Here is a 115,016-nt window from a genome sequence, read left to right on the forward strand (position 1 = left end):
GCTTCACACAGACCCTGGTCTTCGGCGTGACAAGCGAACGCTTTAACCACTAGGCTACCCCAACGCCCCTCCAGCCAGTGCTCCGACCAATGAGTGTTTAGATGACATTGCACAAACAACAATACTTCTCGTGCAACATGCGCCATGCGGCCATCTGCTCTACGCTCTACACACTAGTTTCAATACCAGACAGTGAGAGTGAGTTGGGTTTAACGCCGCTTTTAACAGTATTCCAGTTATATCACGGTGTCAGCTTAATGTGGGAGGAAAGCCAGAAGTGATGCAGGTCTCAGACGTTTACCACTTCGATGAAACCTACGAGCACGGGTATGGTGCTGACAAACCTAGAAACATAATTGGGGAGAACAGGATTCGAACCCACAATCATAGGTTTCTGACGTGCCGAAGGGACGCAACTCTGCACAGAGAATCGTGGCCCCTTAGACTGCCCCCCCCCCCCCCCCCCCCCCCCCACCCCCCCCAAGACAATGAGAAGTCCATGCACATGCTTCATTTGACTTCCGTGAGTTATAAACAGACTCATTTCATTAACAGATTTAAAACAGACACACCTTACGTCTTCACCAGAGAGCAGACATTTGTATTAACATGAAGATGTGAATGAGTTAGGTTTAACACCGATTTGAACAGTATTCCAGTTACATCACGGCATGTCAGCTTAAAGTTGGAGGCAAGCCCAAAGTGATGCAGGTCTCAGATACTTACCGCTTTAGTGAAACCCATGAGTACGGATATGGTACTGACAAACCTAGAACTTAATCGGGACGAACCGGAATTCAATTCCAATATCACAGTTTGTGGTATGCTCAAGGGATGCAACTATCCACAGTGAATTGCAGTGCTTTAGATGGCTGGGCCCCCATGCACCCAATATGGTTGAAGGAAGAATGTAGTGTATACAAACACGGGAAGTATTGACAATGCAATGAGTATGAACACATGAGGAGTGTTTCCTGCCCCATAAGATCCTTTTCCTTTGACACGACTTGTGGAAAAAACTGACAAGATCCTCAACATGTACAGGTGTATCTCGAGTTGTGTTCTATGGTCAGGATGCATCGCTCAACACCCTTACAACCACCTGCAAAATAGTAGCTATGTGCTGCTTGTGTAGTAACGAGTATTGGTTACAGCAACAAGTATTGGTTACAGCAACACGTTTTGGTTACAGCAACAAGTATTGGTTACAGCAACACGCATTGGTTACAGCAACAAGTATTGGTTACAGCAACACGTATTGGTTACAGCAACAAGTATTGGTTACAGCAACACGTATTGGTTACAGCAACACGTATTGGTTACAGCAACACGTATTGGTTACAGCAACAAGTATTGTTTACAGGAACAAGTATTGGTTACAGCAACAAGTATTGGTTACAGTAACAGGTATCAGTTGCAGCAACATGTAATGGTTATAGCAACACGAATTGGTTATAGCAACACAAATTGGTTACAGCAACAAGTATTGGTTACAGCTACACATATTGGTTACACGAACAAGTATTGGTTACAGCAACATGTATTGGTTACAGTAACAGGTATCGGTTGCAGTAACACTTATTGCTTATAGCAATACATATTGGTTATAGCAACACGTATTGGTTATACCAACACGTATTACTTATAGCAACATGTTTTATGAAGGTCAATGCAAAATCAGCATGATGCACTGGTCTGCAGCACATAGCAACAATGATGCAGGCAGCTTCCAAACTTTAAAACACAAATGTTTAAAAAATCATTGATTGACACAATATTGCCATTTCATTTACAGCACATTTGAGCATCGGTATATATGCTATCACATATCAAAGCAAGTGTTAAATGTACAAACAGGAAAATAAAATAATATCACTGGCTGTAAGACACATTATATAAGGAAACAAAAAGAAAATATATAATGTTCAATAATTAAAATAATCAGGGTAAAAAAATGGAAAACTATCTTCCTTAAAATGACACACCTTTATGTTACAGCTTTCCGGTGGAGATAATCTGCTCTGCAGCCTAATTAATGCAAAGCCAATATTTGTGACCTCACTGGCTGAAATTCATTGAAAAACATTCAGGGAAGATTCAGACATTCGTTGGTCTTTGACTGTTTCTATTTGAGACCTAAAAACCATCTAGTTCAAAGGAGGTCATTTGATAAATCAGTCACAACAACAAAAATTAACCCATGAGAATGCATGTCATACACAAACAGATCTCAATCTTGGGCATAATTAAATCATTAGTAAAGTATCTCATCTCAAACCATGTTACAAAGTGGACATTCACATTTCAGAGAATCATATGTACAACAATACAAATACATGTCAAATAATTAGAAAATGATAGAACTTACGTGATCTTTGGCAATAGTAATACACAAGTCTTGGATCTCGGGCACATCTAGTCATACATAATGTGATAGAACTGATGTGACCTTTGGCAATAGTAATACACAAGTCTTGGATCTCAGGTACATCTAGTCATAACATGATAGAACTTACATGATCTTTGGCAATAGTAATACGCAAGTCTTGGATCTCAGGCACATCTAGTCATACATAATGTGATAGAACTGATGTGACCTTTGGCAATAGTAATACACAAGTCTTGGATCTCAGGTACATCTAGTCATAACATGTTAGAACTTACGTGATCTTTGGCAATAGTAATACACAAGTCTTGGATCTCAGGTACATCTAGTCATAACATGTTAGAACTTATGTGATCTTTGGCAATAGTAATACGCAAGTCTTGGATCTCAGGTACATCTAGTCATAGCATGATAGAACTTACGTGATCTTTGGCAATAGTAATACGCAAGTCTTGGATCTCAGGTACATCTAGTCATAGCATGATAGAACTTACGTGATCTTTGGCAATAGTAATACGCAAGTCTTGGATCTCAGGCACATCTAGTCATAGCATGATAGAACTTACGTGATCTTTGGCAATAGTAATACGCAAGTCTTGGATCTCAGGCACATCTAGTCATAACATGATAGAACTTACATGATCTTTGGCAATAGTAATACGCAAGTCTTGGATCTCAGGCACATCTAGTCATAGCATGATAGAACTTACATGATCTTTGGCAATAGTAATACGCAAGTCTTGGATCTCAGGCACATCTAGTCATATCATGATAGAACTGATGTGATCTTTGGCAATAGTAATACGCAAGTCTTGGATCTCAGGCACATCTAGTCATAGCATGATAGAACTTACGTGATCTTTGGCAATAGTAATACGCAAGTCTTGGATCTCAGGCACATCTAGTCATATCATGATAGAACTGACGTGATCTTTGGCAATAGTAATACGCAAGTCTTGGATCTCAGGTACATCTAGTCATAACATGTTAGAACTTACATGATCTTTGGCAATAGTAATACGCAAGTCTTGGATCTCGGGCACATCTAGTCATAGCATGATAGAACTTACGTGATCTTTGGCAATAGTAATACGCAAGTCTTGGATCTCAGGCACATCTAGTCATATCATGATAGAACTGACGTGATCTTTGGCAATAGTAATACGCAAGTCTTGGATCTCAGGTACATCTAGTCATAACATGTTAGAACTTACATGATCTTTGGCAATAGTAATACGCAAGTCTTGGATCTCAGGCACATCTAGTCATAGCATGATAAAACTGATGTGACCTTTGGCAATAGTAATACACAAGTCTTGGATCTCATCCTCTTTACAGTGACCTCATCTCTGATTTGCCCCCTGTAAGTGATTTTGAATTTCACTTGTTGCTACAGAGCTATGAGCTGACCCATAGTGTTTTCCTGTCATATTCCTGATCCGGAACAAACCACACCTACAACCCTGTCATAATGTACATGAATCATAATCCCACAAAAACTGCAACAAGGTTTGCTTCCCAAAACACTGGCCTTCAAATATGTGTACCTACATTTTCGATCATGCAACTTTCGATGCACTCACTGGGCTAGAATCATTGAGAGGGTACAGATCTTTTTACTCAATAAGTGAATATATTGCTGCACGATATACATTCTTGTATTTGAAGGCAAGTGTCTTAGGAAGTGAATCATGTTGCATTGTCATCAGAATACCATGCATGCACTTTGCTGAAGCAGATAAAATGTGACATAGATTTGAATCGGGAATCTATCAGGAAAACACGAGTGGAATGCCCATAGCCCTGTGTAGCAACAAGACAATATCAAAATCTATTATAGGGAACAGCATAGAGATATGGTTCCTGCAGCTATTTACACATGAGCAAACATCTCCATCTCATCAATCAGGATGAATTTAATGTCTGCCTTGTAACAAACAACAATTCTCACTTGACTAGCATTATTTTACACATTACAAAAATAGACCACCTGGACGTGCCAATTTCAATTTCATAAGACATTGCAGGAGTACAAATTGTTGATTTTTTAAAGATTTAAAAAAATATGTTGATCAACTGTATCACAAGATACATGCCCCATGGGTATACTTGAAACTTAGTGCAACGTATCGTACCTCAAAATAGGAACTCAGTCTGTGCTAGAAACGTTTGCATCAACTCGTCCTGAATTTTTGGAGTGGATGTTGCTGCATACAAGGGTAGTAATAAGCTAAGATAACAAGACTAAGATAAACTTTACTGGACTTGTGGCTCAAGTCACAGATTGTTAACTTATCTTACTACTGAGCAACACTTGTAAATTTGAATGCAGAATGTACAAAAACACAGCTGACTTAAAATAATATTTTTGTACAGACTGAATATTCCATTAATAATTGTATTGATATTCTTTATCACAGCTTTACACTGAAACACTAGATATTTTGTTGTTTATCGAAGTAAGGATTGTCAGGATGGCTCGTGGTTGCAGTCGAGTCACATGATGATTGATCATTTCAGGCGTGGTGCAGATCGATCGTTGGTTAGTGTTTTACGCAAAGCCACATTCGCAAACATAGGATTCCTGTTGCGTCTGGAACGAAAGCACAGACCCTCTTTAACACATGTTCCATAGAGAACAGACTCTTTAACACCTGTTCCATGGAGCGGAGACTCTCTTTAACACCTGTTCCATGGAGCGGAGACTCTCTTTAACACCTATTCTATGGAGCAAAGACCCTCTTTAATACCTGTTCCATGGAGCATAGACCCTCTTTAACACCTGTTCCATGGAGCATAGATCCTCTTTAATACCTGTTCCATGGAGCATAGACCCTCTTTAACACCTATTCTATGGAGGATAGACACTCTTTAATACCTGTTCCATGGAGCATAGACCCTCTTTAACACCTGTTCTATGAAGCACTGACTCTCTTTAACAGGTAGGTCCATAAAAATATATACTATTTTGACGTGACTATGGCTTGGCCAGACTCCTTAAAACCTTTTCCATGGATCACAGACCCTCTTTAACACCTGTTCCATGGATCACAGACCCTCTTTAATACCTGTTCCATGGAGCACAAACCCTCTTTAACACCTGTTCCAAGGAGCATAGACCCTCTTTTACACCTGTTCCATGGAGCACAGACCCTCTTTTACACCTGTTCCATGGAGCATAGACCCTACTTTAATACCTGTTCCATGGATCACAAACCTTCTTTAATACCTGTTCCATTGAGCACAAACCCTCTTTAATACTGGTTCCATGGAGCATAGACCCTCTTTAACACCTGTTCCATGAAGCACAGACCTCCTTTAACACCTGTTCTATGGAGTGTACACCCTCTTTAACACCTGCTCCATGGAGCATAGACCCTACTTCAATACCTGTTCCATGGATCACAAACCCTCTTTAATACCTGCTCCATGGAGCACAAACCCTCTTTAACACTGGTTCCATGGAGCATAGACCCTCTTTAACACCTGCTCCATGGAGCATAGACCCTACTTTAATACCTGTTCCATGGATCACAAACCCTCTTTAATACCTGTTCCACGGTGCACAAACCCTCTTTAACACTGGTTCCATGGAGCACAAACCCTCTTTAACACTGGTTCCATGGAGCACAAACCCTCTTGAACACCTGTTCCATGGAGCACAGACCCCCTTTAACGGCTGTTCTATGGAGTGTACACCCTCTTTAGCACCTGAACCATGGAACACAAATCCTCGTTAACACCTGTTCCATGTGAAAACCCCTCTACACTTGTGCCTACTTACGGGTCTTCCTCTTCAACGTTGTAGTCAGTCGGTGGTGGAGGTGGTGGGAACCCAGGGGAGGTGTTCCCGGACCAGTGTTGTTGCTGGCTTGTGACCGGTGGCGGAGGTGGGGGAGGAGCTTGTGGAGCTTGCGGAGCCTGTGCCATCTGCTGATGGAGCCCTGTCTGGTAGTGGTGGTCATGCTGACGGGGCAGTGTGTGGACTTCACCCTGACTGGTCAGAATCTGAGACAGAGTGGTGCCTTGAATTGAAACAGGGTGCACGGAAGAGGAAGAGGAAGAAGAAGAGAGAGGATTCATAGGAGGAAGAGGGGGAGGGGGAGGAGGAAGGGAGGAAGGATTTGTAGAATGAGAGTTAGAAAGATAAGATGCAGGCAAGGCTGGGCTTTGAGACCTGCCTTCCATCATGCCAGGGTTATGGGCTGGACTCTGAGATCGAACTTCTCTCATGCTAGGGTTTCGGGACAACGGTCTAAGGACATGCTTGGGTGTGCGGGGCGTGCCATGGCCATCATCATATGGTGGCTGTGGTGCTGGCTGTGTTGGGGCTGGGGGGTGAGGGAGAGAATTAGGGACAGAATCATGCAATGGTCTCCCCGTAGGAGGGTGGATCTCCAGGGAGGGAACTCCATGCTGCTTGAAGGAAATTGGAACAACTGGTTACAATCATGATAATATGGATCAGGGTTTGTGATAGCAATGAAGATATCTTGTGAATGAGTTAACAGTTGGAGGAGGTTGTTAATTTTATTAGCCAGTTAGTCCGTATATGAGATGAGATATTGCTGAAATATGTTCTTGCACTCATTATCAATATCTTTTAACTAGAAAAATAAAAGAGCTTTTTTTCACATCTGTAAAAGACATATTAAAATAAATACTTGTTCTCTTGAAAAATATGCAAATATTAGTCACAAGTATTAACAGAAGAAGGACACAGCGGCATAATCCACATGCAAAGATGCAGCTCTAACCTCCAGAAGCATACAGACCGGTAAACACATACATGAATACTGAACCAACTACAAACAACAGCACCTCATAACAACAAACAACAGCAGCACCACAAAACAACAAACAGCACCTCGTACAACAAACAGCACCTCACACAACAAACAGCACCCTGCAAAACAAACAGCACCTCACACAACAAACAGCACCTCATAACAACAAACAGCACCTCACACAACAAACAGCACCTCACAAAACAAACGGCACCTCACAAAACAAACGGCACTTCATACAACAAACAGCACCTCACACAACAAACTGCACCTCATAACAACAAACAACACCTCACACAACAAACAGCACCTCATACAACAAACAGCGGCTCATAACAACAAACTGCACCTCATAACAACAAACTGCACCTCACACAACAAACAGCACCTCGTACAACAAACAGCACCTCACACAACCAACAGCACCTCGCACAACAAACTGCACCTCATAACAACAAACAACACCTCACACAACAAACAGCACCTCATACAACAAACAGCACCTCATAACAACAAACAGCACCTCACACAACAAACAGCACCTCATACAACAAACAGCACCTCATAACAACAAACAGCACCTCATAACAACAAACAGCACCTCACACAACAAACTGCACCTCGAACAACAAACAGCACCTCATACAACAAATAGCACCTCACACAACCAACAGCGGCTCATAACAACAAACAGCACCTCATAACAACAAACAGCACCTCATAACAACAAACAGCACCTCACACAACAAACTGCACCTCGAACAACAAACAGCACCTCATACAACAAATAGCACCTCACACAACCAACAGCGGCTCATAACAACAAACAGCACCTCATAACAACAAACAGCACCTCATACAACAAACTGCACCTCATAACAACAAACAGCACCTCGCACAACAAATAGCACCTCGAACAACAAACTGCACCTCATAACAACAAACTGCACCTCATAACAACAAACAGCACCTCATAACAACAAACTGCACCTCATAACAAACTGCACCTCATAACAACAAACTGCACCTCATAACAACAAACAGCACCTCTTAACAACAAACAGCACCTCATACAACAAACTGCACCTCATAACAACAAACTGCACCTCATACAACAAACTGCACCTCGAACAACAAACAGCACCTCATACAACAAACAGCACCTCACACAACCCACAGCACCTCATACAACAAACTGCACCTCATACCAACAAAATGCACCTCATACAACAAACACCACCTCATAACAACAAACAGCACCTCATAACAACAAACACCACCTCATAACAACAAACAGCACCTCATACAACAAACTGCACCTCATAACAACAAACAGCACTTTGTACAACAAACAGCACCTCGCACAACAAACACCACCTCATAACAACAAACAGCACCTCATAATAACAAACAGCACCTCATAACAACAAACAGCACCTTATAACAACAAACAGCACCTCGCACAACAAACAGCACCTCATACAACAACAAAAAAGGTGTTAAGGGCAAGTATTTGGTATCTATCACACACACCAGCTCTGCCAATGGTTAGCCCAGACACTCAAACAAACTACATTCACAAAAAACACCCTGCTTTATGTAACCATAGAAACAAGAATTACAAATACAAAGATGAGACAACAATAATTTGTTGATCCCCTGGCACTTGTATCAAGATTGTATTTATTAGGTCTTGACTGCATGCATAAAAACTGTAAGAACTTTATTTACCTTTTCGGTTTTTTTTGGTTACAAAAAATATCACATAGAGTTAAAACATGATTCTATTTCATGCATCATGGTGTTCCCGAAGTTATTCAATCAAGAGTTATCACACAGTTGGAACCCCAAATGTCAAACACACTCTCCACACAAACATAGGCTGAAGCGAAACTTTGGAACGAACAGAAACCAGTAACAAAACAACTTGGATTAAAGCATTCCAAACAGCTGTGTGCGAGTCATATTTTATGCAACTGTGTGTAGTCAGGCATGTTGAATAAGCATTCCTGGCAGGTAAAGTAAGTGTCTATCTTCAATTGTTGAGGATATCTTCTGGTAGAGTCTTGTGAAGGGGTTCCCTTAAAATGCTTGTCAGTCTATCTCCAACATGAAACTAAACACTCAGCATTATACATGTAACATATTAAACTAGAGAAGAAGTCAATCCCATCATCTTACAAGAGGTTGATTAGCACTAAGTGTACGTGAGGAGTGACACAACTTTAACTACAACGTCACTGCATTCTCAGAACATCGCTTCATACCATTGGAGGTTAAAAGAGAGTACATACATTTCATCCATGTGCAAAAAATGGACACTCACAAAATGGTTGGTTTCGGAAGAATGTTGAAAATATCAACATATTCAAAAGAGTTAAAATTAATAATAGCACTTTCATGTTGAACTGTGAGCAACTGGCCTATCTATATCATGCCACATGTCCCTTCATGTGTGCATAAGGCCTGCTGATTAATAAGTGCACCTTGCGCAAAATAATGCAAAGTAAAACTATCTTCTTTTATTCGAAGAGCACGACAGAACCATTTTGATTTTGAAAATACGTATCTTAGTAAAACTGAAGTACCTTTCGACAAGCCAGCAGACATCCTTATGTACAGAGAGCCAGTGATTGACGGCTAGTGAACTGTAGGAGAATGAAGAGCCAATTTCCCAGCGAAAGAAACTAACTGTTTTAGCCCACTAGTTCTAATAATGATAACATGTAACAAAACCCTTAATAATGGCAAATTTCTACAAGTCCTTACGATACAACAACTATTGGGAAGTTTAGCAAGGACTACAGGACTAGTGTCTATTTTTAACGCTGCATTTGCAGATTTCAGTCATTTCATACACACAGCTACCTGAAGTAGCCACAGTAATACTACAGCTACGCCACGTCAGTCTGTATGGGATCAACCGTTTGATATTCTCAGGGAAGGCTGGGACTTAGGAAAACACATAACTTCAGCAAGAAAAAAATATGGTTAGGAAAAATATATTGTATGGTTTCTCCGTATAGAGACTAAATTTGTATGTTGTGAAGAAGTGGCCAAAAAATATCCTGCGACTGTCTCTAACAAAATGTCCCAGACTTCCCCCTCCTCTATACACACCCCTACCCCAGAATATCAAATGGTTGCTCCTTAAGTCTTAACTACTGTTCCACCCAAACTGCCCACAGGGAACTACAACAGAAAGGCAACACAAAGACAACGACCATGCAGGACTGAGCACCACCACAAACTGCATGCAGTACCTTGGGGTCATAGTAGGGGTCAGGCAGGGTCTGGTACAGCTCCTGGGAACCCATGTCAACCTGGGGTGAAGGTCGAGGAAGGGTATGAAAGCCAGAGCTAGCTCGAGCAGAGGACGTGTCGGACCCTATCCCCCCATAGGACAGCATGTGAGGGGCAAAGTCACCACTGGTTGTGTGGTACAGGTGACTCGACCATGGTGACATAGACGAGGTGGTGGGCATAGGGGGCTGGAATGCAAGGTCGGGAGGTCAAGGTCAAAGTGGCATAGCACAGGTTCATCAACAGTCCATGGGGAAATAGTATTCAAACGTTTCTTCCACATGTGTTCCATAATTTCAGTTACAAATACCAAAAACAGTGTTTCCTAAAAGAATCACAGTTTTGCCAGACTTTTTCAGTTCACATTTTTGGAGGAAATTTAACAAACATGATAGCAAACAGCCAAACATGGAAAACTTTCATCATGCACCAAAATTTACTTTACACTACCACAATACAGTTAACACACTAATGGCTATATAATGTTTCATTTCATACCAATATGGGATCCTATATGTTATGCATCGAATCATGATGTATCGATGAATCAGAGTATCATGGAACACCATCTTAAAACTAGATGGAGTATATATATTTTGTCTGAACCTAACAAGGGAGTGCTGCAACTTCCCCTGTCATACACCACAACAAACATCCTGTGCTTGCCCCTTGCTACATTCACAATCAGGGCACGAATGTTGTTCACATACAACCTAAATGTTAGGAGGCCAACAATGTCATTGAAGTCAAAGGGAACATGTCAGAAGACGAATGTCAAGAATGAAGGGGAGAGGAGGTATATAACTGCAACAATTTTGAACGCAACGTTAAACCCCCAGCCAGGTTTTTGTATGAACAAACAAAGGGGCATAACTCTTGTCGAGTGAGTGAATGAGTATGGTTTTACGCCGTTTCTGGCAATATTCAAGCAATATCACGGCGAGGGACACCCGAAATGGGCTTCACACATTGTACCCATGTCAGGAATCGAACCCAGGTCTTCGGCGTGATGAGCAAATGCTTTAACCACTAGGATACCAGACCGCCCAACTCTTGTCGAAGCTCAACAGTAAATGCTCTTTATAATGCATGTGTTTGTGGGTTCTTTTAAACTTCAATTAGCATTATACCAGCTACATCACAGAGGCCTGTAAACCACGAAAACCAGTTGTTGATAGCATGAGCAAGGTCAGATCCAGAATTTTTACAAGGGGGGGACCCCGTGGACCCCTCCTCTGGATCCGCCTGTGATGAGCAACAATTCCAGGCGTCGGGTTACAATAAGCCAGGTTCCAGAGTGTGAATATCCTATTACATCAGTCATGGGGCAATGGGGATGTATTCTGACCCAGATTCACACAGGGTATACTTAAAATCTTGTTCACAAGTAATTGCAATATAATATTCTATACAAAAACTAGTTTGGTTTGAGTTTCTTTTCTTTATTCTAAACCAGTAATATTGCAACTATATGAGGGTGTTCTGTCACTTATCAAGTCTGGACCAGACAATCCAGTGTTTGACATCCTGAGCATCGATCCCGTTACTTGCCTCTTTCAACAAGCATGAGTTGCAGAAGACCAATTCTAACCCGGACCCTCTGGTTTTTGTTTCTTTCAACCAACAAAAAAGAGAAATTGAAAGCTTATTCCTACATCACTGAAGATTGTAGAGCCAATTCACTGTACGTCTAGCCATCAATCAGACACTGACCTGGGATGTCGGTGTGATGTGACGGACCATGGAGCTCTCGTACAGAGACCGCGGGCGCCGGCTCCGACCAGGCATGTCCACTTCGTAGCTAATGCTGATGTCGGAGATTTGTGACCGGGAGTCCAGCAGGTCTCCGATACTCTTTGCTCGGTGTAGGCTAAAGGGAGACAATCAATGACTTTGTTTGTCAGGAACTGTCTTACAGATCAAAAGGGTCATGAACAATGAATAACCTGTTTTTCATCATCATCAACATGATCAGCGTTCCCGTTTACCAGTAACTAACAGTTTTTTAGGCTTGGATCAGTAATTCTTGTAACTGCCAGTGCCTGTGGACCGGCAAATAAGGTATCTTGTACATCTTCGTTGTTGAACAAAACATCATCGATTGTCAAAGAAGTATTTTTTTCGACCGAGGTCAGCTTGTCTGTTTTCATCAGGGTTTCCCGTTGTCTATTTTTCATGCAAGGAAATATTATTTCGCTTTGCCTCAAGGTTAAATATCTTAGTCTTGAATTAAAGTGAAATATTCAGAAAAAAGGGAAAATAGTGACTGAACTTTGTGCGATTTTTATAGTTGCCAGTCCAATGGGGCTGACAGTTCCGAAAGCCAGCGTGAATACTGATGATGTTTGTAATCTAAAACATCCATGTATATAAAGACAACAAATCAGCGCGATTCATTTAACAAAATCTGAGTCTTACATCAGTTCTAAAAATGCAAAGATTATCTGATTTATGCGAGGAGTCATATTTCTTTATAAAAACAACTATACTCTTAAATTGGAATCTGTTTTCTGCCATCTGAAAAAGACACACATGATGACCTGGTCATTTGGAAAGTAAGCTTCTGATGCAAAAGTTTTTAAATGACCTTATGGATTGAAAACTTATAATACAACTAAAGAATGTTTTCATAGGATGTGGATTGAGTAACTGAGTGAGTGGTTTTAGGCCGCTTTTAGCAATATTCCAGATATATCACGACGGGGGGAAACGGAAATGGGCTTCAGACATTGTTCCCATGTCAGATGTTGATAGAAAAAGTAGAATATCGGAATATATTCTCCAATTAATACTTAGCCTGCATTACATTATGCACATTGTGGCTTTCAGGTCGAAAGCATCCATGGAAAGAAGATTCAGAGGATTGTATTCCTGATATATATAAAGTTGTTGAACCAGCAGTATCCCAATGACCGCTCCCTGGAGTTACCTCCCTTTACCCCTCTCTGTTGTCATTCTTGTTTCTTTCAATATGCATAATGTAATTCAGGCTAAGTAACAAATACTATGAAAAAGCAGATGTATATATACTTGTGCGCTCTTAAAAAGCACCTATTAATACATAAAGAATATCTGGTATCAGTTACAATAAAAAAGATTAGAGTTTTGCCAGCTCAATTCAGAGATCTGAAGATTTCTAAAGGCATATTTAAAAAGTCTAACAATATCTGTACTCCTTGTAACTTAAATGATGTGAAAAACAAGTCTGTTATGCATATTTGTAAACTCAATCTTCAACTAAGAAACAAATATATTCCAAAGTACATGCTACCCAAATATCACTATGAAAAAGTCAGCATACAATGATTCAAATGTACCCAATGATTCTGCTTTCATACTTTGTTTTATCACTGGAATGTGACTGTGGTTTTTTTAGGATTTCTATCACAGTGTAAATGAAATGAAAAACGTATCCAAACCCTACTGCTTAATCCACTATTCACCAACATGACCCCTCAGTATATCCCAAACTTCCATGTCAAGCCTAGTACCAGCTTGCATCACAGATCACCCTCTAAAGGTGGAGAAAACTACGTCCAGATTGTGTGGACATGAGCGTGTGTGACCGTGTGACTCACAGTTGAGAGTGATCCGTGTGGCGACTGCTTCCGACAGCGTCAGTGAAGGACAGAGGGAACCAACCAAACCTGGGAATAGTAAGTGAAAAGGAATTACCCCTTTATACAGTCGTTCACTTAAATCATGGCATGTCAGCAGAGATGGTTGAACCCCTCTGGTTAAACCCACAATCAGAAGCAGGGTTAGAAATAAGCACTAGCCCGCTAGCCAGGGGCTAGTACAAATTCCTGTGGGCTAGTACAAATTTCTCAATTTTCACATTGTTTTAACATTTAATACAAGGGCATTTTATCTTTACCTGGGCTAGTAAAGTTTTTGTGCTTAGTTCTAACCCTGAGACTCAGGCTATAGCATATCCTGACAACTAGGGGAGACAACTCTACACAGTCATTAGGTGAGTGAGTTGAACATTGTATTGGCAATAACGTGAAGCTTCCTATGACAGATTGCCAGCACAGGTTTGATGCAGACAAAATAAATCATTATCAGGATGAAAATGAGATGAGAACAAATTATTAGATCCTGGTACAAGGAAGGGAAACAACTCTGCACAGTGAATTGCAGTGCCTTTAGCTATGTTTGGCAACTGGAAATGTGAATATAATCGTTACAGCTGATAACACCAATATCATAGATATACCATCATATAGCAAGCATACCAATAATATCCAAATCATCAACCGGAATCCCCAGGGGGTCAAAAGTATGATGACAGAAACAATTTGAGTGTGACAGTCTGAGCTATGAGCCACTGAAACGGACAGCTGACAACAGAACTATGACCTACTTTCCAGTGTGAGCATTAAGGCCGTACTGCCATCCGTCGGCCTTCTCCCCAATGAGGGTGAGGACGTCCCCGTCACTGAAGCTCAGCTGGTCCTCCCCCCGGCCGGTGTGGGCGTAGATCGCCTGCACGTTGGATGTGGAAGGGGAACTCTGGGTCATCGATGGGAGGCCACGGGGCAACGTCTTGCCTTGAAACAAAACTGAGAATGATAAAGCTCACATTTCTATGCCCTAATGCAGTCAAGTCCCGTTAATCCTACATAGTTGGTTGCATATGATTATGTCGGATTAACAAGTATGTCGGATAAACAAAATTAAGTAGTATCAACGATTGTGATCGAAAATTGGACAACTATACAAACATGACACAAACATGTTGTCTTACAAAAAATGAAAAATGACATTTTCGTGGAAAAGGTTTTCTAATCATGCAACCTCTGAAGCTTAACACAAAACAACTATTAGAGACTCTATGACTGATCCAAAATACTTAAAAACGCATAGTCTGGAATGGAAGTCACCAGTTTGAAACTGGTGATACAAAGTTCAAGAAAGCTGTTTTCTTAGTGGCTAATGTCGACTTCCTGTCAGTTATTTCATTGGTCGGTCATAGTTCGCATGTTCACAGCGGTAGCATGAACTTGTATCTGATTCTAATGTGATTAATCCTGTTTTGTTTGTTTAAAGCATTAATTGTTTGTTTTTAAGCAAGTTTATTTCTGCAGCCGTTGTAATATGCAGTTACCAGCCGACTAGTCTCACATCAAAACATGGGCTGTGTACTCGCGGGCAGATGACCATGGAGTAAGCTGATCAGTGTGTTGGATTAACGAGACTGATGAGTGATTTCGGTAATCCGTTGCAAATTAGGTGTGTCATAGTCGGGAGTGCAAGATTGTCGGATTAACAGGTCTAAATAGCACTGATTTAATCGGTTTAATATGTGCGAATTAGTGATTGGAGCTTTTCCACAATATCTGTTGCTCAAGGATTGGAAATTAACAACAAAATGGCTATGGTCATGAGGGCTGATCATAAACCAATTCAAAATACGATACATATGGTTTTGACTGAAATTTCACAAATATTGATAAAACAAACAAAGACTACAAATTCTCTTTCCACAGCCAAAATACTGACAGCTCTGAGACATAGATGGTGATACAGCGACACTGTGATATGTCTTACATGTACTTGATGTGTCCTGCTGCTGCTGCTGATAGTGTTTCAGCTATATCGCAGAGAGCTCGGTGTGGGAGGACTGAGTGAGTGAGTGAGTTGGGTTTAAGGCCGCTTTTAACATTATTCCAGTTATATCACGGCGTGTCAGCTTAATGTGGGAGGAAAGCCCGAAGTGATGCGGGTCTCAGACGTTTACCACTTGGAAGAAACCCATGAGCATGGGTATGGTGCTGACAAACCTAGAAACATAATTGGGGAGAACCAGGATTCGAACCCACAATCATAGGTTTCTGGTGTGCCCAAGGGACACAACTCTGCACAGCGAATCGCGGCGCCTTAAACGACTGGGCCACCCGTGCCCCCCGGTGTGGGAGGAAAGCTTAATGGGATGCAAGGAGTGGGCACTTTAACCTTTAGGCAAATATGTTATTTCAGAAAGGTCCACCTACTCTCTACAGGCATGGCAGCAGGCACAGCATACTCGGACGGCGCAGACTTCTGCCGCATGTACTCGGTGGTGGACGCAGGGCGGTGGTAGGGGCTGCCGTAGTGGCTGTCCCCAGGATACACCATGCCGTTCTGGTGCTTCTGGGCGTTCTCCATCACCTCACGTCTCTGCTCCTATACAAGAACAAACTCATGCATTGTTCCACGTGTCATAAGTTAACAAAGAAATAGAAAGGGGAGGTTTCCATTTGTTGTAGTCGGACAGCTGTGTACCATGTGGGGATTCCAGGTTACAATATGGCATTACCTTGTGCGTGGTGATTTTATGAGCAAATAAAGAGTGAGTGAGTGAGTGAGTGAGTTGGGTTTAAGGCCGCTTTTAACAGTATTCCAGTTATATCGCAGCATGACAGCTTAATGTGGGAGGAAAGCCCAAAGTGATGCAGGTCTTAGACGTTTACCACTTCCGTGAAACCCACAGCAAATTTCGGGGCCTTAGACGACTTGGCCACCTGTGCCCCCGAGCAAATAAAGATGTTTTTGTACAGGACATTACAAAATGGCTGCTGGTTGTGTCATTCTACCGAGATGATCTTTGAGTTAACCATTCCCATGACTTCATCCCCACTAAATATTTTCTCATAAAAATGACATGATTCATGATTCATGATTCAAAACGTGTTAATAACAACAATGACTCAATCTAAAATTTGGGTAATAGAAGGCCAATAACCTAAGTTAGGCCACGATACAAGGGATCATGGGGACTCCTCTTAGAATAAGCATGAGACACCACCCCTAAGTTGTCTAAAGAAGTACAACATTTCAGAATGTAGATGGGTGATTGTTTCCATGGTAGTGAAGAAGGTCGAGGTCTTACCCGTCTGTTGACGAGTGGATCAGCTGATCGCGGCAGAATATGAGGCTGTGAACACAGTTGTTTCCAGTGGGATATTTCTGACGCCAACATCTCATAACCCTATAAATACATGATAACATAACGTAACGTAACGTTACATAACATAACGTTACATAACATAACGTCACATAACATAACATAACATAATCACCGCCAAAAGAAACGCGGACCATAGAAACATTTAGAAAAGTATGTACGTTCTGAAGAGATGTTTCCAATGTGTACCAATTAAAGCCAAAAAAACTAACAACCAGTCAAATGTTACCACAGAGTGTCTCTTTTCTTATCACGATATGCTGCACATGATTTGTAAACTTATACGTTCATGAGCGTCAGTTCACACAACATGTATGTTCATAAGTACATCGAACTTATCTTATATCTCTTGAATATGAGTAATTCTTCATATATCAGTTCACACAACATGTATGTTCATTAGTGCATCGAACTAATCTTATATCTCTTGAATATGAGTAATTCTTCATATATCAACCAACATGTATGGTATTCGCATTTCTTTTGTCAGTGATAGATTGATGATTACACGATGTCTTGATGAGATGACACAAATAAGATAACAATTGCATTTATTTTTCCAGCAGTAAACACAAAATAAGTTGTAACAGAACTGCTATAGGTTATAGATTATAGCAGAATATCTATACTCATTACAATGAGAAACATGTCCGATTGTGCAGATACAAAGCAAAGTGCTGTGTTTGTCACCGCATCAACGTAACATTACACCAACAACTGCGTCTCAACACTGTTCAGAGTAAACATTAAACACTCTTGTTCTTTGTAATTAAGTTCCTGCATCTTGAGGTAAGTTGTCACCAAAACATCATTCCTTAATATTACCACTGACTGCTTTTGACATGCATAAACATCATGAAATCACCAGCATCATAATAAACATAATATGACAAGAACATCCATTTCATAACTCGCTCCAGCAGTAAATTATTCAGAAACTGGAGTCCTTACAATACCAATGCCTTAACAATATCAATAGCACAACCAATATCACAACCATGATGAGAAATATAGAAAAGCATATATAAAAGTCATGCTATTTCCGTTTTCTTCATGCATAAATCATAATCCTCTCAGCATATGAATAATATATAACTATGTACATCTATACTGTCTATGTTACATCATCAGTAATTCACAGCCTTGTGTACAGCATGTTCCTCTATCAGCCTTAAATACATACTGCTGTGTTGGTGAGGGACAATTTGTTGACAATGAATCAAGCCCCAGCCTGCCTTTCAAGGTGACGGATGCCAGCTAGTGCACAGATCAGTGCGTGCTCAGTTGACACTGCATTAACTAGCATTTCTTGCTTTACAATGTGTGCATCGTGGGCCATGCAGGGGTTTATCTAGAACTGCTTCAAGTCAAATGTCAGTTACAAATCCCAGTTTGGAATTAAACATTTCCCAAGTCATGTTATAGTCATAACGTATGGCTTTTATTTGTGGAGGCAACGTGTATCTCAATGATATATTGAATTGAATGCAATGTTAAATATTTCTGAATTTAGCAAAAGAAGAATTTTTTAAAATCCCAATTTTAAACAAAATAACAATTCTTCTCAATTTGACTGACAAGGGCACGTGGTTTCGAATCCTATATACATGTACATCCCGGCCATGGCTCTACCATCGGTTCTGAGTACTGTTTCAGTGTTACCCTGGTCAGGCAACAGTTGGGTTTGTTAAAGATTCATCCATGGGGTAGACCTTGATTGAATTCTTTACAGCCTCATTTCAATAGGTCAACATTTAAAAAGACATGTCTTAGGGCTCAGGTCGGGTGGGTATTGAGTAGGATCCGGGTACCCGTCATATATTGTTTAAAGACAGAAATTATCTAGAACTGTATGTTTAAACTACGAGTCACCAATGTTCGCAGTTTTTATAACTACTACACCCATTCCTTCTGACTTTTTTATGTTTGAATAAAAACAAAACTTCAGTGTTTACACCAGATCGTTTTATATGTGTATCTAAACACATTTTGCCAGGGTAACTGTCAAACTTGTTCTCAATCAGACAGTTTGTACCTACCTCTTGAGACCTACAGCGGGTATCAAGGTAGGGTCGGGTAAGAGGGGGTTGGGTACCCTGGTAGTAAATTTGGACTCGTCCAAGCCCCAACATATATCACCATGTCTGAACGCTACACAGCTGCCGTACGTATTCGCGGGTAATAGAGGAATGTAGTGTGTCAATACTGTGAAGAACTGATGACGGCTAAAGTGATGAAGGCTGTAAGAAAAGAAGCTATGCTACTACTACACATTAGAACCATCCATGGCTGATAAATAAAGGCAATGCAAACAAACCAAACTACAGTAACTCTAAGAATAGCTCAGTAATTCCCTCATGAGATGATTCCACTGCTTCCACAAGAGCCCTGGTGTAAATAAAGCAGATTAAACAGAAGGCAAGAGTCAGTGAGTGAGTGAGTCAGTGAGATTGGTTTAATGCTGCTTTGAACAGTATTTCTGTTATATCACAGCATGTCAGTTTGATGTGGGAGGAAAGCCCGAAGTGATGCAAGTGTCAGACGTTTACCACTTTCGTAAAACCCACGAGAATGGGTATGGTGCTGACAAACCTAGAAACATATTCAGGGTGAACCTGGATTCAAACCCATGATCATAGGTTTCTGGCACGCCCAAGGGACGCAACTCAGCACAGTGTTTTCCAGCACATTAGACACCTGGGTCACATGGCCCCTCATCACTGTTGTGACTATAGCAGGAGAGTGTACAGGCATGACAGGAAGACATGAGGACAGCTAGAGCCGTGTTAGTACATATGAAGGAAGGGAGACAATCCAGACACAGCGTTTACATCCTGCCAGTGTGACGAGGATTCAGGGACTCGTTCCATGAAGTAATCTTACCACTGAGACAAGCTTACTCCCATACTTAACATACGTTTGTTGGTATGTTGTTATATTATTTTATTACTAACATCCCATTGGGTACCATAAACGGTGACTTACTGGTCCAGCAGAAGAAGCTGGCCAAGGGATAATCCCCATCATGTTTGTTTAAGCAGGCTGGGGGGGAGGGGGAGTTGTGTCAGATCAAACATAGTAACACATAGGTAACGATTTTGCTTCACATCTCAAATTTACATAATTCACAGTCCAACTGTAAGTTTAACATGTTTAGCAGCATCGTCATAATGGGAGGCAGACAAAAGCCCCTGTACATGCCCAATAGGTCACCCGGACAAAATGGATTGAAGTTTGACATCCGGTCTTATTCATGAACTTATATCTGGCAAAAACCAAGTGCCGACCATTCTAAGAATTGGGAATAAACTGTAAATCAACCTGTCAATCAATGATTAATATGATTATTCACTCATTTTTTAAACGTTTTCACTCAGTGGATTGTTTAATGCCGCACTCAGCAATATTCCAGCTAAATGACGGAGGTCTGTAAATAATTGAGTCTTGACCAGACAATCCAGTGATTGACATCATGAGCATCGATCCACTAATAACTAATACCCTTGTCTCACATCAATGAGGAAGACTGATGAATGTGTTAACTAAGCTAGTTACCATGGTTACACTACAGTTTCAACAAAAAAAGAGCAGATCAGCTGATGAGTGAAATGATGAAGCTGTGTTATCATTGGGTTGATGAGATCACCAAGTTTATAAACAAAGCATAGAGAGAGAATCCAGTGACATCCAGAAATAAATGTGTTAAAATGCATCCACATCAATCATGGCAAGCCAGATTACCTCCATTGATAAGCTGAAAATAAAACATGGTTTCCATGACAACAAGGAAATACAATATCAGTAAAAGAGAATACACTCAAGCCTCATCATAATGTCATCCATTAATCACCTTTTGTCTTACTTTCCTACGGTGGAACCGTGTTGACTGTAAATCCATTAAATTGATACATCGTTAAAGAGGATGTAGCTTTATCATCCCGACAGAACCTTTATTGAACCTCTTGTAAAAAATAACAACTTCATTTTCTCAAACTACAGTGAGTGAGTGAGTGGGTGGGTTTAACACAGCTTTTAACAGTATTCCAGTTATATCACGGTGTGTCAGCTTAGTGTTGGAGGAAAGCCTGAAGTGATGAAGGTCTCAGACGTTTACCACTTCGGCGAAACCCACGAGCATGGGTATGGTGCTGACAAACCTAGAAACATAATCGTGGCGACCCGGGATTCGAAACCACAATCATAGGTTTCTGGTGTGTCCAAGGGACGCAACTCTGCACAGCGAATCACGGCGCCTGTCTAACTGTGCCGCCTCTCCAAATACAGCCAGCTCCTTACATATACATGTTTTGCATTTATGCTCCACTCTTGATGACGATATTATCTTGCCATTATACACAAAACTGTTTGTCATGATATTCCAAGTGAATATTTAAATATGTGTGACATAACTTATTGTCCCTATCAAAAGTTGAGAAGTATGTGTGGCGCTAGGTTTGCAGAACATGAAACGTATCACTCTGTTCCCGAAACTTTTGAGATTAATACTAACCCTAAATTGGCTCTTAGCATACGTTTCAGTACATTTGAGTGCCATTATATATGGAGAATCAATAGCTGAGCTTACTTGACCAAACAAAATTTACTGGAGTCAGAATTCGTTCAAGACGCTAAACATACAATGTCACACACTACTGCATGTGCTCACTGAACTTGATTATTTCCAATTAACTTTTTAAATTCCAGACTCACAATACTCCCTGTGTGCTTTAAAACCAAGGCCCAGTTCTACTTTGGGGTGAGGTGAGGTGAAATGGGCTTTGACGTTGCATTCAAGATTATAGCACTTATATATAGCAATGTGCATGCACGTGTGTGTGTATGGCTGCTTGTACTTGTCTTGACTTCTGCAAATTTTATATTGACTCTGAGTCCTTGTTTTATCCCCTTAATGCCAAGCACCAGGCAGGGTAACAACAGGTACCATCTTTTAAAGTCTTTTGGTATGATGTGGCCGGGGATCGAACCCCCAACCTTCTGCTCTCCAAGTGGACGCTCTACCACGAGACAACGGAGGCAGTCCATTTCACCAAGCAATCGTAGTGCAACAAGACATAAGTCAATGTTACAGTATAGGAGTTGTGATAGAGGTAGAGCTACAATCCGTTAGCGGAAGGGTCCCTAATCAGCAATTATGCCATATGATTTCAGATGATAAAAGATGTATTGTTATATAGTGAGTTTGATGTTTCCTGATTCAAACTATCAATATTGTTGATACATTTGCAGCCTAGTACAAAAATAGTTTTGAATCCCATCTAACATGGATTTGTGTTGTGTGGTGTTGATTCATTAGTCGTCTTGATGAATGACACCATCCTCACTTATCCATGGTATTTAGGACAAATACCCTGGAACCGGTTGTTACTGTAGCATCATTTCAGGATTGGTGTCAATATCAGCCTTTGAAATTCTTTTTCAGACTAGTCCAGAGGACTAGTGTGAACCTATTTCACTAATCCTCAGACTCTGTAGCTAATCCTGCTATCACCATGACCATTTATGTCAGTTTTATACAGTTCAAATTTTTTCCAAATTTTATTGAGAATTATAGCCCTGAAATGCTACTAATCAATGAGGACGACGATCATTGGATTTTTACTGGTCCTCAGCATAACTAAATAGTCTCGGGCAAGAGGCCTTATGCTTCCAATGTTTCCATGGATTCTGAGATGGAACCGTCAAAACGGGTCGTGTCTATGGGGTCAGCCGTTGCCATTACTCACCTTCTTGGTGTAGGAGGTCTGTACAGACGCCATGGCAGTCAGCCGCTCCAGCAGGTAGCAGTAACACTTGCGTTCCTCCAGGAGAGCCTGCAATGTGTTCAGTGTCAGAGCTGTACATGACATCACAGTGACGCTTGTATCACTACTGAGACTGGGTGTTGGCTAGTTAATAACTGTTTATAAAAGACTTTTTCTGCTACGTCTATTGGTTCAATGTAAACAATCAAAAAAAGTTAAGGACCACCAGATTCTTTCACATTACTATAGTTAATCATACCATGACTGACCATATATAGTAATAAGAAAGAATTGTGTGGTCCTGAACTACTTTTGATAGTATACATCCTAATGGAATAGTCTAATTTGGGGTTACTAACAAGATTAATCATGATACAGGAATCCTGCGGATTTGACTTGATTTTCACCTACATGTTTATCATGTTTTTGATGAGTCTTAGTAGAGCCAATATGTATTTGATTCAGTTCCTAGTTCCAACAAAAAGATCCAGTGCAATGTATCAGAAAATGTATATATTTTTTCATTTTAACATCTTTCAGTCAACAGAATATTTATCTGTTCATGATGTTTTGTGTCACTGTTTTGAAGACAAACGTTTGACTCATGCATGACTTTCTTAGTTGATCTCATGACTCTCAGAAGACTAGGCAGTGAGTCTTGGTGAGTCTCAGCAGGCAAAGTGTAAAACTCTGTCCAAGGGGCATAACTCCAGACCAATGTTTTAGGGCTGGGACGGGATACTCGGGTACCCGGGTTGGGTGGGTACTGAGTAGGACCCGGGTACCCACAGGACTACCCGGACCCATGGTTAGTCACATGATATAATGTTTAATGATATGTTACATTACAAGTCACTAGTGTTCACATTTCTTTCTGACTGTGCACCCATTCCTTCTGACTTTTCATATGGTGGAATAAAGATATAACTTATGTCAACTTCAGTGTATGCATGACCAGATCGTTTAATAAAGCAAGTGCTGTGGTAAAAAAATTCCCGATTGGACATTTTGTATCTCTTGAGACCTATAGTGGGTACCCGGGTAGGTTCGGGTAATGGGGGTGGGTACCCAGGTAGTAAATTTGGACGCGTCCCCGCCCTACAATATTTTATCATTCCGGTTATTTGTTGATACAGTGAGTGAGTTGGGTTTAAAACCGCTTCGAATAGTCACATCACAGCTATAGATAATTTTGCTGGAATCCCACTAACAACCACTGAGTATAACATTTAAATGATTGCCAGAACATAATATATATCTCAAAGGCACACATACTCATGAAATTATTTTTCATGTTTCATATAAATGTTTAAGGTATGTAACAACTGAATAGATGTTTGTTTGTTGTTTATCGCCACACTTAGTAATGTTCCAGCTGTACGACAGCGGCCTGTAAATAATTGAGTCTGGACCAGACAAAGCAGTGATTGATTTCATGTCCAACGTTCAACATCATAAATATTCAATGATATCAACTCAACTAAGACAACTATTTTTTGTGCTCTAATAACCAGCATAGGTTTCTGGGGACCAATTCCAACCCAGAACCCCAATGGGCTGAAAGATTTTTGTAAACATTGCATACTGCATTATATATCATATTCAACTGTATCCTATTTATGTGATGTTTGTGATGTGGAGATTAACTCTCCAGACATTGTGTGACACAATTCACTATGTGCAAGTTTCGTACTCACAAGCTTCAGGCCCTGTGTTCTGAACTCAGTCAGTTTTTCCTGGCATTTGGCAACAGCTCGCATATACTGAAAACAACATCGATTCACCATGTTCACACTTGTAAGAATTACAATCAATAATCAAACTTTAGTACAAAGCAGATTTCAACCAACTGTACATGATAGTTTTCTCATAATGCTAAGAAATATTTACTATGTTTACTACACAATCAGCATGACTAGAACATGTGGAATACATTTCTTTCCATAACACCAAGGAAGGCCAGACCAATCTATCTTCTTGTGTTGTGCAAACAAAAATAAAGTAAAAAATCTTAATTCAACATACTGTGTCCCATTTTAAATATGCTTAATTTTTTAATATTCTTGTTTGCATTACTGTTAAAACGTTCATTTTGAGAACTTATCTAAGGAAATAAAAAACAAAGTAACCTTGAAATATTTTCTTACTTTTTCTTTATTGTCTTTTGGCATACTGCCCAAGTAAATCCATTAAATGAAAAACACTGGTCTGGCCTTACAAAGTTTCATCAGGTACATTGTTTAGTTTTGTTTGTTTGTTGTTTTAAGCCGCACTCAGCAATATTCCAGCTATATGACGGCGGTCCGTAAATAATCGAGTCTGGACCAGACAATCCAGTGATTGATATCATGAGCATCGATCTACGCATTTGGGATACGATGACATGTATCAACCAAGTCAGTGAGCCTGACCACCCGATCCCATCTCTTACGACAAGCATAGTAGCTTTTTACAGCAAGCATGGGTTGCTGAAGACCTATTCTACCCCGGATCTTCACGGGTCCATCAGATACATAGAGACATGTAATCTGCCAACTCCTGCTTACATGTCAATGCCATATGTACATAAGTATTTTCTAAAATATTTCTTACTCTTTGATTACTGGATACTGTTCAACTTCTACAATCTACCCCTTCCTGAAGCTACTGAATAACATGACAACGAGCCCAGTGATTTTCCTACCTGTGCTTCCTTGGAGTCATCAAACGTAAATTTGGATTTGCTTTTCTTCCTGAACTTCTTGAGAGCTTCCTGTGCCTTGATGTAGGGGCCAATGTAGCCCTTGTGTCCGTGCTGGTACTTCTTGTGCTCGGCCTGCAGACAGAGAAAGTAGTTCCTGGATTCATACACTACACAAAAAAGGTCTGCATCGTGTCAGTTGACGAAGCAACACATACAGATGCTTGTTAAACCTAATGTCAACAAGTGACACAAGACAGTGAGCAGATAATGGACACTTACATAGGCATGCTTGAAGTCATTCTCCAGCCTGTGTTCCAGGGGCAGAATCACCTCAGAAAACAGAGCCTTTGTCTGAGAACAGAAAACTTATTGAGATCATCTTGTCATGGTTAATTATTAACATGACTGATTATCAAGGACACAGAGTATGCATGCAAGTTATAACATCATTTGACTGCAGATGATAGATAAAGTAAATATACACTGAAAATCAACATCCAGAAAGCAATATGTACTCAAACATTAAAGATATAGTGATCATGTTTTTATATATATATCATGATATGGCCTCTCATTTATTGAAGATTTAAAGTGATTTTTAGCATTTGACATGCCCAAAGATGACCCCTTTAGGCCTTTTAAAGATTTTATGATTATGAAATCAATATTTGAAAGTTTAAATTCTGCCAAGAAAATGTTTTGTCCATTAAACAAGTTACGTTGAATTGTCTGGTTATGGAGACGTGTAGAAGATTGAGAGGGAGAGACAAATTGGGGGGCTACTTTCTCTGTGATCTCAATATACATAAAAAAGGTGAAAGCTACCCTGGTCTATAGACTCTATCTCAACAAGAGATTCTTTGTCATGTTTGTGTACTACTATACACAGCCACATTGTCCACATCGTAGTGTTCCGTTCCATGAATTAATTAATGACCATCTTTACCTGTGTCATACAGCTGTTGACATCCTTGGCCAATCAGAGCATTCTCATGAGATATTTACTTTATTGAGAACACCAGGCCATCTCTTTGAGACAGAATGGCATGAGAAGTGTTTTGGCACACACGAGTGTTGTTCTATCAAGACTACAACACTCAAGGCCTCAGTAAAGCTATCAAAATGGTGGACATGTGGACATCTGAATTTGACACATCAACCACAAAAATGATATCCGATCAAATTCCCTATTTTGACTCGTACCATATCTTCCTGTGATTGCTCAGGTGAACAATTGACTTGCCTTTGCATGTGTTTGTGACAGGTGCCAACGGTGGGGCAGGATACGTTCACCTTTTTACGAATACCTGGTATTATCACAATTTGGTAGTGATTCATAAACACATGCTCATGATATAGTCAGAATCGTACAATCCATGAGCTTTTAACAAAAATTTGTTAAGAATATGGAAAGGGCTTTGTTGCTTTTGTTTTATAGACTGGAGAGGCTGTAAGGTACTCACACACTCCTCCACTTTGGCATACATCTCCTTCTGTATGTCTGCCAGCTTCAGGATAGCGCCACCTGAAAAGTCACAATATGATCAGGGGGTTGTTCCTTACAAAGTTGAGATGTTTCGAAGCACTTAGTGTACAAAGGAATAAAGTCCATATCTTGTTGTTCCTGTTAAAGTTCATCTTCCCGAGTCAAGGGCATTAACTGACTATAATAGTTCAGTTTCCACCCTTGCCGAACTGGGCTGGAATTCCGGAGTTACATTCTGGCTGGGCTAACGATTCTATGCATAGTCCAACCAAAAGCATGGAACGAACCAGACACACAGTTCATAAGAATATGGATTCAATCATGGATTTAATCATGGTGCTCAAGTGATTTGAGGCACTTCGCAAGGTAAGTTTTGTTACAATATAAATCTTGATTACTGATCAGACCGTCTTGACTGGGCGCCCCCATTTGTTTGAAGCAAATGCAAGTGATATGAGAGGTGGAATTTGATTGGTCAATAGGAGGGACATAGAAGGGACATAACTTGTAATAGCAACTGATGTAGTTACGACCAAGCCTGGAAATTCCAGTCTAGTTCGGCAAGTCAGTTAACACCCTTGCCTCGGGAAGATGTCAAAGTTGAGATGTATCGTAGTAGTGTACAAAGGTAAACAATAAGTATCTGGTTGGCATACAAAGCGCTATACAGTGTAGCTAATCATGCTAATAGAACGATCGATGATTGGCCATAGATAAGTTTGCAAAAGCATAGTCTTCAAAGGGCTCTGTGTTGAGTGAACTTAGTCAGTGGAGCAGAAATAATGTGCCTGACAAAAATCTGAGTATGTTTGACACTGATTACAGACCCTACAAACAATAACAAAAAGATTCTCTAAATGCTTCAAAATGTCAAATGGTATTGCCCCATGTCTGTCACATGTATACAGTAGAACATGGATATAACTACAAGGTACTGGAGAAATCAGTTTGTTATATACGTTGTTCGTTCCTTTTCCCTCGGAAACGTCCGCCATCTTGGATAAAACAAAACACAAAAGACATAATTGCAACATTGACTTGCATTAGCAGTGATCACTTCATTGCATTCAATTGATAACATTTCATAACATTCACTTAATAACATTAATTTCAAAACATTTTTAAAACCTTGTTTATAAAATATGTATTTAGCATTTCATAATTAACATATGGGGAGATTTTGTTTTGGCCTCGTTTTTCTGACTGCATTCGTGAAACTGCATAGGTTTAATGTTTGTTTTACAGACAAGAGTCCAATTACATGTACGGATAAGATTAACATAAAGCAAGTTTAACAAGGTTGAATCATCAACAGTGATTGTGTTGATTCGCTGCTGATTGCGTATAGCCAATTGACACTGAGTGAGATTTCTCAGTTCGCTATACACGACACTAATTAGTGCTATTTGGGCTTGTCTGGGATCAGATAATCAGTTCGCTATATACGTTAGTTCACTGGAAGAGATTTTGTAATTGTCAGTGACATTTGACAATGAGTGAGATTTCTCAGTTTGCTATACACGACACTAATTAGTGGTATTTGGGCTTGTCTGGGATCAGATAATCAGTTTGCTATATACGTTAGTTCGCTGGAAGGGATTTTGTAATTGTCAGTGACATCTGACAATGAGTGAGATTTCTCAGTTCGCTATACACGACACGAATTAGTTGTATTTGGGCTTGTCTGGGATCAGTTCGCCATATACATAAGTTCACGGTAGAGAGTTTGTTATGTATGTAAATTTTATATGATAATGTATAAGAGATAAAACGGGGATTTTGTAACAGTTCATCGTATCCGTTTGTTCGTGATATCTGTGTTCTACTGGACATACTCCAAGTGAGTGTGTGAGTTCGGTTTAACGCCACTTTTAGCAATATTCCACCAATATCACGGCTGGGGACACCAGAAATGGGCTTCATACATTGTACCCATGTCGGGAATCGAACCCGGGTCTTCAGCGTGATGAGCTAACGCTTTAACCACTAGGCTACCTGACCGCCCCCCATACTCCAAGCCTTACCTATTTCATCTGTGCCTCCTTGGCCATTCACCTGACAGGCATAGCCCACTTTGCCGATTGCCTCAATAAACGAGTGAGCTGATGACGTCATTCCTGTAATATACAACATTATTACAAACATAATGATATTTCAATATCATAATCAGTGTTGAAAGTCAAGGGGTCTTTTCGACCGCCTCCTTGGTCTAGTGGTAGGGCGTCCGCCCGGAGAGCGGAAGGTCTGCGGTTCGATCCCCGGCCGCGTCATAGCAAAAGACGTTAAAAGATGGTACTTGTTGTTACCCTGTCTGGCGCTCGGCATTAAGGGGCTAAAACAAGGACTGGTCAGCTTGAAGTCAGTATACTGTGTCTGAGTGGGGTATTCATGGTAAACTGTGGCATGGTATCTCAGTGAGCTAGCACTATAAATCGGCATCAGTCCGGACTAGTACCAGCAGCCACACAAACACACACACGTACATGCACGTCGCTATATAAGTGCAATAATCTTGGACGCGACGTTAAACCCCATTTCACCTCACCAAGGGGTCTTGTCTAAACCCTGATGTTAAAAGCTAAAGGACCGCTGCATTAAATTCCACGGGAGGAGATCTCAAGGACCCCCTTTCAAACACTGTTACTCTATCAGCAAATACAGTTTCAGCAGAAGAGATACCATGGTGACCACAAACATGTTCTGTTTAGCAGAATTTCTGCCTATAAAAGAACATACATATATATGGAGGTATGTTTCTTTGGTTATAAAATATACAGTGTTTTGCACAACACAGATACATGTGTCCAACTGCACTGAACACAGGAAATACAAAAACTGTGTCAAAAGGTAAAGAAAAAAAAAACATTGTCCATTATGTACATGAAATTTAAGAATTAATTTCATCAGCCGTATCAAAAGTCCCAGTCTAGTAATGAACAGTAAGTTAACCATGTCACAGGTAAGAAATCAAAGTTTGACATGTCATTGTGCAGTATGACTGAACCCTCACATTTCTAATCAGGACTTAAAAATTAAATTTAACAATTAAGTTCAACTATCAACAGTTAATACCTGCTTACATATCCTGATTCCACATATGATATACAACTAGTCGTGTCAAGGTACAGTTATGGCATTGACAGAAACTAACAGTTTCAATCCACTAGCCCTTATAATGATAACATGTTGCAAAACCCTTAAAAATGGTAATTTTCTACTAGTCCTTATGATACCTGGACTGTCCGGCAGTTTGGCAAGGATTATAGGACGGGTGCCAGTTTCTATAGCTGTATGGTAATTGTACTTTGTACTCAGTACAATCAGTCCTGTATAACATGGTTCAACACTAACTTGTAGTAACCCAACACCTTGTCATCTGTGTTTAGTTAGTGAGTGAGGTTTTACGCCGCTTTTTTTAGCAATATTCCAGCAATATCACGACGGGGGACTCCAGAAATTGTACCCATGTGAAGAATCGAACCCAGTTCTTCGGCGTGACAAGCGAATGCTTTAACCACGAGGCTATCCTACCACTCCCTGCGTATAGTTAAGAGTCAATACCATTGCTCAAACATCTCTAACATGTCTAACTTAAGGGTTAAAAGGTGACAAGTCAATGAAATATTTCATCATCTTCATGTACATTGATTGGTCATGTTGCTTAAAATACGGAAAACGAGAGTTTTGACCAGCACAATGCACATTCATACACATTCATACAAATATAGATACACATTCAAGCCAGATTAATTGGTTTGACACGGTTACTTGATCCGAATCAAAAGGAATGACCGCCGTGTTGTGACAGCAACATGTGAGTTGAAAGTGTCGCCTCAAATTGGATTGCCCACTAATTAAGAATATAAACTTCGCTTGTGGTTCTCTTTTATTGCATGCATTCGCTTCTAAGATCAAAGGATGTATAGTGTGAAAAGTTAACTAGTAGAACAATCGTATTTCCAGGACTTGCCGCGGATGTTTTCAAACAGATTATCAGAACTCCATTCAGCGATAAACAGTTGATTATGCAATGAGAAGCGTTATGTGCAAATGAACAACGAACAACAATACAATCATGTCTGTGTAAAACTCTCAGTATTAAAAGTGTACATAAATTTTGGGAGCCATGCGTTACCACGTGTAGTAACCGAGGTAGCGCTTTATCGAAGAGCACAATAACAGTTACCATGGAAACTGATACATTTATCATGTGTTCAAACATCTTGGTAAGATTCTTTCATGTGTCGATGCAACTGATTGATAAAACAACAAGTGTGCCAAATAATTCAACATTTGTCGCAGAATTATCAAATAATGTTACCAGCACCCACACATACCAACAAGTGCCTTGTGGTAGGCTTTTCCAGCTGTTAAAATCTGGCGCACTCCATTATTGAAATTGCTGGTGATATTCTGAAAAGAAAAAATATTAAACATAATAAGATGGTTTTTGGGCCTGAGAGAGATACAGAATACCATTTCCAAGAATGCTGGATGAGCAAACTTTCCTTGTGTTGACAGTATTATGAATGGTGTTAGAGATTACAAGTGGGAGAATTGAGAAACCCCAAAAACTTTTGCATATTTACATGAGGGCTAAGACAAGGGCGTTGAATGTCATTTGGGCTGGGACGATTTACATTCATGTATCAATCGATCAGATCATGCATACACTGAAGTTGACTGAAGCTTTATCTTTACTCAAACATATACAAGTCAAAAGGAATATGTGCATCGTCACAAAGAAATGCGATCATTAGCGACTTGTAGTGTAACCACTGAGCTACAGTGAGTTTTTGTCATCAAATAATATAGCAACCACCGGTCTGGGTAGTCCTGTTGGTATCCGGGTCCTACTCAGGACCCATACGATACGAGTACCTGAGTTATCCACCAAGCCAAATATGTCACTTATATTTCATGCTGAATTTTGAACGATGCTAACAGTTTAATAAATTTCAAGATTTTAGAGATGTTTCCTTATTCAACACAATGATCAGGAAAATGTAATGTGACGATGTCGGGGGGTCAAAAGGGGCACTGCCCACATGTCAGAATGGACATGGGGGAGCAGAAAGTCTAAAAAGCCATGAATAACAGACATGAATTCAATTTTGTACATTATGAATACAATACACATGAATAAACATGATAAAGAAAACAATAGATTATGTTTTAGGTTGATGTCGGTCTAGATAACAAAAATATATATATGTTTTCACTATTCAACAATATTTGTCTGTAGTAAAAACCACTGCCATTTTCACTTCCAACTATTTTTACCATTAACATACCCTGGGGGTGTGGATTATTGCTCATAATATCAACCACTTGTTTGGCTGATCAACATGATCAAGGATTTATTTTTTACCAATGTTTATAGTCGCTGTCATAACTGAAATATTGCTGAGTGTTATGTTAAACAAACAAAAAACTTTTTCTTTTTTCAGATTTTGCTTTCTACAGTGTTTTAGCTCTCTCCCTCATCGGACACTAGGGCTAGAGTTCTTACTCTGCTCTTTCTGAGTATAATATTACCATTCACCACGTTGATCCAGAAAATAACCTAGATATAATTCTTCAACATGTTTAATCTAGATATCATAACTTTTAAAAACAACTTTTTCATTATGTTTGAATCATTGCAAAATTGGTTCACATTGGGGAGGTGGACTTGGGCAAGAAGTCATTGCAGTTTCTTGTGTCAATCTGATTTTTTTTTAAAAAGCCACCATGGCAATCAATAATGAAAACATGCAGTGGAACAATATACCATATATGATTTATTCTAAACAGAATATATCGATAACAAGTTGATCGCAACTCGTGAAAGTGGGTCAAGCATGATTTTGTTTGTTTTTCTTCATTTTAAACATCTGTAAAATATGTTCATTTTGAGGTGTGAAAACACACCTGTTGCAAGGGATCTGGGTCAAATTCTGTTTCAAATATGATGAAAAGTAAATAAATTCACCTTATATATTGCTTCTGTGACTTTATGAGTGTCCTCAGGGTTCCACATTTTCGTTTTGATCGTTGTTGTCAATTTCCGCTGTGACAGGTGAGTTATTGGCCAGGGCTCAAGATTTTCGTCAGGTGGGAGACGTCGCACACATTCGTCAATCAAAAATCTTGGAGTTGCTTCGATTTTCTGTTACAGAATGCATCCGAGTAAGAAAAACAGTTAGTTGTAGCGTTGTTTTGACACAAATTGAGCACTATCTGTCATTATCTGCTTATTGATATCAACTCCACCAAACTGACTTCGGGCACCACCCAAACTAGGGACTGGTTATTGTGAAAAGATGGCAACATGTTTTAAAGTTGTTATTATCGTTTAACAGGTAATTACACAGCAAAACATTGACATATGAAATACAATAATGTTAAGTGTTTTTTCGTAAGTTATATCGCTACAGATTATTGGCGTATTAAAGAATCCACACGAACTGTAAAAACCAAATTAATGATATCCCCCGATCGATTGGCTTATCGCCTTTTGACTCGCTTGCGGAAGTCAAAGAAGCGCACGTATAATGCTTTTGAAATTGCACTGCAATATTTGTGGGTTGGCTTTCGTGTGAAGTGCGAGACAGTTTGAAGAGTGTGGTGGGAGCAGGGTTTTAGCAACAGTTCACGTCGGGAGACGGAAATGAACTTCACACATTGTACCCACGTTGAGAATCAAGCCCGGACCTACAGCGTGACGAGAGAACACTTTAACCACTAGTCTACCCCACCCCTTTTGAATAACTGTAATTCACCAATAGCTTTAATATTTCAGATGAAAATTGTCTGCTGTCTGATAATTTATTCAATTATCAAAATCGTTCCTATTTATTCACTTATTGAAGATATATTCACTTAGTTCCCTATAGTTAGATACACATGTACCAACATCATATAGAGTTCAAATCTGTTTTTGTCATTTGCAGTGTCATGTGCGGCTACCACGCATAATTAAACACTATCTAACTGCTGATGCCGTAGCACCATAGTGATATATTCATAACCTAAATCTTAATTTAACACAATACAACCAACATACATGCTCAAGATCTAAAAAGCAAACAAAGCCTTGAAAACACAAGTGTGTTATCTTTTTTGTGTGTTTAGCGGTCCCTTGTTAACTTGATGTCCGAAAAGGAAACTTTAAATTTGTTTAGTACGCAAGAAACACACATTTTAACTTCCCTTCGAGAGCGTTCATAAAACACAGCAGCTGATTTACAGGAGTGTACAGTAAATCTCCTAAATAATGATTGGGCCTAAAAGTGTCTGCAATACCCCACACTTTGCTTATGTCCCCGCGATCTTTGAATACTGCTTTGACACGATTATATTGCTATACTACTCAAAAGAAGGTAATGAACACCCGATTCTTTTATATTACAGTAAACTACGGTTATAACGAACTCAAAGGGACCACTAATTTTAGTTCGTTGTAGCCGTGGTTCGTTATATGCATATATACAGCATAACTACAGCAAATAGTCGGGACCAAAAAGTAAGTTCGTTATATCCGTCAGTTCGTTATAAGCGTGTTCGTTATAACCGTAGTTTATTGTACTATAATCATTTTGGAACTGAGTCATGACAACTAAGAAGATGTAAAAAGGGATATTTTTGTGTTTGTTGCTAAACACCACACTCCGCATTATTCCAGCTATATGACAGCGGTCTGTAAATAATCGAGTCTGGACCAGACAATCCAGTGATTGCTATTGCGAGCGATCCCCGCCGTCGGGTTTACTGTAGCATGCATCAACAAAGTCACCCAGGCAGAGTGATTAGTACGGTTTTACGCCGCTTTTAGCAATATTCCAGCAATATCACGACGGGGGACACCAGAAATGGGCTTCACACATTGTACCCATGTCGGGAATCGAACCCGGGTCTTCGGCGTGACGAGCGAACGCTTTAACCACTAGGCTACCTGACCGCCCTCACCCAGCCAGAACACCCGATCAATTTGGTCGCCGCTTATGACCAGCTTTGGTTCCTGGAGACCAGTTATAACCCGGAATCCCCACATGGATCCTATAACCACGAGACTTTCATCCGATTAACTACGGTAAACCCATCTTCCCGTTCCGTGAATACTTAGTCCCTTATGCATACGTCATGACCCAACAATCGTATAAAACAATGACTCTCCAGCCCCGGCGTGTCTACTAACTACAGTTGTATCAACGCTCCGTGCGTGACACTCGACCTAATCCAGGTGCCACATAGGATGTAATTTCGTGACTAAGAATATACCAAGTAGACTTTACACAATCAGGTTTGTCTGATGTGACTCATGCACGAGCTTTCCGCAATCCCTTTAGAATGAACACGCCGAAGTATGTTATTCACCCCGTGTTACTTATCATCATATGAGGGGCGGTCGGGTAGCCTAGTGGTTAAAGCGTTCGCTCGTCACGCCGAAGACCCGGGTTCGATTCCCGACATGGGTACAATGTGTGAAGCCCATTTCTGGTGTCCCCCGCCGTGATATTGCTGGAATATTGCTAAAAGCGGGGTCAAACCATACTCACTCACTATCCTCATATGAAACAAACTATTGGATTTACCCGTAAAATCGCCGCGTCATTGTATATTTGTTTCCAATTTCCGTCTTTATGTTATCAGTTATGATTGGAAAGATAAAACCTTTCATGAATAAAAGAATATTGATCAACACATACGTAATACATTTTTGTCAACTATGTAAAAAAACATTAATTGTAAACAAAACTAAAGTCTGTTTGATAGGGCAGCGAGAGAAATATGACAATACATACGTAACAGGCTATGTTATGTTGAGAACTTAATTAGTCCCTCGTATATAACAAATGTAACATCATAATTAATCTTATTCCCTCATATGTAACAAATGTAACACCATACTTAGTTCTATTCCCTCGTATGTAACAAATGTAACGCCATACATAGTTCTATTCCCTCTCATGTCAAAAAGTCAAAGGGCTGGTCAAAAAGTTCTGAGCCTAACAAACAAAACCAACAATTGTGAAAGTGTTGTTAATTTTATTTTTCAACATAATCTCCCTGCTTTTCAATACACTTCTCATATCGATAGTGAAGCTTTTCAATTCCAATCAGGAAGTTTTCAGAAGCCACCTTGAAATACCCATTCATGACAGCTTTGATGTCCTCGTTGTCGTCACGTCGCTTTCCACGAAGGTGTTCTTTCAGTTTAGGAAACAGGTTGAAATCCCTTGGTTTCAGGTCTGGCGAATATGGAGGGTGAGGAAGCTCGCCGAACCCACATTGTCGCACAACAGCCTTTGCAAGTCGAGAGGTGTATGAAGAGGCATTGTCATGAATTAGTAGAACTCCAGGAGTCAGCATTACCCGCCTTTTTTCTTTGATAGAATCTATCAGTCGATGAAGCAAACCATCATAGTGGGCACCGGTCTTTTGACTTTCAAAGTAATCAAGGATCACACCCTTTGCACCCCAGAATACAGTGGCCATAACTTCCTTCACTGATCTTGAAGACTAGAAATTCTTTGGTGACGGAGAAGTTGAATGGTGCCAGCCTTTAACATAGTCCCTTTCCCTCGTATATCATTTAAGCGTGAAGTCATAATTAGCCCCTTTCCCTCATATATCATTTAAGTGTAAAGTCATAATTAGCCCCTTTCCCCCGTATGGCGTTTAAGTGTAAAGTCACAATTAGCCCCTTTCCCTCGTATGTCATTTAAGTGTCACATTAAAATTGGTCCTATTCCATCGTATGCAACAACTGTAACACTATACTTAGTTCTATTCTCTCGTATGTCCTAAGTGTTACATTAGCAACAGGTGCTCACAAATCATATCAAAGTTACATTAATCTATTTCATTCTTATGAAAAACTAAACTAAAGCAATGCATCAAAATAACGTATATACATGTACTTACAACCCCGTATTGCCCGTGCTGTTTTACTGACTGGCATCAAATAACATAAGTATAAACATGCTGTCATCCGATGTTTATCAGACTATATTTACCCCACGATTCGACTAAAGCATCAGCTTACCTAATATAAGGGCTGACGGTGAGTCCCGACCTGGCAGATAGTGTACCCCAGTGCATGCACTCCAGGTGGTGATAATGTTATGTTATCTGTCGCCAAGCAGACATCCGAAATGCCGCCAGGAAATTCCAGTGTATCTTGACGTACACCGAGAACCGACTTACCGTAAATCATCGATTAAACCGCCAAGGATTCGCACGCAAACTGGAACTTTTGGGCAAATTTACCCATTTAATTTTTCTCCGCAAATTTCTTTGAATTGCCAAGACACTATTTACAGATCAGACAAGCATTTAATTTAATTACCACACTGGCATTTGTTGTAAGTTGAGGACCTTTGTACTTGATTATTTATTAGTGTTTCTTAATAAAACAAAGTGCTGATGCATGAGTTCCCAATAGGGAGTTCATATTTTGTCGTCATTTTAAATCACGATAACGCTTTATTTATCCGAGGTTTATTCACGACAGTGTTTATTTGTTTATCGACGGGGCGTGGTCGGGAAGCGCTTCGGCTGAACGTGTGTGTTATGGCTCGAGTTCATCTGAAACATTACGGGGAGACGGTGGTGCAAATAAATGATCAATCTCGAGGCAGCTGTCATCAAGGTCATCGCGACCATCATACGACATACTCACAATTGATGAGGCAATTATAAACACGTTAATTTAGTATGTCGCTGACGTGGCCTACAGCTGACTTGGCGGACGAAGCACTTAGTGGAGAAGGTTGGAGCGGAGGACAGGGTTAAAGTTAACGACAACGCACGCACAATACAAATTACATAATCTCACATGCTTCCGCTTAGCTAAAATATATTCCCTGCGAAATTCATAGATTCAAATCTGTTTCCATGCTCTGGTAAAAAGACAAAACCCTATTGAGCATCACAGAACTGGTCAAAGTGGCGTAGAGTGGGGCTGGGCGGGGTCAAAGTGGTGTAGAGTGGGGGAGAGTGGGGTCAAAGTGGCGTAGAGTGGAGTGGTAGCGAGGGGTCAAAATTGGGTGAAAGTTGTGTAGAGTGGGGTCAAAGTAGTGGAGAGTGGGGTCGAAGTTGAGTATAACGAGTGGTAGAGTGGGGTCAAAGTGGTGAAGAGTGGAGTGGGAGAGTGGGGTCAAAGTGGTGGAGAGTGGAGTGGGAGAGTGGGGTCAAAGTGGTGGAGAGTGGAGTGGAAGAGTGGGGTCAAAGTGGTGAAGGGTAGGGTAGAGTAGAGTGGGGTCAAAGTGGTGGAGAGTGAGTGAGTGAGTATGGTTTTACGCCGCTTTTAGCACTATTACAGCAATATCACGGCGGGGGATACCAGAAATGGGCTTCACACATTGTACCCCTGTCGGGAATCAAACCCGGGATTTCGGCATGACGAGCGAACGCTTTAACCACTAGGCTACCAGACCGCCCCTGGTGAAGAGTGGAGTGGTAGAGTGGGGTCAGAGTGGTGAAGGGTGGGGTCAAAGTGGTGAAGGGTGGGGTCAAAGTGGTGAAGGGTGGGGTCAAAGTGGTGGAGAGTGGAGTGGGGTCAAAGCGGGGTAGAGTGGGGTCAAAGTGGTGGAGAGTGGAGTGGGAGAGCGGGGTCAAAGTGGTGAAGGGTGGGGTCAAAGTGGTGGAGAGTGGAGTGGTAGAGTGGGGTCAAAGTGGTGAAAGGGGGGGTTAAAGTGGTGGAGAGTGGAGTGGTAGAGTGGGGTCAAAGTGGTGGAGAGAGGAGTGGTAGAGTGGGGTCAAAGTGGTGGAGTGGTAGAGTGGGGTCAAAGTGGTGGAGAGTGGAGTGGTAGAGTGGGGTAAAAGTGGTTAAGAGTGGAGTGGGAGAGTGGTGTAGAGTGGGGTAGAGTGAGGTCAAGGTGGAGTATAACAGTGGGAGAGTGGGGTCAAAGTGGTGAAGGGTGGAGTCAAAGTGGTGGAGAGTGGAGTGGGAGAGTGGGGTCAAAGTGGTGAATGGTGGGATCAAAGTGGTGGAGAGTGGAGTGGGAGAGTGGGGTCAAAGTGGAGAGAGGAGCAGGAAAGTGGGGTCAAAGTGGTGGAGAGTGGAGTGGGAGAGTGGGGTCAAAGTGGTGGAGAGTGGAGCGGGAGAGTAGGGTCAAAGTGGAGAGAGGAGCAGGAAAGTGGGGTCAAAGTGGTGGAGAGTGGAGTGGGAGAGTGGGGTCAAAGTGGTGGAGAGTGGAGCGGGAGAGTGAGGTCAAAGTGGTGGAGAGTGGAGTGGGAGAGTGGGGTCAAAGTGGTGGAGAGTGGAGTGGGAGAGTAAGGTCAAAGTGGTGGAGAGTGGAGTCAAAGTGGTGGAGAGTGGAGTCGGAGAGTGGGGTCAAAGTGGTGGAGAGTGGAGTGGGAGAGTGGGGTCAAAGTGGTGGAGAGTGGAGTGGGAGAGTTGGGTCAAAGTGGAGAGAGGAGCAGGAAAGTGGGGTCAAAGTGGAGGAGAGTGGAGTGGGAGAGTGGGGTCAAAGTGGTGGAGAGTGGAGCGGGAGAGTGGGGTCAAAGTGGAGAGAGGAGCAGGAAAGTGGGGTCAAAGTGGTGGAGAGTGGAGTGGGAGAGTGGGGTCAAAGTGATGGAGAGTGGAGTGGGAGAGTGGGGTCAAAGTGGAGAGAGGAGTGGGAGAGTGGGATCAAAGTTGAGTAGAGCGGGTTCAAAACGGTGAAGAATGGAGTGGGAGAGAGGGGTCAATGGAGTAGAGTGGAGAGGGAGAGTGGGGCCTAAGTGTTTGAGAACAGAGTGATCTCTGGTACTGATCAGTATCCATTTTGACAAAAACAAATCATGTCGAAAGATCAGCATCACTGAACTGGTACACCACATAGTCACTCTGTTTCCACATCACTGAGGGAGGTGAAGGTAGAATGTTGATATTTCAAGTGAGTTTAGGTTTCAAGCACTATGCAGATCAGCTTGATGTGAGAGGAAAGCCCAAAGTGATGCAGGTCTTAAAGGTTTACCACCCTGATGTAATCCACGAGCATGTGTATGAAGCTGACACATCTAAAAACATGATCAGGTCAAATCTGGGATTCAAAATCAGTATCATGCCACATAGGGATGCAACTCGGCCCAGAGAATGGCCGACCCTTTGACAACTGAGCATCCTCCTCCTCCTTACCCCTGCTCCCCAACCCCCAACCCTTTGTCACTGGAACAAAAGTTGATCACACCATCTGTATGCTATGACCGAAAGACAGACTCCTTGGTCCAGTGGAAGAACTTCCACCCACAGAGCGGAAGGTCCGGGGATTTCTTCCCCAGCCGCATCATACCAATAGTCGTTAAAAGATTGTACTTGTTGTTACCCTGTCTATTGCTCTGCATTAAGGGGCTAAAACAAGGACTGGTCAGCTCGGAGTCAGTATACTGTGTCTGGGGTATGTCCGCAGCATGGTATCTGTTTGCTTGCACTATAAATCAGCATCAATCCCCACTAGTACAAGCAGCCTCACACACACGTGCATGCACATCGCTATATAAGTGCAATAATCTTCGACGCAAATACGTTCACATCATTTCAGTTCCCCTTAGTGAGAGTAGTGACTGCTGGTGGACTATTGTTAAGTATGTTCATGGGGGAAGCATGCAGGAATAACTGCCCATTCGTTATTTACAAGCGTTAGTGCAATGACAATTATTCCTCAAGTTCCTGTTTTCAGTAAATTGTTGCAAATGTTGGTGAATTTTGTGCACAATGTGGTCCACATAGTTACAGGTCTAAGCTTGATGTCTTACGTAGGGGCAGCTGATAACTACAACCTGTGATCTAATTCACTTTGACTGGCTGTCACAACTGACATGGAACTTACATCAGCTGTCACATGTTCAACATTTGGGATAATTGTGTGTTGACAGGTGACATCAGCCAGCGGGTCAGCCAAGCGCAGCACGTTACATCACGAGAGAACATCCTCCCAGATCCGGCCACTTCCACACAGCCATCTCAGTGCAACAAGTAATTTCAGTCAGTGTTCAAGTGTGAGGGTTAAATGGCCTCAGTACTAAGATACTTTTGTGTATCTCCAGTGAAATCCTTTCCTCCGTAAAGTAATTATCTTACAGACAATATGTGTATACCCTGTGAGTAATTATGAAATAGAAAATCCTACTGTGTACATAATACACTTATCCTTTGTAACATGAAGTGAAGTAATGAATGGTAACAGCAGTCAAGAAGGCTAATGGGGGCTAACAGGGCAAGGGGGGCTAACAGAGGTAAGGGGGGCTAACAGAGGCAAGGTGGGCTAACAGAGACAAGGTGGGCTAACAGAGACAAAGGGGGGCTAACAGAGACAAGGTGAATGACATAGGCAAAGGGGGGCTAACAAGGCAAGGGGAGGGGCTAACAAGGCAAGGGGGGGGGGCTAACAGGGCAAGGGGGACTAACAGAGGTAAGGGGGGCTAACAGGGCAAGGGGGACTAACAGAGGTAAGGGGGGCTAACAGGGCAAGGGGGACTAACAGAGGTAAGGGGGGCTAACAGAGGTAAGGGGGGCTAACAAGGCAAGGGGGGCTAACAGGGCAAGGGGGACTAACAGAGGTAAAGGGGGGCTAACAGAGGTAAGGGGGACTAACAGAGGTAAAGGGGGGCTAACAGGGCAAGGGGGACTAACAGAGGTAAAGGGGGCTAACAGAGGTAAGGGGGGCTAACAGGGCAAGGGGGGCTAACAGAGGTAAGGGGGCTAACAGAGGCAAGGGGGGCTAACAGAGGTAAGGGGGGCTAACAGAGGTAAGGGGGGCTAACAGAGGTAAGGGGGGCTAACAGGGCAAGGGGGGCTAACAGAGGTAAGGGGGGCTAACAGGGCAAGGGGGGCTAACAGAGGCAAGGTGGGCTAACAGAGACAAAGGGGGGCTAACAGAGACAAGGTGAATGACATAGGCAAAGGGGGGCTAACAAGGCAAGGGGAGGGGCTAACAAGGCAAGGGGGGGGGGGGCTAACAGGGCAAGGGGGACTAACAGAGGTAAGGTGGGCTAACAGAGACAAGGTGGGCTAACAGAGACAAGGTGAATGACATAGGCAAAGGGGGGCTAACAAGGCAAGGGGAGGGGCTAACAAGGCAAGGGGGGGGGGGGGGCTAACAGGGCAAGGGGGACTAACAGAGGCAAGGGGGACTAACAGAGGCAAGGTGGGCTAACAGAGACAAAGGGGGGCTAACAGAGACAAGGTGAATGACATAGGCAAAGGGGGGCTAACAAGGCAAGGGGAGGGGCTAACAAGGCAAGGGGGGGGGGCTAACAGGGCAAGGGGGACTAACAGAGGTAAGGTGGGCTAACAGAGACAAGGTGGGCTAACAGAGACAAGGTGAATGACATAGGCAAAGGGGGGCTAACAAGGCAAGGGGAGGGGCTAACAAGGCAAGGGGGGGGGGGGGTGCTAACAGGGCAAGGGGGACTAACAGAGGTAAGGTGGGCTAACAGAGGCAAGGGGGGCTAACAGAGACAAGGTGGGCTAACAGAGGCAAGGGGGGCTAACAGAGACAAGGTGAATGACATAGGCAAAGGGGGGCTAACAAGGCAAGGGGAGGGGCTAACAAGGCGGGGGGGGGGGGGGTGCTAACAGGGCAAGGGGGACTAACAGAGGTAAGGTGGGCTAACAGAGGCAAGGGGGGCTAACAGAGACAAGGTGAATGACATAGGCAAAGGGGGGCTAACAAGGCAAGGGGAGGGGCTAACAAGGCGGGGGGGGGGGGGGGGGGGCTAACAGGGCAAGGGGGACTAACAGAGGTAAGGTGGGCTAACAGAGGCAAGGGGGGCTAACAGAGACAAGGTGAATGACATAGGCAAAGGGGGGCTAACAAGGCAAGGGGAGGGGAGGGGCTAACAAGGCAAGGGGGGGGGGGGGGGCTAACAGGGCAAGGGGGACTAACAGAGGTGAGGTTGATGAACTAACATGGCATGGTTGACTAGCAAGAGGCAAGGGAACTAACAACAGCAAAATGGCCTAACAAAAGCAAGGGGGGCTGACAGAGTCAAGAACGCTAATAAAGACAAATGGAAGACTAACAGAGAAAAGTTAAAAAGGCTAAGTGAGGCAATAAATTACATCCCCGGAGTATACTTAGGGAGACAAGGGGAAATAACAGAGACAAGGGGGGATAACGGAGACAAGGGGGATAACGGAGACGAGAGGCAATAATAGAGACAATGGGGGATTACGAAGACGAGGGGCAATAACGGAGACAAGGGGGGATAAACGGAGACATGGGGGGATAACGAGGAAACTAACCAGATAACTGAGCTGATGGAGGCTGTGGGAAATAAGGCAGACAAGTCATAAAATAAACAACAAAAGTCTTATTAAGGAATGTTTTTTTATTGAAAAGAATGGGAAAACATTTTGCTCATGACTTACAAAACTTTGATGTTCACATCTAAGTATAACTTATTTGGATCTACAATGACATTCAGGAGGTTTATGACAACTTGTTCATTGTAAATGACTGCAACTTCTCTTTCACAAGTAATAACAAGTCAAACTGAATGAACCGTCAGCCTTGCTTCCACCATCAGCTGTCACAATGTCACACTCTCTCCATGCTGATTCTGTACCAAGAATTACACTCAGCTGAAACAATGGCTCCTTCACAGTAAACAAGCTGTGATCCGTAAACCTAAAACTCTAAAAGTAATAAATAACTATCTTTTTTTGCACCAACATTTATGCACAGGTATAAACTTAATAATAAAATGTGGAGAATGTACTTGTGATACACATGAGATATTCCAACATAGGAAAATATTGCTTAATTTTATTAATTGCTCCTTATTACAATTATTTCATACTCTCTCCTAATGTGGACATGTACCTGCACTGTTCAGGTCTCCAAATGCAAACACAATACCTTAAATGGAAAATTATATAAATGTACCAAGAAAGACAAAACGTATATACGATACAATGACAACACACCAATGACCTCCTATATCAGGATAGTTTGTCCACATGGTCCCCGACCTGTAATCCAAGCATATCAGGTAGGCCTATCATGACAGACATGCACTTCTCATCTTTTCAAAATGTTACCAATCTAAGTGCATATTCAGTTAAAGAACAATACCACTCAAAAGAAGTTAGGAAACACTTGATTTCTTCACATGACTATCGTCAATCTGGCATGGCATGGCATGGGTGTTCTTGAACTTGTTTTGAGTAGTATATATTTTGATAAGGTCAGTAGAGTATGGGCAAACTATCCACTTTATTTCATTTTAAGATTATGTACAACAGATAAGAGTGTATACTCATACAGACTTAAACATGATATTTCTCTTGGAGGGTGGCAAATAAAATCTGTACAATAATGATCTCCATGTTCCCTGTCGATGTAAATGACTAACCTGCTGTCATTTCATCTCTGGAAAAAGAGACGAAGCAGGAATGGTTTTCTTCATATTCTTTTACTAAGTGCCCAAATTTTTCACTTCCTGCATTTGTTTTCTTAATGTGATTAATGCTTGTTTTTATGGTTGAGGTTCCCATGCCAGTAAAGGCACAACGTTTGTAGACCATTAAAGTAACACAAATTAACAACAATACTTGTGGATACAAAAATAGTGCAATTATAGCAGCAATATGTACAGTTTCAAATTGCGAACTTAGTATTGTGTACAACCTTCAACTTAAAAAAAAATGTTTTTGCATAATGTTCACATAACATCCTACTCCTTGAAGTTATTTCTAAGTTCAATAAATCTTATTACCGGGAAGTACATATCTAAAAATATTATATCAAATTAATGCACCAAAGAAGATATCATATGGATCCATGTATAGTTTCATATCAATTCAGTTTGTTAAATATTATATCACTGAATATGGAATAACACAACAATGTATCAACTATATACAAACCTAAACAGAAAACAGTTTTTTCCACTCTTGTCAACAACCCCATTTAACTTAAACCTCATAAAAATATAATCTTCATAACCCAATCGGCATGACAATTTTGCGCTACAAACCTGAAGTAAAATCAAGACAAAAACAGAAATTAAGATGTACCCAAACTCATGTCAAGATTCTATTTAGTGTAAACTGCTAAATATTTTTAAGCATAATTTAAATAAAGAATGGCTGAGATCACCTAAATGTGTGAAGACTAAACGACTTATCTCACCCAAACATTGATGAGACTGATGCAAGGAAGGTCTAGAACTTAATGTAAAGTAACATTACGTGTCTATCCAGTGTCAGCAGGTCCTCGAGAACAACTGTTAACAGCATCCTATGGCTAGCAATACTTAAGGACAAAATGAACCGAGTATTTAAGTGTGTTATTTCTTATGAGCTTGGGTTTGGATTTTCCTGGTCTTCCCGATCCTGGCTTGTGTCTAGTTCCACACGTGTTTCTGGCAGTGCTCCATGGCCTGGAAGACAAGGAAAGAAGAGTGAGTGAGTGAGTGAGTGAGTGAGTGAGTGAGATGGAGGGTGGGAGGATGGTGAGATGGAGGGTGGGAGGATGGTGGGTAAGTGAGTGAGTGAATATATCTAAGTACTCACGTTACACTTCCTTGCATATCCAAGTACTCTTGTTACACTTCCTTGCATATCCAAGTACTCAAGTTACACTTCCTTGCATATCCAAGTACTCAAGTTACACTTCCTTGCATATCCAAGTACTCAAGTTACACTTCCTTGCATATCCAAGTACTTACGTTACACTTCCTTGCATATCCAAGTACTCACGTTACACTTCCTTGCATATCCAAGTACTCACGTTGCACTTCCTTGCATATCCAAGTACTCACATTACACTTCCTTGCATATCCAAGTACTCATGTTACACTTCCTTGCATATCCAAGTACTTACGTTATACTTCCTTGCATATCCTAGTACTCACATTACACTTCCTTGCATATCCAAGTACTCACATTACACTTCCTTGCATATCCAAGTACTCACATTGCACTTCCTTGCATATCCAAGTACTCACATTGCACTTCCTTGCATATCCAAGTACTCAAGTTACACTTCCTTGCATATCCAAGTACTCAAGTTACACTTCCTTGCATATCCAAGTACTCACGTTGCACTTCATGGCATTGTCTTTGTTGGCACACCAGAAGCTTGGTCCAAAGGAACACTTCTCCTTCCCCAGCAGCTTGCTCTGGAAGTGGAGCTTGGTGTGGATGCCCCGACTGGCTGGACACAGGCTGATGGTCTGGCAGACAAAACACAAGGCTTAGGAACCATGTTATAAAATTAAAATAGTGCCACGGCACTGTAGCTCACTGGCATTTGTCGTCAACATCCTACAATGTCAACATAGACGGCCACATAAAACAGTTGTGGTCAGCATTGCTATTCAATTTTTTTCTGTATAAATACCAGGGACAAAAGCATTAACAAAAATGCTGAGTCCCATTACCAACTACACAGGTACCAACTTGAATTTAATAATGATTGTTTTTGTTTAACACCACACTCTGCAATATTACAGCTATAAAACGGCAGATTGTAAATAATCGAGTCTGGACCAGACAATCCAGTGATTGACATCATGAGCATCGATCTACGTAATTGGGATACGATGACATGTATAAACTAAGTCAGCGAGTCTGACAATCAGATCCCGTTAGTCGCTCTTACGACAAACAGTCGCCTTTTATGGCAAGCATGGGTTGCTGGAGACCTTTTCTACCCCCAATCTTCACAGGTCATTAAATAATGAACAAAAATGACATAAAAAGTAATGGACATAAATGGCTGCTGTGGTGCTTCATGGGTTCAGTGGTTTCTGAGGAGATGATGTTAACAGTGGGAGAAAAAGCACTTTCAGTGAATTTAATATTCAATATTGAAATTATTGTACCAAACATCCCCACAAAATTTCAGCCCTACAAATTGTATGTCCAGTCAATCAGGAAACAGTAGTCTGATAGTGCGTGTGTTCTGTTTATTTTGGATTATAGAAACATACAAGCTCAGAACATTGGTCAGCCAATCAAATAATATAAAATGGCTATTTAGTAATGAGAGAATGAAGTTCAATTAATTACGTTTTTACAAAATCATAACAAACTACCACATTAGCATGACAAAAAGACCAATAAACATGACACGACACTTCCTTGCTTCTTATCATCTGTCTCACCTGGCAGATTTGCTTGGGATCAAGGTCACTGGCAAGAAGGTCAAGGACAAGTGGTGCGTACTGGTCAACGAAAGCCAAACACTGAAACCAAAACAGAAACAGTGAAGAAGGACAATACTCATGAGTACATGTTCTGACTCCAAATCAAGACTATGTGAACTTCAAATAATCTATATAGAGCTGTCAGACTTCTCACGTCCTTCGAACAGGAAACAACAGTCTGAAACCTGAAAAGTACTTGCTGATAGTTTGTTTGTTGTTTAACTCCGCACTCAGCAATACTCCGGCTATATGATGGCAGACAGTGTCCAGTGCATTTCAGTGTGACCTCTGCAAGCAGGTGGTCACTAAGCTGAGATCCATGGACAGGGACCAGACAACACAGGTCAGTGAACATGCGGTCACTTGCTCAGTTTGGAGGGTAATTCAGTCGTATTACATTTTCAGAGTAGGTTTGGTTTGTTTGTTGTTTAACTCCGCACTTAGCAATATTCCAGCTATATGACGATGGTCTGTAAATGATTAAATCTGGATCAGACAATCCAGTGATTGACATCATGAGCATCGATCCACGCAATTGGGATATGATGACATGCATCAACCAAGTCAGCGAGCCTGACCACCCGATCCCGTTAGTCGCCTCTTACGACAACCATGGTCGCTTTTTACGGCAAGCATGGGTTGCTGAAGACCTATTTTTAACCTGGATCTTCACGGGGCTAAAAGTACTTGCAGGAGTTCTTGTTGAACCAAAGTCATCATGTTAATACTGATCCAAAAGTACACATCCAGTTTGGCATCTGAGTATGTCACAAGAACTCACCTGGTTTGTCATCTGAGCAGACAGAAAGTTGCAGACTTTGTCCAAGACCATCTCGACATCCTGCACTGTGGCATTCTCCTTCAGCAGTTCATCAGCGTAGTTCATCACAGTCACACACAGGTCACACAGCTCGCTGTTCACCTTCAGGGGCGCTAGAGGAGAGAGATGCCATTATTGTTGATATCACACTGAAGGCTGGATTTCAGGTACACATGTCACAGTGATGTAGCGAATGCTGTTGAATGCCAGTCAGCAATATTTCAGCAATATCATGACCCACATAAATAATCCAGTCAGCAACATTACAGCAATATTGCAACCCATATAATTTTTTTTTTTTTATGTTGTCTAAAGCCACACTCAGCAATATTCCATCTATATAAAGGCGATCTGTAAATAATCGAGTCTGGACCAGACAATCCTGTGATTGACATCATGAGCATCAATCCACGCAATTGGGATACCATGACATCCATCAACCAAGTCAGTATGCCTGACCACCCGATCCTGTCAGTCGCCTCTTACTACAAGCATAGTCGCTTAAGGGACTTCACGGGTCACCCATATAAATAATTCCGTCAGTAATATCACAACCCATATAAATATTCCAGTCAGCAATATCACAACCCATATAAATAATTCTGTCAGCAATATCACAACACATATAAATAATTCCGTCAGCAATATCACAACCCATATAAATATTCCAGTCAGCAATATCACAACCCATATAAATAGTTCTGTCAGCAATATCACAACCCATATAAATAATCCCGTCCATAATATCACAACCCATATAAATAATCCAGTCAGCAATATCACAGCCCATGTAAATAGTTCTGTCAGCAATATCACAACCCATATAGATAATCCCGTCCATAATATCACAACCCATATAAATAATCCAGTCAGCAATATCACAGCCCATATAAATAGTTCTGTCAGCAATATCACAACCCATATAAATAATCCCGTCCATAATATCACAACGCATATAAATAAATCAGACAGCAATATCACAGCCCATATTACATCAAATTACATCATCTGTGTTTCGCTATAATTGAAACCAAACTGAGGACTTCATTTTGTTTTTTCGCCCTTCAATAGAAAAAAAGAATCAGAAGGGAACACATACCCAGTAAACATTAATAATAACACAACCCACCTTTTTTGTTGCTGTTCCGTGCACAAAGACCAAGGGCTTGGCAGACTACATCTGCATCAAGTTCCTGGACAAGGAGCTCAATGATGGCTGGGCCGTATGTGTTGACAATGTCGGTGCACTCTTGTCGGATGGTACCTGGCAGAAGGTTACACACCTTATCCAGGGCAGCCTCAACAGCAGCCTAGAGGGGGACACAATACTCACATCAGATGGGACACAATACTCACATCAGAGGGGACACAATACTCACAACAGAGGGGACACAATACTCACATCAGAGGGGGACACAATACTCACATCAGAGGGGACACAATACTCACATCAGAGGGGACACCATACTCACATCAGAGGGGACACAATACTCACATCAGAGGGGACACAATACTCACATCAGAGGAGGACACAATACTCACATCACAGGGGCCACAATACTCACATCAGTGGGGACACAATACTCACATCAGAGGAGACATAATACTCACATCAGAGGGGACACAATACTCACATCAGAGGGGACACAATACTCACAACAGAGGGGACACAATACTCACATCAGAGGGGACACAATACTCACATCAGAGGGGGACACAATACTCACATCAGAGGGGACACAATACTCACATCAGAGGGGGGCACAATACTCACATCAGTGGGGACACAATATTCACATCAGAGGGGACACAATACTCACATCAGTGGGGACACAATACTCACATCAGTGGGGACACAATACTCACATCAGAGGGGGACACAATGCTCACATCAGTGGGGACACAATACTCACATCAGAGGGGGGCACAATACTCACATCAGTGGGGACACAATATTCACATCAGAGGGGACACAATACTCACATCAGTGGGGACACAATACTCACATCAGAGGGGGACACAATACTCACATCAGTGGGGACACAATGCTCACATCAGTGGGGACACAATACTCACATCAGAGGGGGGACACAGTAATCACATCAGAGGGGAGGGGGGAGGGGACACAGTATATAAAAAGGATTCTGTGGCAGTGAATTATTTATTATTAGTATTAATTTTGTTTGTACCGATACAGACACAAGTTTGTATTGATACAGTACCAACATTACAAAAGTACTGATACATTGATACTGTGATGAACGATAATATCCCTATATCTAAGATAACTGACACAATTCAGACCACTTACAAGGTGAGATAACATACTGTAAACAGTCAATATTGATGCGTAAGGGACTTACCTGAGTCCTGTTGTTCCCTAGGAGAGTGTCCAGTTCATGCATAACGAACTCACAAATGACACATTGAGGGTCTGCTGATGCCTTGATCTTTGGTTTCATCGATGGGCTCTTTGAGACTGCAATGATGCACATATTTCTGAGATGTGAGGGGATATTAGATTTGGGTAATCATCAATAGTGAGTGAGTGAGTATGGTTTTACGCCGCTTTTAGCAATATTCCAGCAATATCACGGCGGGGAACACCAGAAATGGGCTTCACACATTGTACCCATCGGGATTCGAACACGGGTCTTCGGTGTGACGCGCGAACACTTTAACCACTAGGCTACCAGACAGCCCCTCATCAATAGTGAATGAGGGATTGAAGTAGTTGGGCCTCAATGAAGCCTTGAACAGTATTTCTGCTATATCACAGCTTGTCTGTCTTACTTGATGCAGGCCTTAGACATTTACGACATTGGTGAAACCCACAAGCATGGGTATGATGCTGTCAAACCTAGAAACATAATCAGGGCGAACTGGGATTCAACCCCACACTCTGGCATGATGTCTCCGGCATCAGTTTCTGCAACTCTGCACAATGAATTGTGGCACCAGAGATGATGGGGATCCTCCCAATACAGTTCCAAGCTTAAGAAGACCTAAAACACCTACAGAGTCCCAGACACATGGCGCCATGTAGAGAACTGCGTCCTGAACAGCGCCAGGCTGGTATACTGACCTTCAGCGACCTTGCTGCTTGTACACAGACGCAGGGTCTTGCAGACACTTTTGGGGTCAAGTTTATTGACCAGTAAGTTGATGACAGCTGGACCATACTCCTGGACGAACTGGCTACACTCGGCGCTGATGGTTGCTGGGAGCAGGGTGCACACCTTCTCCAGTGCTGCTTCAACCTCGGCCTGTAACAGGAAGTCAATACTGAAGACTCTAGAGCAGAGTGAGTGAGTGAGTTGGGTTTAACGCCACTTTTAACAGTATTCCAGTTATATCGCGGTGTGTCAGCTTAATGTGGGAGGAAAGCCTGAAGTTATGAAGGTCTCAGACGTTTACCACTTCGGTGAAACCCACGAGCACGGGTATGGTGCTGAATAACCTAGAAACATAATCGGGGCAAACCGGGATTCGAACCCACAATCAGAGGTTTCTGGCGTGCCCAAGGGAGGCAACTCTGCACAGTGAATCGCGGCGCCTTAGACGACTGGGCCACCCGTGCCCCCCCTCTGGAGCAGAGCTGGGTACTACCATTGTTATTGAACTGCAATAGATTAAGGAAGAGAATATATGGATGTCAGCTTCTTTATTATGAGGAACACAACTTTCAGAGAATATCCTTACTCCATCAGGTGATGAAGGAGTAAGCATACACTACGAAACATTGTGTTCCTCATAATAAAGAAGTTGACATCAATAAATTCTTTACCTTTTGTGCATTACTTCTGAATGCCTTTAAAGGAATTATTCTTATAGGTTTTATGTGTTTTGGTACCACAAAATGTAGTTGTTTGGTTTGTTATTTAACGCTGCACTCAGCAATATTCCAGCTATATGACAGCAGTGTGTAAATAATAAAGTCTGGACCAGAGAATCCAGTGATTGATATCATGAGCATCGATCCACGCAATTGGGATTGATGACATGCATCAAACAAGTCAGCAAAGCTGACTACCCAATCCCATTAGTCACCTCTTAAGACAAGCATAGTCGTCTTTTACAGAAAGCATGAGCTGCTGAAGACCTATTCTATCCCAGATCTTCACGGGTCACAAAGTATAGTGATGGGCAGGGTAACACATGATAAGGACATAAGGTGCTCAGTAACAAAGACAGGACATTCATATATTCTCTTCCTTACGTATATCACTTCTATATGCCTTCCAAAGACCTGCATTAGATTGTTACACTACTGAGAATAATCCTGTCCACCATATTTCCTTGCCGTTAACAGAGACCGGGGTATCAACCTAACCAGTGTGTACTCCACTGTGCTTTTACCACAAATGTACCATAAATGGACATCTTGATTACCCTATCGCTTGTGTCACAGTCAGATCCGTGTCACCACTACACCTCCAGTGTACTTAAATAATCCTCTCCTGTCATCATAATGTTATCTAAATCCTATCCCCTCTTCTGTCAATATATTGATATCTTTGTACCTTAATCCTATGTCTATGTCATTGGTTTCGTCATTATATTGTTATCTTTGTACCTTAATCCTATGTCTATGTCATTGGTTTCGTCATTATATTGTTATCTTTGTACCTTAATCCTAAGTCTATGTCTTTGGTTTCGTCATTATATTGTTATCTTTGTACCTTAATCCTATGTCTATGTCATTGGTTTCGCCATTATATTGTTATCTTTGTACCTTAATCCTATGTCTATGTCATTGGTTTCGCCATTATGTTGTTATCTTCGTACCTTAATCCTATGTCTATGTCATTGGTTTCGTCATTATATTGTTATCTTTGTACCTTAATCCTAAGTCTATGTCTTTGGTTTCGTCATTATATTGTTATCTTTGTACCTTAATCCTAAGTCTATGTCTTTGGTTTCGTCATTATATTGTTATCTTTGTACCTTAATCCTATGTCTATGTCATTGGTTTCGTCATTATATTGTTATCTTTGTACCTTAATCCTATGTCTATGTCTTTGGTTTCGTCATTATATTGTTATCTTTGTACCTTAATCCTATGTCTATGTTTTTGGTTTCGTCATTATATTGTTACCTTTGTACCTTAATCCTATGTCTATGTCTTTGGTTTCGTCATTATATTGTTACCTTTGTACCTTAATCCTATGTCTATGTCATTGGTTTCGTCATTATATTGTTATCTTTGTACCTTAATCCTATGTCTATGTCATTGGTTTCGTCATTATATTGTTATCTTTGTACCTTAATCCTATGTCTATGTCATTGGTTTCGTCATTATATTGTTATCTTTGTACCTTAATCCTATGTCTATGTCATTGGTTTTGTCATTATATTGTTATCTTTGTACCTTAATCCTATGTCTATGTCATTGGTTTTGTCATTATATTGTTATCTTTGTACCTTAATCCTATGTCTATGTCATTGGTTTCGTCATTATATTGTTATCTTTGTACCTTAATCCTATGTCTATGTCATTGGTTTCGTCATTATATTGTTATCTTTGTACCTTAATCCTAAGTCTATGTCTTTGGTTTCGTCATTATATTGTTATCTTTGTACCTTAATCCTATGTCTATGTCATTGGTTTCGTCATTATATTGTTACCTTTGTACCTTAATCCTATGTCTATGTCATTGGTTTCGTCATTATATTGTTATCTTTGTACCTTAATCCTATGTCTATGTCATTGGCTTTGTCATTATGTTGTTATCTTCATACATTCATCCCACCTTGTGCTATGTAAACATCATGACATATATATATAGTACTCTATGCACTTACTAAGCATTCACTTGATGAAGGAGCAAGAAGTAGCTAACCATTAAAAAGTGTCAAATATTCATTTCTCTATTTTCTAAATAAAAAAAACTCACAAAACACAAATATTCCCTTGATAGCATACCATTTGGGATGTGGTGGACTGGCATTCAGAAACGAGTGAGCATGGTTTTACGCCGCTCGTAGCAATATTCCAGCAATATCACGGCAGCGTTTGGAAATTACATGATGTATAAAACATCCACAACTATACATCAGTACAGCATTATTAATTTGCCTTCATATTGCCCCAATATATTTGTTTATGAGATACAGATCATTCTCTGAAAGCTTGGCTCACTGATACAAGGAATTACGAAGCCTTGATGAGGATCTTCTGATTGGAAAGTTCACCTGATGCCACCTTCTACTTCACACAGATAAGTATCATATTGGTGTAAAAGATCTGATTTTAAGAGACTGATCTGGGGGTACAGACATACAACCTACTTGTGAACTGTTAGCTGTGATGAGAGAATCCACGGTGGTCATGACAAACTCACAGATGATACAGCCTACATCAGCACCAACTTTAGGCTTGACAGACCTCATTCCTGTGAAAGAAAGATCAGTCGCGTTCAGTTGAAAATATATCACCACATGATTATACACTAAATTCAACCATACCAGATCACTATCAAATTTCCAAATGGATGTGTTAAGCATGCTTAAATACATGGGAGCACACCCATGAATCCTCTGTTCTCTCTGGATCTGTGCATGAAGATATATACGCAAATGTTCAATATTAAGTTTCGGAGAGAGACTCAACGTCAACATTTTCATGAAAATGATAAAAATCAAATTGCAATATTATTAATGTAATGAAAACATGGCGAAGAAACTAGCGTCCTGAAACTACTTTATTAATTGAAATTAATTTTTGTCTGAATCATAGAGACAGAATCCATAAAGCCATACTTCACAATCCATGCTTGACATGTGTTGTAGCCATTGTGGCCACCAAATACCCAATTCATATCACTTCAAATGAGGTAACAAGAGTCATCAGAAAATGACAAATACACCAGCCCCAACAAGTTTGAAAGAGCGAATCACCTAAAGTCCAACTTGATGAGAGAATTTCTAATCTGTCTGTCCATATACAAGAGTAGTTTTTGAGCTATAAAGACAATACTATGAAATTGGGATTCAGAACTTTGTATTTCTATGTCAATCAAAATCAAACTTGTTGCCATTGAAAGAGAAATACATAAAATCTAAAAATTGCTAAATAGCAAAGGGCACCATTTGATAACCTGGTTTTTGTGTGTGCACAGTTTCAAGAAAAAACACCTATTAGGTTTAGATATATGGTCCAGACAAACACCACTTTAAACAGAGTCAAACTTGTTGCCATGGAAACAGGAAAAATTATATTTTGTTAAAATTCCTAAATAGCAAAAGGCATCACTTCAGGCCTTGGTTAATACATGTACCAAGTTTGGATGAAAATTCTCTCACAGTTGTAAAGTTGTGCTACAGAAATGACACCTACCCCCAACTTTTAGAGACCAAGTCCAAATTGTTTCCATGGAAATCAAGAAAAATAGACATGCTATAACTCCCCAAATAGCATCACTTCATTACATGTTTGATATATCTGCCAAGTTTTGTTGAAAGATATTCAACGTTTTTTTAGTTGGGTTCAATGCTAAAAATCTGTAAATAGTAAAAGGCACCACTTCAGGACCTGTTTGATATCATTTCCAATTTTTGTTGAAAAATATAAAACAGTTTGGGAGCTCCAAAAACGAAATGACTACGGACGGATAGAAGGACAGACAGACGAAGCGTCGACTATATCACCCCACCCACATTGTATGCCGGGGGATAACAATAGCTTATACTATGGTTATAGATCTAATTGAATCTGAAATCATCTATATGGAATATGATGTATTCCTACCCTGAGCACACAAGCCAATTGACTTGCAGATTTCATCCGGCTTCAAGTTCTGGATGAGCAGTTTGATGACGGTGGCACCATACGTGTTGACGAAGTTGACACATTCTTGACTGATGGTGGATGGCAACAAGTCACACACCTTGTCCAGGGCCGCCTCCACTGCCGCCTTGTTAAAACAGACAGACACAGTTTCTCCATATACACTTGTACTCATACAGTGTACAGTACTCATCAGCCAACACAATACACCTCCTGCACTCTCACAGGTTGTCACTCAACTGCAAGCCTTTAGCAAACCAAGATGGCTGCCATAAAGTCATTCCCAAATCAAAGAGGGTAAGTTTCGTATTCGAGGGGAAGTTTGTATCCACATATTAACCAGTCTGAGGTACCAATGTGCAACAATCGATAATGTTTACAGCCAGTGAGTATTCATTCACAGATTCTTAGTGGTTATTCAAAGTCTTCTTTGGTACATGTAATCAAATGAAAGCCATATGCTTTATGCAGCGGCCAGCCAGTACAATCTGAGATGACTTTTTACAATATGTTGCACATTTGGCTATGTCATACTTGGAACAACCATTCAGAGAGTGTGTGTTAGACCTGATCAAAATCAGAAATAAGAAGTACAGAAATAAAAATAGCAATGCCATCCGTTGGATAGGTCATATTGGCAGTACTTTACACTTTACAAAGCCATATTTAGTACTTGTTCTGAATATTTTTTGGAAATTGACCTTAAGGTCTGCAAAGTCAGCACAGACAACTGAAGCTGACTTTCTTTGTTGTCCAGCAATCTCAAGTACGAACCAGACAAATCTGCCATTGATTTTCCACACCCCTGCCAAATGTGTCGAATGTTGCATCAGCTCACAACAGATATACAGTCAAGTCTCGTTAATCCGACACCTGTTCATCCGACATTCGCCTTTATCAGACACTAATGATGGGAACCGATTTAATCAGTGCTATTTAGGCCTGTTAATCCGACAGTCTCGCACTCCGACAGATCTAATTTGCAATGAATCACTCATTAATCAGTCTCGTTATTCAAACACAGTGATCAGCATGCTCCGTGGTCATGTGCCCGCGAGTACACAGCCCCATGTTTTGAAGTGAGATGAGAAGTGAGACAATAAACTTGCTTAACAATAAACAATTAATGCTTTAAGAAATTAATCACATGCTTAGATTACTTCAATATTATTAAAATTAGATACATGTTCTCGCTAATGCTGAAGACATTCCATTACAGGTCACGTTAGACAACCTTTCGCAAACTTTGACCGAACAATGAAATGACTAACACGAAGTCGACATTAGCCACTTAGAAAGCAACTTTCTTGAGCTTTGCAGCACTAGTTTCAAAATGGCGACTTCCAATCCAGACTATGCGTTTTAAAATACAGCCCGTAATCGTAGTTTTGTGTTAAGCTTTAGAGTTTGCATGATTAGAAAACATATTCCGCAAACAATGTAACATAACAATATGAATATTTCATTTTTCATTTTTTTATTATGTGTTTGTATCATTATCTATCGTGAAGTTGACCGATTTTCAATCATGAAGGCTGATACAACTTAATTTCGTTTATCTGACATACTCGTTAATCCGACATAATCATATGCGACCTACCATGTCGGATTAACAGGACTTGACTGTGCAATGGCAAGTAAGAATACATTTACAGCACTTTTGTGCATGATTCACATAGAGTTATGCATGCGTGACATCAATATTCAATCATTCAACACAAGACATCTTTGAAAGAATAACAAGGTCCTTCAGCATGTTCAGGGAGGTAAATTTATAAGAACAAGCAATATTGGACTTAAAAAAATAAAAGAATTAGTTCTCAGGCAATGGCTTTTGAAAATATAGTGCAGTTGGGTGGTGTCTTTTTTTCTGTTTTTTTGTTGTTCAAACTAGTATGTAACCAAATAAAGAGTTATGCAACAAAAAAAACAGTTGTATACAATCAACCTGGGAAAGGCCTACATAAATGTATTCCTTGATGAGTAAAGTACTGAAATACAGTATTTGACTACCCTTGGACTTTGGATGATATTTAACGATTTTTCATATATTTTTAAAAATAGAAATAAAAACGAAACATGCGGCAAACTTAATGATGCGGGCGGTGCCTGAGAACCAAGGCTTATTTTTTTAGCCTAAGGAAGTATTTCTTTACCTGACTCCTATTGTTCCCAAGAATTTGATCCACTTCAGTCAAAGCAAATTCACAAATAGTGCATTCAACGCTGACCTTGATGTTTTTACGGGTTTCCATGACCTTGACCTTTGTTTGGTGGGAAGTCAATCCAATACGGGTCATGGGCACAATCTTGGCTTGTGTACACAGCTTCAGATACTCACACACAACTGTTGGGTCCTACCATAAATAAATAAGTGTGTCTTCAGTCTATGCACATCATAACATGGATACAACATACTTCTTTAATTTTGTACATTTTTTCGTTTTCATTATCAATTTTCTTTTCCGAAGCCCTGATACAAAAAAAGCAAAGACTGCCCTAAGGGAAGTGTTTATAAAGACATATACACACACACACACACACATTATAAGCAAATAATTAATGAACAAAACAAAAATACTTTATTGCTTTCAAAAATCTGATTTGAAGAGTTATGTCCCTTGGATCTACAAGAATCCACCTGCTTGAAAACAAGATTGGCTTTAGTGATGTCAGCACCACACCTGTGTCAACAGCTTGAGTCTAGATCTGCATTTGATCTTCCCATATTAGTGTATATTCCCTCATATTACTGTTGAACGTGAATCACTCATTTCATGTGTGTGACAACTCCATCCGTTTATCTTATAGACATCAAATGAAACTGTAACCTTAATTTGAGACTCTAACACAAGTACATGTAAAAGAGACCCGTGAAGATCCGGGGTAGAATAGGTCTTCAGCAACCCATGCTTGCCGTAAAAGGCGACTATGCTTGTTGTAAGAGGCGACTAACGGGATCGGGTGGTCAGGCTCTCTGACTTGGTTGATGCATGTCATCGTATCCCAATTGCAAGGATCGATGCTCATGATATCAATTACTGGATTGTCTGGTCCAGACTTGATTATTTACAGACCGCCATCATATAGCTGAAATATTGCTGAGTGCGGCGTTAAACAAACAAACATAACATATAACTAACAATCTTTCTGATGTATCTACAAAAGAAACTATTTCTTGGAAAAACGGTACAGCTCCAATGACCCTTAAGTAACTGAAACTTGGGAAAACAGTAATCTAAAAAGGATTTATTTTTATGACTATTTTATAATTATGGAAATTTATGTATTCACCCAAAACAATTTTGCAACTAGAAGACTGGGTTAACAAGCACACATGGAACCATATTAACATGGCTTTTTGAAGATCAAACAAACATTATGAAATGTTATTATTTTACCAATCAGTACATGAAGAACCATGTCTGACCCTAATTGTGATGCATACACAAGGTGACGTCCTTACCAGCTCATTTGCTAACAGCTGAAACAGGATGGCAGCATACGTCTCCACGTCCTGGACACACTGGAAGAAAAGGAAGAAAATGCTGCAATTATGATGAAAATGGGGAAACTGTTTTGTTTCATAACACTTTCGGCTGAAGTCACAGTGATCTTTGATCATCTAATGTCGCCTTGACCATGATAAAGGTTATATACCACTCAATATAAGTTAAGGTCCACCCAATTCTTTCACATTACAATTAATCTGACATGACAGGACCACCCAATTCTTTCACATTACAATTAATCTGACATGACAGGACCACCCAATTCTTTCACATTACAATTAATCTGGCATGACAGGACCACCCAATTCTTTCACATTACAATTAATCTGACATGACAGGACCACCCAATTCTCTCACATTACAATTAATCTGGCATGACAGGACCACCCAATTCTTTCACATTACAATTAATCTGGCATGACAGGACCACCCAATTCTCTCACATTACAATTAATCTGGCATAACAGGACCACCCAATTCTATCACATTACAATTAATCTGGCATAACAGGACCACCCAATTCTATCACATTACAATTAATCTGGCATGACAGGACCACCCGATTCTCTCACATTACAATTAATCTGGCATGACAGGACCACCCAATTCTTTCACATTACAATTAATCTGACATGACAGGACCACCTAATTCTTTCATATTACAATTAATCTGGCATGACAGGACCACCCAATTCTCTCACATTACAATTAATCTGGCATGACAGGACCACCCAATTCTTTCACATTACAATTAATTTGACATGACAGGACCACCCAATTCTCTCACATTAAAATTAATCTGGCATGACAGGACCACCCAATTCTCTCACATTACAATTAATCTGGCATGACAGGACCACCCAATTCTCTCACATTACAATTAATCTGGCATGACAGGACCACCCAATTCTCTCACATTACAATTAATCTGGCATGACAGGACCACCCGATTCTTTCACATTACAATTAATCTGACATGACAGGACCACCCAATTCTTTCACATTACAATTAATCTGGCATGACAGATCAACTGTAGTAATATGAAAGAATTGGGTTGTCCTGAACATTTCTGAGTAGTATAGTAAAGAAATGGTATTTATCATTTGATCAACTTTCTTGCTGTTTCCCTGTGATAGTGTTTAACACCAGCCAGAAATTGCAACTTGGACAAGAAGGGGGTATCTGCACATACATGCACAGTAAAGACATATGGTTGTTACAACATGCTACTGTGCAGGTCAGCTGACACTTGCATCGCTTGCGAACACGTCAAACCAGTGATTCTTTAAATGACAAACTGATATTCCAGATCACCCATACTTATTATCTTCCTGAAAGATGATGTCACAAGTTCCAGGTGAAGTATCACCCCAGACTCTTCCGCTCCTACAACTGTCAGATCTAGGTTTTCTCTTCCATGTCTACCTGTTGCAGATTGCTTGTTATCACACTGGTGAGTTACCTTACTACTGATAAAACGGAGATATAAATACACTGACATACTTAAGTTGAATGTTCTCAGACAAAAGGGCCGTCCCACATGCTAGACAGGCTACATTGCGTCAATTGCTGGCCTCCCAAGCTGAATATTACCAACCTGTTTTTGAGCAGTACCGAGGTATGGGCAGATATTATCTTCGACAAACTGTTTCAGCTCAGTCTGGAACACACATCATCATCATCAATATCAATATCAATATCATCATCATCATCATCATCAAAATCAACTCTAGACCAGATAATCCAGTGAGTGAAAGCATGAGCATCATTCAATACCAAGAGTACACTGTCAGGCAATCAGCCAAGTCACCGAGCCTAGCCAGCTGTCGGCTGTTACAAGTACAGTATATTTAGGACCTACTCTGAAGACCTGTTAAGATTTGGGGTAGAATAGGTCTTCAGCAACCCATGTTTGCCGCAAAAGGCGACCATGCTTGTCGTAAGAGGCGACTAACAGAATCAGGTGGTCAGACTCGCTGACTTGGCTGATGATGCATGTCACCATCCCAATTGCGTGGATCGATGCTCATGATGTCGATCACTGGATTGTCTGATCCAGATTTAATCATTTACAGACCATCGTCATATAGCTGGAATATTGTTAAACAACAAAACAAACAAAACATACTCTGAAAATGTAATACGACTGAATTACCCCCCAAACTGAGCAAGTGACCGCATGTTCACTGACCTGTGTTGTCTGGTCCCTGTCCATGGCTCTCAGCTTAGTGACCACCTGCTTGCAGAGGTCACACTCAAATGCACTGGACACTGGCTTCTGTGCTGCATGCTGATGACAAGAAAAGACAATTAGGTCCGATAAAGCCTGTTGTCGGATTAACAAGACTTGACTGAATTTGTGTTTCTAAAATAGTGATCAAATCATTACGCCAATCATTTATGTTAGACATTTTCTAGTTCAAAAGACACCACATCAAAGAGATGCAATGTCCTCTACATCAACATAGGATGGAGGGTAAGAGTGCCTGGATTATGCTCAGTGATCTGGATGGTTCTTACCGCTCGCTCCAGAACTTCCTGTGTACACATGCCGAGCAGTCCACAGATCTGGTTGGGGTTCTGGAACAGCCAACCAACATAGTGTAAATATCAAGCTGGAAGAGTCCAAGCATTTTACTTGAAGCATTACATAAGTCAGCCTAAAAGGTACATGTAAATTCAACATTTGTCTTTGACATAATCATTGCTTGCACGGCTGCTACAGCTTGTAAAAAAAATTCTATATAGATCCTGCTTTTTTCAACACTCATTTTTTACCACTTAAGAAAATGTGACTAGGCAAGTGAATGCTTTACCACAAGTGAAGGCGTTACCTCAAGTGAAGGCCTTACCACTAGTGAAGGCGTTACCTCAAGTGAAGGCTTTACCACTAGTGAAGACGTTACCTCAAGTCAAGGCGTTACCTCAAGCGAAGGCTTCACCACTAGTGAAGGCGTTACCTCAAGTGAAGGCCTTACCACTAGTGAAGGCGTTACCTCAAGCGAAGGCTTCACCACTAGTGAAGGCGTTACCTCAAGTCAAGGCGTTACCTCAAGTCAAGGCGTTACCTCAAGCGAAGGCTTCACCACAACAGGTGAGGTGAAACAGGGTTTAATGTCACGTCCAAGATTATTGCACTTATATAGCGATGTGCATGTCCTTGTCCATGCTTGTACTAGTCCTGACTGATGCCGATTTATAGAGCTAGCCCTCTGAGATACCATGCCGCAGTTTAACATGAATACCCCACTCAGACACAGAATACTGACTCTGAGCCGACCAGTCCTTGTTTTAGCCCCTTAATGCCGTGTGCCAGGCAGGGTAACAAGAAGTACCATATTGTAACGTCTTTTGGTATGATGCAGCCAGGGATCGTACCCCGGACCTTCCGCTCTCCAGACGCTCTACCACTAGACCACAGAGGCAGTATTTTTACCACAAGAGAATTCTTTACCAAAAGTGAACACTTTTTTCGCTCCAAAACAAACAACAATAACGCCATGAGCAGTTTGGGTTTCTTTGTATACTAACAAGTCATTTGATCTTGAGACAATGTGTCCTGCTCACATGTTTCAAAGCAATTACTAATATTAAGAAATAATCCTCTGTTTAAAGGATACTGACAAAGATGACTGCAGTGAAATGTACTTACATCTTGATTGGCAAGATACTGCAGGACTTGAGGCACATAGCTGTTCAGAACCTGCTTACACTTCAAAAATAAAATACAGTTTCACATTTCTATACTGAAGTGAGTGAGTGAGTTTGGTTTTACGCCGCTTTTAGCAATATTCCAGCAATATCACGGCGGGGGACACCAGAAATGGGCTTCACACATTGTACCCATGTCGGGATTCGAACTCGGGTCTTCGGCGTGACGAGCGAACGCTTTAACCACTAGGCTACCCGACCGCCCCTTCTATACTGAAGAGCCTTGTTACTCTGAACAGTGTTGTTTTCTATGTTTTTTTCCAATCAACAACTGATGGGATCAAACGAGAGACCAAACATATTCTGGTTTCCAACAAGTCAAGTTTCTGTCCCTGTTAAATGTACACACTACTCAAAAGAAGTTAGACCCAGGGGTCTGGAAACGGTCATATGCGCCGGACATGTCCGATTGAAAATCTCAAATGTCCAGTTTATATTGCTAACCGGACATTGAATTTTTTTCTATCTGGACATTTTAAACAAATTGTCTGGACATTCTTAAATTTTGACCTGACATGATCTACAGTTTGGACTGAATAGTTTCTGTCTGCAATTGTAACACAATAAAGATTATCTATACTGACAAGCTTGGTTTGTTTTGTTTCATGAACAAATCGATATTATAACAGAAATAAACATATGTTTTCCATGTAATTTTTAAATGATATTTTTGTTATTTGTCTAATATTTATATTTAAGTATGTAAATAAAACAACAAACAACATTAATATCGGTGTTTATATCATCATATTATGAATACGTACCAACTTGTAATGTGTGTTAAAAGTCGTACTAAATACACTATTTGAAGGGGGCATGGCCTAAATGCAAATGTCCAATTGGGATTTTAAATTTTCCGGATCCCTGGTTAGACCACACCTGATTTTTTCATACAACACTAGTTAATCTGTCACAGCCATAGTCTTCTTTAAGGTTTTTTGAGTAGTATGTAGTACTTGGATGATGAATACAATGCTTTAGGTGTTAAAATTATTACCGTACATGTTGTAAAAAGTGTCTTATGAGGGCACTTTTTAAAACCATACAAAGCAAGTTGAATTTGGTGTCTGACATCAAGCGGTAGAGAACAAACTTGGTTAAAACATCGATGAAGCTCAAATGTTTTTGAGTAAGTGAGTGAGTGAGTTTGGTTTTATGCCGCTTTTGGCAATATTCCAGCCATATCACGGTGGGGGACACCAGCTATGGGCTTCACACATTGTACCCAAGTGGGGAATCGAACCCGGACCTTCGGCTTGCCGCAAAAAGATGACCATGCTTGTCAAAAGAGGCGACTAATGGGGTCAGGTAGTCAGACTTGCTGACTTGGTTGATGCATGTCATCGTATTCCCATTGCGTGGACAGATGCTCATGATAACAATCCCAAGATTGTCTGGTCCAGAGTTGATTATTTACAGACCACCGACATAGCTGGAATATTGCTGTGTGCAGCATTAAACAAACAAACAAACAAACAAACAAACAAACATGGTAATGTAGTGAGTGGTGTGTCCCTGCAATGCCAACAAACCCTTTAGTCTTCTCCAGGGGACATGAAACAGCCTTCAAATTCTTGCTAGTCTACTAGCCCGAGAAAACTAAATAATGCCGAAGGCAATGAAAATATCCAATGATGGTTGTCCTCAGTGACTTGTCACATGTGTGTTAAATATTTTTTTCCATGAATTGATTTTACTACAAACTGTGACGACTAGTGAAAGATATTCTGAGGCTGATGATGTTATCTGTTGCTTTATTTATTCTTATCAGTATACATGATTAAGCTCAAGAATAGACTTACCAAATCTTTCAGCGAGCCGAAATTAGAACACACCATCTGGTCCAACAATTGTTCGATCTCAGCCTGGTAAATAATGCAGTGTTATTACTATCAGTTAGCCAAATTATCATTTACTGCTGAAAGTAAACACCAATTATTCACCGACTTGAAACGAATCAAAATGACGTAGAGCAGTACAAGTGGCCTCTGCTCGAATTCAAATTAAGAGAGTGAGAATTCTGAATTACGTATATCATGTTCAGGGAGGTTGAGTAGAGAACAAACAGTCTAAAATCTAAAATCTAAAATATCTAAACAAGACTACTTTCAAGCAGCTAATATCATTTGCAAAGTATTTAACTGGTATGACAATATATCCAATCCAGGAAAGCAAATATGTTTCCCAGAATCAATAGAATTAAATCATACTTTAAAGTATTCTCCTAAAAATTCAAATCTGCAAAATGAATAAAATTATAAAAGCTAATTTCACCTCAATTACTGGTTTTTCCTGAAACTGTTCAAAATACCTATTTCCATAGTGGTGAAAATCTTTGGGCTTCCACTACAATACTCACAGTTGTGTTAGCAGACGACACCATCTTGGCAACATCCGTGAAGAAGTTGATGCAGTCGGTGCACACCTTGTCATCACTCTACGTGGAAGAGGAAAGTGTGAAAAAAAGTAAAGTGAATGAACTCATTTTAGAACCATCCAAAGCATTGTTGCCAAATTACACACATTTCAAACAATATTTCCCATGGATTTGTTAATTTACTGAGTAGTGGTTTCCATACCACAAGGCCATCTTCCAATCTGAACTATAGACTTACCCCCTGGACAGACACCACCCGACCTGCCTGGCCATTGGCTGAAACAAAATAAAATAATGTTACCATGGTTACATAACATACCACTTACTTCAACCGTCTGTCCAAAAACGCACCTATGTCAGTGAGGACAATGTACTAAACATACTCATAGGATTATACAAAAGAACTTTTGACTTTCCCATTCACTCAAATTTACCAGGGCTCCGGAAAAACATTTCTCACACACACTCTCACACACACACTCTCACTCTCACACACACTCCCACTCACTCACTCACTCACTCACTCACAGCCCTAAAGGATATTGTAATAAAACAAACATTGTAACAACCTCTTGCATTGGCTCCTTTGATAACTACTTTTCTGTCATTGATTTTAATAGTGGATGTTTAAATTTCTGAAATATTCTGTTTCTTTTGAGATTGCAATCTATGACCATTGGTCACACATGATCAGACAATGAATTAAAAAAAAAAAAACAGGTATATGTGCAACAGGTATATGTTTACTCCCCCAATCAAAAAATTATTTTGTGGGTATGTGCAGTGAGCGACTCCCGTGATCACATGGCCTATATTTCTAACTGTGCGGTACATTGGTCAGGAGATTACTAATGACTCATCACAGGTCATGAAGGACTGCTGTGATTTCCTCAAGACACAGACAAGCTTCCTACCAGAACTGAACTTCCTCTATACCATTTACAGCTACCCACAGCGTTAAGCTCCTTAAATTATTTCAGACTTGTTTAGTGAGCATGCAAAGTAAAGGGATCGTTATTGATTGTTCACATAATCACATTATCATTCAATAGGAATACTACCTGTCTCAGCAAATGATATCTGTGTACTTATCAAATTATATTAACAAAAACATTCATGTATTTTTTATTATACACTTTACAGAAATAAGTCAAATTCTAACACCTGCCTACATAGATGGGATCATCAATTATATGTTTGTACATTGTTTTCCTCTCCAGCTGTTTGTTTAATGTTTACAGGGAAATGATAACAATCAAATTGAAAATATAAATGATAGATACTCAGCACAAGGAAAGAGTTACACAGATAAATACAATGTGTATTGGTAATATAGGATATTTACTATCCTATCACACACGCCTGATAACCTCTATTTACACTGCCTTGGCCATGGATATAATTCATCATGGTGAGTGAGTGAGTGAGTTGGGTTTAACGTCGCTTTTAACAGTATTCCAGTTATATCACGGCATGTCAGTTTAATGTGGGAGGAAAGCCCGAAGTGATGCAGGTCTCAGACGTTTACCACTTCGGTGAAACCCACGAGCATGGGTATGGTGATGACAAACCTAGAAACATAATCAGGGCGAAACAGGATTTGAACCCACAATCATAGGTTTCTGGCGGGCCCAAGGGATGCAACTCTGTACAGCCTGGCGCCTTCGACAACTGGGACACCCGTGCCCCTCATCATCATGAGAAACAGGAGGGTTATTTCAGGGGAAAATAAACAATATATGGGAGTGTCATACAAATAATTGACAGTTCTGGTGAGCAATAAATTTGCTTTGAGAAGATTGCCCAAAAAGGACCCTACCCGGTACATTTGGATACCCATTTGGGTAAGCCTCCAAAACAAGGACCGATATTTGGGTAAAGCTCCAAAACAAGGACCAACATTTTGGGAAGGCTCCAAAACAAGGACCCACATTTGGGTAAGGCTGCAAAACAAGGACCCACATTTGGGTAAGGCTCCCACATCAGGACATTCATGTGGGTAAAGCTCCCTAACAAGGACCCACATTTGAGTAATGACGTTATGGTTGTCCACACTTGGGTACGGCTCCCATATAAGAATCCATATTTGACATTTTTAAGGAGACACAAAACTTTTATTTGTGGATATTTTATGACAACCCCTAACACTGTCTACATGTACTTATTCTAAATCCAAATTCATTTACTGATCACGAAAGCAAAACTATCTTCAGGTCATTTCCTCAACCACTGATAACACAGTCTTGTGTGGCACAGCATGTAACTCAGAACTATCAACAGACCATTCCATGTTATCTGGGTTCCGTGAAGTTGAAAATGATCCGTGATTGTATGATGCACACATTCATGATCAACATGTTCATATCAAAGACCAACCCTGCTGAATTATCTTCAAAGCGATAACTTTGAGCAGAGATAACTATGGGTGGAGGAAGTACTTCAATACTTTATTTATTTCCTTGTTTGGGTTATATCGGTTTCAGCTTCTCAGTTTGTTTGTTTGTTTTCAAAACTGAATCTAATACATTTTCAATTTACACAATCTTAAATCTAGCAACAACCAAACCATGTCATCACTGATACTATGAACACACGATGCCATTTAGAAAGTGTTCAAATCTACCAAATGTTATATTTGGGATAACACTTCTAAGTAAAGTACAGATTTCTGACTTTTTTGGGTTGAGTCCGGTCCGGGATTGTACCCACGTTGCCAGAGTGTGTTAAGGATTTGATGGCTAACTCTGGCAGTGTGGGTACAATCCCCGACGAGACTCTACCAAAAAATATACGAGAATCTGTACTTTACTAAGAAAGTGTTATCCCAAATAAAACATTTGTTACATCACTGAGACTGTTATAAACACCAGAGTACCACAGCTGCAGACACTCTCCTTTGTTCAGCACTTTTTCATTTGAGGGTGAGAATGTGTCAAACTAGTTACAGTAAACTACAGTTACAACAAACTCAAAGGGACTACTAATTTCAGTTTGTTATATCCATCATTCGTTATACGCATTTTGACAATCAGACATCTTGGATCAAGTCGTGTGCACATCATGTTACTTGATAAGTAACAAAAGTGTGCATGGTACATGTACTATGTTCATTCATCATACATAACATAAAAACATGTTTCTGTGATTTCTTTTGAACATTCATTGAAAGATGGATTTCCTCACTGTAGTCATGGTATTTTATACACAGAACATATCCACTTCAAAGGCTATATCTCATATCCCATTCAGATGTGACCCATGACCTCAGACCTTTGTAAAGCAGTAGCAATAACTAAGATCTGTTTTTAATTAGATTGGGAGTTTTTAAATATAATTTAAAAGTGATACCGATACGATTCTTGATCAATTATCAAAACAATAATGAATATTATGATTAAAATGCCAACAAGCAATGTTCCAGCTATAGTACAACAGCTTGTAAATTAAGTAGAAGTGGACCAAACTCTCTGGGTATCTATCTACCACTAATGATGCCCGTGCATATCTCTTGTGATTATCTAGATCTGCTTGGAGGCCGATATTCGGCCCAAGGTCTGAAGCAAATGTCAGCAACCTATATTTCACCGATAACACACCCAATAAAGAAGATAAAGGCTTTAGTGTTTAGTTTACCATTATTGCATCGAATGTAAAGACATCAGAATTTATAAAATAACTAAATCAGAATAGAAGAAAGTATTGATTGTTTCCTAATTTTTCTTGCCAAGGGAAATTAGTTTGGAATCCTATGTAAAATTCCTGGCGTCTACATGTAGCATTGTCATGGTGATGTTTAGAGGCCGGTGACCATGTGACAGCTATAGTGTAGAAGCAGTCTGTGAAGTCATATGACGAATACTGGACTTTGGACAACTGTGGAGACCTGTCAACTGAAATGTTAGTGAAACCTAACATTGTTACATATCTACCATCAGTTTATTTTAAAAAACACACCATGAGTCATCCAAGGCAGACAACTTTTCAGGCCCTAAACATGAACATGATCAACATGTCTGACCTTGGATCCTCTGTACCCTTTTCTCATAAATCTCAAAGCATTGCTAACTTTCTCGTGACTTTCATGACTGGCAGGTGATCGTAAAACTAGATGTTATGAATACAATCACGTTCTGTGGATCACATGAGTTTTGTGTCCACTGCATAGGCAATGAGGGGGATGTATCGTCTGTTTTTAATCCTGTTGTTTGTTTGTTATTGTCTGATATCCCCTACTCGTATTTCATGTGAGGTGAGGTGAGGTGAGGTGAAATGGGGTTTAACAACACTTTCAAGATTATTGCACTTTTTTAGCAACATGCACACACTTGTGTCCGGACCAATGTCGCAATAATAGTGCTAACACACTGGATACCCCACTCAAACATTAAACTGACTCCGAGCCGACCACTCCTCGTTTCATTCCATTAATGCCAAACGCCAGTCAGGGTAACAACAAGTACCATCTTTAAACATCTATTGCTATGACATGATCTGGATGGCACTCGGTTCCAAATTTAAAATATGTCTTCAATAGACTACAGTGAGATGTTACCTAAAATTTCAATATCTTTAGCTTTATCTTCAAAATGAGGTGTTACTGTATATCATAAGTTCCCTTGGCAGGCAATTTTTGAAAAAAAAAAGATATGGCTCAGAATTTGGACTTTTGCAAAGAACTGATTTTCTTAAGTTCAGAGGCATTTTAACATTGGATTGATTGCTTAACTAAACTCTTTTCCACTGAATAGTCTGAGGCTTATAGGGTTGGGAATTGGACCAAAAAGTGTATTGCGATATATTGCAATATTTCAAACACATATTGCAATATTATTGCAATATACTGGGAAATAATTTCTACTAAAAGAAAAGCTTTTTTTCATATCCCTTATTAACAAATATTAATGTGAAAGCTGCAATGTTAACAATTTGGTCAAACTCATGAACCAATTTTAATATATTGTACTATTATTTCTATCTACAATCAAATAAAGAGTATGAAGCATTTGTTTTGTCTTTGTGTTGACTTAATAAGGTAGGACTATACATCATGGCATATACATGTCAGTCACAGTCTCCAACCTTTTTCAATGACATTTGAATAATGTTTACTCTCTGAAACAGTTTGAAACACAATGAAACATTAACAGTAACATTCACATAAATTGGATAAGAATTATACATCATGACAAATTCCATGTCAGTCATTGTCTCTCATCAAACATTGTGAAAAAAAATTAAACTCAAGGTCAAAAGATTTTCCCTTTTTGTTCGGCACGATGTCAAAGGCATCTGCCATGTTGGATAAACAATCAAGGGAAGTAACTCTAGTTCCAAGTTGTCAGCAACGTTCGTTCCCGATGATTTCCGATTGTAAAATACGTATATTTATCAGATGGTGTTTGAATAATGAGGGAAAATCCGATACACTAAAAACGTATCGCGATACGTATCGTGATGAATTTGTATTGCAATATACCGGTATACCGATAAAACCGCACATCCCTACATAAACGTCACTTCAACAAAGCCAGAACATAAAACGTAACTAAGTATCAGACCACATGCGTCTTGTATATTAAAGATGGTAGGCTGTAAGGGTGAAACGATACACCGATATTCCGATGCATCGCGATACTAGACCCACGATACGATATATGATAAACATGGGCCCATTTATCGATACGCCACGATACGGAACGCAAATCTCAAGTACAGTGTTTCCTTGCTATTGTGCCTTTCAATAAACCGCTAACTTGGTTACAGCGAGCGGTAACACATGGCTCCCAAAAACATACTTACATTTTTAATAAGCTCAGGTTTTACACCGACAGATGTTTTTCCCCATCTCAAAAAACATTATCAGCTGATCTGCGCAAGCACGTAACACCGAAAATACCAGTCAGCAAATCTGAACTAAAGTATATTCAAATACCATTCTTATAGTATCTTGTTATTAAAACGTGTTCATTGTATATCTGGTCTTGTGTTTGTAATATATTTGATTAATTTTATTCAAAATTTCATTTAATATTGTTTTCATTAAGTTATGTAAAATCGTGTGTGAAGAGATACAGCAACCACGGTCACATTACCGCTTTTGATGCATTGAAACAAACTTTAGTTACTAGAGAACGGATACATATATTAAAAATGCCATACTTTGGCTAATATATGTCAACATAACGTTTTCGCAATCAAAATACCTGTAGCACGGGAATCCCTAGGGTGACTGGTCAAATTGTTCCTTACGTAAAAATATCCTGCAACAGCAATCACCAGTACCAAAATGCTATACTTGTGGTTCTATAATTTTAAATATATATATAGTAAAAGCTGCTACTAAGGTAACACGATATTGGAATATACTATTCCTGATAAAACAATAATTTCAGATACAATTTCTTCAACCATTGCATCAAAATTCTTTGAAGTTGTATCACTGGTGGAGTACATTAATTATTTTCTGGTGTTTGAACTTTGAATTGTTTTGAAGGAAAGTTAGAGAAAGTTCCACTTTGAAGCTGAACAACTTCATTAGTCTTGATATTATAAAATAATGTTGACTGTTCCAGAATCATGAAAGGTTCAATCTTGACATGTATTAAGTCTTGTTTTAAGTAAAGTTCGAGAAAGCTGCTTTCTGATTGGCCAATGTCGATTTCTTGTCAGTCATTTCATTGGTCGGTCAAAATTCGCAAAAGGTCGTTCTGATGTGACCCGTAATGGGATGTCCTCAGATCTTTGTTTAGCGGTAGCGAAGACTAAGATCTGATTTTAATGAGCTTGAGAGGTTACAATGAAGGGCTTTGACTGAAGTTGGATGGTCCACTGTTGGATGGTCAGTATCACTGTGATCACAAGTTGTTTTAACAGCTTGATATTTCTTTATTACCTGAAAACATCCCTGCAGGTGGTTTTATTCATGACTTCAACAAATCAAGATCATTTCTACTTTTACATTCTGAACCACAAAAGAAACATCACTTCATGAAAATACTTCATGAAAGTTTCCCAATCAAATGCTTTTTTTGGAGGTATCTCATTTTTGACATTAGTCTGTATCCAAATGTAACGTTAACAGCCAAAATGTGACACAAATATGGATATAATGAGTCTCCAAAACACAGCTTAACAAATGACCATGGAACAAAGTCCATGAAAATAAAAAAGAACTTGCGTTTGATTGTGCCTTTTCGGCATACTAATATGCGGATCCAACATTCTTGGATTGATACTGGCGCCATGCCAAGATGGATGAAGAATCAGAAAAACCAGGTTTTATGTTGACTGCAAGCTGACCTGGTATCGTTGCTGTAATCTGTAGACAGTTCTCACATGGACATTAATAGCATTGGCAACCAGTGTAGCCAGCTTGCAACTATTCTATTACACAGACAATAATATTTATCTGTGAACCATTAAATGTCAAGCAGAGCTTTCTTTGAGATCTTCTCCTACGGTATTTGAATCCAGTGACCCCCCAACTTTTGACATCAGGGTTATGTCATGGTTTATTTCAAACATGATACCAACATAAGCACTGAAACTGAAAGTGTCAATTATTTGTTGCTTTTCTGGAAACATTAGCACATTCAACCGGGTAAAGCACATGAGCACTTGGAGATTACACTATGATAAGTCTATTGTTTCCGTCTGGTCATGAACCGGACGACCAAGAGGAACTTGGGTTGACATTATGTCTCTAAGGTAACATATGAGTCATTAGTCATGAGTTATTACTAATAACTCCATCGTTTCAACAATGACAATAGGCAGATTGTGAAAGTGTCTTACTGTGACCCAACTGGATTTTATTGAGTGTTTGAACCTTTTCCTTGTCATTGCTTACCTTGTCAGTGAAATCCAAGTCGGCCTTGCAAACTAACACTTTACCTTATTCGACATAATAAGCACCCTGCTCTAATAAGCACCCACGGCGATATTTACTAATATATTGGCTAGTGAACAATCCCAATAAGCATGATAAGCACCCCTTCCGATTGATCAATGTACACAAGACTTATATATTCATGTATAATACGCATTCGTGTGTTATATGCACCCTTAGTTATGGGCAATTAAATTCTGGAAAATATATCTGTCGTGGATAATACACACAGAATTTTCTTTTGTATCATTTCAGGCTGACAGCATAAACCACGAAATTTACAATCTTTCAACTCTGCTTTTTTTTTCTCACTAAAATTATATTCTAGAGTCCCCTATTTCTAATTTTGAGAGCACCCTGGGCACTTAGTACGTTGAATACAGTAGTCATCATGCTACTCACAGGGGAAGACACCCTTGGTTATATCGACTAGTCCACTGCTTATTTCAGACTAACTGACCTGTGGTCATCAGGGTATTGCATGACACACAAATGGACGCAGAAAAGAAAATATACTGCGTCCCGAAATACGCACAATAATGTTCATTGTACCTACAGTGCATCAAGAGCAGTGACTGGTGTTATTTCATCCATCAATAATGACCACTGTCCACATTATCACTGATTCATTCAAGTAATTATCAAGATGTACAGTTCACTACACCATATCATTACTTTGCAGGACCCTCATATTGCCTGCAAGGACCCTTAAAAGTTATTATTGGGGGTTAAGAGGAAAAACCCTGGGTCCAGTTTATCCCTGACATATACAGAGGTACTGAAAAATTTCCAAGGAGGGGCATACTTTCAAACAGGGGCCAAACAACTCGACGGGGAACAAACAGGCCATCTGAGATATTGCTGCAACTCGCTCCGTTTGACAATCTTCAGAATCATGAATGACGAACACAATATTACATTTGGTATTTGACACATGATATTTGACAAAGTTATGTTTGATAGAACTGTCATATACGTCATCTTCTTCTTTTGTTTGCATTGCACAAAACTCTTGACACCAACATTAATTTAAAACCTGAAAAACACGGGACAAGGGACGTAACTCCGTAACTCGAACAAAGCCTTGACAAGTATCTCTTTATAGATAAGCATGCAAATTTTCAATCATGCAGCTTAAGTAGTTTCTGCACTAAGTTGAAAATCATGGAGTAAGGGCCATAACTCAAACTCATCTGAGATTATGACGAGTAACACCAGTGTGCAAAATTTCATTTCTCTGACTTAAATAGATTTTAATTTCAAGGTACATTGAACTGATGCCCATGCTCAATTTCCAGATCAGGACAACATAAACGGACATGAGCAAGCGCCATTTCCAATTTGTTTTTTTATGAACTTCAAATAGATTTCACAATTTATAAAAAAATTGATAGCTGACACATTACATGTGTTAACCAGTGCAAGTCAAAACAGATATATATTAAAACCGCCACAATAAAGATAAAAACAGTTATGGTTTATCATGTAATAATAATCTATTCCTAGATTATGATTATGAGTAATATGTTGAAACATTTGCATGATTTATAAAATCCATATTCACAGAATTTTAGTCACATCAACAATAGGGCTGGGAAAAGTTCAAATTTACTACAAGGGTACCCACCACACTATTACCCGACCCAACACGGGTACCCGCTGTAAGTCTCAAGAGTTGGGTGTAAAATGTCTGATTGGGAATAGTTTGACCGTAGCCCTGGTAAAATGAATTTTGATACATGTATAAAACGATCTGGTCATGCATACACTGAAGTTTTATCTTTATTCAAACATATAAAAGCCAGAAGGAATGGGTGCTGTCAGAAAGAAATATGAACATTAGTGACTTGTAGTGTAACCATAGAGTTCTATGTTAAGTCTTTAAACAGTATATCACATGTTTAACTACGGGTCCAGGTAGTCCAGTGGGTACCCGGGTCCTATTCAGTACCCACCGGACCCGAGTACCCAAGTTACCCGTCCCAGCCCTAAATTTCTCAATGACCTGTGGACTGCAACCATGAAAAAATCAACTATATATTTATAACACAGAGCTAAAGAGTGATGAATTAGATGAGTTACCCAATGAAAAATGTAATGACCCAGATCAAAATAGAAACTCTAAGAGTGAAAACTCAGTTGCTCAAAAAGTTATCTGGAGCTCTGCAGACAGAACATCATTAAGATACTGGTTCACAGAATTCATTCTACTCTGTTCTGTAATCAAAGGTTAATACTGAAATGGTAGTTCCACTACATCACTAAATCGCAAGTTAACTAAGACTTGTCAAAATACCAAAAAACACATTACAAAAAAAACAACTACTCATCTAACCTCTAATATGTCTAACCTGAACAATGATAAGTGTTTCAACCTCGGCTCAGTGAATGTTTGGAAAATCTTATCACCAGCAGATATTACTGACAGTCACTGACTAAAATGATATTGATCTAGCCGATTCTAGGACAAACAAGGATTAAGTAATGTGAATGAAATCATTCCATAAAACATGTGTCAAGTTGGGTTTAAAAAGACATGAATAGGATTAGTGTTTGTTTGTTTGTTTCATGCCGCACTCAACAATATTCCACCTTTATGACGGCAATCTGTAAATAATCGAGTTTGGGCCAGACAATTGACATCACGAGCATTGATCAAATTGGGATGCGATGACATGCATCAACCAAGTCAGCGAGCCTGACCACCCGAACCTGTTGGTCGCTTCTTACGACAAGCATAGTCACCTTTTACGGCAAGCATGGGTTGCTGAAGACCTATTCTAACCCGGATCTTCACAGTGCGAATAAGATTAGTATGAACCATGTTAACAAGGTGTTAGTGATCTCTGTATAGACAGACAACAACCCAAGATATCATCTTTTCTTCTCTTTGTTTATTCAAATGCAATATGTATTCAATATATAAATAAATCAAATTCATGCCTGTTTTGACCTTTTTAATGATCGTTTTAACTTTTTCATGTTAATTTTGACTTATGTGGCCATCTTTACGTATATGTATCTCAAACTCACTGGGAACACCACCGTCCATATTAATGGACATGAGGTCGTTAATGCACGGGGTACTACAGAAATGGTACCTTTCTGTATACAGAAAGTGAACCTTGGCCAAAATCAGAGTACAGATATGATCCCAAGCTCGACAAGTCCAGTCAACAGTGAGCGAAAAACTTGTTCCTCTGTGAAATTTAGTATGTACTCCGGTAAAATCAACCATTGCTGCATATTCTTGAATTGGCACTTTCACGCTTGTACTGCTTGAACTTTCAATATAACCCATTATACTAGTATATCATCACCACGGTTGCTATTTTCTAACATCAATCAGTCAGTTGCCATAGCAAGCTAGACTTTAGGTTACCGAACAAGTGAAACAGTCAAATGGACTTGACCAGCTGCTCCAGTGGTCAATATGTAGACTGTTTCACTTGTTCGGTAACCTAAAGTCTAGCTTGCTATGGCAACTGACTGATTGATGTTAGAAAATAGCAACCGTGGTGATGATATAAAAAGAGAAAAAAGTTGTTAAATTATAGTTATAAAGTATAATAAAAAGGAACCGAGAGACTTTCTCATTGCCTGATACTGCAGTAATCTAGACTTGCCAAATATTATACACTTGCAGGGTCTGTATGACAGACTAGTCAATATGATCAATAAGGAAATATTTCTGTATCGTGACCTTTAGCCCAGGCCATACCACAAAGTGAACTTAGCACCAAGACAATTGTAACTCCCATATTTTAACACAGACTTACCAATGTTGTAGTGCTAAACGCTTCATGCAACAGGAACTGGGAAACTTAATATACAGAAAGGTACCTGGGGTAGTCGTGTCCTGAACCCTATGCCACAACTACCCCTTCAGCCATATTATCCATAATCTGAGAATCATCAGTGTTTGAAATAACATTAGTCTGCCAGTATTAAACTAGTACATTTATCTATTTTCAGGAAGGACAAGTGACACTTCCGTTCGACTATCACTTTTACTTTCGGAATATGGCAGCTCTGTAGCAGATCATTATTGTGGGCAGTGAAACTAACCATTATTTCTATCCCCCAATCATTATCTTCAGGATATACATTACGACATCCTCATTGAAATGTGAATCCAAAGTGTCGCGTGATCACCTGAACTACTTGTTCTGGTTCACCAACTTCCCAGAAATACCCAACCCGTGTGAACGTGATCGCGTTGTCAAAGTCATCTTGGTCTTGTCAACGTCTGAATTTAAGATCTTGGGACATTTTGGGAGCTTCAAGCAACCTAGATCAATTCTGTCTGTCACGCTGTCTACGATTATTATTCTACAAAGGCATTTGTCCAATAATATTCCACAACTCACTCCATACAAAGTTCTATTTTCTTAGTGATATTTGGCTAGGCGAAGATGAATTTCCTGCAGATGGAAACTGGTCAACATTCCTGTAACTTGTTACTCACCTTGGCTGACAAATGCCAACACCGTTATGGCGAAGAAAATGTTCATTTTGATACCTCAAGTGCCACAAAAGGCCGCCGACTCAAGTACAATCGGGAGAAGAGAGTGATATATCAAGCGTAGTTCAGGACACTAGTCAACTCACGATCATGTGACTAAAAATCATATGACTTCCGGTAGCGACAATGTCGCAATTTGATTGGTTGTTTCTTCCAACCTAGCCTTGCTGAGGGCTAGTATTGGCTTTAAATACTTTTGAGTTTCAATACGGCAATGAATCTGGTTTAATTAACACAGCGGGTGATTCTTGTGTTATTATTTGTTTTATGATATCTAACCGCATGTTTTAAAATAAATGGTCAAATTGCAATCAATCAACACAGTAAGTGTAACAGGTGCCCATCGGACACTGGCGGATCTTTACTTTTTTTCAGACACTATATAAAATTACATTCTGTCTGTAAAGTGAAAATCTGAAAAGTGCTTTTGACATTTGTGTAAATTTATATTCGTGATTCAGGGAGGGACAGATACGACTTGGAGTGAAAAAATACATAGTATTGGGGATTCATGGGAGGAGGGGGTAATTGACAACCTCTGTACATGATTAACAGGTTTGGTTTACAGGCAGAAATGTGGCAGTAGGACAGCACCATGCAGACGTTTATAAATATGATATTATGTGGTGTTTCAAGATACGCTTGTCAATATAATTTATTTCATTATCCATTTTTCTAGTAGTGTATCCACTAGGGCGTATGTGCACAGCTTGCGTACTCGGAGACATGCCATAAACCTATTATAGAATTAATTTTGATTACAACATAACGAGTAAAGGTTAATGGTTAACATATGGTATACGTAGTGAAACATGTGTGTTACCTTACATGTTTGTTTGTTGTTGTTTTTTAACGACATACTCTGCAATATTTCAGCTATATGACGGCGGCCTGTAAATAATCTAGTCTGGACCAGACAATCCAGTGATCGACATTGTGAGCAACGACACACACACCACCTTTTGAAAACCAAAAGTATGTTAGGCAGTAAAATTGACTGAAGAGGATATTGATATATAGACCCCTCCCTTTAAAAAAAACGCTGGATACGCCCTTGAAAAGTGCATGCCATAATAACTAAGACGCAATGCGACTACAGCTCATAATATATTTCAGTAGTCGATCCACTAAATACCGAAAAAGAAAAAGAAATATTTTGAGTGAGTATGTATTCCAACATTATTAAAGATATTTAGGCCTGCAAGAGGCGTATTGTGTTCATATATGCCATCATGAATGTCTTCCGCATAAGCTCAGAGTTTCTCTCTCCGGTCCAATATGTATTTGTGTTAATTGGTTTCCTTTGTCAAACATAGTGTTCATACGAAACCGAAAGTAGCCAAATGTGTAAGGAAAGCTCACAAAAATGTAATCTTGAAAATATCTGAAGCATGGTCAAGGCTCAGAAACCTTTGCTGTCATGTTGTTTTCAATCTCCTGTTTAAAACAAAGAACAGCTGCCGCGCATGCCCATGTCATGTGATATATGTTTGCAAATAAATCGATAATTAACACTTCTGGTGGAGAGAGTAAGGGGACATAGGTCCCGATTACAATTCTTTTAGGCGGAGGTGTGTCCCCTTACCCTTGGTTCCAGGTCAAATTGAGACTAATACTCAAGATGTTGCTGGGTAGAGGTGGGGTGGGGTGGAGGGGGGTCCAGTGGTTGCTTGGTAGAGGTGGGGTTGGGTGGAGGTTGTTGGGTGTGGGTAGAGGTTGGGTGGGGTGGAGGGGGGTCCAGTGGTTGCTTGGTAGAGGGTGGGGTGGGGTGGAGGTTGTTGGGTTCGGGTAGAGGTGGGGTGGGGTGCGGGGGGGATACTGAGCTTGGTGGAAGGTAGGATCGAGGGGTTGTTGAATGAGGGTGGGTGTGGGATTGAGAGATTGTTGGATGGGGGTAGATGTGGTGTGGTTTGGCTCATCTCAAACTGTATTATTTGTAGCATGGGTTTGTGCGCTATCAATCAAGGCACCGAGCAGGACCCCATGATCCGTTTTAATCGACTCTTACGGCCAGCACAGGTTCATGTCCAAGAATTACGGATATTAGCGATGCTCCACAGCTATGTTAGTCAATGAACACGCTTCAGAGCATGCAGTCACGGCAAAGCCAGGTTTAACCCAAGGGGATCTGAGCAATGCGACCATAAAATGTGTTTGTGCATAGTACTTTTAAAATATAAATGTAAATATATTAATATACATAACAACATAATCGGATGTGAGTGTGTGAGTGCGTGCAGGCAAATTGTTATTTTTATTAATTCGGTATTTTGACATTGTATTCAATCCATTAACATAAAACTAAGCAAACGCGCCTTTACTGGCCCTGTTGCATGTCAATGATATATAGATCGCCTCCGCGGTCTAGTGGTAGAGGTCATAATACGACGATGTCGTATTGGCCATAGCAGGTATACAAATGAATTTTTATTGAAAGGTGAGGATCCTCCATTTTGTATCCCTTGTGATGAAAGAATCACTGTCAAGCATGTCCTGCTTGACTGTATTGATTTTTCCATCACAAGGGATAAATATTTCAAAGTGTCATCTATAAAGGATCTTTTTAATCAAATCAGTGCTCATTTAATCATCGGTTTTTTAAAAGAAATAGAATTACTAGATAAATTTTGATAATAATATGTATAGTATAAAGTAAATGAATTTTAATTTGGTGGAATGAAATAATAACTGAGATTGTTGGTGGCCGTATCTTCACAGGGGGTTGAAGTATCGTAAAACAATTGTCCCCCTGGGACGGTACGTAAGTCCAGTATCATTCAAGGTATCATTTCCTTTCTCTGTGCTTTTAATCGTAGTATTTTTGTTGATTTTAACTCTTTGGCTAATCTGTCTGATAATCGCCAGTGGCCAGAGGGATGGTGTAAATCCTGCTGGGGTACCATGTAGGTAGCAGAAGTACCGTAAGTCCCCATGGTCCCTAGTATGGTGGCCTAACTATGGTTGCTGGCGATCTACAGCCCGTTTTTATATTGTATCGTTTGTATTGTATCTGATTATTTTATTGCTCTAAAACTAGTTTTAAAATTATAATCTGTGATATATTGCTGGTTGTTGTACTGTCCTTCGATGACAGCTTTTAATATATAATATAAATGCCTAACTTGTTCATCGCTATATGGCTGAAATATTGCCGATGCGATGTAAAATTTAACTCACTCACTCACTCTAGTGGTAGAGCAGGTCAGACATTTGCAGCTTTGGTGACACGTACGAGCACGGGCATGGACGATAGGGCTGGAACGAGTCGAAATTTACTACCCGGGAACCCACACCCCTATTACCCGACCCTACCCGGGTACCCACGGTAGGTCTCAAGAGATATGCCCAAATGTCCGTCTCGGAATAGTTTGACCGTAGCCCTGGCAAAATGTATTTAGTTACACGAATAAAAACGATCTGATCATGCATTAACTGAAGTTGACTGAAGTTTTACTTATCAAACATATAAAGTCAGAAGGAATGCAAACATTAGTAATTAATAGTGTAACCATAGAGTTCTAGATAATTTTTGTCATTATTTTAAACCATATATCACGTGATTAACCCGGGTCCTACTCAGTAGCCATCGGACCCGAGTTACCTGTCGCAGCCCTAAAGGGCGAATATGGGATTAAAACTCACGAACATCAGATCCTGGAAAGACTAAGGAACGCATTCCTGCGCAGCGAATTAATGCCTAGAAATATTCCGGGACTGTGCATGTTTTAGCCATATATGCTTATATTTAATCTGTTTGTACTCTAGATGTGTTAAAGGGGCACTGATCTAACGCCATTCCCCGGACTGGTTGTTGCCTTTGTTATTGTTTTTTCCCCCGTGAGTACCCGGATGATACGCAACGCAACTGAGCGTGACCAGAGACTGGGCTACCGTCTGCAAGGACAGCTAAATAAACTTGGAGGCTGGAGGCAATATTTGTTTTACGCATTTTTGAATAAACACTGATTGGTTAAATGTGATCGATAAAGATTCGACAAAGGGCGCATGTTAATTAATTTCTTCAGCCTAAACAAACAGACAAAAAGAACGGCGGAGCTCATCGGAAGTCGTCATTTGGAAATACCCCAGATGGTTAAAGTTTAATACTAAAAAAAAGTATCTATGCAGTGAAAGCATTTTCGGATTTCGGATTGCGTCGATAATACGTTTACTACTCCCTTGTTGTCATCCACGTTTTCTCGTATAACCCTACACTTGTGTATTTGTCGTCATTCACTTGATGCTCAGTTAATGAATTTATTACAGGTACAATTAGTGGTAGCACCACTTAGATTACCTGACAAAGGTTCTCATTTGGCATTTATTGTGTCTGGGGTAATTATTCAATCTAAATCCAGGTTTGAAGTGAGGTGAAATGTGCGTTATGTAATATGCACGTGGCAGACCAGCAAGAGATGAATGATCAGTTGATTTACTTTTTTAGGTAAATCAACGGATCGTTCCTAGTCATCAAAGGATTAACAGAAAATACGTTGATTGATTAATCACTGTCATCTTGCACAGTGGATATGTCAAAAGCGAGTGTTTACATGTCTAGGTTTACTAAAACAAAGGGAATACACTCATATCAGGGCGTGAAGTGCCGATGTAAAAACAACATACTTTGTTCAAAGGGTTAACTGATAATACGTTGATTGGTTGCTCATTGTTATCAAACTCAGTGGATTTTTTAGGAACCGTGGACGTAATGAAAATAGTTGTCACGTGGCCTTTCTCAGCCAACCCTTGAGACTTGACACCTATGTGAAACACCTGAAACAATCCAAGTGATCAGTTGAGAAACTAACACTGGTTATAATATCCCGAAACGATATATATCTTTTAGAATATTTGATAGTTACAGAGACACGTGACATCGAATAAGTTATTTTGTATAGCTGCAGATGAGTGGGACATTATTCCTTTGTGTGGATATTCACGGATACATTCCTCGAACAAGGAAGCTGCCTATTTATACACATAAATTTGGTAAGTTGTAATTATGTTATTTGCATTTTTTTTCCTTCATTTGAACCGATTCGTTCTTGTTTCTCTACGTCTTGGTTGGAAATTCTTCAATGCGCGATAGACGTTGTTTTCACAGGTCATTTCCTTTGTAAGCGTGTATAGATTACCGTCAATTTGTAAAATGTGATTCTCTCAGGCAATTTATAAAATGTGTAAATATTTCAGTCATTTTGACTAAAAAAATCTGTCCAGATTGATTAAGACGATCAAAAGGGCCTACAAACATCACAACAGATTAATATGTAGGATTAGAATCCAAACAACATAGAAATGTACTTTTCAACGTAACATTTTCAGTCTCTTGGTGATGACATTAAACATCAAAATGTTTGGAATTCGTTATCATAATAATACAGATGGAAATGTTTTTCAGTCACATTGTAAAATAACTGAATATTTATACGTTTAATAAATATGTTACACATTTTGACAGTAAAAAAATATACACACTATAAAAAGGCAATGCTCAGATGAAATATTTACTTTGTGTTGCAAGTCAAAATAGTGTAAACGAAAATCGCAAAATTACAAAGCAAGTGACTTGCTATCAAAACTTCGTCACCATTACCGATGCTACCCACAAAGATGCCTACATTTCCTTATTATCTCGAAAACTGTATTTCATTTTGTTGATCAATGTGACCATACGCTCTTATTACTACCGGTATCCATAAAAGTGACTAATGCGCTTACGAATGGCGCAACAGAGGTCGCGAGCTAGTCTAGATTTCTGCTCTACATCCGGGTACTCACTGGGAAAAAACAATTACAAAGGCAACAACCAGTCCCGGGGAATTGCGTTAGATCAGTGCCCCTTTAAATTTAACATGGGCATATACTACCATATAGTTTCGAAATAAAGTTAATTTATGTATAAGCTTAGTTAATTAATATCCGGAACCCTCGACGAACCCTTAAGTCTCTTAATTTCCTAGAGGTCAAAAGGACAAGCGTATAGGTTACTACAGCTGATAAGTTAGTGCATAAGGATGGAATGGGGTAATTGTTTTATTTGCTGTGGGCTATATGAGAGAGACATGCATGTATGAGAACGACAAGCTGTCTTTGGAAGTCAACGTCTTTTATAACAACCCTTTCAACTTTATGCATTTGAAAACAAGTAGACACGCTGTGAAGAGCTAATATATAACATACATGATGCTTAGAAATGTTACTTTATTGTCTTCAGAAAATTTAATGTATGTCCAACAAAGGGCGGATAACTCTTACTTCGTGAGCACAGCTAACACAAAGAGTCCAAAATGGCGGCAGTAGATGTATCGGTGTACAAAAAAAGGTACATATTTCTATTTTATCCTTTTCTGTAATCTGCAATTATGTTTTGGAATCGCGTGTAAGGTTAATAATATCATACAGAAAAGGTGTGTGTGAAAATACAGCGATTTCTGGTTGTATTTGTCCATCAAATGTCCTTTTAGGTGACCGTCTCCTGTCGTGTCTGCCATGTCTGCTCGCAAATGTTTGCTCAAGAGTGTTTGTTTATTCCAAAATCAGTTTTCTGTGATGTTTAACGTTGCAGTATATCTAGATGTCGTTTTTTACCAATTATATATGAAGTATTTAGTTAGTAATGCCACTGTAGCAATGATATCACCGAAAACACTGGATGCAGACGCATTTTGCTAAATTATGAAGATTGGGTGACGCCAGCCACAATTTATGTAGACTTGCTGAGGCTCCAAATAGTGAAAAATAGCCTCCGCCTATTGTGTCGCATGTACGGGACATTTTACCACAAAAGAATTTTAGCGATTTATCTGTAGAATTATTCTTTTATATTAACTTTTCTTTTGGAATTGACATAATTAAAATACATTGTGCCTGATAGTGTGATGAATAGTCCCGAGTACACTGCAGCATGATGTTAGGGAACTAGTTTTAATCATCTTGATAATTTTATTCTTAAATATTGATCAATATTTTGTTGGAAACATATTTTGTTTCTCCATTTTGTTTATTAAATTAGAAAAAGATTAAAGAAACAAATACTTGACAAGTTGTGAACATTTTTTTCATATTGTTGAAGATAGAAACATGTATGACGACGTTTCCACCATGTTCATATGCATGATATTAAGTGTCAACTCTTTTTGGACTATCAACATATCAAAGAAACAGGTTGTTTCAAGCTGTTGATGGATTATTCATTTCAGTATGGGAAGTACACAGTTGTACAAGGAAGCCCTGGAACAAACAGCAAGTTTCAACACACGTATGGCCATGGAGCGCAAAATGAGATTACCATTCCTTGATTCACAGACAGGCATGGCACAGAACCACAGCAACCTGTGGCACCCTTATATGAACAGACAACCAGGTAGTCATTAAGCTCTTGCATGTTGAAACACATTCAGGAGCAGTATGCATAGTAATAGTATAGATTCCTGTATCCTTTGCTTATCTAAACCCAAGAACTGACAAATGAAAATAGGGTGGTCGACACTTGATTATTGCTCTTGCCATCAACTGGCTGGCCCAGGTTCGATTTAGACCGTTATTTATTGTTCGTTATGATATTGCTGGAATAGTGCTGAATACAGCAAAAGGCATCATTCACTCTCACCATTTAGTTTTGAGTCATGACCCAGTAAGCGCCAGGCATTTAAGTTTGTTGCAACATCCAAAGCGAAGGGGATACATATGACGATAACAATGATGAATGGAGCACTGTGTCACATTTCAAAATGTTATCAATAAACACGATGAATGTACAAATTGACAGGGGTTACTATTACAACTATGGCATGACTTATGAAATAAAATTCTGTTTCTTTGCTGCGGGGATGTGTGCATTCTGCTTGTGATTATTTCCAGGGAATGTATATGGTCAAATATACTCATATCCTGCCAAACGATGGAAAAAGAAAAAACGCTCATTCTTTGCTGCTGAGGTTCGTCTAGCTCGTGCAGGGGACATTGAGATGGGGGAAGCAGGTAAGGACTTCCATAATATTCATGAGTATTCAAGAATAAATTGAGGTCCACTCACCCACTGGCTATTTTGACACTACATAAAACTCTACAAAATGAGTGACCGTATTGAAAGTAAATGGACTAACCAAATTCTCTTGGTTGGCCTTATCATGCCTTACTTGTATAGGAGAAAAGTAATGATATCATGAATGCATGGTGTTGGGCAACCATCCCAGTATTATCCAATTATCCAATTCTTATGTTTGCAATTTGACATTGCCCATTCTGTGATTGTTTCTTTTAAGAAAAATGTAAGGGAAAGAAAACCCAGATTTTGTACAGTGAGATTTGTTTGTGATTCATGTTACCAGTATAAATAAATAAGAAGCTGCTTAAAAGTCTCTGTATGAAAGAATACTATCGTTTTTGTTTGCATTATATCTTGTCTTGTTCAGTAAACAGTGTAAATGCAATTTTTGTAAAATACTGTTTTCCCCCGTTTTATTTTGATGTTTTCATCCTACCAACAGCAGTCAACCAAAATAAGTCCGCGATCCAAGTAATAAAAAAAGGTTGGCTTTATCTTCATTATGTTCATGAATTTGTTTTGTTACATGTGTGATAGGGAATATAATGTACTGATGATATTCTTGATTAGTATCTAACAGTACAGTTATGATTAAAAAGCTGATCTATGTAACATAGAGGCACAGTAATGCACATACCTAATCTACATGATTAACCTGTTTTCGTTGCCATTGAAAAGTGAGCGTTGTGTTGATTCAGAGGCGGAATATGACCCAATCAGCTAATGTGACTAGCTGACTTATAATGGGGATAATGTCATAATACCCGTTGATCATGCAGTCTATAGTCACTGGATGGCCCAACCCACACTTGATTTCCAACTGTTGTAATACTGTTATGGCTGAAATATCGCTGATGATGCTGTCTACAATGTTAAGCACAATTCACTCACTTCACCATACTCACTCACTCACTCACTTCACCATGTTCACCGACTTATTAACCATGTTCACTCACTCACTTATCAACCATTCACTTGTTGATAAATGAAAGGCGGTGGGGTAGCGTAGTGGTTAAAGCGTTCGCTTGTCGAAGACCCAGGTTTGATTCCCCACATGGGTACAATGTATGAAGCCCATTTCAGATGTCCCTGTGATGTTGCTGGAATAGAGCTAAACGCGATATAAAACTGTACTCACTAATTCATTTGTCGACACTGATGAAGATCGACATCTAGATCAAATGCCTCCAAATGGACAGTGTTATTCCATCTCTGTTCACTGTTACCCATTTTAAAGTGAATTGAAGTTGTTATTGATCATTTTGATGTGGATTCTACTTGGACTTGTCACTTGTACCTATATATTTAGTGTTGGAAACTTAAGGCTGAAAGTCAAGGAGTCCTTGTCATAACCCAAATTTTAATAATTAAGAATTTTGGGGATCATGGGATGCTTAGGTAAAAATATTTAAAAAATAATCAAGGCTCTCAAAACACAATCATGTTACTTTCAAATACATAAAATTGATAAGGCTGCTTTATATAAATATGACAAATCTATTAGTTACAATAAACTATGTTTATAAGGAACATGCTTGTAGCGAACTGGCAGATATAACAAACTCTTTTTTTTGTCCCGTAAATTTGCTGTATATATGCTTGTAACAAACTTCGGTTATAACAAACTTAAATCACCTGTCCCTTTGAGTTAATTATAACCGTAGTGTACTGCAGTCAATGTTCAGACATTTATACTGACAGTATGAATACCTTAGTTCAGCTTTCAGGCAATGCACAAACACATATCAGTGTAAAACACAGATGAAAGTAACATTATCCCACTGCATTCAACTTAGGACAAAAAAGTGTGTATCATTTGTTAAACATGTTAAATGAGATACGACAAGCAGAAGTATGTGGTAACATGGTTTAAGAGAAGGGGTACAATATCCTAATCTCTATCATGTCCAGGATTGCTTTGACCAACTAACATATAAGGGTCTTATTGGCAACAATATTTCATTACCGGTATATGAGGACCAATAATTTAATGCCTTATAGGATATAGACAATTCAAAGGTTTGGAAATGTGTAGTCTATGACACTAGTCTGAAGCCTGAGTTGAGGAAAAATGTAGTCTATGACACTAATCTGAAAGCTGAGTTTATGAAATGTATTGTCTATGACACTACTCTGAAGCCTGAGTTTTAGTAAAAATCTGTTCAGTCCAGCAAGCTCAGCTCATGATAGTCCACATCATAACAATGATCATGTTGATAACACTAAATCGACTTTGATGAAAATGACTACTAGACAAGTTTGGTCTAGTAGGCTCAAAGTTTTTGGCACAGACTGAATTTGTACTTGGTAATGCATGCAGACATAAAGCTACAAGTTGGCTTCTTGTCTTACTATTGGAGTCTCTGACTCATGCAGGTTATTATTTCAACTTGTCGTCACTTCCTTAGACCTGCTTTCACTCCATCAACTAGCTCAGGGCACTGGTTGTCCAGTCGTCGAGCATGCAGAGTTGCGTCCCTTGGGCATGTCAGAAACCGATTGTCGCAGTTTCAAATCCAAGTTCGCCCCGATCATGTTTCTAGGTTTGTCAGCACCATACCATGCTCGTGGGTTTCACCAAAGTGATAATAATCTAAGACCTGCATCACTTCAGGCTTTCCTCCCACGTGAAGCCAACATGCCGTGATATAACTGGAATACTGTTCAAAGCGGAGATTAACCCAACTCACTCACTCATCGACTAGCTTTAGTTACATGATGAGAATAGTGACTTGATGCCGATAAAGGTCAGTATCCAAAACACATTTGATGATGTTTCTACATATTTCAGACATGCATCAAATAAGTGCGGTGGAGAACCCTGCCCACAGGGGCAAAGAGGATGAGGATGTCTTGGAACAGAAGGCCGAGTCCCAGGACCGGTGGTTTGAAGACTTTGACATGCTCAGTGATCCTCCAGATGCTGGGGAGATGGTTGATGATCAGTCAGATATCAGTGATTATGAAGATACGATCAAGAAGAAGAAGAAAAAGGTAATTGCTTACAAAAATAATATGATCATACATGGAGATTATGTCCATGTGTTATTTTATCCTTTGTCAACGACTCACATTTTCTGCCTCATGTCTTGTAGCGTGAACATTTTCGACTACCGTTGAACGTTTCATTTTATGCAAATCTTGAAATTTTGACTAGACTGAATAGTGATAACATGTAAAGACACCCCTGAAAAAAAAATATGAAATTTTAAGAGCTCTTCAATACCTCTCACCGTTAGACAAACACAGAATTTAAACGAGGACAGTTTCTAGCTTGAAAAGTATTAGCTTTTATGGAGCTATCCTGTAGTTAGGAGCTTGTTTCTACAGCTAAGTGTGGGTTTTGTTCAGGCTAATTGTGGGCTAAGTTTGTCATATTTCCTGATGCAGGGTCCAGGACGAGGAAGGAGGAAGAATGTAGACAAAGATTTGATGCCAGAAGAAAAAGATAAACCTTATGTTTGTGAAGGTGAGTACACTTCCAGAATGTACCTGGGTAACAAGTTAATTAATAGCGGATACTAAACCATTACTGTGTGTGTCTGTATATGTATACTGAATACTTTTTACTAAAGCTCACCCAAACCCAATGTTCATCATTGGTTCAGATCCCACATTCCCACTGATTATGATTCTTGGTTTGTCAGCTACCATGAATGTACTGAAGATTTTGTATCCCCAAAGTGGCAAATATCTTCTTTGGGGATTCTTTCCGCATTAAGCTAACATGCTGTGAGTAAACAGAAATACTGTTCAAGTGAAACTCTGCTCCCTTGGGCAAGACTATGTAGGCTTGCCCTGAGTCTGTAATTGAATATTTTCTCTACCCTCTACAGCATGCGGTGCCCGCTACAAGACACGGCCTGGTCTGGCTTACCACTACACACACTTCCACAATGGCATGATCGACGAAGACTGCAACACACAATCTCCAAAACCTCAGACTCGTTCCAATGGTAGCAAGTGTGAGTGTGCAATCCGCTTACACAAACCACCTTTCGCGTTACCATGGTTACCATATCTCAAAATGTTGAAATCATTTCTACATCTTTTGTAACCACTGTAGGTCATAATGCATGTCAATTTTGATTACAAGCTGATAATTTGTAGATTTTTTTGTTATTTTTAGTATTTTTCAAATTTTGTTTTGTTGACCCCTGTATTATTTTAGATGGATATTTTGCCAGCTTGGCATCTGGAAAATAGATGTTGTCTATCTTGCTTATATGTAAGTCAGTCCCTTGCACTTGGCAGTATACATGCATTCTGGTAGCATTTAGAGACTGTTACAATATGATAGCACATTTCACCATTCTTGGGGTATTCATGTTGTAGATTTTAATAACACATGTGGACAATATAGACTACAATGTATTAAGGTTACAATTGTGTAAATGCCGAATTCAATTGAGAAAATAGTGGTGAAATATGATCATATGAAATGTATTGTGTTGTGTTGATATTTGTGTTAAAAAAATATTTGCACATACATGTGATGGATCGAAAATGTGAAATAACGACCTAAGTGTGTTGCTTATGATGTTATAGATAGGTAGTTCATTCTTGCACTTAGGACTGTTACAGATTCTTCACCTCACGATTTTAGAATCTGAACACCAATAGATGTTTAGTAATGTTGAATTACGTCAATGTTAGAAATCATTCAAAGATGGAGACTGGTATCCAGATTTGTCCTGGTGTATGCTAGCATCTCACTGTATTCATTCTAATGCATCATAACCCTAACCAGGTGCCTGTTCCTCAAAGCGACCTTAGCTCTACAATTGTCGTAATTCAGTGTTAAAGTGTGGGAGTTATGATCGTGTTAGCGCTAAGATAGCTTTGTAGAACACGGCCCTTGACTTTATCTGTTTACCTACCTCATGATCCAAGAATATTTGAAGATGCATATAACTGTAGTTGCCACCCATGATGTCTTGGGGTGACCCTATGTAACTGTTGACCCCTCCCGTCTGACATTCTCTAGTTGTGAAGTAACTTGCCTGAACTGTTCTAGTATGATTTGTTTGGGACCAGCTCTAAGCCATCTCATGACCATGCTTCGGAAGTTTCTCCCCCGATGTTTTGAATGTTACAGTTTGATTCCCCTTCCCCAGTCCTTACCAAACTTGAAATCTACCTTGTGCCATGTATCTACTTTCTCTACCATATTTCAAAAGTCCTTACCAAGCAGAAATATCTTTTCCATGATGGAATGACCATACTCTGTTTGAAATGGCCTCACAAAAAGTCTTCAGCACCCCATGCTTGCTGTAACAGGCAATTATGCTTGTCGTAAGAGACGACTAACGGGATCGCATAGTCATGCTCCCTGACTTGGTTGATGCATGTCATTGTATCCCAATTGCGTAGATCGATGCTTGTGGTGTCACTCACCTGATTATCTGGTCCAGACCCAGAGTTCCCTTCACCATGTTTTCGTTTTCCATACCATGTTTGATAAGTCCCTTTTAACACAATAGAAGGCCCCTTATGTTTAAGTTTCCCAACCTAATTTGAAACCTTCCTACCATGTTTGAGAGCTGCCTAGCACTGTACCTCGTGTCTCCCTCGTTATGTGTCTAACAAGCCCCTAACCCCCTATATGGAGGACCTAATATATCAGTAACCTTCCTATGTGTGTTTCCCATGTGTGGTGTTTCATTCCTGTCACTGATGATGACTCTCACCAAGTGGAGAAGGGGAGTGGGATAGCTGAGTGGTTAGAGCATTTGCTTGCCATGCTGAAGACCCAGGTTTCAATCCCACGTGGGTACAACCAGATGTATTTCAGACACACACATTTCAAAGTGAGCCCAAATCAGGTTTAGCTTTGTCATTCCAATCTCCGATCTCCAATCTTTGCAGGCAATCTGTGAAACCATGTCATTCCTCAGCAACTTTTCCAATTCTGGTACCTGCTCTAACAACATGTCTCTTGTCCGAACATGTAATCACACATTTTGGATCTATCACATGTATGGCAATGTGTGCAACAGTGTTGTGGTAATGTATGCATGATGCATGGTGGGATGTTATGGTTCAGTTGCCATGGTATTGTGTCAGGTATAGATTGAAAATATTGCCTTTCACATAGAAGTCACGTAATTCTGAACATACAGTCACAAAAATATCTGAAATTTCCAACTACTGGTCGAAGAAGGAAAACACCCTTGCTGTGACAGCTTTGCTTGTAGCGTAGTCATTGTGGTCTTAATTGTTTTAGGATTATGGAAAGATTAAAGCAGCAGTTTGAAGAAACTGTATATTAAGATGCCTCAAATTTTGAAGAAAACAAACTCCAAACTATTAATTTTCCTGTCCACGTAGGTTATGATTTCAAATAGGTTTAGTCAACTTGAGAATTACTGTGCAATGTTGTTATGAGGGATGTCATTTAGTCTTTACAGGCTTCAGTTATCTGTCCACTTTTGGCTACGTTGATATCTGCTGGGCTTCCATTGTTAAGTATTTCTCTAATCCCAAGTGATTGTTGTTTATCATTGCATTCAGTAATATGTTCAAGTGTAATTATTCAATTAATTACCTGAAAATTGTTGATTGCAGATTCTTCTGTGAAGAAGACTCCACACCAAGTTTCATTTAATGAAATCTGCTGAATTTGAAGTCATTTTGCCCTGTTTTACCATTCTATTTGGTTCTATAGAATTTGAAAAAAAAAGTAGACAATAGCACAGATTAAGGATGAATGGAAATCTGGGATTTGGAGGTTGCCTATTGTCTTGGGGAGTTGCAGGTTGAAGACATTTATGTTTTCCTTGTTTTTATTCTTTGAAAATTCTATATCATTGATGGAAGAAAAGATGGAAATTGTTGCCAAGATGTACCTTTTGTTCATAAGTTACCATAAGGGGGACAACTGTCAGTATTTGGACCAAAGGAAGACAATTGTACAAGTTACTGTAAGACCCATATTAATCTGATGGTAAACTAATAAGAATCTTTCCACAATCCTCCTACTTTTGTGACAACGATCAGTAGCCACGATGTGAATATACATGCCTTACTAGAGGTTAGACTGTAAATGTTGGTGTAATAGATTTGCATGTCCTAGCACTGCAGCATGTTGTGGTTAGTCCGATTCGCACTCAAGCCCACTGCAGCGCAAGTCTCAACCATGTCTGCTTCTCCCACCCAAATGCTGGTAGAATTGTCAAGAATGTGCATGCTGGCCCCACCCCCTCCATATCCCTCCTCACCCCCCAAGACAGACGCAAGGGTTGGTGACATATCTGTCTCTCTGATATTATGGTTTTGGATCCCAGCGACTAATCTCTCCTCTAAGTAACTTTTTCTCCGTTTCAGGTGGGTCTATGCGAGCTCACCGTCACACTTAACTTCCCCCACTTATAGCCTCTTCATGGACTTCTGAATGGGATGTACAGTGTGTGTATAGTTTCTAAAGGGCAACTTTTTTTTTCGATTGGATCATTCATCCATTTTTTGCTCCTAACATCACCTGGTGATTAAATGTGTGATCTTATTTTTGCTAATTTTTTGGTGGGTTACATGCCGACTGGCTGATGGACTCTCCTGAATTTTTGTGGCTGTTTGTCAGAATTTGCTGAATACGCCAAGAATATAAGCTTTTGATTTGCCCACTGCTTAAAGTTTAGCTAGTTGTATGATTTCTTTATTGTGATTAATTTGAAATGCTTGATTGTCTGATTAAACGTAGTTTGCAAATTTTGCATCTTAGTTCTAAAAGTTGAATATACATGATTTTCCAGAATGATCTATGCTACCCAAAAAATGAGCTCAAGAAGAAAAAGTCATATTTTGACATTCATAAACATGTTCCGCTGTCACCAATTTTTAACTGTCTTAGTCATAACTATAACATGGTCTTCATACATAGATCTAGACTAAAATGTAGATTTAGAAGTCCTGCTAACTCTTGCATAATCTGTGTATATTTCCTTTTTTTAATTGTTTTATTTACCAAAATATATTTGATGTTTTTCTGTATGTGTTCAGTGTTGATATCAAAGTGCCTACTTTCATTAATGTAACATGGTGTGGACTTTTCTTCACTCAGTAGATCGTGAGAGGGTATTATGAGTTATATTCAACCTCTGTGGTAATAGGTCCTCTAGCCCTGATATCAACAGCCTTTGTTACTTTGTTAGCGTGAGGACGAACTGTCGTCCTGGGCAACTTAGGGACAACACCCTTTTGTCTGTATAGTGTAGTTGGGTTTAACACTTGGCGGTTCTGTTTTAGAATGAATGAGATTTGAATTTGATTTTTTTGTTTAATACAATCATGAACATTCTTTTCTATTTAGATAGCTTTAGTTAGTAATTATGTAGGACAGGACAATCTATTGCTGATAGTGATTCTTCATTAATATTGATATAGTTTTATTTATTTTGAAAATATGGATATTCTTGTCAGCAGTAAGATTTAAGAAAGGAAAAATGAAATATTGTTTGGATCAAAGATTTGATTTAATTTCTTTATGTGACAAAGTGTTAATAATAAATCAGTATTCAACTAAAGTAAAGTGCTATGTTAATCCTAATATATTTAACCCCCTTGATAGCAGGCAGATGGTACCTGGGTCCCAATTTCATAAAGTGACCTTATTGCTACGACTGTTCACATGTCCAAATAATTAAGCTAGTCGTAGCTTTAAGTCTTTGTGATGTTGGGTGCAGACTGTCAACATGTTCTTGAAGCTGTCCTCTGTGCTGGTCATGCTGTAGCTGCCATGTTGGACTGACTTGGGCTGTGTGATGTGTTACAGGTAAAAATGCTGATGGGAAGGCAACTGCTAATAACTATTGTGACTTCTGCTTGGGAGATGCTGCAGACAACAGGAAGACCAAACTACCCGAGGAGCTGGTGTCTTGCAGCGATTGTGGCCGTTCAGGTGACACAGACTTTCTAGCCATGCACATTTCAATTGTCTTATTCAGCCGTCTCCGTGGTCTAGTTGATAGAGCGTCTGTGTGGAAGGTTGTAGGTTCAATCCCTGGCCGCGTCATATTAAAAGATGTCAAAATATGGTACTTGTTGTTACCCTGCCTGGAGCTCAGCATTAAGGGTATAGAACAAGGACTGATCAGCTTGGAGTCTGTATTCTGGTCTGAGAGGTGTATCCATGCTAACTGCCGCATGGTATCGAGCCACATACACACAGACATATGCAAACACATTGCTATTGGAGTGAAATAATCTTTAAGTCAACTTACTCAGACTCTTATGCACTTGGCCACAGCCAATTCATGACCCTCTACACAATCGTTTTAGTTGAAATAATTAGTTGTGTATCTGACAGCAGGATTCTTCAAATAAGTAATATATTGATGTGAACTTAGGCCTGTCAGCATTTCTGGTCTAGGGTATATTGCAGGTATCTATAAGTAAAATTGAACCGGTAATTTCTATGGGTTATCAGTCCCTGTCTCCAGGAGAAATGTGAATGACCTTTGAGATGGAATATTGTCATTGGTCACTTTGCTTTCATTGGCAGTGGCGGGTGGCCTAATCATCTGAGGTGCCATATATCCCTTCAGGCGTTCCTCCTTCATCCGGTTGACACATAGTGATTTACCCAAGCATAATATGCATTATCAGACTGGACCATGAGTAACAACATTTGAATGTTCATGGTATTTAATTTTACAGTTTATATCTCATGTAGTTTTCAGGTTTGTTATGCCAATATGAACCTTGGTTCTATTTGGGGACTATTCTAGGAGACAGTGTAGCCTTCCCTATGTGACCATCTGTATGTTTGTGTGTAGGTCACCCAACATGTCTCCAGTTCACAGCCAACATGATCATATCAGTGAAGAAGTACCCCTGGCAGTGTATTGAGTGCAAGTCATGTGGACTGTGTGGGACCTCCGATAACGATGTAAGAGATGTAGCTGCTCGGTTCTCAGATACAGGCTCTGTGTTATTTTGATGATTTAAGATTCCAACCTTTATACTTTACAACTCAAAAGAAATTAAAGAACACCATCAGTCAATATGAGGGCCCTAAGAAGTAGTGAAATGGTTTGGATATTTACTTTAAAACCTGGAATGAATTAATGTGGACAGTGGTCATGATTGATGATGAAATAAGACACCAATAGCTGTCAGATTCTAATGTGCTGTAAGTACAAAGAATATTACTGTGTCCCTTGGGATGCAGTATATTCTTTTTCTGTGTCCAATCTCAAATTATTTTTGCGTACTGGCTGCACATTTGTGAGTTGCATAAAACGCTGGTTTACATCAATGTTTACATTGCTTAGGAAATGTATAAAAATGATTAATACAATGTTAGCATTTAAGCCTGTTTTCACCCCTTGTTAAATAGTGCAGGGGAGATAACTCATGTTTACGGAGGAGTTATCTTTGAAGCTATGAAACTAAATATTTGGTTTCAATTTAGATATCAAAAGGAAATTTAAAGATACATTTCTTTCATGACATTAACATGATTAAGGTGTCTGAAATATGGATGTGAGTTCATAGTGTGAACAGTTTATATCTATTTCTTAAAATTAATCCTGTGAGAATTTTAAAGATTGAAAACTGTTGACTTTGCCCCTTGATTGGTTTATATTCATTTCAGGATCAGTTGTTATTTTGTGACGACTGTGACCGAGGCTACCACATGTACTGTCTCACACCACCTCTCACTGAACCTCCAGAGGGTACGTATACAGAATACACTACAGGGAGTGAGTATGGTTTTACGCCGCTTTTAGCAATATTCCAGCAATATCACGGCGGGGGACACCAGAAATAGCCTTTGCAGGCAGGATAAGTTTTCAGTGTATGATCTCTAGGGAGAAGAGAATGAAAGTCTACTGCACACTGATCCAGTGACTGGTAGTAATAATATAAAAGCGCCTGTGAGCACTATATTATTATTATTGTGCAAATGTGCCTCTGTTCACCGAGCAGTGAATGGGTACCCGGTAGGATGAGATGGCAGTGTGGTTGTTAACCTTCTAGCGCCTAACAGGCGTCTTAGGTTGTATACTCCCAAGGGAGCTGAGAATGATTGTTGATTTCACACTGATCCATTTAATGTCTAAGTGCTTAGAGCATGCTTTTGCATGGAGTACTGTGCCATATAAATGGATGATTATTATTATTACCGTATTCAACATAATAAGCGCCCCACTCTAATAAGCGCCCATGGCAATATTTGCTAATATTTTGACAAGTGAACGATCCCAATCAGCACCCCTTCCGATTGTTCAATCTACACAAGACGTATATGGGTCATTCTCAAAAAATGTCAGAATTTCAACTAAGCAAAAACATCAAAATTGTCTTTTGTAAAATTCCTTTTTTATTGACTCAGTACACAAAGTAACTTCTGAATAATAATGTTAAGCAAAATGACACCTTAATAATCAATGATGTCCTAATTATGATAATTAATTAACACTGAATAGGAAAAATATGTCTGTCCTGTTACCATTTTAACAATTATATTTTCTGTAACAATATTTTTCAAAGTTCAACACAAATCATGTCAGTTCTTGTTTTTAAATGTATTGTTTAATATTTCAATGAGTACAATTAAAAAGAGATTGGATACATTATTTTATGGACAGATTTGTCCAGCATTTGAGTCAAATGAAAACATTTGAATTCATTCAAATCCAATATGACAAACATACCCTGATTATTGCATCTTATATTTGACACATATACTTCATTAGATGATATATGTTTGAATTCAAATATGTTCTTCTGAAAAATAAAAATAAATAATCAGTATATTTCTATTTTAAGTGCTGGTAACAGGACAGACAACGTAGTAACAGGACAGACAACTGGCTTTGATTACAGATAACTATAATATTCAGGAGTTTCAAGATTTTGAAATATCTGACAAATACGAAAAAAGTATGTGCAATTGATTACACCTGAACATATAAGGTGTAATTAACTGAATATTCTTGTATGTAATCTGAACTATAGAAACCGGTCGGTAACAGGACGGACAATTGAAAGTAACAGGACGGACAAACTTATGTTTGCAGTCAACTATCCTGTTCAGAAGTTCAAAGTTTAGAACTCTGACAAATAAGAAAATGTTTTGCTTAATTCATGTGTTTAACAGTATCTGATCATATGGATGTTATTAACTGAATGTTCTTCTATGTAATCTGAATGTAGGATACTGGTAGGTAACAGCACAGACGGAAGTAACGCCAAAGACAATAACTTTTGCATTTTGGGTTAATCCCTAGAATTACAAAGAATTTAAATTGATTTAAACTTACACAAAATAGTCATGTGACAGTTTTTGTCATGAAGCAGCAACACAATAACCAACTTTATATATGTCAAACATCAACATAATCTGGAGAAAAAAAACTTGTCAGAAGATTTCCTTTTGAAGCTGTATTCTTTTGCAATTGTATTCGCAAATACTCAAATAAACGGTCTGAAAAGGTGAATTATAGTTTCCTTAAAAGTACAATTCACTTGTATCTATGATTATTTGATTAGTGCCAGAATTAAATGGTGCCTTTCATTCACCCAGAAACCACAGGTTGTTTATTGTTTCTGTTTTATCATATCTGTAATAGCTTCCCAGTAAATGTTTTCAACACTGAAGTGGGAAGCAGTGCCTTCAATCTCCTTTCGTTCAGGAATGATGGTAATAATGTCCTCGTGCTTGTACCAGCATTTGTCCAGCAGGAGTCTTGGCCAAAAGAATCATTTTTGATCCTATTTTTTTGCCAGGCTTGTGCATGCATTCCACATATATATCATAGGTAGAAACATCTATGTATCCAGGATATGGAAAACCATCATATAACACAACCACACATTTTCCAAGACACTCTTCTGTATCATCTGGAACGGATAGTAAAATGTCACTCTCACTTTTCTCAACCTCACCCTTCTCCACCACACCACCTGTCTTCTCCACACTTTTCTCAACCTCACCCTTCTCCACCACACCACCTGTCCTCTCCACACTTTTCTCAACCTCACCCTTCTCCACCACACCACCTGTCCTCTCCACACTTTTCTCAACCTCACCCTTCTCCACCACACCACCTGTCCTCTCCACACTTTTCACAACCTCACCCTTCTCCACCACACCACCTGTCCTCTCCACACTTTTCTCAACCTCACCCTTCTCCACCACACCACCTGTCCTCTCCACACTTTTCACAACCTCACCCTTCTCCACCACACCACCTGTCCTCTCCACCTTTTTCTCAACCTCACCCTTCTCCACCACACCACCTGTCTTCTCCACCCTTCTGTTGTTTTTTCATCAGATAACTATCTTCAACAAAGTAGTCTATTTTTTTATGTATATATGTTTTCTTCTAAACTGTGATAAATTTGAAAACATATCTCTTAATGTTTCATAAAATTAGAATATTTAGTGATTGGATAAGAAACGTTAGATAAAGATGACCAAATGTCTGTGCTGTTACTTTTAAGTCTTAACCAATTTTTTTTATTTAGCTTAGAAGATTTGTTCAGCCATAGCCTCTTGAATGCCTGTGTTATTTCAAAAGAATTATTTGTGTTAATATGGTAATTATATTATTGATTGGTTATACTAGGAAAGACAGTTTAAGGTGATGATAAGTCTGTGCTGTTACCACGGAATGTCTGGGCTGTTACTTTTTCATCAGATAACTATCTTCAACAAAGTAGTCTATTTTTTATGTATATGTTTTCTTCTAAACTGCGATAAATTTCAAAACATATGTCTTAATGTTTCATAAAATTTGAATATTGAGTGATTGGACAAGAATAGTTAGATAAAGCTGACCAAATGTCTGTGCTGTTACCAATATTTGTCTCTGCTGTTACTTTTAAGTCTTGAGCAACTTGTTTTTATTCAGCTTGAAAGATTTGTACAACTATAGCCTTTTGAATGTCTGTGTTATTTCAAAAGGAATTATTTGAGTGATTATGGTAATTATATTATTGATTGGTTAAACAAGGAAAGACAGTTTAAGATGATGATAAGTCTGTGCTGTTACCACGGAATGTCTGTCCTGTTACATGTTTGAAGGTAACAGCACAGACAGTAACAGCATAGACAAATTGACATTAATTACAGGCTTTTTTAATGAGACCTCCCATGAAATGTTGAGACCACATGGCATTGTGAACAGTTCATATTTTCTAATATTCTGAAAAAATGGTTTTAGAAAAAAATATTTGTTTTGGCAAAAATGAGCAGTAACAGCACAGACATAAGAAAAGAGTATTCATGATAGGAATAAACTTCCCTGTCAAGCAGAATTATCCAAGGTCTTCTCTCACTTGAAGGACACTGCTGCCATGATAGTACAGGAAGTAAGCTGTATTTCTGTTATTTTGAATTATGGGAATCTTGAAGGATTATTTATTTTTCAGTTTTGATCCATCTTGGTAACAGGACAGACACTTTTTTATGTACAAGTGTTTCTTACCAAAAACCAATATAAATAAAAGAGTGTATCTTCAAAAGATAATTTTATATCATGAGTTAGAAAGGTATTGTACAATATATAAACATTATTTACATAATATTTTTTATTTTTAGCAACATTAAACAATGTTGATGTGCAAACATAGGGTTACGGACACACCCTTCAGCTCAATTTAACCGCAATTAAGCAGTTTTAAATAAAATAAAATACCTAATGAGAAATACTAAAACTTAACTTTCAGACACCATGGTATGTTCTACAAAAAACACTTGTGTTTAAACATATCTAAAATAAATATTTTAATTGTTATTCAACTCGGACTAAAAAACTCACTTTTTTTGAGAATGACCCATATATTCGCACTTGTTTGTTATATGCATCCTTAATAATGGGCAATTAAATTCTGGAATAATATATCTGTCGTATATAAACATTTCAGGCTGTCAGCATAAACCACAAAATTTATCTTTCAACTCTGTTTTTTTTTCACCCAAATAATATTCAAATAAGAGCCCCCTATTTCTAATTCTGAGAGCGCCCTGGGCGCTTATTACTACGTCGAATATGGTATTATTATTATTAAATACTGTTTAAGACAGTGTTAAGCCTCACTTACTTACCGGTATGTGTGTCTGTTGCAGGTAATTGGAGCTGTCACTTGTGTATTGAAGAGTTCCACGGGGGTAAGAAGCCTGCTGGCATGCAGTGAGGACCATGCCTCGGTTGTTCTCAGGGCTAACAGCGGGACTTCACAGTGGGAACTTAGCATTTATCATATCGGGTCAAGATCTCTCATGCACAAGAAACATGCATCAATGCATTCGAGCTTTGCTTTGTGCAGGTGTTACGTGTGTAGAAACTGCTATCACTGTCATCTCAAAAAACGCATTTACAAAATACAAGGAGAAAGTTGATATCCAGTAACTGTTTTGGTCAAGCATAGATGATACTATGTAATGGTGTAATGGTATGACGATACAGTAGGGTATCGCGGTACTCATTTACCAAGACAAGATCTGTCTACAGGAGCTGTAGCTTCACACAAACAATAACAGCCATCCAAACTGTGCTAATAAAACTGATTCGTAGCGTTGGGTGATACCCTCTTGTATTAGCCGATGGATTGTGTGGGATTCAGTTATCATGGTACAATCAGTATTGCTGCTGTATCATTTCATCCCAGGATGACATCGTCCCAGGTACATCATTACCATCTACGATGTCACCGCGAGGAGAAGTTTCATCTGCAAGACACCCTATGGTATCATACTGACAAAGCATTCCCATCTAAATGTTGAAGCAACTTGTACATTATCTTGTTCATATATTCTTTCGTTTGTCTATAGACTGTATAGTGCCTTTAATGCTTGTATTATTCAGGAATTTTCTTGGTATTGTTGTATTTCTCTTTCTTACCATAATAGACAGTCACATCAATTGGATGACTGATGTAAGGAACATGTAAATGGGACTCTGAATAATGTAAGGAACCATTTTGTCAATAAGGCAAATGGTATTTTAATGTTTCTGCACTTACTTCTTAACAAAGAGAGCACTTTTGTTTCGAAACTGTTTGTGGAGACACTTTGAAGCGAACATTGCAATGAGCTATTCATGATGAAAGTGTTGACAAAACTGTTGCCGGTGAACTTTTATCGGAAAATGATTGTATTGTGGTCATCAATAATGCCATGTAACAATGTTGGTTGTTCTTAGTCATGTTTAGTACCACCAATCTGAAATGACTTAAAAATAATTTCTCTCACATGTCAGAAGCATCTTTGTAAGAACTAGAACTGGTTCCTGCTGATAAACACGGAAGAAATATGTTCCCTGTGAATTAGTCTTATCAGCAATACTTAGTTGGACTTGACTGATCAGAAAATTGAGACAATTGTTATGACGGTATTGGGTCTGAGGTTGTGTCCCCGAAAGAGTATTCAACGTGTAGACTTTCTCCCTGGAGCTATCAGTCAACTTGACTTGATAAAAGAGGAAATCCTTTTGTTACATCGGAATTTTGCTGTTCACACAAAGAATGAATATATAACCTATGGTGGGACTCAGAATTGAGCATTGGTGTTTCACTTCAATGGACATTGGTCTACCTTTAGTCAATCAATCCTTTATTTCAGTATTAAGGCCTGAGGCCCAAGTACAATTAATACGATGAAGGTATTTTGAACATGACTGCAACAGCTAATATTTACAACTGTGAAGATTGGAGACTGATGACATTTAGTTGGCTGTATGAAAAGAAACACTGACATGAAGAGGTGTAGTTTGTAATCATTTGTGCAATATTTTATGATTTGCAAAGATCGAATAGATTATTTTTATACAATGACAACAAATGAGTAATGCAACGATGAGATTAAATCAAAATAGCATTTGTTGTTAAGATTGTGTCCTCTGGTTATTTTTGAAAGATTTATGTAGTCAGTATTGATAATGCCTTTAATATCTTACCTGTACAGCAGGCTTTGGCTCAGGAAGAAACAGCTCCTCTGGGGACAAATGATGAAACTCGTCAATTTAAAGAAAAACCATCACAATTTTTACGAAGTTTATTAAAGTTTTTGCAGGAGAGCCACTTGTACTAATTTCATGTGAATATATTTCACCTTCTTTTAATATTTTATGGATTTTTGGCCTAATAATTAAGGTTGGTATGATGGGGGGAACAAATTCCAAATTCAAAAAAGTTGTTGAATTTCCTCTCATAATTCAGTGTGTTTTGAATATAAATTTTCAACAGGTTTTGATTATATTTAATAATTAATATTGATACCAGTAAATTTACTTATTTCTGGTCAGATAATAAGACACAGACTGCTTTCCAGTATTAATATATGTTGAGTTAGCAGATTCATAAACCAAGTTTGAAAAAAGTCTGGCCTAATATCTTTGTCAGGAATCAAGTGAATTGGATTCACACACCTTTTTTGGTAGCTTGTTATACTGGTACATTTTGTAGATGACTGCATCCCTTCCCCTTGCCAGCATCTGCTGATAGTTGCTTAATCCTGATTAATCAACCCTGGTCTGTAGGCACTATACCAGTGCTTGTGGTTTTCAACAGATTGGATAACCTCTACGACCTGCATCACTTTACGCTTTTCACAAACATATTTCGTCGTGATATGACTGAAACTGTTCAAAGTGGCGATAAAGCACTAAACGTTGCTTTTAATGAAAAGGGCTAACATGCATTGAATTTGTTAAACAAAGTTGAATGGGAGATCTTCCTTTGACACATTAATTATTTTTGTTTAAAGCTTCCTTGGTATAAACTCTCAACTGTGTTCATTGTAGGAGTCTGCATCTAACAGGATGTGTAGATGTAAATATATGTTTATTGTTAAGTGCATTCTGAACTTTCCATGCTGTTTGAATCTCCATCAGTAGCATCTTGATTCATTTGACCGAACATAATTCAGTGATGAATTCAGTATCTAGAATTTTGATTCTTTGCCCTGATAAGATTGTCAGCATGAGTAAATATTGCAAGCAGAATCTTTGAGTAGCCACATTGTGTGGTTGAGAATTGGTTGACGCGGCACCATTTTCCATTTGATCTTTCAAAAAGTAAGTTCAGTGGCTTAAAAATGTGGTTGCTAAGTGATCGCATTGTCAAATTCTACTCTAAAATAACAATAATTTCATCCATTCAAGGGTGTTATTGAAGCAGTAGAAATAGCATGGAATATCGAGGATGTGATTTATGCCGAGGTTGGGTTTTGATTCTTCCAGGCCAGTAAGGCAGCTGACACAGTCATGTCTGTTGTTTATTTCATTAAATCAGCATCATTTGTGAATCACTTAGCATATTACAGTTTGCAAAACATGAAAGGTGCTCGTCAGTTTCACATTATTGTAATCATTGTCCATCTGTCACCGTTTGTGCATAATCAGCATCATTAAAGGTCATAGTGAAAGAACTGCTTTGTCTGTCATTTGTTTTCATGAAATCGGGTTCGTTGGTTAAGAATGGTGGACAACAAGTTTATTGTTTGTTTTTCAGATTTCATTTCTTTTGCAAAGGATATGAAAGGCAATTATTTATATATGATAATGTTTATTATTCCCAACTGATAAAAAAGCAAAGAACACTGATTAAATAGTTGTGGCCTGTGTATTTACCCAGCCAGGCAAGTGAGAGGCACCTGTTGGGATAGCTTGTCATTCTGATTTTGGTTTAGATAATTGCATATTGATGATTTGGAAATAAAATACGTGTAGTTGTGATCTCCACCATCACAATTTCTCAAACCAAGAGGCAAGGATAAAAGTGTGGGAGGTGGGGAACTCAATTTATTTTCATTTTATAACTGAACACACTTGATGTGACAGTGGGGTGATTTACTTTGAAAAGTGTAGTTGAACAATGGATGTAGGCAATGTTTGATAGAAAAGCCAAATACAATGACTCATCTTCAGGTGAAGGTCGGTGAACGACATGAAGGGTCAAAACCCAAAGCCGACGCGTGTGGCCACCTTGTGAAGCAGCACAGCCATACATGGTCCCAGTAAGTCTGTGGGTAATGTCTCGTGCTATCCTGTTCCATTTATGTTGCAGAGCGAGTTCAAATTCCCTGATGGTATTTATCAGGACTCGCTTGTACAAAGCGATCTTAATGCTAGGAATATCTTAAGTCTATGTAAGAGTATTGGAGTTACAATGCTTTGGGCAAGTGGGCCCTGATCTGTGGGAGACATGAAAGTCGTTGCCCAAAGTAATCCCTCAAAGGCTCAGTTGGTGAAAGGGCAGGCCAGGGAAGAACTGAAATGTTTTGTGCCAGGAATTGTAGCAAGACTTGTGCTGAAAGAGTTGGACGATGTGATGTCTCGGAATGTTATACCTGTAGTACACGACCTTGACCCGACCACAACAGACATGGTTGGTTGATTTGTTGTTTAACGCCACACTCAGCAATATTGCAGCTATATGATGGGGGTCTGTAAATAATCAAGTCTGGACCAGACAACCCAGTGATTAATATCATGAGCATCAATCCACGCAATTGGGATCCATGACATGCATCAACCAAGTCAGCGAGCCTGTCCAACCGATCCCGTTAGTCGCCTTTTACAAGAAGCATAGTCACCTTTTACGGCAAGCATGGGTTGCGGAAGACCTATTCTACCCGGAATCTTCAAGGGTCACAACAGACATGGAGCAGTGCTCTGTCGTGGTTGGTTGGTTGGTTTGTTGTTTAACGCCGCACTCAGCAATATGCCAGCTATATGACGGCGGTCTGTAAATAATTGAGTCTGGACCAGACAATCCAGTGATTAATATCATGAGCATTGATCCACACAATTGGGATCGATGACGTGCATCAACCAAGTCAGCGAGCCTGACCACCTGATCCTGTTAGTCGCCTCTAACGACAAGCATGGTTTGCTGAAGACCTATTCTACCACGGCGTCTTCACGGGCCAGTGCTCTGTCGTGATAACTGATCCCAGCCCACACCATCACGCTTCCACCATCATATACCCATTTTGTTAAATTCTGTTTTCTTGTGCTGCATGTCACATGTCATATTTTGGCACTTTGTTCATGTACGCGTTGGTGGAATCATGTTGCTGGATTTTGCAGCTTGGACAACGCACATTAACTATTGTCCATAGTTTACTCACATTATTCCATTCTCATTAGACCGCCTCCGTGGTCTAGTGGTAGAGTGTCCGCCCGGAGAGCGGAAGGTCCGGGTTCGATCCCCGGCCGCGTCATACCAAAAGACGTTCAAAGATGGTATTTGTTACCCTGTCTGGCGCTCGGCATTAAGGGGCTAAAACAAGGACTGGTCGGCTCGGAGTCAGTATACTGTGTCCGAGGGGGGATATTCATGTTAAACTGCGGCATGGTATCTCAATGAGCTAGCAAATCGGCATCAATCCGGACTAGTACAAGCAGCCACACAAACACACACACGTACATGCACGTCGCTATATAAGTGCCATTATCTTGGACGCGACGTTAAACCCCATTTCACCTCACCTTCACCATTCTCATTAACACAAAGCATACATTTCTGTACTTTACTAGGAAAGTGTTATCCCAAATATAACATTTGTTACACTAGGATGTTACTGGAATAATGCTGAATGTGACATGAACAATATTCACTCACTCCTCAGCCAGCAAGGAGTCATAGGCCCACCATGTGAAGGGCATTTGTAATTGCACCAAATTTCCAACTTTCCAGAGATAATCCGAAAGTGATTTCTTTCATGAATTCTTCTAAGATTGCCAATGAACAATTCCTGTAAAGATTACGTTGTAAATACTGCATGGGATTATACACACTACGTTCCTCCATTGGTTGCCCAGTCGTCTAAGGCGCCGCGATTCGCTGTGCAGAGTTGCTTTCCTTGGGCACGCCAGAAACCTATGATTCTGGGTTCGAATCCTGGTTTGCCCTAATTATGTTTCTAGGTTTGTCAGCACCATACCCGTGCCCGTGGGTTTCACTGAAGTGGTAAACATCCGAGACCTGCATCACTTAGGGCTTTCCTCCCACGTTCAGCGGACACGCCGCAATATAACTGCAATACTGTTAAAAGCGGTGTTAAACCCAACTCACTCACTCACGTTCCTCCATCACCCGTGAACACATTAGCCACATTGTCACTTATTTTTAACCAACGAATCAAATGACGGCCTGGTTCCTGCGAGAGGGCAGCGAGTGTTGTGCAAATGGGTGGTTGAATCGCATAACCAGTGAAGTTCCCCGCTAGACGTGCCATATTCTCTGCTGTCTGCGCTTAATGTCAGACAATGGTAGGGTTTGTACAAACTTAATACACAGAGTTGGGCTTATCTGACTTCCATCAGCATGGACGGTGGGGTAGTCTAGTGTTTAGTGTTCACTTGTCACTCAAAGACTCGGGTTTGACTCCCCACATGGGTACAATGTGTGAAGCCCATTTCTGGTGTACCCTGCCGTGATATGGCTGGAACATTGCTCAAAGCAGCGGAAAACCATACTCTCACTCACTCCATCATCAGCCTTTGAAATTCATGCTAGGATGCTGCCCAAGACTACAAAATTGTGCCGAGGACAAGTAAAAATCCAGTGATTGTAGTCCTTATTAACTACTAAAGTGCTCACGGAAATGAAAAAACCCTGTTTTTTCGACCTCAGATCTTAAATAAATGTAGTTATTGTACAAAATATATAAATATTCAAACAACTAAATAAGTACTAATTGGGCCGTGGCACAAATACAGCGTAACAAATGTTTTTATGCCTTTTTACACGTAAAAGTGTGTAAAACTGTGAATAAAACAGACTATTGTGAAACAGGGCATAACCAGGTGTAAGTAGATCAAGGTGACCTATGACACCTTGACGACAGGTGAGAACAGGTGCTTAATGCCTATAGTCTGTTTCTGCTATGTCAATTTGGACTTAGTTTTATTTTTGAATGTTGAAAGTGCTGACAAATTACCTCGTGTAAAGTACATTTTGTATTGTTCACTGAGATCAAACTAGCAAATCCAGACTAGTACTTTTCGAGTTATTTTGTTATTTCGTATTTACAGCTACGTAACACTTTGTCGATTTTTAAATTGAGAAAAACAGTTTTTTTTCATTTCCGTGAGTACTTTAGCATGTGTGGGCTATAGTTCCGAACCACTTCTCAATGCTTCAATTTTGCTAAAAATTGGAACTGAATAAAACTGACAAAAAATGTAAATATAGTTTTGTCTCGTTCCTGCACAGAGTTGGACTCATTTGACTTCTGCGAGTTATACATAGTATCATTCATTAGCGAAATAAAGATACTGGTTACAATTACTGAAGATGCAAAATTCGAGCTATCCAAAGAAATGTAAAAAAATGATTGTCAGGGTAAAAATAACTGGGCATAATATTTTAAACAGTTAATTCAACAGGGTATGATAATGTTCACTGATGTTTGGATTTAACAAAATGTAGGTACCGTATTCGACGTAATAAGCGCCCCACTCGAATAAGCGCCCACGGCGATATTTTCTAATATATTAGCAAGTGAACAATCCCAGCATAAACCACGAAATTTACGATCTTTCAACTCTGTTGTTTTTCACCAAAATGATATTCTTATAAGAGCCCCCTATTTCTAACTTTGAGAGCGCCCTGGGTGCTTATTATGTCAAATATGGTATACCAAAGCAATTTGTAATTGATTTTACACTTAATTTTTTTACTTAAAAGACATGTACTTCCACAGTGGTTATCTCAACCTTGGTCAAATAAATTTAATCACTATTCAGGTATTAAAACAAATTTAAATAGAGCACTGTTTGTATAATATAAATGTGAAGAAATTCCAAGTGGTGTTAGCCTGATTTAGATGCCGTTCACATGATCTGCATATTAAATCAGGTACTGAAAGAGAAGACAGAGTTTGTTAACTATGAAGTTTTAATATCGAAGATGAATATCACTTTTTCTTCTTTGTTATTTTATGTAAAAAGTTTACTTACTATAGGCATGTGGCCTTCTCAGTACCAGGAAATAACGGTTGTTTGATTCACTAAAGGACCCGTGAAGATCTGGTCTTCAGCAACCCATTCTTGCTGTAAAAAGAACGACTATGCTTGTTGTAAGTGGCAACTAATGGGATCGGGTGGTCAGGCACGCTGACTTGGTTGATGCATGTCATCGTATCCTAGTTGCAAGGATCGATGCTCTTGATGTCAATCAATGGATTGTCTGGGCCAGACCTGATTAGTTACAGACCGCCATCATATAGCTGGAATGTTGCTGAGTGCGGCTTTAAACAACAAACAAAACAAAACAAAAAGATTCACTGAAGATTTACACACATCACTACTTCACTGCATATCGACCCAATGTATAATGGGTGATGAATGATTGCAATGTGTAGACACACACATGGAGTTCCGATGATGGTCTAATCCCAATGAACAATTTCTGTAATTCCACACATTTGACCTAACATAGATCGCACATCAATCGTTACAATCTGGGAAAACACAACATGACAAGTTGTTATGAAAATATCATTTATTACATTGAACCATGATAGTTGCTTAATCAACAAGTTGGTTGCCTGTGACACTTCTCCAAAGACAGTAGGCCACAGAATGTCATCACAGCATCCAGACACAGACGCCCTACGACAGTTCCGACGTGTTTAGTCTTACACTCGGTGAAAGGACACACTCTGTTCAGACACAGACTCAATATCACCATTTGCCTACATCTTCGTAACTAGGAATATTTCAACAATTCTTACAACAGACTCATTGATCTCCATACAGAATGGACAAAATGGCCACACATTGGAAGAGGCATGAAGTTCAGTACTCAAGGTGCTAAACCTGATGACTACATTGAGTACTATGTGTCTTTCATAAGCCATTAGTGTTGAGTTAATCTCCCGAATGTATAATAACGAGGGTATAACAAAACTCTATTTAATTCCATAGAGTACCTGACTACTAAAGCATAGTTTGGTCTATGTCCATGGTGGGTGTTTTACAAAGAGGGCTATGTGAAATACCCATGTTCATGGACTATTTCATTGAAGCATTTCCTATTTTAAAAGTCATGAACCAGATTAGATGACTTCAAACTTCAAAGTCTCATGCAACAGTGCTGAGCCTAAGGTTTAAGGTAGCCTTAGATTGCTGAAAAAAGAGAGAAAGAAACTCAAGGCTTCAATAAATCAGCAACCCTTTCTTCATACATTCTCGTCATGACATATAGCAAAGGGAATTTGCAATGCTGAAATTGAAAATTTTACAATAAATTATCTATTTATATAGATATTCTACTTATCCTATCTCACACTATGGATTTCTTCTTCTATCGATCTTGGTGTGGAAATGTCTTAGAACAAAGTTTCCAACTTCAAAACAAAATGTTACACCAAACACATCCCAGCATCACCTTGGTCACTACCCAAACAAATGAATCTGTAATGCTGTCCATAGCAACCCGGCCACGTTGACCACCTGGCACTACCTATGTTATCATTCTCTTTCTCATCATCGACCCGTGAAGATTCGGGGAAGAATAGGTCTTCAGCAACCCATACTTGCCGCAACAGAGACCATGCTTTCGTAAGAGGCTACTAACAGGATGGGTTGGTCAGGCTCGCTGACTTGGTTGATGCATGTCATCATATCCCAATTGCGTGGATCGATGCTCATGATGTCAATCCCTGGATTGTCTGGTCCAGACTCGATTATTTACAGACCACCGTCATATAGCTGGAATATTGCTGAGTGCGGCGTTAAACAACAAACCAACCAACCAGCTCTTTCTCATTGCCACTGTGTGGGGACGTGTACTGAACACGAAAGAATACATATATTTATATTTTGGATGATCTTCCTCTGCATTTGTTTTAACATCTACAACATCATTTGAATAGAGAATACTGGTACAGATCATGAGAAAGGACTTTTATTTGTGTAGTGACCATGGTGATGCTGGAATGTGTTCTTGTGTAATATTTCTTTTAAGCTGGAAACTTTGTACTAAGATGTTTCCACACCAAGCTCCAAGAAGGAGAAATGCATAGTGTCAGATAGGAAAAGCTTAAAAACCATATTTAACAAACCTTAGCTTTATTGATATATATTCTTAAAGGTATAATAATGAAATCCAGTAAAAATAAAAACCCTACCATCTAAACAATAAACCATTTACCTGTCCTGTTGGGAACACCAAAAAGGCAATCACAATGTCCCAATGATTTGTTAATCAGGAAGGTTTTTGATCTGGACAATTTCACTTACACAGACTTCACAACAGGATGTGCTAAGAGCACAGCGATGTAACAATCTTTGTCTTTCTTGACACTTCTACTGATAGTTTTGCCTCCTTCATACAACTAGAAGTTTCAGAGAGGATGAATGACTTGGGAGACAGGTCTGTAGGAGACCTCTTCCTCATCAACTTGTCCGAGCTGTTTGAGCTTTCCCTGATGACGTGTCATTTCCTTGTGTTGGGTATATTATTGTAAATATGGTAATCATGTTATATTGATGGACTAGAGATCTTGTTTGTGTTGACAACTGCACAAACAAACATTTGTGGAATATTGTACAAGATTTTTGACGAGGTCAAACAGTACACTTTCAATACTTTAAGTACAAAACCACCCAAATGGAACAGTAACGATTCTTGGAAAACAATGTTGTCAGTTCATGAAAGTGATGATTGTTATCTACTGAAATATATACTACTCAAAAGAAGTCAAAGAACACTCGATTCTTTCCTATTATAATAGTTAATCTGTCATGCTATGAGAGATTAACTATAGTAATATGAGTGAGTATGGTTTTATGCCGCTTTTAGCAATATTCCAGCAATATCACGGCGGGAGACATCAGAAATGGGCTTCACACATTGTACCCATGTCAGGAATCGAACCCGGGTCTTCGGCGTGACGAGCGAACGCTTTAACCACTAGGCTCCCCGACCGCCCCTATAGTAATATGAAAGAATCGGGTGTTCTTTAACTTCTTTGAGTAGTATATATAAATATATATGTAATACAAAAGAACAATAAGGATAAATTTGATAAATTCAGATCTTTGAGACTTCTACTGCCAAAATAATTTAACTCAGATGACTTCGAGGAAAATTGTTCATATCATGAATGCATCTGTACAAAGAAAGTGAACACACAACTGAAAAAGTATCGACGGTAAAGCTGCTTGGTTGCTGAGTATTTTAGATAATGAAACTTACAGGTGTTAGATTCATAAAAATATTGTAATCAATTTTGTTCTATGATGATATTCTTCTCAACAACCATAGAGAATTGTCAGTGTATTCCTAACCCAAGAGGGGCACTGATATCAATTCTCTAACCCAAATATTATTTCTTTTAGTAATGAAAATAAAGCACCACTTTTCTCCTACACAGCCACCAGCCTATCCAACTATTGGCAATCAGCGCACAGTAGCCCTATGTTGACGAACAGAACCATCTCAGCACTTGGAGTATCAACTTATAACAGCCGTGGTACTAGGACTATATTCAACAAGTGCTCCGGTATGAAGGGTGTATTCAGAAAGGTATCTGGGGCGTTCCTTGTTTTAATCCTTGTCCAAAAATTTCACTTATTTTGAATTATTATCCAGTTTTAGACAAGTAACTTAAAAAGTTTAAAAAACTGAAATATGTAAATTCTACTTTCCCCCTTTTCATATTTCTGATAAAATTAGATCTTATTTTTCATTTGAATTATTTTTCTTCTTCTTAAAATGAAAAAATAAAATAAAATTAAAATTAAAAAAATAACTTCCAAATAGGTAACCCTTCTAAGCCCCCCCCAAAAACCCTGCCTTTTCCTATTTCTTATGATTATTTCCATCTTTAAATATTTGGGCGTCTGATCCTACTATATTTAGGAGGGGGGGGGAAATCTGTAAGAAAGCTCTATAAACCAGAGATGTCAACTGACACATGTTCCAATCAAACCATAGTACAATCAGTTCCTGGATACTGGGAATATCCAACTTGTCACGATCACAGTAGAGTGAGTGAGTGAGTATGGTTTTACGCTGCTTTTAGAAATTTTCCATCAATATCAGGACAGGGGAAACCGGAAATGAGCTTAACACATTGTACCCTTGTTGAGAACCGAACCCGGGTCTTTGGCGTGAGAAGCGAACACTCTCCCACTAGGCTACCCAGCCGGAGTAGAGATGCATCCATGAGGTATAAAGCACTAGAATCATGGGTTCCTTCGCACAAAGCAAATAGTTCTACCATAAAACAAATCAGAACAAATTAAAAACATTTCTGAAACTATGCACAGATAATGATACTTGCTCAACAGCTAGCCTCTCTGTAAGGGAACATTCATAAAAACAATAAAAATGTACATTCCTAGATACAGAACTATATTACAAACGGTCAAATAGTGTAAGAAGTTTGTACGATGGAGTGTTCACATTGCCTCAACACCATGTCCACAGTAATGGTTTTCTCCCACTAATTCTCTCTCCCTGTAAAGAACATATTGGCTAGGAACGCGTCAGCTCATCACTGATGCAGAAAGAGTTTAGCTCCACCTGAAGTAAATATTCTATAGGTAGGTATTACGTGTATGCACATCATGAAAACATCAGACAGTTGAATTACTGTTCAAATATTATATAATGGGGAGAATAAACAAAACACAATACTAACAGATGCATGACATTGATCCTTCCCCTCCTATTCAACAATAAATGGCAAGTAAGAGAAGTTATGGATGGCAACTTGTTTGTTTCGAGGAACAACATTTCAGAGTATATACTTACTCCTTCATTACTTTTGTTGTTCTTACAGGTACACATATATATGTTCTCTGCCTCATAGAATTTATTCACCTGATGAAGGAGTAAGTATATACTCTGAAACGTTGTTCCTCAAAACAAACAAGTTGGCATCCATAAATTCTCTACCTTATGTGTATCACTTCTAAATGCCTTTCAAAGACTTAATAAATGACAAGGCAGCCCTGCCCAGGGCCCACTTGCACAAAGCGCTCTTAGCGCTAAGATGATCGTAACTCCCATACTTTAACATAGGCTTACAATAGTCTTATCGCTAAGATGATCGTAACTCCCATACTTTAACATAGGCTTACAATAGTCTTAGCGCTAAGATGATCGTAACTCCCATACTTTAACATAGGCTTACAATAGTCTTAGTGCTAAGATGATCGTAACTCCCATACTTTAACATAGGCTTACAATAGTGTTATCGCTAAGATGAATTGTAACTCCCGTACTTTAACATAGGCTTACAATAGTCTTATCGCTAAGATGATCGTAACTCCCATACTTTAACATAGGCTTACAATAGTCTTAGCGCTAAGATGAATTGTAACTCCCGTACTTTAACATAGGCTTACAATAGTCTTAGTGCTAAGATGATCGTAACTCCCGTACTTTAACATAGGCTTACAATAGTCTTAGCGCTAAGATGATCGTAACTCCCATACTTTAACATAGGCTTACAACAGTCTTAGCGCTAAGAGCGCCTTGTGTAAGTGGGCCCAGGTACTTATGTTCTCATCCATACCAATCAAAAGAAGTTAAGGACCACCTGATACTTTCAAACTATCATAGTTAAATCGGGGGTCCTTAACTTCTTTTGAGTAGTATAGTTCATTATATCCCTATACAAGGCCCCACTAGCAGCCTAGACTACACTCCATCTGTGAAATCATTGAAGCCTAGCTTGCACATAAAGGTGTCTTACCCTACTAGTGGTACTAACACATGGAGGAAGAACTAGCAGTTCCATTGCCTTGAGGACATGACGTGCCGGGCTTGTTCCACTGAAGACATATTATTTACAATCTATATACACTTCAAACTATACAAACAATAACGATATGAGTCATATTTGGAGACAGTGAAATCGACATGTCATAGGATACACACAAGCCA

The 115,016-nt window shown here is 39.5% G+C and overlaps 4 protein-coding genes across 5 annotated transcripts; 2 read left to right on the top strand and 2 right to left on the bottom strand.

Moving 5' to 3' along the window:
• Positions 1–4,793: 4,793 nt before the first annotated feature.
• On the bottom strand, positions 4,794–33,614 carry LOC139469494 (BAR/IMD domain-containing adapter protein 2-like). The gene is made up of 16 exons (XM_071251680.1): positions 33,331–33,614; positions 31,694–31,769; positions 29,381–29,473; positions 27,334–27,395; positions 26,150–26,221; positions 25,871–26,002; positions 24,885–24,950; positions 23,170–23,256; positions 17,351–17,449; positions 16,473–16,644; positions 14,843–15,029; positions 14,055–14,123; positions 12,190–12,346; positions 10,437–10,664; positions 6,171–6,394; positions 4,794–4,979 (listed from the first exon to the last, which is right to left on the bottom strand). The coding sequence occupies exons 1-16, from the start codon at positions 33,376–33,378 to the stop codon at positions 4,898–4,900; spliced, it is 1,854 nt and encodes a 617-aa protein (XP_071107781.1). The 5' UTR covers positions 33,379–33,614; the 3' UTR covers positions 4,794–4,897.
• Positions 33,615–39,314: 5,700 nt separating this feature from the next.
• On the top strand, positions 39,315–39,989 carry LOC139467746 (uncharacterized). Its single transcript, XM_071249254.1, has one exon. It carries the CDS (start codon positions 39,315–39,317, stop codon positions 39,987–39,989), a length of 675 nt encoding a protein of 224 aa, XP_071105355.1.
• A 3,651-nt stretch (positions 39,990–43,640) lies between these two features.
• LOC139468409 (prosaposin-like) lies at positions 43,641–78,204 on the bottom strand. The gene is made up of 19 exons (XM_071250363.1): positions 78,050–78,204; positions 65,932–65,969; positions 65,676–65,753; positions 65,119–65,181; positions 63,258–63,317; positions 62,126–62,185; positions 61,797–61,895; positions 61,203–61,265; positions 59,559–59,618; positions 58,249–58,449; positions 56,054–56,219; positions 54,595–54,698; positions 51,389–51,569; positions 50,667–50,782; positions 49,433–49,613; positions 48,265–48,416; positions 47,442–47,522; positions 46,374–46,508; positions 43,641–45,713 (listed from the first exon to the last, which is right to left on the bottom strand). Exons 1-19 carry the CDS (start codon positions 78,093–78,095, stop codon positions 45,678–45,680), a joined length of 1,920 nt encoding a protein of 639 aa, XP_071106464.1. The 5' UTR covers positions 78,096–78,204; the 3' UTR covers positions 43,641–45,677.
• Positions 78,205–84,387: 6,183 nt separating this feature from the next.
• On the top strand, positions 84,388–104,512 carry LOC139468415 (zinc finger protein ubi-d4-like). 2 transcript variants are annotated; one of them, XM_071250368.1, is made up of 11 exons: positions 84,388–84,431; positions 85,309–85,472; positions 85,970–86,089; positions 86,599–86,640; positions 88,948–89,150; positions 89,547–89,625; positions 89,993–90,121; positions 94,927–95,052; positions 95,930–96,042; positions 96,751–96,832; positions 101,233–104,512. In XM_071250368.1, the coding sequence occupies exons 1-11, from the start codon at positions 84,397–84,399 to the stop codon at positions 101,298–101,300; spliced, it is 1,161 nt and encodes a 386-aa protein (XP_071106469.1). In that variant the 5' UTR covers positions 84,388–84,396; the 3' UTR covers positions 101,301–104,512. The 2 variants fall into 2 exon arrangements, with proteins under 2 accessions (XP_071106469.1, XP_071106470.1); XM_071250369.1 differs by lacking the exon at positions 86,599–86,640.
• Positions 104,513–115,016: the final 10,504 nt, after the last annotated feature.

This window comes from Haliotis cracherodii, unplaced genomic scaffold (assembly GCF_022045235.1).
Source record: "Haliotis cracherodii isolate W230 unplaced genomic scaffold, xgHalCrac1.p SCAF_2, whole genome shotgun sequence".
Lineage (NCBI taxonomy): Eukaryota > Metazoa > Mollusca > Gastropoda > Lepetellida > Haliotidae > Haliotis > Haliotis cracherodii.

Excerpts from the sequence above, each read along its gene's own strand:
- LOC139468415 (XM_071250368.1), top strand. The coding sequence starts at position 84,397 with ATGGCGGCAGTAGATGTATCGGTGTACAAAAAAAG. Across the intron at positions 86,641-88,947 it reads GATCCAAGTAATAAAAAAAG|ACATGCATCAAATAAGTGCG; the intron begins GTTGGCTTTATC and ends TACATATTTCAG. Across the intron at positions 95,053-95,929 it reads CAGCGATTGTGGCCGTTCAG|GTCACCCAACATGTCTCCAG; the intron begins GTGACACAGACT and ends GTTTGTGTGTAG.
- LOC139468409 (XM_071250363.1), bottom strand. The coding sequence starts at position 78,095 with ATGAACATTTTCTTCGCCATAACGGTGTTGGCATTTGTCAGCCAAG. Across the intron at positions 61,266-61,796 it reads ACAGGGACCAGACAACACAG|ACTGAGCTGAAACAGTTTGT; the intron begins GTCAGTGAACAT and ends TGTGTGTTCCAG. Across the intron at positions 45,714-46,373 it reads ACAATGCCATGAAGTGCAAC|GCCATGGAGCACTGCCAGAA; the intron begins GTGAGTACTTGG and ends CTTGTCTTCCAG.
- LOC139469494 (XM_071251680.1), bottom strand. The coding sequence starts at position 33,378 with ATGTGGAACCCTGAGGACACTCATAAAGTCACAGAAGCAATATATAAG. Across the intron at positions 29,474-31,693 it reads CTACCACAAGGCACTTGTTG|GAATGACGTCATCAGCTCAC; the intron begins GTATGTGTGGGT and ends TGTATATTACAG. Across the intron at positions 4,980-6,170 it reads AACGTTGAAGAGGAAGACCC|ACGCAACAGGAATCCTATGT; the intron begins GTAAGTAGGCAC and ends CTTTCGTTCCAG.
- LOC139467746 (XM_071249254.1), top strand. The coding sequence starts at position 39,315 with ATGGTGGGATCAAAGTGGTGGAGAGTGGAGTGGGAGAGTGGGGTCAAA.